At 43.0% G+C, this 136007-nt stretch overlaps 15 protein-coding genes and 1 pseudogene across 23 annotated transcripts; 10 read left to right on the forward strand and 6 right to left on the reverse strand.

The window, feature by feature from the left end:
- Positions 1–2700: 2700 nt before the first annotated feature.
- Positions 2701–3903, forward strand: LOC127765471 (uncharacterized). The gene has a single exon (XM_052290383.1). The coding sequence runs from the start codon at positions 2847–2849 to the stop codon at positions 3591–3593; it is 747 nt and encodes a 248-aa protein (XP_052146343.1). The 5' UTR covers positions 2701–2846; the 3' UTR covers positions 3594–3903.
- A 1468-nt stretch (positions 3904–5371) lies between these two features.
- LOC127767106 (CBS domain-containing protein CBSX3, mitochondrial) lies at positions 5372–9305 on the reverse strand. Its single transcript, XM_052292331.1, has 6 exons — positions 9141–9305; positions 6840–7098; positions 6685–6766; positions 6241–6314; positions 5931–5991; positions 5372–5836 (listed from the first exon to the last, which is right to left on the reverse strand). Exons 2-6 carry the CDS (start codon positions 7095–7097, stop codon positions 5694–5696), a joined length of 618 nt encoding a protein of 205 aa, XP_052148291.1. The 5' UTR covers position 7098; positions 9141–9305; the 3' UTR covers positions 5372–5693.
- Positions 9306–14119: 4814 nt separating this feature from the next.
- On the reverse strand, positions 14120–22432 carry LOC127766880 (E3 ubiquitin-protein ligase HOS1). The gene is made up of 10 exons (XM_052292045.1): positions 22056–22432; positions 20839–21229; positions 20596–20730; positions 19931–20106; positions 18877–19284; positions 18621–18779; positions 17197–17709; positions 16446–16577; positions 15401–16140; positions 14120–14653 (listed from the first exon to the last, which is right to left on the reverse strand). Exons 1-10 carry the CDS (start codon positions 22062–22064, stop codon positions 14488–14490), a joined length of 2829 nt encoding a protein of 942 aa, XP_052148005.1. The 5' UTR covers positions 22065–22432; the 3' UTR covers positions 14120–14487.
- A 443-nt stretch (positions 22433–22875) lies between these two features.
- On the reverse strand, positions 22876–25134 carry LOC127768167 (uncharacterized). The gene is made up of 4 exons (XM_052293702.1): positions 24900–25134; positions 24608–24779; positions 23924–24040; positions 22876–23255 (listed from the first exon to the last, which is right to left on the reverse strand). The coding sequence occupies exons 1-4, from the start codon at positions 25007–25009 to the stop codon at positions 23109–23111; spliced, it is 546 nt and encodes a 181-aa protein (XP_052149662.1). The 5' UTR covers positions 25010–25134; the 3' UTR covers positions 22876–23108.
- A 1869-nt stretch (positions 25135–27003) lies between these two features.
- On the reverse strand, positions 27004–28953 carry LOC127765898 (uncharacterized). The gene is made up of 4 exons (XM_052290870.1): positions 28746–28953; positions 28454–28625; positions 27929–28045; positions 27004–27391 (listed from the first exon to the last, which is right to left on the reverse strand). The coding sequence occupies exons 1-4, from the start codon at positions 28853–28855 to the stop codon at positions 27269–27271; spliced, it is 522 nt and encodes a 173-aa protein (XP_052146830.1). The 5' UTR covers positions 28856–28953; the 3' UTR covers positions 27004–27268.
- A 5679-nt stretch (positions 28954–34632) lies between these two features.
- On the forward strand, positions 34633–39574 carry LOC127765037 (cyclin-H1-1). The gene is made up of 15 exons (XM_052289834.1): positions 34633–34948; positions 35058–35108; positions 35204–35276; positions 35508–35626; positions 35709–35782; positions 35975–36095; positions 36176–36244; positions 36409–36450; positions 37269–37346; positions 38316–38374; positions 38452–38536; positions 38835–38923; positions 39013–39075; positions 39151–39213; positions 39301–39574. The coding sequence occupies exons 1-14, from the start codon at positions 34889–34891 to the stop codon at positions 39158–39160; spliced, it is 993 nt and encodes a 330-aa protein (XP_052145794.1). The 5' UTR covers positions 34633–34888; the 3' UTR covers positions 39161–39213; positions 39301–39574.
- Positions 39575–42874: 3300 nt separating this feature from the next.
- LOC127768862 (inositol 3-kinase) lies at positions 42875–46140 on the reverse strand. 6 transcript variants are annotated; one of them, XR_008016628.1, is made up of 4 exons: positions 44811–46140; positions 44615–44738; positions 43869–43952; positions 43358–43402 (listed from the first exon to the last, which is right to left on the reverse strand). XR_008016628.1 is itself a non-coding variant. In XM_052294515.1 (2 exons), the coding sequence occupies exons 1-2, from the start codon at positions 45786–45788 to the stop codon at positions 43187–43189; spliced, it is 1194 nt and encodes a 397-aa protein (XP_052150475.1). In that variant the 5' UTR covers positions 45789–46140; the 3' UTR covers positions 42875–43186. The 6 variants fall into 6 exon arrangements, 1 of the variants encoding a protein (XP_052150475.1); XR_008016631.1 differs by lacking the exon at positions 44615–44738 and having other exon boundaries at positions 43192–43402; XR_008016629.1 differs by lacking the exons at positions 43869–43952; positions 44615–44738 and adding an exon at positions 44523–44614 and having other exon boundaries at positions 43192–43402.
- Positions 46141–47577: 1437 nt separating this feature from the next.
- On the forward strand, positions 47578–57333 carry LOC127766734 (vacuolar protein sorting-associated protein 51 homolog). Its single transcript, XM_052291861.1, has 20 exons — positions 47578–47881; positions 48629–48768; positions 48875–48929; positions 49013–49120; positions 49784–49882; positions 49974–50051; positions 50152–50229; positions 51465–51539; positions 51735–51835; positions 52525–52592; positions 52842–52915; positions 53466–53532; positions 53726–53841; positions 53979–54236; positions 54334–54450; positions 55083–55154; positions 55268–55318; positions 55478–55705; positions 56442–56618; positions 56915–57333. The coding sequence occupies exons 1-20, from the start codon at positions 47654–47656 to the stop codon at positions 57032–57034; spliced, it is 2310 nt and encodes a 769-aa protein (XP_052147821.1). The 5' UTR covers positions 47578–47653; the 3' UTR covers positions 57035–57333.
- A 236-nt stretch (positions 57334–57569) lies between these two features.
- LOC127766735 (uncharacterized) lies at positions 57570–60739 on the reverse strand. Its single transcript, XM_052291862.1, has 9 exons — positions 60600–60739; positions 60317–60502; positions 60095–60192; positions 59592–59682; positions 59319–59519; positions 58978–59234; positions 58461–58551; positions 58164–58377; positions 57570–58082 (listed from the first exon to the last, which is right to left on the reverse strand). Exons 1-9 carry the CDS (start codon positions 60705–60707, stop codon positions 57868–57870), a joined length of 1461 nt encoding a protein of 486 aa, XP_052147822.1. The 5' UTR covers positions 60708–60739; the 3' UTR covers positions 57570–57867.
- A 292-nt stretch (positions 60740–61031) lies between these two features.
- On the forward strand, positions 61032–64607 carry LOC127765645 (uncharacterized). The gene is made up of 13 exons (XM_052290585.1): positions 61032–61341; positions 61453–61514; positions 61655–61735; positions 61850–61923; positions 62006–62088; positions 62503–62606; positions 62985–63124; positions 63195–63242; positions 63398–63450; positions 63637–63721; positions 63805–63871; positions 63955–64065; positions 64159–64607. The coding sequence occupies exons 1-13, from the start codon at positions 61046–61048 to the stop codon at positions 64209–64211; spliced, it is 1257 nt and encodes a 418-aa protein (XP_052146545.1). The 5' UTR covers positions 61032–61045; the 3' UTR covers positions 64212–64607.
- A 689-nt stretch (positions 64608–65296) lies between these two features.
- Positions 65297–84062, forward strand: LOC127768644 (uncharacterized). 4 transcript variants are annotated; one of them, XM_052294263.1, is made up of 20 exons: positions 65297–65621; positions 65707–70573; positions 70649–70837; positions 70926–71040; positions 71812–72871; positions 73730–74177; positions 74449–74502; positions 74588–77432; positions 77754–77867; positions 77966–78096; positions 78417–78509; positions 78824–79096; positions 80151–80703; positions 81193–81268; positions 81350–81496; positions 81767–81832; positions 81947–82010; positions 82103–82155; positions 83181–83259; positions 83354–84062. In XM_052294263.1, exons 1-15 carry the CDS (start codon positions 65392–65394, stop codon positions 81447–81449), a joined length of 11148 nt encoding a protein of 3715 aa, XP_052150223.1. In that variant the 5' UTR covers positions 65297–65391; the 3' UTR covers positions 81450–81496; positions 81767–81832; positions 81947–82010; positions 82103–82155; positions 83181–83259; positions 83354–84062. The 4 variants fall into 4 exon arrangements, with proteins under 4 accessions (XP_052150223.1, XP_052150224.1, XP_052150222.1 ...); XM_052294264.1 differs by having other exon boundaries at positions 81770–81832; XM_052294262.1 differs by lacking the exon at positions 81767–81832.
- A 1365-nt stretch (positions 84063–85427) lies between these two features.
- Positions 85428–90015, forward strand: LOC127768647 (serine hydroxymethyltransferase, mitochondrial). The gene is made up of 16 exons (XM_052294269.1): positions 85428–85590; positions 85708–85746; positions 85858–85944; positions 86037–86158; positions 86299–86375; positions 86854–86978; positions 87216–87308; positions 87559–87651; positions 87735–87932; positions 88056–88160; positions 88254–88319; positions 88526–88603; positions 88860–88971; positions 89055–89162; positions 89304–89478; positions 89715–90015. The coding sequence occupies exons 1-15, from the start codon at positions 85504–85506 to the stop codon at positions 89453–89455; spliced, it is 1542 nt and encodes a 513-aa protein (XP_052150229.1). The 5' UTR covers positions 85428–85503; the 3' UTR covers positions 89456–89478; positions 89715–90015.
- Positions 90016–101271: 11256 nt separating this feature from the next.
- On the forward strand, positions 101272–104762 carry LOC127768645 (linoleate 9S-lipoxygenase 2). Its single transcript, XM_052294267.1, has 4 exons — positions 101272–101573; positions 101644–101936; positions 102051–102288; positions 102673–104762. Exons 1-4 carry the CDS (start codon positions 101387–101389, stop codon positions 104565–104567), a joined length of 2613 nt encoding a protein of 870 aa, XP_052150227.1. The 5' UTR covers positions 101272–101386; the 3' UTR covers positions 104568–104762.
- A 498-nt stretch (positions 104763–105260) lies between these two features.
- On the forward strand, positions 105261–107460 carry LOC127768648 (protein JINGUBANG-like). Its single transcript, XM_052294270.1, has one exon. The coding sequence runs from the start codon at positions 105341–105343 to the stop codon at positions 106808–106810; it is 1470 nt and encodes a 489-aa protein (XP_052150230.1). The 5' UTR covers positions 105261–105340; the 3' UTR covers positions 106811–107460.
- A 3704-nt stretch (positions 107461–111164) lies between these two features.
- On the forward strand, positions 111165–114437 carry LOC127768646 (BTB/POZ domain-containing protein At5g66560-like). The gene is made up of 3 exons (XM_052294268.1): positions 111165–111498; positions 111610–111679; positions 111819–114437. The coding sequence occupies exons 1-3, from the start codon at positions 111455–111457 to the stop codon at positions 113709–113711; spliced, it is 2007 nt and encodes a 668-aa protein (XP_052150228.1). The 5' UTR covers positions 111165–111454; the 3' UTR covers positions 113712–114437.
- Positions 114438–117976: 3539 nt separating this feature from the next.
- On the forward strand, positions 117977–126689 carry LOC127766399 (uncharacterized; annotated as a pseudogene).
- The last annotated feature ends 9318 nt before the right edge of the window (positions 126690–136007 follow it).

Consider the following 136007-nt stretch of genomic DNA (forward strand, 5'->3'; position numbering starts at 1 on the left):
TAGGGTTTGTTTGAATCATAGACATTGTTAATATTACCCAAAATATTCAGTTTTTTTAATCGGCTACCCATATTACCTAATAAGACAAAACGGCTTATTAGGGAATAAAAATTAATTTATGGATACAACTTTTATATATTTGTTCGTAGCAACTGTCGGAGATATTGGCCCGGGGGTATGTGAAGTGGGGGAAAGTTACCTTTCCATCCAGCCGCGTGGCTCTACAGCCTGGCCCTACTCCCGCGCCTCGCGAGTCACAGAAGCGGCCGGGGGGGGGGGGCCTCGGGGTGCCACATCGTGCCCCTCGGCTCTCCCGCTGCCTCGCCCCGAGGCCCTCACCCAGCTGCCATGTGGCGGGGGGAGGGAGCAGGAAGGGGGCCCAGGCTGAACAGCCATCAATGCGCAGCGCCCCAACTGTCCCTCGTCGCATTTAATGCGGTAAGGGCAGACGTGCGGTGCCGCCTAACTGATCCACATCAATCGGACGTGACCAGTCTGTGACCGGCCTATTGCCGGTCACATCCGATTGAACGGGCGGCCGTGCCCCCACGTCGCCTCTGTAACAGGCGAAGTGGAAGTAGGTATGACCCGTCTCATCAGGGCATCATTCAGGGTTCCCTCCATGAGAAATGGACCACCACAAGTCTTCACCCATTTGTGAGGGAATGACAGGGCTATCCCCCGTGTCAGGCGGGGGGTGGCGTTGGGTTCCACTCAAGGACGGGCTGCTGCTTAGCTTATGAGCGAAGGCACGGATTGTGGCCCGGTCAAGGTAAGGTGGCTCTCCCTCTCAGGGAAGGATAGGTAGAGGCGGTGCATGTGGTATCCCCTTGAACTATAAAAGGAGGACCTTGCTCACCGAGCAAGAGGACGACTCCTAGAAAACCTGAACTCTAGGAAAAGAAGGGGAGAAAGCTCTCCGGAGTTAAGGAACCCTTGTAACTCTTAACCATAATCTCAAACACAGGAGTAGGGTATTATGCTCCACAGCGGCCCGAACCTGTATAATCCGATTGTGTGCAAGCTAGCTAGTAGCCTTAGGGGCAGACACGCGATTTCTAAGAGGCGAGCTTCTTCCCCCGGCCGAACTCACGAAAGGGGGGTCTCACGACCTCCCGCTATTGAGGGACTTCCCTCGACAGCAACTTAAAAGCCAACGTTAAAAAGAAATTACATTAAAAATACCTTAAAATTAAATTCGAAAAATTCAAATTTTGGTTTTTCTTTGGCTTATGTGGCCCACGAATGGTGCTTTCAATTTTTTTTTGCCAAAGTGGTTTATTTGATTTTATATCAAAGTTTAGTAAAGTTACTTCCAAACTTGTGTTTAGCGTTGCCCAAATTTTAGGAATAACGTGACAGAGGAGTCGTGAGTGCATAATTACACCCACCAAGGTTGATCCTGTTGCCTACGAATATTCTCCACGCGTAGATGTGCTTTCAACAGGAATGTTGTGATATCAGGGATGAATTGTTGGTTTCGTCTCTTAGAGCATGTGTTGAGAGATGCATTTGTTTGTGTGTGTGTGGGGGAGGGGGGGTTGAGTGTGGTGTTATGTGCGTAGTAGTGCGCACGCATATGGGTTTGCCGTGCAATAAAAAAAACACCCGAGTGAACCTACAACTACTTTGCCGTTTATCTAGGTTCTTCTGTACGATATGTTTAGCCCAATCTAACCATGCCAAATAATATGCCACATGTTTGATTTGCAACTAAAAAAATATTACCGAATTCTTTGACATATATTTGATAACAATGCAAAATAAAGCCTACTCCATCTTATAAAAGCTTGTCAAGGCTAGAGCAATTCCACAACTTTGGTAGGTTTAAGTTGAAAATGTTCATTTGGGTTGAAGCAAAATATGTCCATAAGTGACAAGTTCACGAGCAAAGCCAAATTTGTGGCAAACTTAAGGTTTCAATAGAGATGTCCTACCAAAATTAAAATTTTGGTAGAACAAATTTTAGTAAGATAGTAACCCAAACTAGCCCTATGAATTTTCAGTGTCATGTTAGGAGATGTTTATGCACATGAAAGTATGAAAATATTGTGCTTCTCGAACATTCTTCGCAGTTCGCTTCATACAAATTCTTCAGATACAAATCGAATTGAGTCTTTAGATTTTTCACGCACGCTCGTCACGTCGTCCCCGTGTACCCAAGCTACTCGACTTGGTCGCACCAGCATCACGAGCAAAACGAGACCCGCACGGTCGGCCACGCCAACTCCCAAGTCCGAAACATTCACTCCAGGGCCCAGGCCCACACCACCCGTCACCAGTCAACAAACCCCCCAAAAAAAAATCAAAAAGAAAAAGAAAAGGTCGGGTCTCTCCGAGTCCGACGTGTCGCCGCGTGCTGACCTGGCGTCCGTATCCGACGTGGCACCCCACCCCCGCGAGGCAAACCTCCTTCCCGCCTCCCGCCCGCCGCGTGCCGGAGCGTGCCTCGACGCGCGCGCCGACGCGTACCCACGCTCCCTCCTCCGCACGCAACACCGCACACGCGACTCCACCGCTCATATCCCTCCGATCCCCCGCACGGACGGCAACGGATGCCCCCCTCGCCGCACGGGATCCAGAAATTTGCTCCACGTAGAACGCCACGCACGCACGCGAGTCGTTACGGCTACGAATCCTCTTTCGTGTAGGCTTCCCCTTCTCCATCCTCTTTTCTCATCAAACCTATTTGTACGCGCACCACCCGTTCGCCGCCGGCGCAACCCGCGCCTCGCCGCGAACCGAACCCGTGCGCTCTCGCTCTGGTTGATTAGTTGCCATCGCCACCACCAATCCGGCGTTGTCTCGGAGATTTCTCTAGGCGTTCGCGGCGGTTCGATCGGCGGATGGCGGCGGCGGCGGTGGCGGCACCACCCGTGAGGGGGTACTGCCCCGCGGCGGCGTCGACGTCGTCGGTGGCGAGGGTGCGGATGCCGGCGTCGTTCGTGAGCGCGCCGCGGCGGGTTTCGGTGCGGCTCCGCGCGGCGGCGGTGGCGGAGGTGCCCCGAGGGCTGCAGCTCCGGCGGGAGGAGGAGCGGGGGTTGGGGTTCTTCGGAGGCGTGTTTGGTGGGGAGGAGGAGGAGGTGGTGGAGAAGGTTGGGGAGGAGAGGGTGGAGGGGTGGATGAGGGAGTCGATCGCAGAGATCGTGCGGCACATCGGGGAGGCGCCGTTCCTGGTGCACCTGTTCAACGACGACGACGGCGGCAGCGGGCGGGGAGGCGCGGGGCGCGTGACGGTGCGGCGGGAGACGGCGTCGGCGGAGAGCTGGCCCGACGTGCGGCGGCGGTGGGGCCCGGGCGGGATGCGGCGTCCCGACGGAATCATACTGGTCGAGCAGATCGCCGCGGCGGTCGAGGAGGGCGGCGCGTCCGCCGGCTCCGGCGCCGCCGAGGCGGCGCGGCAGGTGTGGGGCCTGGTGGTGCAGGCCCGCGGGATGGAGTGCGCGTCGTGCTACGTGCTCGACACCTGCCGCGTCCGCTCCCCGGCGGGGCTCTGCACCCACTTCTGCCTCGCCAGGGCGCAGTGCTTCGGCGACCCCCTCGAGCTCCAGCTCCGCAACGCCTGGCTCAACCGCCTCTCCGGCCGCCGGTAGCCACCGCCGCCGCCGCCGCCGCGGCGTACTAATGTACTAAAGCTACCGGCCTTGATGCGTCCGATTCTTGCTGTGAAGAAGAGCAAACGAAGCGTGCAGATTGCAACGGAAGAACATATTCAGATTCTTTCTTTGTTTTCTTTCGTTCCGGTTTCTCCCAAATGCGGATTTGTACAGATTATTGGTTGCGAATTTGCAATTTGCTACCTCGATTATTCCAACGAGGAGCGATTCATCCTGTCATCCAGGCATTGCCCCATGTACTATGACAACATATGACAACAATTTTATGAGAAATTTTTTTAGTATACTTTCTTGATCTGTTACAACTTCCTGCTTTTTCAGTTGCAATTGAAAGCAACATATGGCGTCGCAATTACGAAATCCATCATTACGGTGTCCTTGATAATGGCATGATGAACAGCTTACGGTTCCCTTTTTCCGCTTTTCTTTGACAGTCCAGGGAGAGAGATATTAGGGCCGTGTTACGGCGGCATTAAAATCCCAGGCGATCAAGTTGAATCTGACAGCAGCAGAAGACACAATCAATGCGGGCGAACGTGGACTGCCGGCCCCATTGCGTCCATCCGATATCTTTTTCTCGCATCAGCGCCGCAACCTGACGTGCTGTTGCCCAGAATAACGTGATCGCGCGATCCATCCAACTCGAGACAGTCAAGAACACACGGGCACCCACCACAATAATTATCTACACGCTCTCTACAAGAGAGATACATATCACTATATTTTCCTACTTGAAATAGATTAAATAAATAGAGAGAGCAAAACTATCTACTAACCTAGAGATAGTATATAAAGAAAAACGAGGCAATGGATTAGAGAACTATAGATACCCATGTAGACATACTATTGAGACGGTTTACTATTAATATAGTCTATTACTGGGATGTATATGTTTTATAGAAAGTACCTTACTTTATCATTGCGTGTGCTCTAACAAATATTCTCCGAGAGACCAGTCTAATGAAATTTACGAGAGACCAGAGTCTAATGAAATTTACTTCTCTCGAGACGCGTTGACAGCGTCTCCGTGTGTTGCTCTTGCTCGAGCGCCGGAAGCACCGGGAAAAATGGGAGGCGGTTTGACGACTAGAACCGGTGCACAACGCAGCACGCTGAATCTTCTTTCGCCTGTTGGCTAAAGACGACCAGACGAGTAGAGGTTTCAACTCTTCAGCTTGGACCATGAGCGCGTGAGTATCAGCACAACTACCAACGGTGAGAAGCACTGATTTTACCTCGGTTCTAACTTGAATAAAATGCAGATTTTACATTGATTTTCACTTTATCAAACTGCCAAACGGTTATATAGAAATTGCTTTAAAATATAAGATAAATTCAATTCTTCAACTTGAGATAAAAAAACTTAATTGATCAACTTGAGATAAAAAAAAACTTAATTGATCATACGTTAATGACTTTTTTACGCGCCATCATTTGATCTTCATCACTTGATCGTTCAGCTAGCCTGCTGGCTCTGTTTGAGAGCTAAGGTGCTGAGAAATAGAAGGAAACAGGTCGTGAGTAGCTAGCTGGTGACTGGTGAGACTATAAATAGGCTAGATTTTCCAGCTTCAGGATGCTAGTTCATTTTCAAGATCAATTTTAAATCTGAGCAAGAACCTCGACTATTTAGGAACTAGAAGAGCTGGAGATTCTAAAAGAAGCATCAGCCGTTAAAAACTCCACAAACAATCCCCAAACATGGCCAGAGGCTTTGCTTATGTTCAGCGTCTGACTTGTGAAAACGCCCAGGATTCCCAAACAACAGCGGCAAATCCATCTAATTAAACATCAAGACTCGTCTCAACAACAACCTGCCACAATTCACAAACAGCAGGCTGCTGCACAAGACGGTGTACACGGTTCATTTTATTTGGGTGTTCGTTTCCACCATCAGATTGATATAATACACGCGAACAAGCAGAAACATCAGAAACATTCGGCAACAATTTCTCCAGGAAAATCGCGGCCTATTTCGTCATCATCCCGAGCGAGCGTTATTTGGAAGAGGGAGTCTTTTTCAGACAGGCACAGCCTCAATGGCAGGAGCTAGTGACCGACGTCGACGTCGGCGTCCTAGTAGCCACCCTGGATGTAGGCGTTGAGCCGGTTCAGCTCTTCCCGGTGCTCGCTGACCACGGCGCGGACAATGTCTCCAATGGAGACCATCCCAACCATGCCCGTGCCGTCGATCACCGGGATGTGCCTGATGCGCTTCTCTGCACACGGAGATCGGCAACACCGGTGTTAGCAATTGCTATCTGAACTTTCTGTTTCAGGTACTGAATCGGAGAAAGATCAAAGATGTTTTACCTGTCATCAGCTGCATTGCTTGCAGGACTCTGGTATCAGGCTTCACCGTGATCAGCTGGTTCTGTCGAAATGATGTTTTGTCAATGAACGTTCGTTTTAGAACAGTCAATACTCTGGTCACATTTTAATATTTTGTTAAAACTAAAACCAGAGTATAGAATGTTAATAGTTTTGGCAACCAAGTTTGTCAACTGACTAACTTTTTCATGCTTACGACTTAGCCTCTGTACTAATCAGATTCAGGGTGTATTTCCACCACCATGACCGACGGATACAGCCTAAAAGAAAATTAGCATAACAAGGGGTGTACCTCTTCAGTCATGATGTCTCCAACTTTAGTTGACTTGGAAGATCGTCCCTGCACTATGATTTTCCTGAGGTAATCTGGAAACATAGAGCATGATTCAGGTGTTAGTTACGCAACACAAGTACTTTCTAAGCCAATCATGTTTATAAACAAGTAAAGGTTTTCTGTTGTGTTTTTGACCGTAAGGGTTGGTACCATTCACATGAACACTGTGTCTGTCTGTCTGACCATGTATTGATTGTTTTTTATCTTCTTTATTAGTCCAAACATTTCAATGTAACTTTGCATGTACTGTTTAAACTCTTTCTTTTCTAAAGCCAGCTTCATGCACTAGTATCTCTTTTTTACAACTGAATTAAGCAATAGTCTGTCTTCTAGCATATGATTGTGTTTTTGAATTAGACCCAGTGGCTAGAGACAAAATAAATACACATGGTGGCTTGTTACCTCTCTCAGTAACAATACCAGCAATTGATTTATCCTGTCCAGGTTTAACAACCACCAGAGCTCCAACATTGTGTTGCGTCATCTGATAGAAGAAACTTTATCATGTTGAAGCATAACTGTTCACTTAAGAGGTAATATGAGGAGAAGACACATACAGATTTGACAGCATCATAGACAGAGTCATCAGTAGTGCACCAGAGCCAAGATCCATCAGCACTCTTCCCCTTAGACTTCAAAATATCTGCCACAGTGGCAGTCTCAAATCCACTCTCCTCTATTTGAGCAGATGAAACTGACATGGAGCGTGAATATACAGCAGGTAAAATAGATGGTTTTGGAGCACTGATGTGTCGCAGAACAGCAGACTTGAGGAGACTGCCATGTGACCCGATAGCTTGAATTGCCCGTTGCATTCTGTGTCAGATCAAACATATCAAAAGACATGATTACTCCATTTTGAACAAAGAAAATATCTGACTTATAAATTCTTATTATTTCACTTCTTTTTTGGCTAATGATAAAAGAGTATATAGAACTACAGATAGCAAAGAACTCGTGAGAATAAAGATGTCTTGGATGACTTAAGAGTTTAAAATTTGAACAATACTGCAAAATTATCTCAAATACAACACAGAGAAGAACCAAAAGCAACCGAAAGTTCATCAATCTAAATTAAGGTATGACCAATTACTTGACTCCAACAAAGTCATGTGCCTGGCTAGAACTCTGGAAGTCCGGACGCTGTTGTTGAAGGCAAAGAGACTAGTTACTAATTATATCATGGCAGTTAATCAATAAAAAAGCACCAGAAAAAGCAGCAAGAAAAGACTGGACATTCGTGTAATAAACTGTTTGCTACTCTCTCTTTTTTCTTCCTGATTTTTTGGATTTCAAGTAAATAAGTTGGTATTTGGAATAATTCAAACGAAAAAAGGGCTCCTCTTCCCATGGATTTTTTTTTGCTTGTCCGAAACAGAGTTGTTGCAAATCAATTTCCGTTGTAATGCAGGTGACTGCTAGAATGACCGGACAATCAGTTTCAGTATAAAGGACTGGTAAGAAAGCAACAAGAAAGTCTGTACAAGTGGAATTACTTAAAAAACAATATAGTTCTCAAACTATTCCACATAAATAAACAACCCCACACCAATCCTGATGGGGCCTGGGAGCATTATGTCAAGTGGAAGTTAATTTCCACTGCGCTGATGCAATGAAAAGGATGTAAAGCATTATAGCTCTAGCCTACCATTTTGTACACTGGTCAGCAAAAATACTGCTAGAACAAAGCAATGTACGCACCAAAATGTGTTGAATGACCAGCGAAATGGTCATGTCTACATATTGACTATTAATCGGTATTCATTTTGATGCACAGTATTCTACAGGGAATCCCCTATCAATGTAGTCAACCTTATTGATCTAGAGTAGAATCCAAGAGTCTGTCCAATTAATACTCCTAGATTCCAAGAATCATTTAGTTCATGAAAGTGCAAGGCGAAAAAACGGGCAAAGGTTTGCCAGCATTCGTTAGCAAATCAATAATATTTATTTAGGTCACAATCAACCAATAAGGAGTCACCACCAAATACAGAATCCAGCTATTGCCGTCTCCACTCAAAACACTAAATACTAAACTACACGCACTTGATGTGTCCATGATATGTGGGTGTACTGTTGTGATGTTACCGAATCACTCAAGCTCAATAATCAAAAGAAACAAGCGGACCATGAATTGCATATGAATCTACGGCACGCCTAACCCGAAACCAAAAGTAAGTTCTTTAGCTTCTCTAACTAAAAAAGTGGCCAGAAAAAAAATCATGGCAAGCAAAGCTGTATCGAAACACAAACTGTAACCCACGGAAGAGAACAATATTTCCAGAATAAAAGGGAGTAAAGCGTGCCGTGCTCTCTCAGGAAGTGCGAAAAGGATATCGCCGTTTATCTCAAGGAAGAACATCAACACTGTCACTCTACTTACACACCAGTGACAGACTGACAGTACCAAGAGGGAAGAACTATCTATAAACTCCTAACCTAATCAATCAAGCAGAAGTGTTATTCTCACTTGCCACTGCTTTCTAGCACTAGTAATTTTCGCTTTCTTTCCCTAAAAAAAATATCCTTTCATTTGCCAAACTGAGAAGGACAGTAGCAGGCAAGCAGAGCTGTGGTCGTTTGTTCATGAAAGGCAAAACAAAATAAACAAAAGATGAACAGATCGTGTGGGCAAACCAAGAACACACTGTAAAAAGCAAAAGTACGATTCTCTGATCTGCACTCTGAACTCAAGAAACCTTCCAGTCCAGACTCCACACACACGCACATCAACATCACATCTCACACTCAAGCAAGAACGAGAAACCAACCAGAACCGATCCACACACCATCATCAGCAGCAGCTCTACTTCCAACTCTGAGCATGGATTGGAAAGGATGCTTGGATGCTGCTTTACCTGAGAGGAGGAGGAGGAGGAGGAGGACGCCGACCCGGATGCAGTGGTTGGGGAGGATGAGGAGGAAGGAGGACACTTGGTATGATGTGAGGCGAGAGGCGTGGTGATGAGCTCTAATTAAAGTGACACCTCCCCTCTCTGGCGCGGTGCGGTGAAGTCATGTGCCTCCGGTCTTATCCGCTCAGCCCCTGTCTGCTCTTTTTCTCAGAAGATTTCTTACTTCAATTTCAGTGCAGATTAGGGAGAAAAATCACGAGTTTTCAGCGAAAATGAAGGTGGATATGGACAAGTAGTCAAGTGGACTAGTACTCCAGTAGTGGTACTGTAGAGAGGGAAGGCATCCCAGTAACAAAAATATAAACAAAAAAAATCTATTTTAAAACGAAGGGTGTAAGAATAACCGTGTTTTTACTGTTTGTAGTCTGATTGATGATGTGATTTTCACATGACAAAGATTGAGAGTCTTAAATATATTGTTACTGGTCAAAATTTACCAAAGTTGTTGGCACGAATTTTAGAATGTCATCCTCTTGAAAAGAAGGGAGATAATAGTAGTATTATCCAGCAAGTGAGCACACGAGCAGTCAACACAGACCACCATCTCGTACCATATGCACAGTTTTGAAACACAAGAAACATTCCAGCGTGCGGGCCTCACGTTTCAGGCAATATACTTCACAACTTCTCACGTAGGCACAGCCCGAGCAGATCACCGACCACCATCGCTAAGCTCGTGCACAGTAGAAAAAGAAACTCAAATCGATTCGCCGATGCCGCACGTACGTACACACAAACCGAGCTGCTAGCACGAGGGTAAAATAAATCAATCTAAAATATACTCCTATCTTATGACATACTCCCTCTAATCATAAAGAAAGTCGTTTAGGACAATGCTTAAGTAAACCTTAGAAATATAAATAATGAATAACTCTCAAATTGTTGAGTTTAAAAATATAAAAATTATATGAATAGATTTGTCTTGAAAAATGCTTTCATAAAAATATACATATATCACTTTTCAATAAATATTTTTATAGAAACAAGAAGTCAAAGTTGTGTTTTGAAGACCGTTTCGTTATCCAAAACGACTTCCTTTACGAGTACGGAGAGAGTAGCATAGTAAAACGAATGTAAAGTTTCATCATATTTTAAATTATTTTACTCCTACTTTGAAACGAAGAAAGTACCAGGGGTGCACCTATAATACCAGTACTGGTGATAACAATAATTGCAATGACAAAATTGGACCGAGCTGCTAGTACTACTACTCTACTAGCAACGACAATAATTGCAATGGAGCAACGACAATTAGGGCCTATCTGGTACAGTTCTAACTCCTAAATTTAACTCCAGAAGTTAAGTCTGGAGTGGAGTTGTGGAGCTGCCTAAATCCAGCTCTACAACTTAGTACATTTTGTGAGAGAGCTTTACCCAACTCCACTCCCATTTTAGTGAAGCTGAAACTGTTTGGCTGAACTCCAGCTCCAGGAGAGGTGGAGCTAGAGCTGGAGCTATGCTAAACAAACCTTTATAGAGAGGAAGCAAAGAAACAGCAAAGCAATTTGCTGATGAGTTATATCTAAAAACGAAAGCAATGGTGCTGATGCGGCGGCGAGCGGTCGGTGTCACGGCCGCACGTAAACAAAAGAGGCGTCGCCGTCGCGGTGCGCCGTTGGCCTCTGGCCCGGCCGGCCGGCGAACGGGAGGAGGGAACAGGTGGACCGATCACCCGAGTCCTGGACGCCGACGTTTTAACCGAGCTTCGAAATGCGGGATTTGCTCCGGTGTTTTCTCGGTGAAATCTCTCCATGATTGAGGCTGACGCTGTTGGTGTTCGGTGGAATGGGGGGAAATATCTCGTCGAATTGCGGGAGTGGCGAGCCGGTGGTGTAGTGTTTAGAGCAGGTAAATAAAGAGAGAGAAGAGCAACAGATTATATATTTGTAGCCAGCTGTAGTATGGACTTTAAGACCTACTGTGTGTATGATAAGTGATACCAGGTATTAATAGTATAATATGTAACTATTATATGAATGAGCTATTAAATTGGCTAATGATAAATTGGAGCCAGTAGTTGGCTATACTATTAAACTTGCTTTTAGAGCAAGTACAGTAGCATGCTATAAGCCAGCTATAAACATATTTTAAAAAGATAAAGAGAGAGAGAATAGTAGCGGGCTACAGATTTGTAGCCAGCTACAGCACGGACTCCAAGACGTAATGTATGTATGACAGGTAGGACCAGGTATTAATAGTATAATAATCGATTATTATACGAATTGGCTATTACATTAGCTATGGATGATTTGGGGCTAGTAGTTGGCTATACTATTGAACTTGCTCTTAGCTAGCTGTGGATGGGTCCATGCCGGCCGTGGTCCCGCGGATTCATTACGATTCCTGCATCTTTTGTGCTCGACACTGGTCAAGTTGGGGGTTGGATCACTGCCCACTAAGTGCTTGAGGATTAGTTCACCTTTTCTATTTGGTGGCGGCCCGATCACTGTCACATGTCTCACTGTGACACTGCGTACTCTAGAAATTTTTTTTAAAAAAGAATACTATTTTAGTGAAAATTGTAAAAATATAGGTCGATAAGATGAAATCACAAATTTAGCATCTTATCAGTTAAATCAAAGTTTGATTGGGTATATACTTAATTACCATGTACATGTCATATCAAATAGTCTACCGAATAACGGTTGTTCGACAAGATCATTTGTAAAAAAAATACAGACATGCCAATTCATCGAAAAGATTAGAAAAAAAAGCAGTACATATTTTGGGATGCGCTCAAACATTGGTCCCGCGCGATGGACACCCATCCCTCTTGGCTGTACGAGGCTAGGACGCGTGCATGCGGCACACGTACGCTACCTCATCGTAGGCCTTTAGATGCAGCGGAACGCGGCATGCAGCACGCTTCGGCGGAATCAAACGGGACGGGATGCAGAGACATTCTTGGTGCGAATTTGGGTCTTCGGCTGTATTTAGATCTAAACTTCTAACTTTTTTTATCATTTTAGTATGTTATACATATATAATTTTTCAGTCATATCGTACTAATTTTAACCCAAACTTCCAACTTTGGAGGGAAGTAAACGGCTCATTCTCTCATGATAACCATAGACTTCAACGGATGGATACGGTGACACCGGCGCCGATTGCGATTCGCGCCGCCCCCAGCAATTTTGTCATCGACATGTCAGAGAGTTTTAGGTCCTTGCTAGCTGAACCCCGAGCAAATCGCACAACGGGAAGACATTTGGAAATAATATCATTTTGTATTAATTTTTCAGGAAATGTCAAATTCAATATAGTATTGACATATTTTTTTTAAAAAACTAAATTTTACAGTAAAAATAATGTAATTTCTTAAAAAAAATTAAAAATGATATCGGTACGTTTGAAAATTTTCCGTCAAAAAAACCTGACCTAGAATTATGATGAGATATTAGTTAGTACAACAAATATAAACATAATAATTATATCCATATTTATTGTACTATATTATTTCTTATCCTAATTCTAAGTCGGGTTTTAATGTGACGAGGAAAAGTACTCATGTGTGGCACAACCACACAGCAATTTGCACAGCTCACGTGGCGCAACCCACGCTGCTGCCAGTCATCCACTCGTCCGCACACAGCAGGAGAAATACCGCAGCGGTACATCCATCAGCAAATTGAAACTTGAGAGGCATCAAACCCTATCAACAGAACTCAATCAATCAGATCAGAGTACAAAAAAATTATTTGTGAGTATATGTATTCTTAGCAACTTAAAAGGAAATGTTGTAAAATAAACTATGATAAAAAAAGAAATCAAATTCAAAAGTTGTAAAATTTAATTTCAGCGCATAAGCGAATCAATGAGAATCTATAATGTGAAGGCTTAATTATCTACCTACCATTACATCATCTTTTAATCTTTAGCGGAGTTAAGGATTAATTTATCTACCTACCATTTCATCATCTTTTATTCTTTTTGGTGGGTTGCCTTACCGAACAAAAAGGAGCAAATTCCTTTGTCAGCAATAATTAGCAGGCGTGAAGCAGCCCACAGAAAATGGTTACGATGCACAAGCTGCTGGCAAAAGCCGTTCGCCCAGCACACAGAAAAGAAAACCAAATACTGTACGGATGAACCGACCGGCTTATCAATAAACACATATCAAAAGGACGGCGACATCTTCCTTGTCCGTTCTTCAACAACCCGGTCCCGCATTTGATCCGACCTCATCTTCTGCAGCACGGCCATTTCCCATTTCTATGGTTCAATGTATCATCACTTTTAAATATAAATGAAGAATGGATGAGCCACTGGATTTAATTGGATGATTGGACCCTCCTAATTTTTAGATTTTGCCGAGGAGATAATCACTTTATTTTACTCTATCCGGTTACTGTATTGTAGGACGAAAGGATGAAGATCCGGTTACAGTATTTTGGAAGGGAGAGACGAAGAGAGTATGTTCTTGCGTTTCAGCAAACTACTCACTCCGTCTCATAATATAAGTGATTCTGGTGGGATGTGACACATACTAGTACTACGAATCTAAACAGCGAGTGTCACATCCTAACAAAAATTCATATCATGGGACGGAGGGAGTAGCATATAATGTAAAAAAAAACTAGCACATACTCAGCAAAGTAAGGATAGTAGATGGCAACCATCATAGTACATACTTCCTCCGTTTCATATTATAAGACTTTCATATTGCCCATATTCATATACTCTCTCATTCCAAAAGTCTAAGACCTATTTTATTATTTGGTTTTCCAAAAGTCTAAGTCCTATTTGTAGCCATTATGTGCTAAATTAAATTGTTGATAGAAACCCAAGAAGCCATTTTAATACTTATTGGTTGCATGTTCATTGGTTTTATCATTGGTAAATGAATTAATTGCTTCTTATCTTGCTGTAAAAAGAAATATGACTCAGATTTTTATGAATATGTGCAATGCTAGAAAGTCTTATAACCTGAAACGTAGGTAGTAGTATATTGTTTTCTCCAATAGTACTCATTGTTTTCTCCGGGATTTTCTGATGTGCTAAAATCACAGGAACAGAGAGTAAACATAAAGAACTTGTGAGCTTTAAATGCCAAACTATTTTGATGCAACACACATATCGATTTACTTTAGTTACAATACATCATTGCGGCCATGGCACACCAAAATTTTGCAATATAGTTGCCACAATTTTTCCCCCAAGACATTGGGTAAGTTGCACCTTTCCTCAAACAAATCGCAGATACATTTGGGGTGTAAGTATTATGTCTGGAAAAGAATTCGACAAGATGTCCCCTGCGCGCGATTAAAACACCTGGACCAGATGGAATATATCATCTTCTAGAAAATCTGGCTCGTCTTCGAGTAGCAAGTGAAGCTCCACTCTCCATATACCCACTTGTTCTTTTATCATCTTCGTCTTCACTAGACTCATCGGATCTCCACCTTGACACACCTTTCCCAGGTGGTGCTTCATCAACTGAAGATTTCTTACCAAAGCTGCACATGATATAAAAGATCACGGTACATTATTGTGTAACAATTTGATTTAAAAAACACTATTGTGTAGTGATAACATTCCATTTACCATAGCATCACATTTGTGGTTCAGGCAACCGCCAGTTAAGGGGCTGCTGGGGCAAGTATCCAATACTCCAAAATCACTGGGGGAAAAGAACTAAAACCTAACCTTTATTAGGGAATCTATGAATGATCTAGGTGTACTCTGGCCAAGTTCTTGACTCTCAAACAAGTATAGCTTATAAGTGTTTGGTTCCCTACAAAATATCGATGTATCCAGCTTCCTTGTGATTGTCTTGGAAAACAGTGGACTAGCAGGTACCACAAATGGGAGAGAACCAATACAGATCAGGGACCATAATCCCGTTGGGAACCAGACATTACGGTCGGTTCCAGATAGTCTAACCAGCTAGCTATTTTAAAAAAAATCAAATGAAAACAATGAACAGTAAAACCTGGCGTTCATAGTGCCTATTTCCAAATCTATGAAGCATTTCTGCACTGGAAAAAAAATGGTTCACAGTAGGAACCACCCATGGGCCATAACTTTTCAACAAGGTAATATACCATAGACCACTCATTAGTACCAGTCAATAGAAGCCGTTCATCTATAGACCTTTGATTCTACATCATACTATATCTCATGAGCTACAGCGTCAGCTACCAACAGGTAGACATCAGAATTAAAGTACGAAATAGATTGTCAAGGTACAGAATCATGATTACCTGAGAACATTCTCTTTAGGAGGTACTTTTGTTTTCTGGATGTGAACCTCATGAAAACCAGCATTATCGGATATCTTTGAGTGACCATTTTGACCAGCACCTGTGCCACTTAAGATGAAAGGTTTCTCAGCACGTGAACCGAAGTCAAACTCCCCCTTTCCGACAGAATCTTTTACTTGAAAAGGAGTGGTTTTGTTAACCTCAGTCTTCAACAAACTTGATCGGTACTCCTTCATAGGTGTATCAACAGAACCCATGTTGAAATACATAGGGAGTGAATCATAACCAGCAGGTCTAGTTCCCTTTTTAAAACCAGACTCTCCTTTCGTAAAACTGAGTTCTTTAGTCCCCTTTAAATATGGACCTTCACCATTCTGTCCCATGGAGGGGAATAGACCCCCTGCAGTTGATCTCACATTGGATATAGGTGAACTCAGGGGAACTGGTCTGCATTGGAGGATAGATGGAACCTTTCTGCCAAACTCTGAACGGGCACTGCTGTTAAGGCCAACAGAATCATTCAACACATTGATATTTCTTGATTGGAGAGGGCTTGACTTCTTCTGAGGAATAGGGGTGGCCGATAAGCTAAATGCAATGACAGGATTTGGTGATTTGACCATGTGATTAGCTGGAGAAGAGTTTTGCATAGTTTGTACAGCAAATTGGTTTCTCTCTGCACTGCCAATGGTTCTCATATCCTCCCTCTCAGCCTCAGGAAGCATCTCAATGCATTTAGTCTGCATATACAAGAAAAAAATATTGAAGTGTTGCATATTAGCATATGCATATCAGAAACAATATGCAGACAAGCAATAGAGCAGATTATATGTTTGAAAAATTATTAGGCTTCTTCCATTGATCCAGAATAAAGTATATAGTACAGTAGTTACAGTATATCACGTATGGATATACATTTTATGGCATGGTAGAATCACTAGAATTATGAAGAGCCCCCCAGCAACTCATGCGGCATGACTACCAGAATAATAAGAATTTAAATAGGCACGTCAAAAGAATCAAAGTGTAAAAGCTAAGCACTTACAACCAAACTTTGTCTCCACTGAGCAATTGTTCTGATTTTGGATGCTTTTTCTTCACTAGCAGTTTCCAATGCATTCTGCTCAAAGCTTTGAAGACTACGATCGACCTCATATGCTTCCAAATACCGATAACGCTAACAGAAGAAGCAGAAAAAAAATATCCTCAGTTTCACCTTCTGAAGGTTCCTTGATATAATAAGGTAGAAAATTGTGCATATCTTAGCAGTTTGTGGCTGTTATTTAGATTGATGGTATCACCTTGTAGTAATATAATCTTGTTACACTACAAAAATTAGAACGCCGTGCATAAATTTGATGTACAGAAGTTGGGTGATATGCAACAATGTTAACTGATTATAGACCCTTCAAACACCCTTGATCAATCTTCTGCTATATCTATCATTCAGTTACACAGAGTGTTTCTGAATGTAGAAACTCATTAGCATCATTTTTTCTATCTTGAGCCTGAGTATGCCAATAGTAAACATAAACTACTTCATATACAAGAAAAAGAGCTGCCACTGCAGCAGATGCTATGATTTAACACTTTGAATTCGAACTACTTTTATCATACCTTCAATGTACCTAGCACTCAAAATGAAGGTAAATAGTTGGTAAATATATGAGCAATGACTTAGATGAAAATTTTCTATTTGTACTCCAATTTATGCAGGTTGCACGCACATGAGTAACTCCTGTAATGGAACTCTATCTCTCTCTCTGTGGTGGTGGTAGGGTGGGTGGGTTTTTTACCTGGAGGTAGAAAACAACAAGTAGACTACCACATGGCTCCATGGGCATTTCACGAGCACAGTCAAGGAGCGACTTATGAAGATGTTTCCCTTCCTCAGAATCCCAAGGCAGATCAATCATTCTATCAACAAAGTTCCTCTCGATGCAGATATTACAAAACTCGGTCATCATGACCTCAACATGGTACATCCAAGAGCTTTTGTAACTGTTAGCATCTTCAACATGTGACATATCTGCAGACCTTTGCTCTTTTACCTTAGAGCAGTAGCTCCTGTGGTACATAAATGCTTCTGTTAGATGGCCATACTCAATTCTTACACGGACTGCAGTCACTGCCTCACTAAGAGATTCTGTGTCATCTTTCTCGATGTTAGCAGCAGAAGAGAAGGTATCACGCCCTGTGCACTTTAGCACAACCAGTGCCACATCAGGTTTATGACGCTCCAGAAGAACTTGTGCTATCTTCGGATGTGTTTCCTTGCAAGAAATCTTGGGAAGTAGAGAGCATGCCTCCTGCACAGAGTAGAGTGCATGAAAATAAAAAATGATTAGACTTCAAGAAATCTTAGGTGAACAAGCAAGTCTTTAGTTAGAACCACAAATAAGACTCAAGCTCTGATGCCAGGGTGCTAACATGAACAGCAAAAGGGAGAGCTCATTAAATTTTAAAGAACAGAAGATACTTATACAGCATGTAACAGAAACTGACATTTCAAATGTGGAGGCAAGTGACATGTGAGACCCAAAAGAACAGGTGGGAAACAACACATCACAATGCTCTTAGCGCACCTTAAGCACAGTAAAATTAACTAACAATCCTCACATGCATCCATCTGGGTTATATTAGTCATTACAATAATACTTAGCACCAAAGTTCATGCTATTTGGTAGGAGTAGATTAGATTCCAAAGAATAAAACCATGACCATACAAAAGGCAAAATCCTTATAGAAGTCCCAAAGCATGCAGAAACAGGACAGAAACAACAAATGAACAAATGCCATGGTAGATTCCAACATATCCCTATAATATACAACAACAACTAGAAACCTATCAGTATCAGCTGTCAGTTCCACTACTGGCAAGCAGTTCTTCAGTTGCTCATTCCACTAAATACATTTATCTCATCACACAGATACATGTAATAATTATATTATTTTACTTCATATCTAATAGTCTACACAGAACAACCATCCCAAGAATGTTTTTTCCTTAGAAAGGGCCAAAAAAAAAAATCAAAACTTGCATCAACGCAACATCATATGACCATGGAAAGCCAACACGCTTAAAGGCTTAAATGATATGTTGATCACACAAATATGTCAAGTTTTCACAAGCATGATGTGGAAGCTGGGTGAAAAGAACATCTATTATCAATCATATATTTGCATACATCAGTAGTAAAATATAGGTAGAAGCAGCTACCTCCAAAGCATGTGAAGAATGGTCATCCAAAAGACAAAATACCAGACATTCAAGCAATGTTCTTCTAGAAATCCCAAAGGTGGCAGCAAAATCATCCACAAGATACCTCCATTCTGAATCTGGTCTAGTCCAGTGTCGATCAAATAGATAATACAAGAACTATAAAAATGTCAAGGACATACGGAGGAAATAACATGTTTGTGAGGAACCATGAAAATATTTTTGTTCATTATTAGATAGCAGGGCCAAAGGATACAATCGCTTGCTTTGCAATCACCATATCAGATGATCCATGCAGGAAGAGTACATCAACTGCCTCTCGCAAGTCCTTAAATGGGTATTTATCAACACTGAACTGATCAATTGTGGAACAGAACATAGATGATGACTGTTCACTCTGCAAACAGACAATTTCCACTCCTTCCTCGCTACCACTATTGCTTTCTTGAATCCCAAGGTTCTGTAGTGCCTGCTCAATGAAAAGTATCCCCTGGTTGGCTTCATTGTATGCAGATGATTTATCAGAGAATTCAGGCCATTTCCGTTCTTTTGCATCTGCCTTTCTTTTAATCACATCAGAACTCCAAGATGCTAAGTTAGTGTGCCTTGAGGGTATGTCCTCAAGAAATTTATGCCTGATGCACCACATCATGGCCTCCAAATGCTGTAAAAAAAAGCTCCAAAATGGACACTTCATTCAGACATAATGACAGTAAGAAACATCTGGCTACTTCTCTTTTCATGCATTCAGTGATAAACAAATGGTAGGGATATACATCAAAAATATATACGAAGCATTTCAACATTGATTTTCTCATTTTCTTGAGAAATTGTCCCATGTCCTAGTCCCTAGACCTAGTATAGCATCGCGATGGAAGAGAAAAGCAGTGCACAGACATCTTATCACCTACTGGAGAGATATATTCAGTTTCGGAGAAGTAGTGCACAGACATTTAACTAAAATAACGATGTTTCTTCCACCTTTGACACTGGGAGCTATAGTTTTACCACTAGAAACTAATCAAACAGAACTAAATCATATATGATACTTCTCCATTGTTTTGTTCAGTAAATACTGAACCACCCAGAGCGATTAGTAGTGCTCCACCACCATGACTGTGAATATTCCAATATGAACTCTTAAGTGACCTAAGTAGCTCTAGCTTCTTGGCAAAACAACACTAGTAGAACCATTCCATGAAATATCATAATGCATGGGCACCCATTGTGCTGCCTAGAGTAGTTTATTCTATTAGCTTGATCATTGTGGCAGTGAAAAATTTATAGCAGAAGTGGAGTTAAGACAAAACCTGTTTCGCCTTCAGCGTGCTTTCCATAAGTTGATGAAGGTCATTAACATGAGCTGAAACTGCTTCACTAAAAGATGTGATCATAACTTCAACAACACTGGAAATTCCTGCCAACTGCACAGCAAACTTCTGCAGTTGGGATAACTTAGACATCATCATCTCTAATCCAGATCTATCTAAACTATGGTTAAGGTATTATTTAGCACTATATTAAGGGACGAAATGCTAACAAAAATGCAGTAAATTACAGAAAAATACATGTTCAATGGTCGTAGCTGCAAAAGGGCAAATGTTTGCTGGCTAGGGGACCTAACCCTCTGCTTTGTGCTCATGTGGTTTCAGAAAACCCAACCCTAAACACATCTATCCTCCTGTGAGTTTGAGGTCAAGCTCCACTCTGGTTGAGCCACCACCATGTGATACACCAATAATGAGCCCGCTATAGCAGCAATTTCCAGCCCGATGCTATTAAGCTGAGATTCCGTTAAGGTGTTTTTTTTTGTGAAACTTGTAGTTTTATGTAAAAACATGTGTTTAAATGCAGCTAATGAAGAAAAAAAATCTGGGCTTTCCTGCAACGCGACCATAAAACATGCTGTTTTCTGTAATTTACTTAAAAATACAATATCATAAATTTCATTTGAAGTCAAGCATTTGCTGGATACAAATCATGTTAATCTCAGATATCAGCGCATTAACAGCCTTCTTGCACCACTCCTTGATGACCACCTCATCCAAAAGAAAAGCCAGAAGTGGATCACTTGACACAGCATTCTCATCCAAACAAACATCTGTGGTATCTGGTATAAATGTCAAGGTGAAACCATGGGAACAAATGTAGCATATATATATAATGAACATGAGCCATATTATCAGCCTAAAGCAGAATAAACTTCTGAAGAGGATACAGTGGCAGATCAAGGAGGCCAAATTGTTTTGAAGGGCAACATCAAACAAGGAATGTAGCCGTTGGACGTCCAAGTTAACAGGATCACTATGGTCTTCCTTTTCCTGAAACCTTTCATCATGCTGCTTAGAGATAAGGCCAGCTTCCAGGCACTTGTAGTAAAGGCGTAGTCGAACCCTATTCCCAGTGTCTGGTATTGGGCTCCTGCAAATTGGGCAGACATCACATCTTTGGCTGCACTCAGCACATAAGGATGCATGCCCGCATGAGTTAAGCACATGCTGCACATAGCGGCCACAGCTACTCAAGTCCCTAGTTGCACGGCAATGCTCAATTCTAGCCTCCTTGCATAGTTCAATGAGATCAATGGATGCCAGCTGCTCCAAAGCATTCTGCAAACAGATTTTTCAGAAACTAATCACAAGATTTAACCACTTAAGAAAGCAGTTAGATTCTATAAGCAGGAAAATTTTGAGAAACTAGGCACGTGACATTTCCAGTGTAGGATAGCACAAAGGCAGTAACTGCTATTTTCATATCTGTGCACACCTGCAAGCTTGTGTTTCTATGTGTGGAGTCGAGGTGTGCAGGTCTGCAGGGTGGGGTAGGTATGTAAATTTCCAAAATGTATTCCCGATTGGATTTCTCTAAAGATGCTCAAAGCATTCATCACAGATGAACCATCTCATTGCCATTGTATCATGGTCACTTAAATTAGCTTGCACTAAAACGCCCTAAACCAGTTGTGTTCAAATTTTAGGGCATCATTATACTAGTTAAACATATTATATATGTTTAGTTGAACACATTGTGCTTGATTTCTATGTTTCCAATTGAAAGCTAATTGGTAAGCTAGTTGTAAAAAAAAGCAACTAAACCAAATTGATAAGTCAAATGTTGCACCTAGTTTCTACTAGTTACACCTAGCATCGACTAAGAGGTTGAGCTACCATAGCAGGAGTACTTCTGTGATGAGTGATGACCACGCCATACTAATTTCACCCCAACTCAAAGCCGAGAGCAGTTTGAAAATCGAACCCTGGTTCCTAAAGTGAGGAAGCAACTCGAAGCAGGTTGGACCTAATGTGGGGTATGGGGGGGATCAGATGAACCCCAAATTTAACGAAGAAAAGCAAATCGAGGGAAATGGACCAATCGAACTGGATCTCCGCCTAACGATGTGGCAGTTCAGTTTTTCTTTCTCGGTTTGAAACTGACCTGCTCCATCTCCGATTGGTCGACGCGGGCAGAGCTCTGGGCGACCTCGCCGTTGCTCCGTCGACCTCCCAGCGCCGCTGCGCCGTCGGGCTGCTCCGCCGACGGCCGCGGCCTCCAGCAAATCACAGGCTATGGTAACCTCTTGAAGAACAGCAGCAGTCGGGGGAGAAGGCGAGGGAGCGGGCGGGAGGCGGAGGTGGTGGATATCTAGGAGGAGGACGCTGCGGCGCCCGCGCGGGGATGGGGGAGGACGCGCGACGGCGGCGGCGGCGGCCGGTGAGGTTGACGACGACGGCGGCGTGAGAGGCGGGCGGCCCTCGACAGTGGGGAATAGGGTTTAGGGATTTCGGTTTCGGGGGAGGTTGATGGAGCTTGGGCCGTCGATGGCGAACAAAGTATGGGGGCTAGTGGCCCAACTGGCTTTTACTAGGCATTGTTGGTATTTTCGGTTTAAACTAAGGGATTATAAACTGTGAGATTATTGTACTCCTACACTATAACTTATACTCGATTCGTAAAAAAAACTCAATTCTAGATTTAAATGTACCTGAATACATGTGTGCCCAGATTCAAACCTATAATTGATTTTTTTTTCTGGACGGAGGGAGTATGTAACTAGTATAACACGAATCTCAGCGCAACATCTTATGGCTTATAATTCGAAAGCTAGTAAGAAAAAAAAAACTGCCGCGAATTTTCTAGCAAATACGTCAAGCTAAAGGTGTAAAAGGATAAACTGAAAACTGAAAAAAAAATGTCGGTTATGTTTTTGTTTGCTTTACTCACGGATTTGAATTGGCAGAGCCACATTCATGCATATATTTTTGTATCGAACATGAATGTATTTTTATTGAATATAGTCTGAGTCGATAGTTGATCTTGTTAGATCGAATACAAACATCCGCATGAATGTTTCAAAAAGATTTCTTGCCCTCTGAAAGTTATCCTTGCTCGAATACCCTCATGTTGTCCAATATATAGCAAGGGGAATAAATTACATTACAAGTTTAATGAGTACACAAATGATTTATTTTCCTTGTTTGTCGATCAGTTCTAGCCGTTAAATGAGGTTTGCTCATCTTTATCTGTGCTCGAGGCAGCAAACTTAGCAGCAAAGTTATTTAGACCCAACTTAAACATTTCAAGATTAACACCTCCATCCCAATCAACCAGTATGCTCGTCACTCCCATTTTTGATACCTGAAATTTAAGAGTCGAATATATTAATAGTTAGTGTCATGCAAAATCACAAAAATGCTGGCAATTACATTTACATGTGAGCATGATGTATGTATATATGTAATTACTAGTTAACTGCAACGTGATCACTTAACATGCACCAGCTGAAAATGCATTTCTTTATGCGCTTGCATAACCTTAAAAAGGCCTGTAGGCAATGTTCATTATCTATAGTAGTACTATTTTAAAAGATGTTAGTGGTGGTGGTGGTTCTGTCACCCCCACCTATACAATGTACTAAAGTGAGAAGCTCTATTTGCTTCATGTACATTGTACAACATATTGTTTAACATATCATCCTTAATAAGAACAAGAGTGATGATTTAGTTTTAATCAGTTCATCTAATATAATTAGAGCCCGCTGCAACACGCGGGTATTTTGCAGTATGAACAACATCTGGCATTTTTCAAACGTGCAAATGATAGATATACTTCATACTCTTTTTTTTTTAAAAAAAAACTGTTTGATTAAACAGAGAGTTCAACATGGACCATATCATCATCATCGACATCCACTGTTCAACATGTTCAGCAATTGGATGGTAGCTGAGGATAAAGGGATTGCAGTAAACCATTTTTTTCAGATAATGGAATAGATTGCAGTAAACTAATAAGACTTGGTGATTTACCGTTGCAAAATTTCTGTGCTCGTCGTCAAAGAAAAGCATGGACTCGTATGGAATCCCAGTCGTCCTCTGGATCCTTTGGAAATGCTCGGTCTTGTGAGTCCAGCTATCGAATATTTCCTTCATACAGTGTTCAAGGTTAAGTAAGAACAATGCTATTCTTAAAGTGAGAGAGAGAGACAGAGAGATCAGCACAAAGGCGCATACGAATCCTATCGTCTTTTTGTGGGATAGAGAAAAAAGTTTGTGCTATGCCCTCGCAAAAGAAAGACTATATATACATTGCAACATCCAAAATTTGACAGTATGCCTCATTAAAATCATTAATGATACTACGTACGAGCACTTCTTTTAAAGCTGTAAATGGAAGATATTTGTATAATTTAAAAGATTGAAACGAGAGAAATGTCCACTTCACATTCCTGAGTTTGCTTCCATTCAGCTTGCAGTTTTCTTATTTCATACGAGGAAAATCCTGCTAAAATGTTCGTTCCCGGTGTGCTTGACGAACAAAGCCGTAATTCTAAGCAATTAAACCTGGAAGCTCTTTTTTACCATGATCTGCATTATCGCATCTACGTACGTGGCCCATTTTCCAAAGCTAAACTGAAACCCGAAAGCTTGTGCGACAAGTATCTCCAAGCTAACTAAGGATGAATCAAGAATTAATTAAAACCCTTAATTTACCTTGGTGACGAACATGGGCTGGAGCTCGAGCTTGTCAAGGAAGGCGTTGGCGATGTCCGGTGTGGAGGAGCGGGACGAGACCGCCATGGCGATCCCCTTCTCCTTGAGGGCGCACATGATGCCCTTGGCGTGGCGGAAGAGCCTCGGCGAGTCGCCGATGGAGCAGCAGTCGCTGTCAGTCGAAACCGGAATCGAATCAACAAATCACACCCCAATCAGAAGCCATCCAAATCCAAGCATGCCTCGATCGATCGAGGAAACGGGAGGAATCAGAGAGAGTAATGGAGCGGACCAGTATAAGGGCCAGATGGTGTGGTCGAGGTCGAAGACGACGAGGCGGGGGAGAGCCTCGAACCGGCCCAGGATCTGCAGCGCCTCCGCCTTCACGCGCTCGTCGCCCATCTCTCTCCTCTCCTCTCCTCGCTACGGCGGCGGCGGCGGCGGCGGGAGGAGGTCGGGCTCGTCGCCGCGCGCGCGGGTTGGATTGACTGGGTTCGTCGACGCGTTCGATTGACTGGAAGAGAAGAAAGGAAAGCAGCGTGACTTCGGTTGTAACTAACCCGACCAACCGACCACGTCTCGGCGGGCGCGAGCGCGAGATTCCATTGGCGGATCGTTTCGCGCCGGCTCAATACTGGGCCGAGCCGAGACCTAGCTGTTGGCTGGGCCGAATTCGGCTCGGGCCCAAGATTTCTCTCGTGTTTGGTTGATGACAAGGGGAGAAAGAGAAGCAATGGAACCGGATCCTCTGGCGCAGTGGCTTCTACGTCAGAGGGACGTCCGACCACGCTGCTTCGTTCGATCGGCATCGGACGGGAACGATCGAACATAGGGACGAACAAGCTAGCTGTCGCAGCCCACGCAAGAAAAATCGGCCCACGAAGAGGCTCGACTGCTGTCTCCACTCTGACACATCTGGAGCGCCCACCGGCGAGGACGGACATGCAGGGGCGGATCCAACGTGGGTGCAGGGGGACTCGAGTCCCCCCTACACCCACAAGACCCATGGATACCCGTGGAGCACCCCCTTCAATTTTTTCACTATAAATAATAAACTAAAGATCCCTAAATAGCTGGAAGTTAAAGAAATTGTATAATTGAGCCCCCAATTTTTTTTCCCTAGATCCGCCCCTGTGGACATGCTAGAGCGGCGCCTACCGCCGGCAAAAATCAGCCCGGCCGATTCCATTCGGGAACATACGTCTAAAAGAAGCGTGTGAATACTCTCGTTCTTGCTTTTGCTGCAGAAGCCACGAGCTTGCCGTTAAACAAAAATCATTCATGACCAAACTAATTAAAAAGGAACACTAGCATTGTCAACTGGTTATGGATGCTTTTCACCATCGATTTGTTCATTAACACAGTAATACCGTAAAAAAGAGATGCACAGATACATATACGAGTCCTTTCCTTGCTTGGAACTGGAGGTGACAACATTGCCACCACCGACGGCGCTAGCGGCGGAGTGCCATGGAGGGAGCGCCTTCGTGAGCTTTGCCATGGAGCACACCTGCATCTCCAGCGCCGCAATATAATCCGAGGCCTCCGCCAGCAGCGTCGAGAACACAAGCTTTCGGAACCTTCGCCTTGGTCACCACATGCGGCCGTGCGCGCGAGCTCTGCCGAGGAGCGCAGGGAAGATCCGGACAAAGCCAAGGCCACTTCAACCCAGGACTCCTGTGACCTCCTGACACTGGAGCTCGACTGGCAGCGCTTGCCTTCTCTTCCCCTTCCAGCGGCGCTCCGGCTGTGTCGAGAGTGGAGACGGGCGGACGGCAGTCAAGCCTCTTCGTGGGCCGATTTTTCTTGCGTGGGCCGCGACAGCTTAGCTTGTTCGTCCCTGTGTTCGATCGCTCCCGTCCGATGCCGATCGAACGAAGCAGCGTGGTCAGATGTCCCTCTGACATAGAAGCCACTACGTCAGAGGATCCGGTTCCATCTCGCAATGCATAATAAAGTCTGAACTATAATTTTTTAAGTGAGCATAGCTTAACTCATTAGAATATTACTTAGCACAAGTGTTTATACTTTAGTGATATACGACGTACCTATTGAAGCGAGATACACATGATAACTTCGTCAATATACTCATACGGCCGTTTCAATATAATTTAATCTATCACTTAGGTTGTGCTATTTAATTAATTTGAACGGACTTAAAATGTGGCCTAATAATTATTTCTTGCGTACATGCTTACCTTATTCCAAACCATCTCTTGATTTGCCCATAGGGACGGTTTATCTGAGATACGTATATAGGAGAACTTGCAAGTTTGGAGAACCATGCATAACTCGGTTGGCAAGGGTTGGTGGCGTTACCTCGTAGACACATGTTTCGAAGTCTTCAAAAATGCTCATATTTCACCTCGTAGACACCGGCCAATGGCAACGTCACATTTGAACCCATAATGTCAAGCCAAACATTGAATATACATTTAAGTTAATTCAGTATGACTCAATTCACCGATCGAATCAAATTCATCTGATTCGATCGAATCGTAACATCCACATAAATGAAGCAAAGACTTGCTCTCAGAAGTTATCCTGTACTCAAATACTCCATCTCGTACATGAGCAAGGGCAATATAAATTACAAGAAATGCATGCTTAACTTAAATTTATATGTTTTTCTTGTCTGTTGGTTCTAGTCGTTCAATGAGGCTATTCATCTTTACTTGTGCTCGAGGCAGCAACATTTGTGGCAAAGTTACTCAGACCCAACTTAAACATGTCAAGATTCACCCCGTTCTCCACCAGCACGCTCGTCACTCCCATTTTTGATATCTGAAAAGTGAAAACAAGAGGTGAATATATGAGTTAAGGTCACTACAAACCACAGAATGCTTGTAATGATAAATTACATGTGAGCACACATACGATATTTAGATCGACATGTACAAAGCACAAATTTAGATGGACATGCATATAATTACTAACTGTGATGATCACTAAGCAGGAAGAGATGAAATGACATGGTTTTATGGGATTGCATAAGATCGAAGCCTGAGGCAATCATGGGACATCATGGTAGTTTACTGAACAAGCTTCACCCACAACAAAAATTGTGCCATAGTAACTTTTCAGGCTTGTAGAAATTTGTTTATGATACTAAAAAATAAAGGTGGTCACACGGGAAAGGGCAATATGCCAGTATGAACAACATCTAGCATGCATGTTTGATGAAAGAATAAACTTGAGTTTTTTTTTTCTTTGGTGAAACCTGTTTAATTGAATAAAGATATTGGCATAGACCATATCATGGACATTCACTACTAAGATATTCGACAATTGGATAGTAGCTGGGTATAACTGATGGTCTACCGATTCAATATTTCTGTCCTCGTCATCAAAGAAAAGCATGGATTTGTAAGGAATCCCAGTCTTCCTCTGAATCTTTTGGAAATGCTCTGTCTTGTGAGTCCAGCTGGAGAATATTTCCTACAAAAATTACCAATATTAAGTAACATGTTATATTATTACTATGCTATTCTTGAGAGAGAAACTTAAATAGGAGATGCATCGTGCACAAAGGTGCATACCATGCCTAACTACCATGATGTAAAAAATTCACTTCAGAGTTTCTAAATTTGGTTCCATTCAGCTGTAATTTTCTTATGTCATACAAGAAAAACAATTTCCTGATAAAACGTCTGTTCACATTGTGCTCAAAAGATAGCCGTAAATCTGTGCAATTAGCATGACATGCTTACATATGTTGCCCATTTATCGTTGCACTGACATATGGACTGCTTACCGTAATCTGCTTGAACTTTGGTATGGATGCAAGTGCACCATTGACAGCCTTCGCCAAAAAAATGTCCAATTTAGGGGGGAATTGGCCCTTACCTGGGCAACGAACATGGACTTGATCTCCAGCTTGTCAATGAACACCTTGGCTATGTCCGGGGTGGGGGAGCGGGACGCAATCGCCATGTCGATCCCCTTCTCCCTGAGGGCGAACATGATGCCCTTGGCGTGCCGGTAGAGGCTCGGCGACTCCCTCTTGGAGCGGCACTCGCTGTCGAAACGGGAATCCAACAACAAACAACAACAACAACTTCTGGATTAGAACCTCTCGAGCTTCTCTTCGATCGAAGAACGGAAGAAGGCGAGGTGAGACAGGGAGGAGATGGGGTACCAGTAGAAGGGCCAGAGGGTGTAGTCGAGGTCGAAGACGACGAGGCGCGGGAGCGCCTGGAACAGCCCCAGGATCTGCAGCGCCTCCGCCTTCACGCGCTCGTCCCCCATCTGCGGCGGCGGAGCAGGCGCTCGCCGGCGGCGTCGCGGCGGCTCGGCTCGTCGCTGCGGCTCGGATGGATGACTGGAGGAGGGCTCGCGAGAGATCGGCTCGTCTGGGTAGTGGGTAGCACCAAAAGATCGAATTTTTTTTATTTTTAATCTTTTTATTAAAATTTTTACAAAAATAATTTTCCATTTTGAAAATTGACAGAAGTAGTACCGCCCTCTGGGAGGGCGATTTTTAAAAATCGCCATCCTAGAGGGCGGCGAAAGTGACGTGGCAGACGGCTGTTCGCTCTCGGGCGACAGCCGTCAACGAAATTTGCAGGCGGCCCCCTTGCCGCCCTCCGCTAGGGCGATTTTGTACTGTGCGGGCGGCGAGGGGGCATGGAAATTTGCAGGCGGCCCCCTTGCCGCCCTCCAATAGGGCGATTTTCTACTGTGCGGGGGGCCGCCTACAAATGGGCGGCGAGGGGGGGCCTGGAATTTTGCAGGCGGCCCCTTTGCCGCCCTGGGGGAGGGTGATTTTATATTGTGCTTTATTTGAGAAATATATTTTTTTATAAATATCAATAGTTATCAAATCTTTTTATATTGAAAACTATACAAGACTAAAATCTCCAAGACTGGTAAAATACAATTTTATTATTTTTTAGGGCCTATTTGGAATGTCACCGTACAAATATTTTGTTAGTGCCAAAATATAAGCAAGTTTTGGCACTACCAAATCTTTGGTAAGGTAAAATTGCATTTGATCATATTTGGTTTGCTGCCAAAATGTAAAATTGTAGTGAAGAATGTTCTACATAATCTCAAATCTAGATTAGGTATTACCAATGAATAGGCTTCAATCGAAATCAAACACAACTACTATTCAAATTACCAAAATATTGGTAGGGCATGTTTTTAGTAGCAATCCAAATAGGCCCTTAGTCTTACGCACACAAAAATTCACCACCATAATTAAACATTGTAATGATAAGATAGATAAGAAGTGCCATCGATACACGGTACAAATTTGTCGATCCTGACGAATCAATCATTGGAAGAATCTCCTGCCCCGAGTTTGTATCATGAGGGAAGACTTGAGTATGCATCCATCCCCACAATCGCACAAAGGACGGTCACACCATGGTGGAAACCAACTAGCAAAAGGATCGGTTCGCCAGTTGAGACGCTCAAGGAATGGCGCTTCCATTTTCGTTAGTTGTGTGCTAGTGGGAAAGAAGATATGAAGAGGTTGCCTTCAGATTGTCAATTATATAGCGTCGTTTTCAGTGCAATATATGTGAACTCAATGAGATATATTATTCATTAGATGTGACAAGACGAGCACGCGCGGGTGTGATTCACTTTATGTCAGCAGGCAGCGCCGAAAGTTGATAGTGACTACTCGAGCTGCCGCTTTTCATGTGTGCTGTTGCGGACTGTGCGCGCTGCTGGATCTGACACTACCGTGAAGCGCCGAAAGTGTGTTGTCGTGAGCATAAGTTGTTCTAGCACCATATGAATGAAAAGAACTATGTAGAGGAGACAAACACAAGTAGTACTGCAGTAGTAATAGCAAAAGTAGTACTGCTTTACAAGTTTGTAAGCTAAAAGAAACGGTCACATAAGGACTGAAGAGGTAGAACACTACTGACGAGGCCTCTTACCCCTGTCCCTCCTACCCTGCGCCCTAATGTGCCCCTAGGAGTACGTGAGTCGGTCCGGGGGTATGGCACGGCCAACCCGTCCTGCCTGTACAGGTGTGACCTTTGGCTGCTCCTGAGTGTGCGCCTCTGGAGCTCCTCCAAGCTGAGAGGAGCCTAGTACGTCATGGTGGTGTGCACCGTGCAAGTCGTCATCGTAGAACTGGCTAGTAGGACCAGTCCTACCGGCGTGAGACGAAGAGGCCCCAGTACCGAAGATCCCGGCTGCAAATCCTGCTGGACAAGAACCATCAGTTTCATACAGGTATTTAATAGTATTAATAAAAAGTAAAGTACCGTGTGGGCGAGGGATCGACGCTCCGTGAGAGGAAGAGCTAGCGAACGCGCCCGAAGAGGTGGCGAACGCGCCGGAAGGCCTGGCGCACGCAACCTGTATAGAGCAAACTTTAAACATAAGTACAACACAAAGCAAAGTTGAGTTGAAATGTGAACATACGCGTACCAAGGAACGTGATGGGGGTCGACACGCAACCACTCGCGCGACGTGCGTGGACGGAAGGTGCCGAGCTGTGCACCCTCGACTGCTGACAGGAACAAGCGGTGGTTCCTGTCAATCCCACGGTTCAACAGCGCCGGTGTGTCGTACGCCATACCTGCATCAAATAGATTGATCAGAAACATAGAAATAATTAGTTCAACATAAGTAATAAATGTTCATAAGCGAATTACTAACACATATTAAACAAGAGTAGAAACAAACAAAAGTGTCACAATACGGAATATTTCTGATTACAACAATAACTGCAGTTACACGATATGAGTACTTAGTCCGAACACTCATCACGATAACATTATGATACAACACCGAATAGTTCGCAATACTACTAGTACAGCAATAGTCGGAGGTACTCATTACAACAACATTCAATTGAAATTACACGATAGAAGTATTTAGTCCGAACACTCATCACATCACAATAGCATTTTATTTCCTAAATCGATAGCATTGTTACACCATGGAATCGCCTGCTGCGCGACGACGCCTTTGCCTTGCGCGCCTGCTTGTTGTTCCTTCACCAGGTGGTCGCCTACCATCACTTGCCTGTCCAGATGGACTAGCATCTGCGCCGCTTGGAACTTCTGCATTCTTCGTGCGTTTCTTGTAAGTATGGCCGCGCAGATCACACTTGCTGCAGCGTAAAGTCCTCCCACCTGCTTCTGACTCATCCATATCATTTCTGATGCGTCTAGTTTGGCGTCGACCCTTTTTCACCCTTAACTTAGATGGATCTGGTATATAAAAAACTTGGGTACTCATCGTTGTGTAAGATCCTGAGATCCCGAACCCATATATCTCCTCACTCCATGTATGAAAGATTGCTTCTTTCCTGAAATAATTTGAGACGTACACATTGGGAGATATGCCACAATCACTGGCAGCAGCAAGAACGTGTGAGCAAGGAAGGTGATGAAGCTTCGGCTTCATACAACTGCAGGTACATCCACCATCCGCCTTCAAGACACATTCCTGCACGGCTTGCTTGCGATAGATACCACGCCTGCTCCTATCAACACACATTATTTCATACCGATGCACTTGTGTGCCTTGAGCAACAACTCTATGTCTCCGTGCCTTTTTGATTTTATCTTCCATGTACTTTGTCACTACGTTGCCAAACACTATGTTGTTATCTGCCATGGATGGACCAATTTTCTTGTATCAATCCCTAAAGTAGGCTTGCGTGCCGTGAAGGATGAATTCAACAATAGCAACCAATGGAAGTACCCGAACTCCTCGCATTACCCAGTTGTACACCTCTGCCAAATTGGTTGTCATTATGCCATACCGAGATCCATCGGTGTCGAACAATAGAGACCTCTTCTCCTTAGGCTCATTCTCAATCCACTGAGTGAAATTTCTGATGGACGACCCCGACCTCCTTCTCATTGTTGGTGGGTCATCATGTAATGCACCAAGAGGTATGGGAGGCTCGTCTAGTTTGCAGCACACTCTTTGTTCGATCATCAACCGATGTAAATGTATGTAGGTCATAGTAAGTATTATTATTCCTCTGGGCAATGGTGGCTAACAAACAAGGCAAATTATCATAAGAAGGTTCAAATGTGCCATACCTCATCTCAATAATCTTTTGTTTGGCTCTCCAGGCCTTTGCATAGCTTGTGGTGTACTTGAATTTGTTCTCGATGTGCTTAATAATTGATTTTGGTTCAAAGCCAATGTTACCAACAACACTGCTGTACATCTCACTTGCAACAAAAGCTGAAGTGATGTTTCGATGATACTTCTCTACCCTTTGTAAGTAGCACTTGTGCTCGGTCATAATGCTAACTTTTCAATAATCATTCCATTTACCCTTATATGCATGGACACGCCACGGACAATCTTCCTTCATGCACCTCACTTCATACACATAATTTGTTGACTTGACCACCTTAAACTCTCTCTGCAAGGAAACTGCCCAATGCTTCACCGCCTCCTTCATCTCATCCTTATGAGCATACCTTGCACCCTCAATTACCTCGTTCTCCTTATACTCCTAGGGTACATGATCACCCTCTGATATAACAAGTCCAGAGAAGTCCTCATTTGCCCAATCAGTGGCCATTACATCACCTTCCTCATCGGATGATGCGTCGTCGTTCGCTTGCTCATTATCCGAATCTTCCCTCTCCATTTCATCAACAATTATACCGACTCTCTCCCCCTCATCCGCCATGCCCATGGCCTGCTCCTCCCTTGGTTGATTTTCCTCATTTTGCATCGATGGTCCAACAACATCCCCTGCATTGCTAGGACCCTCTACATCTTCGGTTTGCATTGAAACATTTATATCTTTCTCTTGTACCGACACAAATATAACGAGGGGCCATGACCGTTCAAAAGCCATTTCCACATACCGTCTCCAAGCAGCAGTGCTGTCCATCGGCATTAGTTCCCAAAAATAACCTTCTGTTGCACGACTCACTATAACTGATACTGACATTGTGTAGACTTCTTGGTCTATTCTAAATCCTCTCAACAACCAACTATAAATTGATTGAAATGTTCTCTCCGTAGGCCTATCGATGCCCTTAGATGTCATTACAAAATCTGACAGATCAACACCATCTGAACCAAATCTAATATTTCCTTCACCGTGAACTATCTGAAATGTGACCTTATTTGACATTGTGCCTGATGAAAACAATAACTACGTTAACCTCGCATTTCTGTACTACGCCCTAAGTTACATTCTCTACAATATTGTTCTCCAAAATTCTAAAAGTAGATTACATTCTCCAGATCAAACTAAACTACATCTTACAATTAACACTACTGTCTATGTCTCAATTCATACTATTATATTCTATGCTCTGGATCTACACATATGTGCTATGTGCTACAGATCTGCTAAAATATATGGAACTAAAACTAAAACGCAACATATATACTCAAACATAACATATTAGTACAAATGCAAAAGATGTATGGGAGCAAACCTGTGATGAAGTGAGCGAACCAGCAGGGCTTCGCCGCTCCTCTTCTGCTGCCCTCCCCTCTCTCTCTTTCGTTTTTTTTTGGATTTTTAGTGAATATAATGAAATTTTAGAGAGGGGGGACTGGGCTTTATAGGGGGAGGCAAAAATCGCCCTCCCCCAGGGCGGCAAGGGGGCCGCCTGCAAAATTCCATGCCCCCCTTGCCGCCCATTTGCAGGCGGCCCCCCGCACAGTACAAAATCGCCCTAGCGGAGGGCGGCAAGGGGGCCGCCTGCAAATTTCGTTGACGGCCGTCGCCCGAGAGCGAACGGCCGTCTGCCACGTCACTTTCGCCGCCATCTGGGATGGCGATTTTTAAAAATCGCCCTCCCAGAGGGCGGTAGGTGACTACTTCCGTCAATTTTCAAAATGGAAAATTATTTTTTAAAACTTTTAATAAAAAAAATTAAAAATAAAAAAAATTCCCAAAAGATCAACAGGGGAGGGGGGAACGCTACTGGGCCGGGCCGACTCGTCTCCCCCACGGGTTTCTTACTGGGCCGAGCCGAATCTGAGTTAGCTGGGCTCGCGCCGCGGAGGCCCATCTGACCAAGCCCAGCTCGCGTCGTCGTGTTGATGCTGCTGCTGCTGCAAAACCCCTCCTCTTCCTCCTCCTCGCGACGACGCCTCCCTCGTACGCCGGCGCTCTCGCAGTTGCCGCCGCCGCCGCGAACGCCCACCGCCCGCGCTCTGGTCGGTGGATCGTGACGTGCTGTGGTGGTCTCTGATCTGCTCTGGGGGTGGGTGGGCGTCTCGCGGAGTCGCCGTGTTCGTCGAGGGCTCGATCGGCTCGGGGAGAGCGAGTGAGAAGAGGTGAGGGTTGGGGGGAGGCACATCCGCGGCGGCGGAGAGATGGCGGATTTCCGGACCTCCACGCATCGGGAGAGGTGGATCTTCCAGACGAACGATCTGGTGAGGCTTCCTCATCGGTTTGTTTGCCAGGGCTGCTTTCTTTGGGATGTGATATGATATGATATGCCGTGGGTGGGTTGTGATGCTGGTGATTCTCTCTGCTTTGCAGATGGATAGATGGGGGGCGGCGAACCAGCGGGCCACGGAGACGCTCGTTCAGGTTGGGTTATCCCGGCGCTCTGAACCTAACTCCCTTGTTGAGCTTATTAGATGATAGGTGCTCATATCTTTTTTTCCTTTTGTTTCTTGGTGAAGTATGGAACGACGCGGTTGAAGGTGGACCCTGTTGATGGGTCGCTATCGTACCCGGAACCTGCGCCTGATCATGGTACATTTCATTTAATGATTCTGATTGATTATATGTCTAGATGCGCAATGTGTTACCATCCAAATTAGCATCCTCATGTGAAATTCACTTCAAAGTTTTCTGCTTTAGTAGTTTCTCGCATAATCTACTTTGGACGATATATGCATCGAGTTCTGTGTTTCCATGGGAGTTTGTTCAGTGGACAACTTGCATCTAAGCGTGCTAGTATTGAAGCATTTGTTTTTTATTCAGTTGTAGGGAGCTCAGGTGTAAAGCCTCTGTCTTGTGAAGAGGAGCGATTGATGCGGGTATTTTATGAGCAAAAGATTCAAGAAGTATGTTCAGCATTTAAGTTCCCTCACAAAATCCAGGTAAAGCACTCCTCTTCCGAGACTCTGTGCCTTTGCTATCCTCATGATCCTGCGCTAACAATCTCTTATTGCTGCACTGTAGGCTACCGCAATAATATATTTCAAGAGATTTTATCTGCAATGGTCTGTAATGGAACATCACCCAAAGCATATTATGTAAGCAACAGTTTTATAAGAAATCTTCTATAGATTGGAACATACAAAAGGAGATAACCTGATGAGTAAATTACCTTTTCTTGTGTCCTACTCGAAGAGATAATGTCCTCTGCAAGTCATGGTCTTTCATGATTCAGTTTGTATTTTTTTTTATCAGTTAGATATGAAGTTAATCAGTTTTTTACTTGACAGGTTAACTTGTATTTATTCTTCTTGCAAAGTGGAAGAAAATCATGTTTCTGCTGAGGAACTTGGTAAAGGAATTCAACAGGACCACCAGATTATTCTAAATAACGAGATGATTGTTCTCAAAGTATGCCATTTCCATTTTTTTGTCATTTTACCTCCTCCAAACCAGCAGAACATGACATTACATTTCTTACCTTATTCCAGTCTTTAGATTTTGATCTGATTGTTTATGCTCCGTATCGATCTATCGAAGGATTTGTTGATGACATGGAGGTAAGTTTCATATTTATATGTTTCTGCTAACAATGTTCACCTTGCCATTTCCTTTGTATGGCTAGTGAACTTTGAAATGCAGTACCATATATTTGTCATATATTGCTTATCCTAGTGTAGTGGTTTGGTCTCCATTGACTAATGGGGTTTCTTTTTGTATAAAGGATTTCTGCAGAGCAGGTAATGGTGAGCACCAACGGTTGCAGGTCATCCATTTCTTATACCCTTTTCACCAGAAATATAAATATCGCAGTAACAAAATGTTTGTGCATTTGCTTTTGCCAACATTTCAGATAGCACTGGTGTAGCTAAATCATGTTCATCTGTATGATATTTCCACAATATTTCTGAAAATTCCAGCCGCTTACATCCAGTTAGTGTCCATTACTATACGCAATCCTTTGGAATCAGAATCACCATGAACTTTTTTTGTTTGTTTAACCTTGAACTCACAGATGAAGGTAGCTGCACAGGATTGACAATATTTTAGATGCTTAGCTAGTTGTTAATACTAATTTTGCCACTCAACAAGAAGGAAAAGAGCTAATTTTTTGGTAATTTTATTTAGACTTCATTGATGGCTGTCCAACCATTTGATAAAGAGTAATGGTGGATGAATCTAGTTCTGCAAATTCAATTGTATACCAGAAATGCTTTAGTTATGCTGTTTTGCATCAATCTAAGGATGTTGAAAGACAAAGTGTGTAGGTGATGTATTTTAGCATGCATTCAATGTTTTGTGCTGAAATTTGCTTCTCACTTTATTTAGACAGCTGACACATGGTTGACTGCCAGATAAGCTTATGTAGGATAAAGTCTTGTTTTTAATTTCTTTCTTTAGCTTGCACAAACGGTAATTATGCGTACTGAACAAGGAACAGTCGTAAGCTCTTATTTGAATACCGTGTTAGATATCATAAATGCTATTTCAGCTTATTCCCTGCATAGAAGGATACACTCGAATTATGACATTATAGAACATGCAAGTTTTATGCTACCTTGCTGATGCTTCAAATGCTTGTAGGATTTACGTCAAACTGCGATATCTCAGGTTGACAAAATGATGTTGACTGACGCTCCTCTTCTCTACACTCCTGGACAGGTAATCATGATCAACATGTTTAATCTTAAACTACATCATTTTCATTTTTAGAAGAGTTAATTGCACAATGGGCCATATATTATTACCAAAGTTTCATTGGGACTACCCTTGAGACTATTTTCACTTTGGGCTAGATAATTTTTCCTTTACATTGCAATTTGGATCATCCCATCTTTCTCTCTGTTATACACCAAAGTCACTGAGTGCCATAGCAACATCCGTGTCATCATCCTCATCCCAGTCTGCGCATGTGAAGCACCTGCACGAGCATCTGCACCAGCCTTGTCCAGCTAGCAGGTTGTCGATGATGGTCACATACGGGGCCTTTCTTCCTGCCACCGCTGGCAGTTGTGTCATTGAACCCTATGCTTGCCGAAGATGCTCTCTTGGCAGCACAATAACATTTGCATCCTCCAGCGCTGGCTGGGGGACCAGGACCACAGCCATCCTGTAGCAATGGCGGGAACACCGCTCACAAGATTTGCCATATTAACCCATGAAAAGAACGAGGAGACCATGCATGGGAAGATGTAACGCTTCCTCGTCCATCGATCGTGGTGGCATACCAAGCTTTGGCGCCCAGATATAACGCTAAAGTCAAATTGGAGCTCGGGCGCAGTGCTCCTGGAGGTGGAGCAACAGCTCGAGTATGGTTGCAAGGCGCTGATGCAGCGCAGACCAGGCGGCAGCTTCTTCCCAATGAGAAGGAATAGATGGTGGAGAGCAGGTCTAATGTGAAACTTTTGCAACTTCACATAGCCTAAAGTGAAAATATGTGCTCATGCCTAGTCCAACATGCAACATTGGTAAAAATAAATGGCCTGAAGTGCAATTTACTCTTCTTTAAAATTATTAGTTTACCTAGTGTCTGATAAGAAAGCTTAGTCCAATGTGGTTAGCTTATGAGCCTTCAAGTTTGACCAAACTTTTTATGTTATCTGATTAGGCATTATATTCCAATTTTTACAGTTGGCTCTGGCTGCTTTGCACAAATCCAATGATATGCACAAGATCCTTAATTTTGAAAGGTATTCTTGCGTGATTCTTTTTCCTTTTCCATTTCTTTACTCAATTTTAACGTTTTTAACTTCACGATTGTTCACAGGTACTTGGAAAGTGTTTTTTCAAGGCAACATTCTGATTGTCCAATCGAACAATTTGTTGGGTCAATCAATATGATCAATTATTTGGTAAGAACTTTTTCCCCTTGGTTAAATACATCAGTATAGTCATGTAAACTCTGTTGCTTGACTGAACACAAGTAGATACTCAGAAGGGTTTTGCTACGAAATTGAATGGTTAAATTATGGTTTTGCTGATGTATAAAACCCTGTCAAAGTACGGTCATATCATTGCTGGCAAAGGATAGGGCTTTCATATGGCCAATGTTTTATACTGATGTGGCCACTGTTATGCTCTATTCAATAGTTATTATTGTACCTTTGGGTTTTTGACATTCCGTTTATGTTATTTTCATATTTTTTGCAGGTTGAGCAGCTTAAAATACCTACTCCTAAGGACATGAGGCATATTGACCGTAAGCTTAAGCATTGTTTGGATCCAAGCTCACAGGATGAGTAAGCTTTATATCATTTATAAAAAGCCAGCATTTCATCCATGATTATCAGTAATTGTACTCATTTTTGTTATTGCTATATACCTGTAGGCATAAGAAGAAAGAGAAGAAGTCGAAGCACAAATCAAAAAGGGCAGCTAATGAAGCCCAACTGTAAGTCCTGTCACTACCAACTCAGATTGTACCCATGCTATTTCTAGTTCTTGTTTCTGAATTGCTTCTCTACAGTGACAGCTAGAAAACATACGGTTGGGCTGCACCGTGTAAGAATCAGTTCTTTAGTTTGTTGTGGTAAGGGCTTCAAACTTTGTTATTATGTATGTTGTTAATTTCATCACCAGGTTAAACCTAATGTGCGAAATATCTTTCTTTACTCAGGCTCCAATTGATCAAAAGAGCTACTTTCCTGAGCAGGTGAGGTTCCGTTTTAGCCGAGGACAACCAATTTTGAGATGAAGCGAGATAATACCCATGACCTCGCCTTCTTGTAATCTTGTATGCCTGGAAGCCCTAGCAAACTCCTCGTTGCAATGGCTACTGTACTTTTTTTGGGGGGTAATTTATCCCTTGTCAAATGGGAAGAAGCAGCATACATCGGATGATTGCCTCCATATACGAAAATGACAGCTAACTCAGACTTTTGTCGGTTGCATTTTTCTGTTTACAATTCTCACTATTATTAACGTATCTGATTGACTTGCTACAAAGGGCCTAGGTTCCAAATTGACAATTTTGCAAGTTTTCAGCCATAGCAGAGGGTTTACAGCTCCAAGCTATAAAGGTTGAAGAAAAGGTAAATTAATTCAACAGAGAACATCAGCTGACGAGCACGATTGTACAGCTCATCCTATGTCTGCAATTTTTGCTCTCATCGGTTACTAAACCGAGTATGAGAGCATTTGTCATTTGTTTTGGTCCATGTGTTTACAGTTGACACAAATAGAAGTCGTCCTTGCTCAGACAAGGTTGTACGTAAGTGCAATATAATATAAAGTACTCCATCCGTCTCAAAATAAATGTAGCCATGAGTTTCTTTATCTAATTTTAACTTTAATCGTTCGTCTTATTTGAAATTGTTTTTTAAAAAATAAAAAAAACATAAGTCACGTGTAAAGTACAATTCATGTTTTATAATCTAATAACATTAAAAATACTAATCGTAAAAAAATTAAAATAAGATGGACGATTAAAATTGGACACAAAAATTCATGACTGCGTTTATTTTGGGACGGAGGGAGTGGAAGTGTATGCGGGTGACACGTGGTGCACATGTTAGATGTTATTTGATTGAATTTTTTTTAAGAGCCAAAATAGTTTTTCAGGTTGTTGGTACGGAGAGCATACATGTCCTTCAAAAGTTTAAAAATGAAGAAGTTTACGCGCTATGATCAAGATGAAACACAGAAAACATCACTTCCAACAACATCCTGAAAATTTGCTTAGGGTGTGTTTAAGTTCACGCCAAAATTAGAAGTTTGGTTGAAATTGGAACGATGTGATGGAAAAGTTGAAAGTTTATATATGTAGGAAAGTTTTAATGTGATGAAAAAAGTTGAAAGTTTAAAGAAAAAATTTAGAACTAAACTCGGCCTTAGTAGATAAAACACATGTTCACTTCCCACATCCTGAATTTGCTTAGCGGATAGAACACATGTTCCAGACTGACCAGACAAATATGCCCTCCCTACCAAGGGCCCAAGTGTCTATAGGGAGTAACATGTATATATATTTTTAATAATGAAAATAGATTACATATTCGGCTTCTGTCATAAGACATGCAGCAATAAGTTTATTAAAAAAGTAAAGATAAAAACAAATCAAAATACTTCCTCCGTTTCATAATGTAAGTCATTCTAGCATATTTACATTCATAATGAATTTTTCATTATGAATGTAAATATGCTAGAATGACTTACATTGTGAAACGGAGGGAGTAAGAAATAAGGTGATGTGGTAAATCCTCAAGTCCCCTTTGTTATTGATTAGCGTTAAATCACATATACTTTTTTATCTAGCAATTCTAATGGAACTACGCCACTCATAATAGTAAAATAAGAGACCATAAGCTACCGATTACAAGAGTGTAGCATTTAGTATCATATTTCTCCTATGGTAGCATCATAGACCAAAAATAGAGCCAATAAAAAGACAGGAAGATAACCTGTATAGGGTTAGATAATTGTTTACCATTAAAAGCTTTATCACTACGGCAACGCCATATTGACCAACCTACAACACTAGCTCCAATTAGAATCAACTTTTTTATGGACTTAGATACCCCTCTAAGCCAATTACCAAAAATATTTTTGGCATTATGGGGTGGAGGATATTAAAAACAAAAAACACGTATCTCCAAACAATTTGAGCAATATGACACTCAAATAAAAGATATTGGATTGTCTCTTGCGCATAGCAGAAAGAACAATGTTTGTCTCCCCCCTCCTTTTCTTTTAGCAAGGTTATTTTTCATTATAATTGCTTTCTTGTGAAGAAACCACATAAAGACCTTGATTTTTAGTAGGACCTTTAAGTCCATAGAATTCTCTTTTGGATTCTAGCAGAGTTCATGATCGCGGTATATATAGAGTTGATTGAAAATTGTCCATTCTTATGGAGTGACCGTACAAAGCAGTTTTTCACTTGCAGAGTTATATTAGCTAGCCTGAGAATCAAATCATTACACTCGATTAGCTTTTGGCCAACATTGGCTCTCCTAAAAAAGATATTTAACAACGTTGTGCTTATAACCTCTGCTAAACTGCTTCTTTCAAACCACATTATATAAAGTAGGGTATTGATCTTTGAGAGCATGCGATCCCAACCACGTGTCTTCCCAAAATCTTATGTCTATCACATTGTCACATCTAAAAAGTTCGAACCTAAGAAACTGACCTTTCATTTTCACTAAACCGGCCCATAACTACAAAATACCTATCTAGTTGGACATGCAAGAGAGAGGTTTACCCTTTAAGTATTTATTTCGCAAAAGGTCTTGCCATACGTCTTCAACGCTAAGCTACTGGAAAAGCCATTTGCTTAACAAGCAGCTATTTTTGATATCAAAGTTATGGACACCTAGTCCTCCTTGATCTTTTGGTCGACATATGTTTCCTCACTTAGTTAGTCTATATTTTCTTTTCCGGTCATCATTACTAAAACAAATGTGACCTAAAGTAATCCAATCTTTGAAGCACAGCGTGAAGTGAGCATAGCTCAACTGATTAGATTCCTTGTAGTGGAACTAGCCCATCCGGGTTCAAATCCTAGATTTGACACGAGTGCTCACATTTACGGCTAATTATTCTTTCAGTGCTAGGCGATGTACCCGTTGACAGCGATGCGCCCCGTGGGGCTAATTGTTCTTTCAGTGGTAGGCGACATACCCGCCGACACGCTTGAAAGAACTAAATTTAGAATGACCAATCTCCCACCGTATGACATGTTTTTATCTTCTTTCAGTGGTAGACGACGTACCCGTCGACACGCTTGAAAGAACTAAATTTAGAATGACCAATATCCCAATGTATGACATGTTTTTATCCTTCCATGTGCTAATTTTCCTCTCAAATCTATCTTCAACACCTTTCCAATCAACATTCCGGAGTTTTTGATAATGAATGGAAAGTAACATGCATATATGTCAGGGAATAAAGTCAAATGGAGATCAATCTAAGAACTCAACCCATGAACTTTAGCTCACATTCCACCTAAGATTTATCCCTCTGATTTAGAGATATTCAGTTTTTAGTAGGCTCACGGTTGGATCTGGAAGCAGATCAACCGGGTAGCCTTATGCGGAAGTGGCCTGGGCGTACGAGGGCCAAAACTGCAAAGGATAATTTTGTATGTCCTCAGCCAGACTAGGGAGTTTACAGCTCCAAGCTATGAAGGTTGAAGAGAAGGTTAATCACACAGATGCTTCAAAGCTCGAGTAGAGCACGAGGGCCAAAACTGCAAAGGATAATTTTGTATCTGTCCTCAGCCAGAGTAGGGAGTTTACAGCTCCAAGCTATGAAGGTTGAAGATTAGGTTAATCACACAGATGCTTCAAAGCTCGAGTAAAGCACATAATTCAACAGAGAGCATCAGCTGATCTTATACGGAGTATATCCAATTCTGCACTCAGCGATTCCCATGATAACCTGAGTATGAGGGCATCCTAGTGTATATTTTTTACCATTTTGTTGGGTCATGTGTTTACACAGATTATAGATCTCAGTGTGGAAACTTGGATGTCAAGTTTCACATTATTTCAAGGTCAAATTCAGCTTGGCAGCGAAGTCAGTTCATTTATGGAACAAACATCACCGTTGTCAGTTGCCGGACTATTAGCTTGCTTCTGCTCACACACCAGCATAGCCGCTTCTTGGAGTGATTTATGCAACTCATCGTGTATACTTGATCTCTGGAAGGTAAACGTGTTGCCGTTTATATGTGTACAAGGTCGTTTTACTGCCTTCTCAAGTATTTGTTTAACAGCCTGCATCCAATTAAAATGACAGAAAGATCATAAGAATCGAGTACAGCAGATAACTCTTACAGGGTTTAATGTCATAGTATGAACTTTACCATCAACTGGGCACTTAAATGCTAAATGCATTAATCTGAATCACCATTTATGATTTTTTATCAAATAAGAAGACCTAGCAATGCATAAATGTGAGCATAGCCAATAGTACATACTAGCAACTAGGTACATCATTTTGGGTGATCAATCATTACATAAATATTTGTGAAGCTTTGACTGATACCAGATGGACAAATTCTTTACCCTGGCAACAGATGTAAACACAGCTATGCCAGGCATCCAATAGACTATTAATGAGAATGGAACCAACGGTCCTAGACTAAAGGATATGCAGTACTATCAAGGCAAATAAGAATATGTTCTTTTAGCCAGCTATGTCATCCTAAATCCCCAGCCGCACAAATCGAACAGAAAGTACATATCAGAGCGATGTCAATCTCTTGCCACCAAATCTGGTAGTGCAGACAAACCATAAGCATCACTTTGTGAAGGGAGTGAATCTCTGCATTAGACGAATCCTATCTTAATATAAAGTTATAACCCACTAAATCCAAAAGCTTAACATGCAAAAATACCACATCATCATCCACTAATAATTATTATATTTAAACTTCATGCAAGCATGTTATATTATCTATAATTTTATAATTTATTAAATTTTAGAGCTTTTAGAATGCAAGCATGTTAATTCATCATATCACATAATTCACATAATATTTCAATATATATCAAGTCACATCATCTTACTTTTACATTTAAAGCATCATTCTATAGACTATTTAAATTTAAATTATCATAAACCACATCAACTTACGTAAGTTTATATTGTCTAACTAAATTCCAGCAGCAACACGCGGGGTTTCATCTAGTGACCACTAATTCTACTTCCCATTTATTTCTTGTGACAGAGAAATCATTCTCTAATAATCCTACAACCTTTTATTTGACCCCTAATGCAGTCTCTTCTATTTCTGTGTCTGTTTGCAGTTCTGACTCTAGATTTACAAATGAGACTTTAGTTAGTTCTTCCTACAGTATGGTAACAATTATCCTCAAGTGCTGACAATCTTACAATTTTTCTCAGAATTCCAAAATTTATCATTTGAAGTTTGAGCCCAGATCTCATATACCATGCATGTTGCTATATACTGGTTCAGTGAAAACCTGAAACGCATTGAAATGCAGTTGATGGAAATTTCTGCATCAATTCCAGAGAATTTGAACTTGCTAGGCCATCATTTCAGCTCTCACACATGAATGACGCAATTAGTAAATCGACAAGAGCTACCTGAAGTTCTGAACCAGTAAGATAATTATATATGAACTGAATTCAATAATCTCAAGTTTCATGGGTGCGAACCTGCAGCATCTTTGGATCGAAGGTTGGTACTCCAACCTGCGAAACAGCAGCCGCGCCGAAGAAGTTGCCCAGCAGCGCGGCGTCCGTAGCCGACAGCCCCCAAAGCAACCCGGACGCGAAGCCGGCGAGGAAGCTGTCGCCGGCGCCGGTGGGATCGACCTGCACAGCGGGGAACGGCGCCACGCGCGCCTCTCCACCGTCCCAGTAGAGCCGACACCCGTCCCTCCCCTCCGTCACTATCACGCAGCACCGCCGCCTCGCCGTCTCCACCCCGACGTACGGCGCCTCCTCCGAGGACGCCTTGAGGAACGCCACCCGCGGGAGGAGCCGCGCGTACGGCGTGGCCTCCAGCGCCACGTGGCGGACGGCGCCGCCGCCCTTGGCCTCGCCGTCGAAGGCCCGGATCAGCGCCTGCGCGTCCACGAGCACCGCGCGGCAGAGCCTGATCATCCGCTCGAGCGTCTCGGGGAGCACCTCCCCGGCGACGCCGACGGCGAGGCCGTAGGCGAAGCGGCGGTCGGGGAGGTCGGCGGGGTAGATCGGGTCGCAGGCATGGACTCGCCGGAGCTGCCGGTCGGGCGCGTGCGCCGAGGCCGCGTCGTCGGAGAAGCGCGCGTGGAAGGACGTCGTGGGGGAGGCGCAGAGCACGGGCGGGTGCCGCGCGGGCGCCGCCGCGGTGGCGTAGGCGAAGTCGTGCCCCACCTTCGACACCACCGCCAGCGACGCCCCCGCGGGCGACGCGGCGTCGAGCACGTTGGACACGAACGCCGCCGCACCCCCCAGCGTCTCCCCCACCACCCGCCCGCCCCGCAGCAGCACGTCGTGGCAGTAGCTCCCCACCACGAGCCCCTCGACCTCATCAAGCCCCGCAACACCTCCTCCCCCCTTCACCCCCCGCTCCTCCTCCTCCTCCACCTCAACCACCACTTCATCGGGCTCGGCCGCGAGTGGCATCGCGGCGGCGGGAGAAGGCGCCATGGATGGAGGAGAAGGGGGAGAAGAAGAAGTAGTAGGCGTGGGGGAGTCGGGGTCGCGGGAGAAGAGGAGGAAGAGGAGGAGGAGAGGAGAGACGCGACGGCATCGCGTGGAATGGAGGTGGGGGAATAAAAGCGGCGGTTGAGTTGAGGGAGGCGACAAGGGGGGCTTTACAGATGCCGCGGCGGAGGGGCACGTGGTGGCGGCGCGCGTGTGAGGTGGAGCGGCGGTGGAGGCTGACGCCGGCGGGTGCGTGGAAGCTTGTGGGATTTCAATCCGGGGCGTTGGGTCGGCGTGCCGACTGCCGAGGCCCGAGGTCACCAACCTCAACCTTGCGCGGCTGAGTTGTCCGCTCGTCTCGTCTACTGCTCCTAGTTGGCAGCAACTGAGATTTTGCTCTCTCATTTGCAAGTCTTCAAACTTGTAACTTTTCATCACATCAAAACTTTTTTACACATATAAATTTAAAATTTTTTTCTCACATCGTTCCAAATTCAACTAAACTTTTAATTTTGGTGTGAACTAAACACACCCTACAACTAATGAAAGGTTAAAATGTGAAAAGTTCACTCTGATTACTTCTTCCTTCTTGTTCCGAGAAATTCCTATATCTTAAGGAGGACGAATCCTTGATAAGAAAGGAGTGGTGGACTTGCCATACGGGGTTGAAGGGATCGATCACCAACATAATGCAATAAGGTCTATAAGTTTTATTAGGTATCCTGCCCGTTGTTTGTTTGAAGAGATAGAGCTAGCTTAGCTCCCTCACTATCACTTTACAATACATTGACACTGAGTTTTTTTTTTTCACAACAATCTGGATGTTGATTTTATAGTACCGTCGTTTCCAATATTAATAAATTTTGGCATACGCTTTCACCAACCTGGTAAAAAAAGTTCGGAGAATGCTTCTCAACAGACATCCAACGTCCAGTTAAAAAAAATCAGTTAAAAAAAAACAGACATCCGACGTGGGACGATTCGTTGAACGCCACCACACCCTCATGCTTTTCGCTATTATCTTTTTTCTACCGCCCAAGTTAGTCTATCGCTATTATCTTTTTTCTACCGCCCAAGTTAGTCCCGTCTCTCACTTACTCTCTTTCTCTCTCTTTCCATCCTCTCATGTATGCATTCATGGCTTCATTAACCAACTTCGATTTATGATATGATGACCCTATTTTATTTTAATTATACAATAAGATATCACTTGGTTATATTTTGATAAAATAAATATACGTATTTCAAATGTTAAAATCAAATGTTTTATAAAAATGTCTCAACAAGTGATTTAGTGTGTTTCATAAGTTATTTAACTATCTCAAAACATCATGCACAACTTAATGTTTCATTAGTAGCCATATGAAACATCTGATTGCCTCCTTTTGTTTTTTTTTCATTAGATCTTCAGTAGGTATTTTGACGTTTCATTAGTTTATTTGTAAACGTTGCTCATAGTGCTCTTTTAATGTTTAATCAGTCATTTTTGTGATGTTTTTACAGTTTCATATATCATATAACAACTAACACATCCAATCAATTCCCATTTTTCTAATCTATCATGACAAAACATACTTTAATAAACTATGTGATTTAGGAGTAGCCTTTTTCCTCACCAATAAAAAATGTTCAGTAAAATACATGCCAAAATTCAAAAGTACCAAATACAAGTCCCTCAAAAGAAGAAAAGCGTTTGAAATTCGCTCAATTCGTGTGAATTCCGAATACCACAGTGCTAGGCACGTAAAATTGCTCGCAACAAACGAATTTCCCAGAAAACCCCCTCGTCTTTCTCCGCTCCGATCCCCCGGCGTCCAACCTCCTCCTCCTCCTCTCCAAACCCCGGCGCGCGCAACAAAGCTCCGGGCATGGCGACCGCCGGGGGCGCCGCCGCCGCCGCGCCGCAGGCAATGGACGAGAAGGCCCGGCGCACGCGCGACCTCCTCGCGAGCTTCTACAACACCGACCCGTCCGCCGCTGCGGCCGCGGCCGCGGCGTCCTCCGCGGCGCGGCCATCCCCTACCGCGGCCTCCGCGTCGCCGCTCGACACCATCAACTCGGCCTCCTTCGATCCCGACGTCTACATGAACGTCCTGGTTCGTGCGTATGATCCCCTCTCTTCCCCCCTGGTCTTCAGATCCAGCTCCCTGCGTCCCCCTCGGATCTTATGGTTGGGCGCATTTTGGATAGGCTCTGAACGCGTGCGATGAACTGTAACCTGTAATGAGATTTAGCTATCATCAATGCTCTGGTTGGAATTAAGCTGATCAATGCGTATTGGCGTATTGCAGTTTTGACTGAAGAGTTCAACTGAGCCCAAAGAGCGGTCTCTGCTAATATATGTATGGTTGCAGTATTAGATTTGGTTTTTGTAAACATAATATGGAAGCTCATTGTCAAGTTTGGAATCTTGTTACATGGAGAGTGTTCAACACAAATATCAAATTTACGGTCATGTTGCCTATGCATTTTCTGTTCTTCTGTGTATCTTTCGTACATCCTGATCATCAGAGCTTCACTATGATCTACCAATGAATTTTATTCTTACTGGTGAAAAACACGTAATTCCATATAACTGCTGTATCCATTATTTTTTTTCCAGTTGAACTGGTTGAGTTACTCACACTACTCCAAGTAGTATTGCATTTTCCCTTTCTTTCTTTCTTTTCTTTAAAGGGTTTTATAGGAAAACTGAAATGGTTTTGAGTGTTTTTCTAGATAATCTAGTGGTATCCCTAATGGTTATTGAAAAAGTAGCATAGTGGGACACATGAATCAGAGTTTAGCTTGTCAATTTGGATATTGGAGAGATGAATGCTTACTTCTGTTTTGTGTTTTTTTAGGTGCAACAATCAAATCTGGAAGCTCTTTTACAGAGGCATGTGAAGATGGCCGCTGAGATCAAGAATCTGGATACAGACTTACAAATGCTAGTATATGAGAATTATAACAAGTTTATCAGCGCAACTGACACTATAAAAAGGTGTGCTGTTTCCTTAGACCTTCATATCCCATATTACTCTTTTCATCTGCTAATAAGTTTGAGGCAGGTGTTTACTGTAGTTGAAATGTTTGTGTTTTTTCTGCAGGATGAAGACTAACATTGTTGGCATGGAAGCAAACATGGAGCAGCTCCTTTCAAAAGTGTGTACTATCTCGTTGCTAATGTATTGCCAGTTCATTTTGATATAACTGAGCTAATCAGTGTTTTCCTTTTTTTTTTCCAGATAACATCAGTGCAATCAAGAAGTGACACAGTGAATACATCTCTTTTTGACAAGAGGGAAAACATAGAGAAACTACATCGTACACGCAATCTCCTCCGAAAAGTTCAAGTAAGCATTGTTCTGTCTGTGTTATTCTCCCCCAAAACTACTTTTTTTATATGATCCTGTTTGTAGTGTAGTACTGTTATCATCAAGAACTAATGATTTACACAGACAAATTGTGTTATGTGGATTTTGGCAATATCAATTTATTAGTTAAACCTTAGTAGTACTCCGTATACTATTGCTGTACAATAATGATCCCAGTGGATTTTATCGGAAGCCCAAGTGATTTCATGTGTTTGGCTTAGTTCAATGCTTGGAGTTGAATTTGACAATGAATCAATAACGGCATACAAATCCGACCTAAACTTTGAGTTTCATCTTTCCATGAAGCGAGGGCATAAGTGCAACTGAGTTGCTCCACATGTGTAGTCTATGCTGCTTGGTAGTTGGCTGTAACCTATTGTGTCCACTAGGCCATATAGCATTACATTAATTGTGTATTATCAATGTGGATTGCATTTCTCCCACTCTTTCATCCTAAAAGGACCATTCACAAGCTACTTGAAATCACTTTGTCATACATGAAATACACAAAAACCATATTATGCTTGACTAACATGAGCTCTATGTCTTGATTACTTGCTGCAAGACATTCATGAAGAAAATTCTAGGCCAAACTGACTTGATAAATCCTGAAATGTTTGTTTCTATCAAATTTTGTTGCAGTTCATATATGACCTGCCGACTCGGCTTAACAAATGCATCAAGACAGAAGCATATGCGGATGCTGTCAGATTTTTTACTGGAGCAAAACCTATTTTCGAGGTTGAGTTTGACTTTTATTTCCTCTAGTCAGAAACTTCCTTGAACACATCTTTATCACTATTTTTTAGCTTATCTTTCTTCCTGATGATAGGCTTATGGCGACACTTCCTTTCATGACTGTAAAAAAGCATCTGAGGAGGCAATTGATTTAGTTACACAGCACCTGAAGGTAATTGTTTTGCATTTTGACTCAGAATTAGTTGTTCTTCAAATGATAATTTCCTTACCACATAAATGTATGCTTCACTCATTTCCCTGTAACATTGCAGACAAAATTATATTCAGATTCTGAACCTATTGAATCAAGAGCAGAAGCTGTGGTGCTTCTTAAACAGCTCAACTTTCCGGTAATTATTCCATCTATCTCTTAGTCTTCATGATTTTCTTTGTTCTGTTTAGCTCTACTATCCCATGCAATGTTAGTTATAACTAGCTAAATGCCTGCGTCTTTTCTACTGATAATCTCATGCTGTCATTATTTGAACAAATGAGCGTGATTTTTTTTTCTCAAGGGTCCGTCAATTTTTTGTTAAATGGAGCACTTATAGATTTACATAATTCCACCTGTAAAAGTTATCTTCTACACTACATATGCAGGTCATCTTAGATTTCTCAGTTTTAAGTTTTTATTTTAGAGAGTAAACAAGAAAGTAACAACATGTGATAATATTAATGTGTAATATCAAAGGCCTCCAAGTACTCCTAGCAAAAAATATAGTGCATAGTTGGTGGGGTGAAAGATCACTGCCATTACCGCTATTGCATTCTTTTAAAAAGGAGTATAAACGAGCGCTACCACAAGATAATGCTGGAATGATCAACGATTCAATTCTTAATATCCATGCTAGTGGTACTCTTAATGGGATGTCTACATTTCAACATCTCTTAGCTTAAAAAACTTCCAAAACTTATCCTCCTGATACATCTTCTCATTCTCCAACCTTCTAACTTGTAGAACTAGTGGAACACCTGAACTCCTTTCTTCATATAAAGTTTTTTTCTTCTATTGTGATGCCTATTTTAACTTTTGTGCATGGGCACAGATCTTCTATTATCTACACAATAGAACTACCATACGCTGATAATCTATAGTGGTTAATTCTGAGTTTTTGTTATATCTATTTTATTTGGTACATGTGTGAATATGACCTGTTAGTCAGATATCAATCAATGAAAATGACCATCACCCATAACAATTCTTATGCAAACGCCGTTACTTATTTTCCACTATAGCATTAAACTTCATATTTATTAACTGTGGTACTTATACAGCAATAGCACTCTCAGCTGCTCCGTATCATTTTCTTGACTCATAGATCTTCCGCAATAACACTGTCAGCTGGTCACAAGACTCTGCATTGATATGTTGAACCTCTGTTTATCGTTTTTATAATGAACTATGAGGCGATGCCCGAAAACAGGAAATAATCATGACTTTCTGTGAAGCAGGCAAGCAATAAACACAAATAACTAGTACATTGCTATGCTGTCCTGATGAAATAGCTAATAGATTTACTGTATTTGCATATAGTTCCCTATGTTTTTCTGTAAATCTTATCATGTTTAATTTTTAAATCAACAGGTGGACAGCCTGAAATCAAACCTACTTGAGAAGTTAGAAGATTGCCTCTTAAATTTCCAGAAGGAGCCCACACAGGTATATATATATATATATATATATATATATATATATATATATATATAAGAAATGTTAGAACTACTCAACAACTTCCATTTTATTTTTGACGAAAAATGTATAAAGTGTGACCTATTCGCAGGACTCAATTTACAATCCTTTTGCCAACCTCCTTACCAATAAATTATCTAATACCCTCCTGTATAACTTTCTCAGGCTTCAATTGGTGATATTTCAAAGACATTCCGTGCTTATCTCATAATATTTCCTGATTCAGAAAAGCGCCTCATTGAACTTGCACAGGCTTTGTTCTCAAAGTAAGTTGATTTTATATCTTATGCAAACAAACCATCATCCGTTTTTGAACAATGAATAACCAAGTCCTATCCGAATTCGTTGTTGTTTTAGGATTAGCTCCCACAATACCGCTACCACGTAAAATTACATGATAGTTCTGCCCTCATTAATAAATGGTCATATCTCCACATGGTATTAAGAACAACCAGTAACTGAGGTAGTTGATATGAATGAAATCTTTTTGGAAGAAACCAGCTAGAAATGTCACATAACAAGTGTTTCTGCAGTGATTCTTGTTTTCTAGAAGGGAAAACAATCTTAAAGTTAGTAGTAAGTAGTGTCCCCTCTGGAGACTGGATATGAATACATGCACTTTTGGACTTAAATGCAGTCAAATTTAGAGAATCAACACTTGTATTTAGATTGGAAATATGAAAAACCATGTGTAGGCTTGCCTAAAAGTATACTTTAATACTATCATAATTTTGTCAGGTTTTATAAATATAGCAAAAGAAAACAGTGGTTAAAGTTGCAATGTGGGTTCCCTTTCAGTACTTGTTACCAGAGATAGTAATAACTCATAGTACATTATACCTCGATACCTTCAGCATGTTTATCCTGTTTGCTTCCTGTTTTAACTTGCATTTCTACTACGAGAATTTTATCATATATATACATTGTCTTACATTTTTTCTTATTTTACATGAAGCCGGTATGAAACGGTCAGAGAGAATCTGAGGAAAAGAATTCCATCAACAGATCTATTGGCTATGTTACGTAAGAACTTACCTATGTTACTGTGCCATCTCTATTTTGTACTGAATATATGTAGACTGAACAATAAGTTGAGGATTAAGACTTGTTGAGTTTTTAAATAAATGGACTGTTGGGTTTTGAATTATTGAATTAGTATATTACATAAAAATTTGTTGTTTACCTATGGAGTCCTCACTGTCGATATTACTGCAAGTTGTAAGATCGTTGCATGTCCTTTGATTTAAGTCTGCTCCTTTTTTATGATCTCAGGATCCTTATGGGAGGACGCCACTGCCATTGATGAAGTTATACCTGAGGCTGCATTACCAGCTTTTTCTCTGGAGGTTTGACCTTGACCCTGTAACAACCTATTCATGGTTCTAAACCGGCTGATGTGTTGCTAGCTGCTAACACTTAACCACAAAGGTCATATTGTGTAGCCATTTGGTAGAAGTGTAGAACATCTAGCAGATAGAAGTGAACTGGTTGCATGGCTAAGTTTGGCTTTGGTGAATGGATGCATTTCTTAGTTGATATCCATAATTACCCACATTGTTTTTGCAATCGTCAGTGTTGAGGATTGAGGATTATTCTGTCACGGGTTTGCTAGAGGAGTATGATAATCTTATCCTGAAAGCTCTATTTTACGAATTTACAAATCAACAAAAAGCTGTTTGGCAATATATGTCTAGCTGAGGGTATTTTGTTAGTAGTAGAAAGTAATAGTTGTACTGTTAGTTTATTGACCCCTGTTTTCCATTACTCAAGTGATAAACTGAATATACTTCTGTAACCCAATTGCTTAGTTTGGGTATTCTCCATGTCAACAGAACTGTTTATATATCTTGATAGTTGACATTGATTTCACATGTGCCAATGCCTTTTCTGTGCCAGACTACTCGGGATATTATTAGACAACATATCGCAACTGCCTTTCTTCATCTTCAAAGTGAAATATCAGGTTGCCCTCCTCCCACCGCAATTTGTTTTAGTTTTGCAAGTTTCGTGCAGAACTAATTGATATGATTTAAATTTGTTTTTTTCCTGCAACTGCTTAGTTTTTTTGGGCTTTTAGCTTGTAGTACAGATAGGTTTGAAAACAATAAAGTATTTCCAAGGAAAAAAACTAATTTGTCTGGTGTATGTGTGAGCAGATGTACTCACCAGAACACCCTCGACATCAAATGGGAAGTTAGAAGAGTCACAGCTGCAAACTGCCATGGAAACAAGCAAGGTTAAAGTATTGCAAGGATGTATAGATCTCCTGCAGGTATATATTGTGGATAATCTGCGGCATAATATTGTCCAAATAACATGCAGTTCTTTTACAAACTACTAGTAAGCCTATGCTTGCATAAGAGCATATATTCCAATGTTCTCATTTTTTTTTTACTATGTTGTTTCTAGGAATTTCATCATCTTATAGATGGCAATACAGAGTTACTTGTAAAACTGAGAGATTTGGTTATTGATTGGGTACAAGAAGGTTTTCAAGATTTCTTTCAGAAACTTGATGGGCATTTTCATATGCTTTCTGGGAGAAGCAAGAGTCCATCTCAAGAGATGGAATCGGTGCAAATTGATAAGGTTCCAACGGCTTTGGTGCTTATGCTTGCACAACTTTGTGTTTTCATAGAACAAACAGCAATTCCCAAAGTCACAGAGGTATATTGCTAGTTTCACTTTCTAGCTGTCATTTTTAGTAGTTTGTTTAGTTTGGGTAGATATGTGATGGACTGATCTTTTGTATCACCAATTTTAGGAGTTGGCTTCTTGTTTTTCTGGAGGTGGTGCACGTAGCTATGAATATGGGCCACCTTTTGTGCCTGGAGAGATATGCCGGCTTTATCGTTCATCTGGGGAGAAGTTCTTACATCATGTAGGCAAACTTGTCTTTCATTCTTCCATTTCATTATTATATTTTTTATGGTCCGTGTCATATGATGTGATTTTTCTCTACTATTCAGCAGGCTAGGGTGGAACTTTTTTTTCTTTTTCTTTTTTTTTTTTGCGTGGAACTATATTGTTTTACTCCATTCCTCAAATTCTGTTGAACTGTTTGAAAAATTATGTCATGAGCACTATGTGCCTAAGGGGCTTAGAGTAGCTGATGCCAGTGGGTATGAATTATGATTGAGCCAATCCATCAACCCATCCTACCTTTTGCTTTACCATTAATGCATGATTCATGTGCACAAAGTGAATCCAATTTAATAGGAATGAACAGCCAATGAATTGGAATGGGTCAATGGATTGGTGGCCCACTTGCATTCTGAGTAGCCTTATGTCATGAAAAAAGAGTGCACCTTAATACTATAACTTGATCTAGAATCATGCTTTCAAAAGCAGTACAATGTTACCAAGTGGTAGTTTAATATGGGGTCGTATGGTAGCAATCCCATGTCATATGAATATATCTAATATCAGTGTTTATTTTCTTATATCTGTTAAGTGCAATTTGTCTTGAGTTCGCTACGCGACATATAACCAAACATTGACTTCCTTGGGCAGTACATAAATATGAAGACACAGAAGATCTCCAAACTTCTTAATAAACGATTTACAACTCCAGTCTGGATAAAGGTGAGCCTTTCTGTTTGACAAGAAATATTTGTAATTTCAATACTCATATATTCTTATTTTATCGGCCAAATTTGTATGTTTTGACATTTCCTGTATATATTTGATCAAAATAGCACAAGGAACCGCGGGAAGTGAATATGTTTGTTGATCTACTTCTCCTAGAGGTTTGTTCAGCCACTTATCAGATTGAAATTGTGTGCTCATGCACATTAAACTATAATCGAGCATGCGTTATCTTTCCGAATTTAGCTTTTGGAGCCTTGAAATGCTGCTGATGGATTTTGTTAGTTTCTTTAACATATCACTCTCTTTCTTTTCTTTAGTTCAATGGAGTAGTGTCTGAAGTCAAACAGGTATTACCTGGTTTGATTCGGCGACATCGACATTCTGATAGCACTGGCAGCACAACTTCCTCAAGAAGTAATCCAATGAGAGAGGACATGTTGAACCGATCAAACACACACCGTGCCAGAAGTCAATTTTTAGAAAATCATCTAGCAAAATTATTTGAGCAGAAAATGGAAATATTCACCAAAGTTGAATACACACAGGTAGATATCTGTTTCCTTTTCTGTTATCTCCTTAAATAACGTATTTCTTTTTACTTCTAGAAAATATGAATTCCGTCAAGGATGCTTTGCACCCCTTGTTACTGTAAAGTCCCCCTGTAAAGTATTCATTTGCTCTCATTTATTTTTGTTGGCATTCAAAAAAAGAGGTTACAATTGCACCCTTTTGTCAATTACATGGCGTAGTTTGCCTTATCAGAGTCTTCATTTGACCAATAATTTCTTTTACAATTTATTGCTGATAACTACAAAACCATGGTGAAATACAAATCTAATTCACTTCTTTATCATTAAACATATATTCCATCCTACCAATTAACTTCTAAAAATCTCAGTTATAAATTTGTAAGTATGCACACCTTAGAAAAAATAGAGGGCGTAATTAATAAAATACCACTATAAATGTATTGTGGTAGAAATTAATTGACAAAGTTGCATCTTATAGGGCACGGAAAATAAAAATGCCAAGAATTTTCTCAATATGGGTGAGACTACATTTAAACCACTGCGGCAACCTTTCTTCTTGTTAGATACTGCATCTTCTGTATGTGGTCATACAACAGCTTATTGGTTGAATTTGTCAATGTATATTGCAGCAGAGTTGCTGTAGTTCCTGTCCTGGTTGACTTGCTTGGTGATCAAGTTAAATTTTCTTGTCTATAGCATCATCTTTATCTGTTTCCTAAATGTAATTCTTCATATTATGGGTGAATTTCAGGAATCTGTAATTTCTGCTGTCCTCAAGCTCTGCCTGAAAAGCTTGCAAGAATTTGTTCGGCTTCAGACATTCAACAGAAGTGGATTTCAGCAAATTCAGCTGGATATGGAATTTCTCAAGACATCCCTTAAGGAGTTTGTTGATGATGAAGCAGCTATTAGCTTTTTACTTAAAGAGGTTAGATACAGTTACCTCCTTGCCATTGATTTCTTCTACAGATGTTTCAAAACAATTTTCAGTAGTTTTATTTGTTCCTTTCTGTATACACCCCCCGTTGGTGTAGAAGCCGAGTTTTATAAATTCCCATTATCTGGAAAAAAAAAGAACTGGACGAGTTTTCAGTCTTTTATGCACACATAACATTTGGATAGAGTTTTGATCTATCATGTTAAAAGAAAGTGCATGTCATTTAGTTTCCTCCTGGGAACTCGTCTCAGTTATTTGATCATTGATATTCGTTCTCTCCTGTGCAGGTGAACAATGCTGCTCACGAGAGATGTCTTGACCCAATCCCTCTCGAGCCGCCCATATTGGATAAGCTCATCAGTGCAAAACTAGCAAAGATTAAAGAGCAAAGTCCAAATATGCAGTAGCTACGCCCAATTGGTTATTCCTTCCCCTAGCAATCAGTTTCATCTGGTCATACACCGTTCACAGCTATGTGCATATGTAAATCTGTCAAACACTCAAACTGAACCAACTCACCCCGAAAATGTAATACTATGTTGAGCTCTCAGCATCGAGAAATGCTCTGTTAGTCTTGTGTGCATTGTCTCGAGTTCAGGGGAAATATTGATTATCAAGGACTTGAATTTAATCAAACGTGAGTCCACCGTCCACATTAATTCAATTTTGTGAGGAAGCAACACATGTATAAGGGCGTGTTTTCATATCTTGCGTACATGACAATTTTTGCCACCCGTTTTCATATATAAATCATCTTTGTATTATGAAATTTTGCTTGTTGCTCCGGCATGTTTTGCATATTGTATCTGCGTAGGCGCGTAGCGAATTCTTGCCTCTAGGTGAAACATGAAAATTGCTTAGTATACCCTGTGTTGATATGGCAAACGAACTAACACAAGTAAAGACGAAAAGCCAATTCATAATGCATGAATCTTCATACCGTACAGTGAGAGAAGGCCATACAGATCTTCCGTATTAAGCATCAGTAATTCTCATTGTTCTCAGGAAAAACATAGAGAGCAACAATCTGTAATGTACCCAAACAATACAAATAAGGCACAACCAACTAACGATTCCATGATGCTTGACCTGCGCACGTAAACGAGACAACACCCTAGTGTAGTTTGATATCTAGAAGCCCTAATAATGGCAATCCTGAAGGACTGCACAAGCGAATGTACAGAGAGATGTTAACAGTTCAACAATGATAACAGCAGGGTAGAGATATGGAACTGCAGAGTTATACACTTGGCATTGAAGAGCAAACAACAACATAGGCCAAGTATTGGAGGGCGTCTTGCAACTTGCTGACAGCACTGGTCTGATCGGTATTTAGATGGTTGGATATGTATTTAGCTTTCTCCTGCACCGAATTTTGGTTCGAGAGATCATCCTTCTTGTCAGCCAGAGCATTTTGTATAGCTGCCATGTAAGCTTCAGCAACATCGGATATTCCTACGAAAACAATAAGATGTACTTGTTAAAACTAAGTTCGTGCCGTGCATTATATAATCACAAGAAGACCATTACATGTACCTGTAGCAAAACTTGCAGACACCTTTTCAATATCCACGGAGATGGACTGTGCTTTCCATCTGATGATTTTAGCCTTTGAAATAGGATCTTCAGGCCATTCAATTTTCACATCATTTTCATCATCTTCATTCTTTGGTTTAGAAGAAGCCGAAATAACAGATTTTCCAAGCAGCAGAAGTTGAGAGACTGCAAGGCAACACATTTCTGACAATCTCTGCGACAGGAAATTTTTATAAGCAAAATTTATAGTTCAAAGAGCAAGGATAAACAACTGAACATTATACAATATGGACGTACGTGAACACCCTCCGAGTGAATAGTCTCTAGCCTATTAGTGGTCCGTTTGACAATCTCATTTGGAGAGAGCCCGCCCAAGGCAGTGGTGAACCTGAGAAGACAAATGTCAGTATGTAAAGCTTTTAGAAAAATAACGTTGGAGGATAAAATTCAAATGCTTGAAGATGCTTTACAGAGGTAAAACTGAGCTTATAGTCAGACAGTACACTGCATGGCTGCAAAACAGTTAAACATGGATGTTGCTTCCACACATGCATATGAATTTTCTCAATATGTAGGGAGTAATTGCTGTCTCAGCATGACTAATATGTTTACTTCATAATCCTGAGTAATACTTCTTAAAGGTTTTAGCATGATGCTCTAGTATTAGCCGCACTTATATTCTTCATTTAGCATTGTCACTAACTAGCATTTCAGTAAGAAACCAGTCCATATCAGTTGCATATGCCTGTCAGATCTTGTAGAATATGAGTTTGTGCATTGGATGATTGACGATGCAAAATGGAGTTACACCTACCCTGCAGCCATTTTTGCAGCCTTGCTAACACTTGAGTCGCATAACTTCTTCATCTCTGCATCAGAATCAGAATCAGCTGCTTCAATCTTTTTTCCTTTGTTAGAGTCTGGTCCATCTTCATCAATCTTGGTGCTAAGACTAAAAATCTGTTGTATTTCTTTGAGCTTTCCATCATAATATGTTTTCTGCTCAGCAACAAGTTTACCCTTCTTCCTATTAAATAATAGTGCATAATGGCTTGACAGTGCCTCCAACTCCTAGTAAAAGACAGCCATGACCAAGTAAAAAAAAGGAACAAATATTGGCAACAAAACAAATTGAGATCTTGTGAAAAGGGGGACCTCTAATTGATCAGGTCCTCCATAAATATAGAAGCATCTGTCAAATGACACTTCTTCAAACTGCTCCTCTTCTGTCTGCGGATCACCTTCACCAGTACCTTTGTCAACATCCATACCAGTCTCTTCGATGATAAACTCCATTGTCTCTTTTCCTACACGTTCAAGTACCTCCATTCCTTTGGCAGTAAATGACTTCCCTGTCTGTAATTATTGAGGCTTTATTATTAAAATGATACCCGTAGATGTGCCGAATAAACATTATTACTGAATTACCTCTAGAATGGTTGGTGCTATTACAGATGCTTTAGCAGGCAGTTCCCCTTGTTGAATGGTTTCAGCAAGGCTTGAAGCAGAAGTCTCCAATCTAGGAAAGTAACAATATTATATAAAAACGCAATGATGCTGAAATGTTTCTACCTCAAGTAAAGATGCAGCATTGTTGATAACGAAAACATTACTAACTATTTCAGCATTGAAAGAAACTTGAAATACTTATAGTGCAAGATGATCCATACAGAAAATAGAAATGTTTCTTCAATAAAAGTATCGCATTTGGAATCCCTTCACCACACTGTGCATTTTCAGTGGATCGACAATTTTTTACATCATCCAAAGGATCTAATATTGTGACGGATTTATCGCATACTTCTTCAGCTGTTCTACATGCTGTATTAACTATTAAGTACTCCTATTCAGCACAGATATGCTAGCTGGTTCTAATATCCACTCAAGGCATCACAGCAGGAAGAGAAATGGAGTTAAGAAGAGTGCTATACTTCTGAACAAGCAGTGATCCGCTCTTCCACGCACTCCCGAGCGCTTGCCATGTCCCAGTCGTGATAGTCTCCACCGAGCTGTCGAACACCTTGAGCCCCTGCAGAGCCCCAACACAAACATCCCAAACAACCACATTAACCACCACTATCCCCAAACCCATCGGACCCCATCGCCGGCATTGCCGAGGAGAAAGGAACAGCAAAGGTGGTAGTACAACTAGCCTGTCCCAAGAGCGAGTCCTCGCTGGCGTTCTCCAGCTTGTCCAGCGCCGCCTTCCGCCGCTCGTCCTCCTCCCCTCCTCCCTCGGCCGCCTTCTCCTTCTCCTTCTCCTCCCCGTCTCCGGTCCCCACGTCCTGCTCCGGCGGCTGCTGTATGTCGGCGATGGCGCTCTTCGCGACCTCCACCGCCTGCGTCACACGCCACACCACATCAGAAACAAAAAAAAAAAACCCTAGCGAAAACGGCGGCGCGCGCGAAGCAGGAAGCCGGGAGAGCGGCGCGCACATTGCGGGAGATCTCGGAGAAGATGGAGAGCCCCCACCCTCCCCATCCCCCTCCGCCGCCGCTGCCGGCCTGCTGCTCTGCTGCCGCGGGTGGCTGCTCGCCGGACATGGTGGGTGGGTGCGTGCGTGCTAGTGAGCGTCTCGCGTCGCGTGCGGGTTACTCTGCTTCTGCCCGAGGCGCACGGATCTAACCCGAGCCGGACCGCTTGCAACTGCAACCACCGGTGGGCTCACCAACTTGGTCGTAACTGGCACCGCGGTGGTGGGTCCCACCTTTTTACCCCCTAGGCCACGTTCTCTCCAAGGCCTCGTTTTCGATGGGCCTGACCTCCGGCCCATACAGATATATGGGCCTTAATTGGGCCCACTGGCCCAACCCACAAGGCCACTACTAAACCCACCTCGAAACCCCAGTCCGGTTGCTTCGCTTCGCCGGAGGAGGGGGAGATGGAGGAGGAGGAAGCGGCGCCGGAGTGTACGGACGCCATGGGGAGCGAGGCGGCGGCGGGGGATGTGGCTGAGACTGAGGAGGTGGTGGTGGCGTCGGAGGCGGAGTATTCGTGGCCTCAGCTCCGGTTCGACCTCCCGCCCCGCCGCCTCTACCACTTCGCTGGCCAGTTCCGCTCCGCCGCCGCCGCCGCCTCCGCCTCCGCGGGCAACTTCCTCAAGGGCGTGAAGTGGTCGCCTGACGGGTCCTCCTTCCTCACCAGCTGCGACGACAACTCCCTCCGCCTCTTCTACCTGTGCGTCGCCCCCCCTCTCGTCTTCTCGTGTCTTGTGGCTTCTCTCGCGGTGTTGAAGCAATGCACCGAAGTGATCTTTTTTTTTCTTTATATTTCTGGGACAATGAGCAGGCCGGAGGAAGCGTACAGTACCGAGGCCGAGCACCCTGCTGAGGCCGCTGTTGGAGGTGAAGGTGCGTCTGGGATAAATGACTTTCTTTCTTTTTTTTCTTTAAACTAGTATAGTTATTTTGTTGTTGAATGTTTGCTAGATTTCAAGTTTTTGTTGGCGTAATTTAGGATGTATAATGTTGTTGATTTTTTTTTTCTGCAGATTCCTATGGTGCAAGCATCCAAGTGAACGAGGGTGAGCCTGTATATGACTTCTGCTGGTACCCCTACATGTCTGTATCTGGTGGGTGAATTGCTTCCTATGTACTGCTGTTTAGGATCATTTGTTATTTGTGATTGTTTGGTGAAATATGTGAATATGTGATGCTTGAATTTGGGGTTCTGTGTCACGTTGCAGATCCTGCTACGTGTGTATTTGCGACGACCAGTCGTGATCATCCAATACACCTCTGGGACGCTACCACTGGGGAGGTAGAATTGGCGGCTTGTGCTTGTTTCGTTTGGAGTTGATAATCAGTTATTCGTTTGAGATGATCTATTGTGAGAATTGCAGCTTCGGTGTACTTACAGAGCGTATGATGCCATGGACGAGATAACGGCTGCACTTTCTATATCCTTCAATTCTACTGGTACTAAGTATGTACAATGCACTCAACCTTCTTAACTGCATTTATATTGCATGAGTAAATTTGCTAGTGCATTTTTGTGGAACCATGAGATTCTACTCTCACCTAAGTGTGGGAAGTTGATTGTGTTTTACTGATATACTACCTCCATCCTTTAATATATGACGTTGGTTTGTTCACCAACGTCCTACATTAAAAGAACAGAGGGAGTATGATATTTGCTACGAATGTTTTTGGTTTGAACCAAAATCTTGTTGGTTCGAAAATAACATATACAATGTTTGTACTGAACTTACTGGGCTACATCTTAGACCATAGAGTCTACCTATATGTTAGCTACTAAAGTAGACCAATGGTCGTGCAACTACACTATAACATAATCTTCTTGGCTATTATACTCAATGGAGGTATGATGTTTTTGTAGGCTCTTTGCTGGGTACAACAAAGCAATTAGAGTGTTTGATGTTCACCGCCCTGGTAGAGATTTTGAGCAGCATTCTTTGCTTAAAGGATGTGAAGGGCCGACTGGTAAGTGACAGTTTAAAACTTCCAATCTAAGTTTGATTTGCTTGTATACTTCATGGCAGCACATAATTTGTTTTGGTTTGGGTAAAATTGGGATGCATAAATGGTTGTTTAATTGTAATCATTGTGTAACTTTGGAAATCTGTTACACTTGAAAGCACAATCATAATGTGTCTGCTAATTTGAAATGGGTACATTAGCTTAAAGCATGTTTATGCACACACTGAACATTTATGCACCAAAGTACCAAACTATTTTGGTGTTTAATCTTCTCAGATCACTAGGGTATTGATAAAGAAGGCCTTAAATGAATGCTTTTTTCTTTCTGGGTGAGAGGTGAAACAATCTTATACGCTGCTTAGCTCTTTGTTTGCTCCACAGGTATAATATCTTCAATTTCATTCTCTCCTCACAACGGGATGCTTGCTGTTGGTTCATACAGCCAGACAACAGCTGTGTATGCAGAGAGTAACATGGAGCCTTTATATGTTTTACATGGCCAGCTTGGTGGTGTCACACAGGTTCGTAAAGCAACCATACAAATTTACATCTTATTGTATAAACAGAAGATAACATTGATGGAAATTTTAGGTACTCTTTTCAAAAGATGGAAACTATTTGTATACTGGAGGGCGCAAGGTAACTAACACTCGTGTTCTTCTAACAATTGATCTTTTGAGACTGGCACTTCACAGTTCAATCCCTTTATGTTATGAGATTTATTTACACAATTATTTTTAGCATCTGAAGATGCTTCTGAACTTTGTGAATTCATTTCTGTAATTTCTCCCTAGGATCCATACATACTATGTTGGGATATCCGCAACACTGTGGACATTGTTTACAAGTAAGCATTTTGTAATACACCTTCAAATTTATCATTTTTGTTTTGACGTCTCATTGTATTGTTAAGGCACATCTTGTGACTATTTCCTTAGTCATGGTAGTCCTTTTTTTAGAGGAAAGATCACTATATTGATAATGATCATGGTAGTCCTTCTCATTGCTTATTTTGGTGGGATCCCTTAATCAGGCTGTACAGGTCGTCTGATACTACTAATCAAAGGATACATTTTGATATTGAGCCTTGTGGCAGGCATCTTGCCACTGGCGGGCAGGTGCGCTCCTCTTGCCTCCCATCTTTCCATTGGGGTTATATTTTTGTACTAGCTCATCTTAAAACAGTCCCTTTTTTTGATAGGATGGCATGGTACACATTTATGACCTCCAAGGTGGTCAGTGGGTAACAGCCTTCCAAGCAGCAGCTGGTATGTGTTTCTGGTCTTCTGTTGCTAGAGGAGTTGATGTTTCTGTGGTACTCCCTTTGTGATACCTATCTGTTTAATCCTAGATACCGTAAATGGGTTCGTGTTTCATCCATACCTTCCTTTGGCTACAACATCTTCTGGGCACAGAAGATTTGGCATGGAGGATGAAATTGAAGAAGAGCTGAGCTTGGCTGGTGCGTGTTATATATACTTGCTGTTTTCTAAAATATGGTTGTGCTGCTTGAATGGTGAACGCTACACATTTTTCCCCCTTTCTGCACGCTTAGGTGATGAGAACTGCTGCTCGGTCTGGAAATTTTCTTCCTTGCAAGAAGCTTGAAAGTTGAAACTACATCAAGGCCTGGATAAGCGAAAATTTTGGATCATAGATGTTGAAATTGTTGCAATCAGTTTGCAGATGGTGATACCAACACTTGAGGCAGTACATCAAGCCATGACTATAAAAGCAGTCACCAAAGATCACCCTGTGCCAAGGAGAAGCTAGTGTCGTGTGCATGGTTTCATTGTCAAATGGTTGCTCCAACTGTTGCACATCGTATTGGTAACAACTGATGTAGGCTGAAGCTAGTAAAGCATAATGTATTCATCGACAGCTACAATTTGTCCCCTTTTGTACTGATCCAACTCAAATGCTTTAACAATGTCGGATGACATGGAATGATGGCAAAAATGCACTTTGACCCTTTTATAAGAATAGAATTTATCTTGCCTAGCATATTGTCCGTGCGTTATTGCGATTTTTTTTGTTAAAAAAATGACATCATCCTGTTTTTACTATTATTTTCTACATATCTCATCTCTTAAGTGATTTGTTTTTTTAATAAATAGGTATTTTTAATAAGGGTGATAGGTTAGCAACACTTCATTTTCTCCTTCAAAAAAGTAGAAAGTTGGTGGTGAAAGTGATGGTAGATTCACCGCTCACTACTTGCTTCTTTTAAAGTGGTATAGGAGTTTAGTAAATAATTGAATTGATTCCATATTTATGGAATTCATGTGTCAAATAGACTTTTTATGCCATGTGTAATGAAACACGCATGTGGTTAACACATCGATCTTAATTCTGCACTAGATTGGTTTTTATGGGACGGAGAAAGAAGCTACAAATCAAATCGTATCTTGAGGAAGATGGAATGAATTTTCAACTTTAAATCTGGAATTGATTTTAGAGTTTTTTTCTCGAAGTTTATTTTTCATCCTTTGCTTTTAATAGTTAAAAGCACGTATATAAAAGTTTTATCCCCACAATATTTTTCATTTGACTGGAAGTTCAAAGCGCTGTCACGCAACGCGGACCGTCCATTAGCCGGACTCTCCAATCTCCACCGCGAAAGACAAGAAGATCGGACGGTCCAAAACCGACGACGGCGTGAAGAAAACTCTCTTCCTCCTCGGTACTTCGGGCCTAGTCCCCCACTTCTCTCTCCGGCGGCCGGCCTCCGCCTCCGCCTCCGCTGTTTCTCCCCCGAGAATTCCGGCGCGCGGCGGACGATGCGACCATGCAAAACCCTCGGCCCCCCTACGCCGCCCACCACCAGCTGCAGCAACACCTCGCCTCCCTCCTCTCCGCCGCCGCCGGCGAGCCGCCGCACCCCTCCGACGACGCCTCCCGCGCCGCCGCCCTCTCCACCCTCCGCCTCTCCCTCCTCCACCCCCCCAACCGCCCGCTCCTCCCCTCCCTCGCGCACTTCATCGCGCCGCCCATCTCCGTCCTTCTCGCCGACGATGCGTAAGTGTGCCCCCCTCCTCTCTCCTTCTCGCCCCGACCCGTGTAGGTTCTCGCCTTCTCGGCTCACCGGCTTGTGATTGTGCAGGTCCTACGCCGTGCGCCGCGCCGCGGTGTCCGCGTACGCGGCGCTCTGCGCGGTGCTGTGCGCGCACGAGGCGCCCGGTGGCCTGCCCGACCGGTTCGTAGCCTGGGGTTTGCCGCTGCTGGGGGAGCCGGCCTCGGCCGCGCTCCTCGCCGAGGGGCTCAGGGAGCTCCTGGCCACCGGGGACGTGCCCGCGGTCGAGCGCTTCGTGCCGCCGCTCCTTGCCGCTTGCCGCGACGTGCTCGAGGATGAGCGGACGTCGCTCACCGTGCTCCGGTGCCTGCTCGGCCTGCTCACTTTGGTCGCCGCCAAGTTTCCCCACTGCTTCCGGCCGCAGTTTGTCGATATCGTGGACCTGCTCCTTGGGTGGGTGTTTGTGCCAGACCTTGCCGAGTCCGATCGCAGCACGATCATGGACAGTTTCTTGCAATTCCAGTGGCATTGGCTTGGCAATCTGCAGTTCTCGCTTGGATTGCTGCCGAAGTTCTTGGCAGACATGGAGGTTCTTGTGCATGATCCTAATCTTGCAGCCAGCCATAACTCTGGCCGGCTTCGCCCACTCTTTGCTTGCTTCTCCACAGTACTGCAGATAATGGCATCTGGTGTGGCTGAGAGAAATAGCCTTAAGGAACTTATAGCAGGGCCACTTGAGGGGTTGGCTCCTCAGCTTTTAATGTGTGCATCAGTGATTGCTTCTAAGCTCGGGTGGTCTGAGAGGATGGAAGAAGCGTCCAGATGCCTTGTCTTACTAGCAGAGATCCTTCAGGAAAGGTTTGCTGAATTTTATGGTATGTTTGTGGATGTGTTGGCCCAGAGCTTGGAAGTTGCCTCATCAGTGCAGTTGGTGGCAGCACTTAAGACTAACCTGCAAGTCCTGTCACTGCAAAATTTGGGGCTCCGAGCATCTGCTGTGGAAGCCTTGCTAGATTTTAGCTCATTTCTATCTCGGTTGCGTCTTCATCCAAACCACACCGTGGTCACAAATGTGGCAACCACTTACCTTTTTGTCCTGCAACATGGATTGGAAGATGTAGTTGATCAAGCCATTTCATCATTGATGAAAGAGTTGGAGCTATTGAAATCTCTGCTTGAGACGGGACGAGCAAGCTACCCTGATATCCAGAATCTATCTTTAGGTAGTAACAGTGAAACACAAAGCAAGTCAAACTCATCCACATTCTCATTGGTGGGGTATTCAGAGCATCAGTTGCTTTCTTTGATGAAATTTGATTTGAAGATTCTTCTGGCAACTATTTCAGTTGATACAAAAAAGAGGAACGACAAAGCAGCTAGTCTGACATCATTCATTTCAGCAAAGCTTGACCCATTTGGTACTCCATTTCATGATTTTCTTGAGATGCAGTTTCATATTTTCTCTATACTACACAGATTGAGCAGTATGGACCTCTCAAGTACTATCGCACCATCTAAAGCAAACGGTTCTGGCGATTCAGGTAGTCAAACTCAGCTGGTTATTGAATCAAGGAAGTCCTTTTGTGACTGCAAAAACAAATTTATGCATAAGTATGGAAAACTTGTGGTCTGGGGCCTTAATGCATCATCATCCATGACACTGAAATTAGAAGCTCTAGCTTGGATAGATACGTTTGGAAACCTGGTTCTTGGCATGGAAAGGGATGTGGATAAGCGCAATATCTCATACGAAGTCCATGAGGGTGCTACCCTTCTGAATACTATCCTTTTTGCAATCTTGGATTGTGCATATGACAGAGAACCTAAAGTAAGACTGCATGTTGCAACATCTTTGGAAATACTCTTTCTTGGTAGGCTTATCAATCCCATGGATTTCTCAGTTGTGACACAAGTTCTTCTTGACAAGCTTAGTGATCCTGATAATGCTGTAAAGAAAGGATTTTCAAGGTTACTTTCAATTGCTCTTCCTATTACAACATACACATTTGGCTTGCTTGAGAATAGATGGAGTTACCAGCATTCCCCAGATACTGCTAACATGAGTAAGCATTGCATGAGTTGGAGGCATGTGCTTGCTGTGAAGCAACAACCCAGGAAACTTCATTGGCAGCAGCTTGTTTCAATTTTGAGCTACCTTTCTCTCAGATTGAAGTTACCTCTTTCTTCTTGGGTCCAGCGCCTGTTCTTTAGTTACCGTGGCAAGAAAGATATGTTCTCTGGTCAAACTGATGTTTCTGGGGATTCTGATGGGAACGAATTATTTAAAGGTCCAGATGTGGACAGAACTATTATTGATAGGATCTACTCAGTTAACAATCTTGCTGCGGTTTGGTGGGGCATTCATGAAGCTGCTCGCCACTGCATAAACCTTCGACTTCGAACTCATCTTGGTGGCCCGACACAGACATTTGCAGCTCTAGAACGCATGCTTTTGGATGTACCGAATCTATTGGCACCAGAAGCTACCGAAGGTGAAGGCAGGTATATAGCACCATCTGACACAAGCTTATTGCCTATGCGCCTGCTGTTGGATTTTGTTGAGGCGTTAAAGAAATATGTTTACAATGCATATGAAGGTTCCTTTGTTCTACCAGCACCTCCAAAAGCAAGTTCCTTGTTTTTTCGAGCAAACAAACGAGTCTGCGAAGAGTGGTTTTCTAGAATTTGTGATCCAATGCTGAATGCAGGATTAGCTTTGCACTGTAATGATGCGGTCATCCACTACTGTTCATCGCGTCTTCTAGATATCAGAAACCTTGCTGCATCATCCCTCAAGGACAACAGTCGCATGGGAGGAGCTACTGAAAGTCACCATGCTTTTAGAGAGAGGTTAGAGGCAGATTTTCTGAAGGTCTTGCGACATGCTTCACTGGCATTATGCAGGTGTCATGAAACAGATGCCTTAGTTGGGCTTCAGAGATGGGCCATATCAACGTTCTATACATACTTTGAGCAGGACAAACAACTAGTTCGAGGTGTATCTGATAGCCAGAATCACTTCTCCTGGATGTCAGGACTCATCTATCAATCTCAGGGGAAGTATGAAAAGGCTGCTGCACATTATTCCCATCTTCTACAGTTTGAAGAAGGCCTTGCCTCCATGGAATCTGATGGCATCCAGTACATCATAGCACGTGTTATTGAGTGCTACACGTCCCTGTCTGATTGGAAATGCTTAGAGGGTTGGCTTTCAGAATTACAAGTTCTCCGTGCTGTACATGCTGGCAAACCTTATTCAGGTGCTTTAACTAGCGCTGGCAATGAGCTAAATGCTGTTCATGCCATGGCATGCTTTGATGGAGGGGACTTCCATTCAGCTTGGGGCTATCTTGATTTGACTCCTAAAAGCAGCAGTGAACTCAGCCTTGATCCCAAGGTTGCAGTTGAGAGAAGTGAGTTAATGCTCTTGCGTGCAATGCTTCAATCTCACAGCAAACCTGACAAGGCACGAGAGGAGCTAAATAAGGCTAAACTGATGTTGGATGAAGCACTCTCTGTGGTCCCACTCAATGGATTAACCGAAGCTGCTGCTTGTGCTGGTCAGCTTTATTGCATCTTTGCATTTGAAGAAACCACTGAACTGGCATGCCCAAATAGAACTAATCAATCGCCAGCGCTAATGGATTATTTACTGAGACTACTGCAGGATCCCATCGATAGAATTAATCAAGATTGCAACATTTGGCTGAAAATCTTCAAAGTGTATCGTACTACACAACCATCTTCTTTACCCACACTTCTTTTGTGTCAGAAACTTGCTAGTCTTGCTAGAAAGCAGAGCAACTTGAAATTGGCTAGCCGCTTAAATCAGTACATCATAAACCACCCTTTGAGTTCATCTGATGAGATGGAAAAAGAAATGCTTACTTTGAACATTAAGTATGAAGGTGCCCTGCTGAAGCACGATCAAGGAAAGAAGGAAGAGGCTTTAACTGACCTGTGGTCACTGGTTCGTGCTACTGTTCTTTCTACAGTTAGTGATTCTTCTGGTGCTGGCACCCCATTGATTGCTAAAGCCTGTTTGAAATTCTCGACCTGGATGGAACGAGAGAATTCAACTCATATTATGAATATGATCCTTCCGAAGGTGATAGAAGATATTAATGATTCTGGTGGCTTCCGAAATGGAGCTGAGAAGCTTTTGTTAGGTGATAATGGATCAGTTTCTGCATCGAATTCTCATGTGGTTTCCCAAGAAATCATAGGAATTGCTCGAAAGACAAGCTGGCAACTTTGTCCCAGTATGGGTAAAGCATGGCATTCTTATGCATCCTGGTGCATTACTCATGCCAATTACTCTCTATCTGGAACTGATTCAAAATTGCAGAATTCGTTGTTCCCTGCTCTCCAGTCTGAGCTTTCTCCAGATAGATTTCACCTGACAGACAACGAAAAGTCTGAAGTGCAGGAAATAATAAGAAATTTCTGTGCTGATAAAGATGGAAATTATGTGGACTGTAGCATTTCACCAACGGCAGGATGCAGTTACAATTCTGAGGGGAATCCCATCGTTTCACTAATTGAGCAAACAATCTGTCTGCTAGAAACTGCAGCTGGAGCACCAGGCTCTGAGGCCTGTGATGGTGAAGGGCCTTCTGTACGGTTATCATCAGAGCTAACAGTTCTTTTCTGTAAATGTGATTCTGCAAAGGACAGCAGCATGACTTTGATTGGCAAGCTTATTGAAATTTGGTGGTCTTTAAGATGTAGGAGAGTATCACTTTTTGGGCATGCTGCTCATGCCTATTTTCAGTACCTTTCGCATTCATCAACTGGGCTTCAACCCTCATATCACCGTGATGTTTTGAAAGGGAAAACAAAGAGCTACACTCTGAGGGCATTGTTGTATCTCCTCCATATAATTTTGAACTACGGGGTGGAGTTGAAGGAAATAGTTGAAAGTGGGCTTTCAACAGTTCCTTTGTTGCCGTGGCAGGTACATCACGATAGTGACATTAATTCTATATTATGATAAAATTGGTGTGTAATCATATGCTTTGGATATATGCAGGAGATTATACCGCAACTTTTTGCCCGCTTGAGCTTCCACCCAGAGAAGATAGTTAGGAAACAGTTGGAAAGCATATTGGTGAAGCTAGGGAAACTTTCTCCTTGTTCAATTGTATATCCTACTTTAGTCGATATCAATGCTTGTGAAGGAGAACCCTCGGATGAGCTTCAGCGCATATTGGATTTTCTGGTATTTTAGATACTTTGAACTACATATTTGTTTAGACTATGAATGGCATGCACAGTATTTATATTTCACCCTTTATTCTTTTTCACAGGTTAAGCAATATCCCAAACTAGTTAAGGATGTTAAGCTTGCAATTGAGGAGTTAGGAATGGTTACTGTTCTATGGGAGGAACAATGGTTGAGCACTTTACAAGATCTCCATTCAGGTAAATCTGTTCTCTGCTTCTGCTGTCCTATGGAATCAGCTGCAGCTATAATTGAAAATGTGAACACCTAGCTATGAATATGTTTACTTGTAAAGAGTACTATATAACTTGTAAAGTTCTTTTGTGCCTTAACTGCAATGCCTGACACACCCTAGGGTTCAATAATTAAAAACCTCTACGATTCTTGTTATTGCCAATTTTGCCATGTCCCTCCAGAGTTAACACAAACGATTCTTGTTATTGCCAATTTTGCCATGTCCCTCCAGAGTTAACACAAAATCCTCTAACTACAGCTCCAATATCATGAAATGGTAAAATGCCTTGCTGCATAAGATCTCTAGGTTTAATGGTGTCCCTTTAGAGTTTTATGAAGTTCACTAAGTTCAAACTATAAATAAATTGCTTATGTTGTAAATCGAACTTTCCTTGTCACTTGCGAATTGAAATACACCCTTTTGGAAATGGATTAGGGGAATATCTTATAGTGTCAGACTATCGTGTAAATTTAAATTTATCTATATGGGTTCATGTAAGGTATTGGTATTCTTTGCTGCAATGTTTGCACCTTGGTTCTTTGTAAAAACTTATTTTACATTTGTAAATGTAAAATAAGTTAAAAAGGGCCAACGCACAAAAATTGCTGGTATCCTTCGCATGAACTGTCCTTTTCAGACTCTAGGCCTAGATGGCCAGTGGCCACACTTATTTAATTAAGTAAACTCTAATTTCAGGTCCTGTAAATAACGGGACAAATTTTTTGTTGCTATGTAGATGTTTTAAGGAGAATTAATATACTTAAAGAGGAAGCTGCAAGGGTTGCTGCAAATTCTACCCTGAGTTCAGCCGAAAAGAACAAGATCAATGCTGCAAAATACTCTGCTATTATGACTCCAATTGTAGTAGCCTTGGAGCGTCGTCTAGCTTCTACATCTCGTGAACCAAAAACATCTCACGAAGTGTGGTTCCATAAGGAATATAATGCTCAGTTGAAATCTGCAATCACAGCCCTTAAGACACCCCCTGGATCTCCATCAGCATTAGGAGAGATTTGGCGGCCTTTTGATTCGATTGCAGCTTCTTTAGCCACTCATCTGAGGAAGTCATGCATATCATTAAGTGAAATTGCGCCACAGCTAGCAGCTTTATCAACCTCTAACATTCCAATGCCTGGTTTTGAGAAGCAGATATTCAGTTCTTCAGAATCTTCTTTTGCTGACAGTCATGGCACAATTACAATATCTTCCTTCTGTAAAGAAGTAACAGTACTTTCAACAAAGACAAGGCCTAAGAAGCTTGTCTTGCAAGGATCAGACGGCCAGAAGTATACCTATCTCCTCAAGGGTCGAGAGGATTTACGCCTCGATTCTCGGATCATGCAGCTGCTAGAGGCGATAAATAGCTTTTTTTATTCATCTTCTGACACTAGAAGTCGAAATATGGCAATACGATTCTACTCTGTTACACCAATTAGTGGAAGAGCTGGACTCATCCAGTGGGTTGAGAATGTAAGTAGCATCTACAATGTGTACAAGACATGGCAAAAACGCTCTCAGTTAGCACAGGCACAGCTCTCTTCAGTTAACACTGTTAATAATAGTATTCACAAATCAGTACCACCTGTTCCCCGTCCAGGTGATATGTTCTATGGAAAGATCATTCCAGCACTGAAAGAAAAAGGGATCAAAAGAGTAATCTCACGAAGAGATTGGCCACTAGATGTTAAAAGAAAGGTTCTATTAGAGCTTATGAAAGAGACCCCAAAGCAGATACTGTGGCAAGAAATGTGGTGTGCAAGTGAAGGGTTCCGGAACTTTAACTCCAAAGTAAAGAGGTATATGGTACATGGCACTTCTGTTTTAACACTGTATTTGCATTAATCACTTGGCAATTTCTTCTTTGTTAGACCAAACCAAAGTAGGATTTTTTTGACAAGTTTGAACTACAGTTAGGTCTATCTTTTTACTTCTTGTCACCTTTTGAGAACAGGTACAAAATTTTGAGCTGGCAATTCAAGTTAATGATGTCCACATGAAACATAACCTGTATACCTGAAATTGAAATTTTGTGCATCTTAAACCGTACTGCTTTATTAAAAATAAAAATTTAAGAGAAACAAAACATTTACTCTTTTTGTAGAGGAAGAAAAGGCATCTGCTGAATAAGATAGTTGTGCCACTCTAGGGATGTTCTTTGGGAGACAAGTTAATGACTGCTCTTCTCTTCTCCATGAGCCAAAAATGATAACTTGAGGGTGGGTTAAATCTTGCTAACTACTCCCTCTGGTTACAAAAAAAAACATGTTATTTCAGACATGCTTCTAAGTTATACTTTCAAAACTTCAGGAATCTATATTTTTTAAAATATTTAGGTTTGACACATGAAAATAATTTGTATACAATTGTCTTGAGAGAAGGAGTACATTCGTAATATTCTAATTTTAACTTAGTTTATTAATATATTCAAGAGAAATTTGTGGTCAAAATAGACTGTCTAAACGATCATGATCGGAGGGAGTAGTTTATTCTCCATAATACACTTTATCTAGCTTCCTAACCTTTACAAATAGAGGTGTACCATTTCCATTGAAGAACAATAGCTGACGTTTTTTTCTTCCTTTTCATTTTACTTCGCAAGATCAAATTTGTCATTATCCACAGGTGCTTAACAATAAGTTAATTTCCTCTTGCAGATTCTCTAGCAGTGTAGCAGCCATGAGCATGATTGGCCATGTACTGGGCCTTGGAGATAGACATTTGGACAATATCCTTATGGATTTCAGCAGTGGTGATGTGGTTCACATAGATTACAATATATGCTTTGATAAAGGGAAAAGGTTGAAGATTCCAGAGATTGTTCCATTCCGTCTTACTCAAACTATTGAATCAGCTTTAGGATTAACTGGAGTTGAAGGTGTCTTTCGAGTTACTTGTGAAGAAGTTATGGCTGTTCTCTTAAGGAACAAAGATATCATATTAATGTTGTTAGAAGTATTTCTTTGGGACCCGTTGATGGAGTGGACACGTGGAAATATCCAAGATGAAGCTGGAATAGCTGGTGAGGAGAAGAAAGGAATGGAATTAGCAGTTAGTCTGAGCTTGTTCTCTTCTAGGATCCAAGAAATCAGAGTTCCTTTGCAGGTAATTTTGCCTCTTGGGTTTGGAATTTTCTCTTGCATCTCCTGGTATTAATATTTTTCAATATTATATGTAATTCAGTCTTGCAGGATGTTACTTGTCTTTTTGGGTTTCTCCAAAAAGCTGGGTAATAAGATTACCTTGCTGTCTAAAAGAAATTCAGTCTTGCAGGATTGAGGAATATATTGCCGCTCATTGCCCTGAAATATTTAGTTCCATTTTTTAGTTAACTTCTATGTTTTTTTAATCTAACTGGATTGCTTCCAATGTTCAGGAGCATCAGGATCTTTTGGTAACTAACTTGCCAGCTACACTATCTTCACTAAAGGTATTCTTTTCAACCGTATAAATACAAACTGTAAGTATTTCAAATAAAACTCACTTTATTCCATATCTTTTTACTATATATGCAGAAATTTTTGGATACTCTAGAGCAGTATGAGGTTATATCTGCTATGTTTTATCATGCTGAGAAAGAGAGATCCAGTGCTTTGCAGAGTGAAACATCAGCAAAATCAATGCTAGCTGAAGCTAGTTCACTTGCTGAAAAATCCCGCACTTCATTTGAGCTTCATGCTCATGAATTAGCAGAAACAAAAGCGGCAGCAAATGATGAAGCAAACAAGCTTGCAGTATGGGTGGAAAAACATGGAAGGATTCTTGAGGCCATACGGGACAATTCAATTGCAGGTGTAGAGTCATGCATGCAATTAAACAGCAAGGATGATGCCTTAAGCCTTATTTCAGCTGTGCTTGAATCAGAAGTCCCTCTTACAGTTGTTCCTGAGCCAACAAGAGCACAATGCTCTGAGTTGGATAGGGAGGTTTCTCAACTAATTCTTGAATTGCAGGGTGGGCTGTCTGCTGCCTTAGAGTCACTTGGTGAATATGCTTTGGTATTGCAGCAAGTTCTCCCAGTTAATTACATCACAACCAGCCCAGTTACTGGTTGGGCACAAGCTTTGCAGCTATCTGTAAGCAGTGGTTCAGAAGATCTGCTTCCCCTTGCCAAGAGGCAAGCAGCAGAAGTCATTGCTAAGGTTCAGGGTGAGGGTATTAATCTAGTTCAGCAAAGATATAGGGATCTCTTAAATCAAATGGAAAGTTATGTTGTGTGTATAGAAAGACTTGCAAGGGAACGTTCCGAACTGATGAATTCTATTGGATTCGAGAATGAAGTGCGATCTAAAGAGCGGATTCTTTCTGCATTCATGAACTCCATTCAATTGCCATCACCAAAGAGGGATATGGGTAACATTCCATTTTTACAATCAGGTAATGTTGGAGTCAAAACTCCAGCCCATGAGGATATACAGGATGAAACAGGTATTGTTCTTTCTATTCTTGGAATTGCTGTTGGTCAGCTATATAGTGACGTTAGAGCCAAGGTTTCTGAGCTTTCAAGTAAAGTTACTGGGATAGCTAAATTTAGAACAGATGAAACTGGTCCTCAAGCTGATGCTGGAACGAGTTTGCAGTTGTTTGATCAGCAGGTTGAAAAATGTGCACTAATTTCAGGATTTGTTGGTGAAGTGCATGGAGTTATGGAGGCAAAATTAGTTGAAATGAATACAGCTTATGCAAAGCCCCAGCATAGGCAATGGGCTTCCACTTTTCAGCGCATTTTGTGCTCAAGTACCAACATGATTGAACAAATGACCGAAGTATTCCTTCCAGAAATTATTAGATCGTTTATTTCATACAATTCAGAGGTAATGGAAGCTTTTGGTTCAGTTTCTCAGATTCGTGGCTCTGTTGATACAGCTCTAGAGAAACTGGTTCGGATAGAACTTGAGAGAGCATCGATGACTGAATTTGAACAGAGCTACTTCATGAAAGTTGGACGAATCACTGAGCAGCAAATAGCTCTTGAAGAAGCTGCCATGATGGGTAGAGATCATCTGTCTTGGGAAGAAGCAGAGGAGCTAGCTTCCCAGGAGGAAGCATGCAGGGCACAATTGGAGCAACTCCAAGAAACGTGGAGCCAGAAGGATATGACGATTTCATCACTTATGAAAGTAGAATCCAGTGCCATGAATTCGCTACTTTCTTCTAAACAGTATTTCTCATCTTTGGTGAATGTTGATCAAGAAAGTGAATTTCATTTGAGAAGAAGCAAGGCTCTGCTTTTGATCTTGACAAAGCCGCTTGCTGACCTTGAAGCACTTGATCATATGCTGTCAGCATGTGGCTTGTTTCCTTATCATGTAGATGGGCCCATTTCTAATCTAACAGATGTCTTGTCATCAGGTTCTTCATTATCTGATGTACTGTGGCCTTTTGCTGGCTTATTAAAGGATCATTGTTTCTTTGTTTGGAAACTCAGTTTGCTGGACTCAATTCTTGATTTGTGCATGCATGAGATTTCATCTTCTGTTGAGCACAGTTTTACTACTAACCAGCTTTATACAGCTCTTAAAACGAAGCTTACAAACCATGTGGAAAAACAAGTTTATCGGTATATCATGGAAAGGATTGCTCCTGCATTTATCCTACAGTTAGACAAAGAAATTAGTGATTTACTGCAATTGAGTCAAGGAAGAAGAGAATCCGGTCAACCTAAAAGAGATTCTGCAGCTGTTGGAAGGGTTGCAGTAATGCTTGAGGAGTACTGTAATGCTCATGAGACAGCTCGAGCTGCCCAGACTGCTGTTTCTCTGATGCAAAGACAATCGAATGATCTCACAGAGGCTTTACGCAAAATCGTTCTAGAAATAATTCAAGTGGAATGGCTGCATGACCTTTCATCTCCTCACGCGCAGAAGTCTAAGGTTTTGTCACAAAATATTCTTAGTGATGATAAGTTCATATCTGTGCTCCTAAATATAAGCAGAGGCAACTTGTTGGATAAGATTCAATCTTCAGTGTCATTGGTAACAAGATCAATTGAGTGCCTGCAAGCTTGTGAAAACACTTCAGTTTCAGCTGAAGGACAACTTGAGAGAGCAATGGGATGGGCTTGTGCTGGTCCAAATACTTCTGGAGCAGGCAGTTCAACCACAAAGGCTTCAGGAATCCCATCTGAATTTCATGATCATCTGTTAAAAAGGAGGAAATTGCTTCGGGTCATCCAAGAACAGGCATCTGATCTTGCTAACATCTGCACATCTGTTTTGGAGTTTGAAGGATCGAGAGACGGAATTTACCTTATTCCTGAGGATAAATCTTCCGGACAATCTACTGACAGAGGCAGGACATGGCAGCAAACTTTCTTGAATCTCCTGACACGTCTAGATGCAGCATATCGTTCTTTCACATGTAAGTGACTACTTTTTCGCACTTCTATTGTATGTATGTTTAGATCAAGGACCCCCAAACTTGTTCTTGTGTCAAAACTGCCCAAGATAGCTTGCCACCATGAGATGCAGGCATATACAGGCTTCAATGAATCATCCTACTGCTTTTCTTTTTTCGGTTACTGTTTTCAGTGTTATTCTGTATAAGACATCAGTAAATGAGTGTAGGCCACCAAAGTATTGACAGAATTTGGATGCCGTGCACCTGTCTTAGTTCATCCTGCTTTATGATACGATTTTCTCGTGTTATTGTAACAGTTTTATTTCTGCTTGCTGCAAGCAGGTGCAGAACAAGAGTGGAAACTCAGTCAGTTCAACATGGAAAGTGCTGGGAAAAGCTTGTATTCAGTAACCAATCAGCTCTCTGTAGTCTCTTCGAGAGCAAAATCTGCTTTAGGTCTGCCATCTACTCATGACTTTGTTGCTTTGTGTTTCTTTTGGTTAAATAAATATTCTTTTTGTTCCTCATAGAGTGTTCTGTCTATATTTTCCCAGTTAATCTACAGGATACTCTTGTGTCCATGTATGAACGAGCTTCTGAAGTCACTGCATCATTATCTGGGTTCAAACATGTTTCACAGCATCGCACTGCTTTGACTTCTGAATGTGGTTCGTTACTAGAGGAGGTACGTGATTATTAAATATAACCTTTCCACGCACAAAAATCTTGTTGGAATCTACTGTGAGTGCATAGGAGTTGCTACTTATGAAGTCAGCCGTTTGTTTTCAGCTGTGCAACTTTGTAAATGATTGTGAACACTTTGGTGGTTAGACTTTAGTTTACGAGCTATATATAATTTAGCTATTTTACACATAAATCTGGGAAATTAGATATTTTATCTCTGGTTTTGTCAATTTATGCACTTATGTCCCTTTTTAGTTGTTCATGGTGATCAAATCCAAATTTTTATCTGTAGTTGTTGATTTCTGGGAATTCTTTTTGCAGGTTTTGGCAATAGCAGAGGGGTTGCATGATGTATATATCGTGGGAAAGGAAGCTGCTGTTATGCACAATTCAATTATGTCCAATCTTTCAAAGGTTTTTTTCACTGTTACGCTTTGTTCTATTGCATTTCCTTTCCTAGATCAATATGAACACTTGGTCCCGCAATATGAATATTTGGTCCTGGATACTCAGTGGCAGCATTGGACCTGCACCTTTTATGTGCATATGCTGTTCAGACTTCCACTGAGAATCCCATTGTAATATTAAGGCTGGTATTTGATATGTGTTACTTGTACATTCCCAGATGGCCAGAACTGAGGAATGCTTGACACCATTAGTGTATTCGGATTACTAGAAATTGTTTTTTTTTTCTTCTGAGGAAAAACTTTTCTTTTGATGTTTGACAGGCAAACACAATTTTACTTCCACTCGAAGCCTCATTGTCTGCTGATTTAGCTGTTATGTCTGAAGCAATCTCAAAGGAAAGAGAGAAGAATAATACCAGCATGCCTCTTATTCATGGAAAGGCATTATACCAATCTTACATTATTAGAATACGGGATGCTTACAAAAATTTAGAACCTCTGGTGCCCCCACTTGCTGACGATGCGAAGGAGTTGCACTCCTTGATGACTAAGCTTGGACGCCTTTCTAGTATTCATGCAGGGAGCCTTCATAAGGTACTTAACTAAGACCCAGTTGCTCTGAGTTGCCATTAATTATTTAGAGAAATCTTTTTTAATTATTTGCATTTCAATAGCAATACTCCCTCCATTCCATAATATAAGGCACAGCCACTTTTTTTAGATGTTCCATAATATAAGGCATGCATGCATATAGACCATTAACTATGACCTCTTCTCCATTAAATTATTACTTTTTTAAATCCTCCACTCTCATGTTCTCTAATTCTATTGGATGTATGTATTGTATTTATTAGGATGATCCAAACTACAAGATGATAATAATTATTTTCTTGGTCTTTGGGTTAGGGATGGTTATGCCTTATATTTTGGAATGGAGGGAGTAATATATTTTCAGATGCTTGATCTGATTTGAGTATTTTAGTCAATTTTCACATTTCTTTGTGACAACAGCAATTAACTTTGTGGATTTACGGAGCTTCCTTGCTTGGGGACAGAGCCTTGAGGATATGGGTCATAGTACCCTTTGAAATCCTTACCACTTTCTGGAATACATGTCCACCTGTAGGATATTTAATTTGGAAAAGATTGAAATTTTGATAATACTCTAAACAAAATAATAACGATAATTTCGATGTAAAATATGATTCAAATAATTCAAAGATATATTGATTATCAGATTGAACTGCATGATACTTGAGAATTTCGTCAACTCAAGATTCAAACACTGTTGCTTTTTCTTGGCTATGCTGAACTGCTGCAGAATCAACCATGGAATGAATTTTATGTTTTTCTATTCCCTCCATCCCAAAATATGATTTTCGCGGGGATTAAGGTGAGGGATGACAGTAAATGGGGGATGGTTGTGATTGGTTGAGATGAGGAAGTAGCTGGAGAAATTAAATGAGAGATGATTGTGATCGGTTAAATGAGGGAGTATGTAGAGAAGTTGCTATATTCTGAGACAAAATTTGAACGATACAAGGTGCTATATTTTGGGACAGAGGGAGTACTTGATTCTTTGTTTAGGATTAAAATTCCAATTTAACAAAATGTCTCCAGAAGTTCACTCATCTTCTCTTTTCCGCAGGCTCTAGAAGTTCTTGGTGAAAGTGAAACTGTGAAGTCACAGGATATGCCTTCAACACATGCAGATATTTTGCAGAGTGATTCATCAATTGAGAAGGATAAAGGTTCTTCTGGGAGCAGGGAAGGTGGATCTCAGGATTTAGTAACGACCACTGATCTTTCTTTACAAGATGAATGCTGGATTTCTCCTCCCGAACACTCATATACAAGCAGTTCTGGATATACCACAGAGTTAACCCAGATTACTTCTTCTGAGAACATAGAGAATATGGATCCCTTATTGGTTGACAGGCCTGTGATAGAAGCTCCTGGTGCTAATGATCAGGAAAGAGGGGCTGATTCGGAATCAGATTCAAGTAGCAATAAGCAGTTGTTCATAAACAATGTTACATTGACGAATGTTAACAGTGTTGATGAGGTTGAAATCTCATTGTCAAAGGAGAGGAAATCTGAAAATGAGAATACAAATTTGCCATTCAAACAGATTAGAGGACAAGAATGTGATAACAGTGATCCTAAATCCTATCCAGATTCTGTGACTCGATTGACAAGAGGTAAAATGAACAATAGTAGGTAGTTAGATATATGGTGCTAGATGTTGCTATTTATTTTTCTAAATTATTTTGTACTTCATAGTAGGCTGCCCTAAAACTTCCTTTAAGTAATATATCATGTTTCAAACACTTCCTTTGAGATTTACAGCATTGCCGTTTTGATCTAATTGTGTCTGTCAGCACCATGTTAACACCGTACAGATTATCCTCCAAGAAGGGAGAATTGCATATACTGCAGAACTTGATTATCAATCTTTTTTGCCTAGTATGTAATCTAAGTATCTATTAGATTTTCATGAGAAGATCAATGCAAGAAATTAATTTAATGTTTCACACTAAAATCTTCACAAATTGAAACTGAATATTGTAATCATTTTAAGACTATGTTTTCATAGTGCTTTGTCTCTGAACCTCTCGTGAAGTGTTAGGATTCCGAAGCCAAGACAAACTTTGTAGCTAATGCTCGCTTGTTCTTTTTGATGGCCACAGGTAAAAATCCTTTTGCTTTGTCCATACTGAAGCAAGTGGAGCATAAGTTACATGGATGGGATATAGATGGCACCAGGTGGGCAATTAAGCATCTTAGTAATCACCCAAAAATGTCCTCGTGTTCTCCAATTTATTGATCTCCTACTGTTCCTTCTAGGTCCTTGAAGGTTTCTGAGCAAGTTGACCATCTTCTCAAGCAAGCGACAAGCATTGACAATTTGTGCAATATGTATGAGGGGTGGACACCTTGGATATGATTCAAAGATACATGTGAACATGTCTTTCTACGATTTGTTTTTTCCAGGTATCAACTGAAAATATAAGATCCCCCTATAGGTTTGTTTAGTACCTTGTGATAGAAGGGGTTGTCCAAACAGTAATTAATTTTCAGATGGAACATATTGCTGTGGTCATCATTATTTGGCATTTCTTAAAACCTAGATAAGTCAGTGCCAGCTAACTGGCCAAAAAGAATGTCATTTAAAAGGGAACTGCTTAACTGCCAGTATATTAGCATATTCAACTACATTCATTTACAAAAATTATGTACCAGACTAACGGTTCATACTTGTAGAAGAGTGAAACACGCTGGAGGTCCCTAAACATGTGCCATTGTCTTACTTAGGTCACTATACTTTTGGTATGATGTTAGCCTTTTCATACTCCATAGTATATTACCGTCATGAATTCAGATCAATGATTTAGTTAGTCAAAACAAGAGAAAAGAATTCCAACAGCTTCTCATTGTTTGCAGGGCAAGCTGAAGTTGAGATCTGAATGGGCATAAGTTATTACAATATCCACCTTTTATTTGCCTAGTTAAGTGTATAATACCTTTCCTCTGAGTTGATATCTCCAATTCCTACGTTAGTTCAGTGACAATTTTAACACATGTATAACTCTCTGTCAGTATACTTGTCAACTTTCTGCCAACCATTTTCCTGGATCACTGTCAATAGTCTGGTACGTCTCCCCACGTTTATACATATTACTGCTTTCCCTGCTTTGGGACTTTTTTTTTTTAATTCGACATTATTGATTTTAAGTTTTTGTGATATAACTTTGATCGCTACTTTTATATACTTATAACAATACTCTCTCTTTTACTTGACATTTTGACTTCTCGTAGTCACCACTCACCAATATACAGCTGTAATATTCTCTTTTGCAATTTTTAATTTTTAATGTATATATTTCATACATCTATTCTGTACATTTTTTGCTATCTTGATGATCAACATTTGGAAAGTATGATGGCATGTATTCTATTCTAGGTGACAAGTAAAAAGGAACAGATGGAGTAAGTACTTTTAGAAAAATCTAGTAGAGTAGTTTCCATATTATCCAATATGGGTATTATAGTTTCCATTAATACCACCTCCATTTTTAAACATATGACACTGTTGGCTTTTGGACATACGACCATCCATCTTATCAAAAGGATATGTATCACTTATTTTTTTGTGACTTGTTTTTATCATTAAAGATACTTTAAGCATGACTACATTTTTGCATAAAATTTTTTAATAAGACAAATGGTCAAATGTATGTCCAAAAATTAATAGCTTCGTATATTTAAAAATGGAGAGTATTAATGGTCAAGTTTTTACTACATGGACATGAAATTTAAAAAAAAAAGGAAGGAAATGCTCATTTTGTTTGTTTTTTTACACGTGCATATGTGGATACATGCACTATCACCAACGTAATGATGCACGCTTAAATTCAAATCTTCTGTTCATTATCATGTCGTGCACAAATCATGAAGCACGTTGGACTGATAGGATAGTGCATATGCAGAGATTCATTTCTCTTTCACATAGCTATAACCTTCTGTTAATACAAATCAGTTTATTCCTTTTAATATTTTCGTTTTTTTTTTTGTTGCAAGCTTTAATGACCATTTGTCGATCTTCATTTTCTAACGTACTTAGAAGTAACAGTAAAGCATAAGTGATTTACCCAAAAAATTTCTGTTTCATTTCCAGAGTTTGGACAAGACAATCCATAGTGAAAACAAGATTGCCACAGCACGTCGAGCAAAAGCAGGCTTACTGCCACAAAGAGGTTTGGTTTGCACCTGCTCTTTACTTTTTCTTCAAAACAAGGCTGAGGCTAGCTGTTTAAACATTTCAAATAAGAGTGTTCATATTTGGTCTAGCTTTACAGGGTCACCATTCACTCCATATCCTAGCAGCAAGATATGAACTGTTAAGTATGGGTAGCTATGGATGGATCCAGACAGAGCAAGGATCTGAAGTACTTTCAGCGTTTTCATGTACAATGTTCTCAGCTATACAGCAATGTATTGCAGAATTCAGGCATCGATATTTTGGGATATGGACTGGTTTTAGCAATGGTATGAACAAAAATACCCTAGCTAAGAGTTTGCAGTTCACGTGGACAGCCATGGCTTGCACTCCCAGTGGACTGAAGACTTCATGATCTTTAACAGTAAGCCGTCTTAAGAACATGAAGAGTTTTAGCAAGCACGTTTTAAAAGCACAACCAAGAAATCTGGTTCGAGTATAGTGTACATAATATTTTGCATGTACTTGTGATTTTAGAAGATTCCTATCATGACCATGTTGCATTGATGTAAAGATAGGTGTTCGACAGTATTCTGGAAGTGGGATTCTAATTCTAAAGTGGGCAAGTATCACAGTATTTTTTTCCTCTATGCACACCTCAAATATAGCTATATTTTCGCGTGAAAAAGGGTCTGGCGATATTCAAAAGCAAAATTGGAAATTTATAGCTTGTAGAATACATGAACTCTTGCTTTCTTTCCTTGTGTTTTATTCAGATACAGATTGGTCTGAAATCTTCAAGTATATATATAGCCTTACAGCGTGACACGTTGATGATGTGCCCCGTGCTGTTAACATTGTAATTTTTTTTATAAAAAAGAAAATCTTATCATCGTTCATAATTCCTCCCGTTTTATTGCTATTATTTGAGATGGAGATTGATCACTTTATCTGAACTCGAGTACGAACTGGTGGGCAGTGTTTGTGCTGTTGCTGACTAGTGGTCATGGAAAAGATAGGGCTCGGGTGGCCTCTGTGCACGCTGGCAGGGCAGCAATACCCTGGCCCCGTCCTCTCCATAAAACATTCAGATAAACTCAACTCCTTTTTCCCCAGCTGTTATTTTCACCATGTTTAATTTTTACCTTTGCATTTTGTATGGCCCAAGAGGCCAAGAAGCCTGTGCCTTAAGTAAATCTCCAGTAAATGTAGCGTAGTTTTTTTAATAGACAAAAATGCACCTTCTCATGTGGATAATATATTTTTGACCCCCAAAAATTGTACCAATGAGCATACTTTTATTCCTGTTATTTCTTTAATTTTCTTGGGAGAAATGTGAGATGTCGCTTTCGGAGATTAGGTGATTTTTTTTATATACACTTGCTCCCAGTGTTAGGTGATGGATGACAAAGCGTTTGTGACTTGTGATCTGTAAGTTGAGTGGCCGAGCCGCTGTTTCCTTTGCGATTTGGTACCCTGCGTCCTGATTAGTGGTAGCTAATCGCAGCAATTATATAAGCAAACCATATCTCTAAGCGCACAGGATCATTGTTTGGTTCGATACATTTTCTCCAGTGAAGAATCTTGCCTGCTTTTGGGTTGGTGGCGATCTTGAAAGCTAACACGCACGTAAAATAAACTATGCTAAATGGCAGGGCACCCGGTTAATTATTTCTTTTCCTGCCTCTGGGACCAACATCCCCGGATACTTTCAGCCATTTGATCTAGTGTCATTAGATATGGGAATATAATCTCGTTATGCGAATTTTCTCCCTTATTTTGCTGAAACCTATTTTGCTTAAATTGCACCACCCATTGCAATTTACACAATTAAAATCAAGATATTCTTTTTATCCGAATGTAATCGCATCCATAAAAAAAAAAGGTACTCTGCTATCCAAAAGAAAACGTTGTGTTGCAAAAGAATAGAAAAAACAGAAGCAGAAAAAAAACATAAAAATAAGTAATGCTAGTGGCAAATAAGAAGAACGCGAAAACAAACGACCAATTTACATGTCTAAATCTCAAAAAAAAATTGGTTAAAGATTTTTTAAAAAATAAACCAAGGGTTGGAATTTTTTTCTTTTTATTTAAAAAAAGAAGAAAATAAAAAATAAAAGGAAAAGGAAAAGATTAAGCAGAGGTTGGTGATGCTGATGCGTCCGGCGTGGTGGGTGCTGGGGCTGATCACTGCAGATAAAAACGCCACGCGAATCCACTACCTCCCAAACCCCGAGACCCCCCGCCTCCACCACCACCCGCCGCTCGCCGCTCGCCCACCATGGCCATGGCGACGGCGCTCCGCAAGCTCTCCTCCGACGCCCTCCGCCGCCAGCCGCTCTCCCGCATCACCCCGCTCTACTACATGGTTCCACTCTTCTTCCTCCATTTTTTCTTTAATTTTTTTTTGTTTATATCGTTGCCCTCTTGAGAAATGGTGCTTAATCCGTTCCATGGATTGGTTTGGGTTCGTGCGCTCTCGCAGGCGTCCCTGCCGGCGACGGAGGAGAGATCCGGAGTCACCGTACGTGCTCTCTCTCTCTCTCTTGATTATGTGTTCCGTTGCTCGTTGGTGTCTGTGGTTTGTTCATTCTTTTTTTTTTTTTTTTTGATTTTGTTTGTGTGTTGGATGCAGTGGCCGAAGCAGCTGAACGCGCCGCTGGAGGAGGTGGATCCCGAGATCGCCGACATCATCGAGCGCGAGAAGGCCCGCCAATGGAAGGTAACCAGCAACCACCAAAAAAAAAGTGCGTGGATTGTTCAGTGTTTGGTCCACCGACGCATTGCTGAATTGTGGCAATCTGTTTGGTGCAGGGTCTGGAGCTCATCCCGTCGGAGAACTTCACCTCGGTGTCAGTGATGCAGGCGGTGGGATCCGTCATGACCAACAAGTACAGCGAGGGGTACCCCGGCGCGAGATACTACGGTGGAAACGAGTACGGTTGATTGCGTTCTATCGGTTGCCTTTGTTCAGATTATTTGGGTGTTAAAAATGTTTAATCTGAAAGAGAAATCAGTGCCTGATGGGAGTGAATGATGTGAATTTCTGGTGGCTCTGGGTTTTCCTTGCGTGCAGATACATTGATATGGCCGAGTCATTGTGCCAGAAACGTGCTTTGGAGGCCTTCCGCTTGGACCCAGCGAAATGGGGAGGTAAATCATTTTCACTCTTTATCTTGCCTTGTCATGTTTTTATATGAACTCCAGCTTTCATGCGCATCAATAGCCTTTAGTCCTCTTTTGTTTCCTGCTTTGGGCGATGTAAATGAAAAAAAAAAAGGATAGGGGCAAAAAGGTTCCTTTGGATAAGACACAGTTTTTATGGTTCCATAGTTCACAAAAAGAAAAAAAGGGATTTTGATCAGAAAATTTCTTCTAGGTTCTTAATTTACTTAGCTTCCTCACTAGTACAATGAAAAGATTACATCGTTTATAAACCACTCAGTTCTTCAGTAACCTGAATACAAATGGTACACGAGTGGTCCTATTCATTTATATTTTTCGAATTGTTTGCTTTCATTATTAACCGCTTTGTACTTAAATTTATCTAGAATACTTATTCTCAAAATTTTAGTTTTCTTTCTCCAAAAAGGTGGCATTCTAACTTGACAACCAATTTCTACCTCTGCAGTGAATGTGCAACCTCTATCAGGGTCACCTGCCAACTTCCATGTTTACACTGCCCTATTGAAACCACATGAGAGAATCATGGCTTTGGATCTTCCTCATGGTGGACATCTTTCTCACGGCTACCAGGTACATGGGTCTGGACTTCTTCATTGCCTCCTTACTACTAGTTGTTTCAGTTGGCATGCAAGCATAATGCTTCCTTCCTTGTTGTCTTTCTTTGTCCTCGCAAGTTTTTCAATTCTCTCATCGTTACTATATACCAATGAGTTTCTTCCCCCTCAATTCTTAGTTATGTTCAGATATAATGCTCTTGGTACTCTCATCCTCCCATGGCTTAGTTGTTCAACTTCTTGATGGTTGCAGACTGATACTAAGAAGATTTCAGCAGTTTCGATATTCTTTGAGACAATGCCCTACAGATTGGATGAAAGCACTGGCTTGATTGATTATGATCAGGTGCAATGTCCTCCTTATCTGTTTTGTTTTAATGCCATTTAACTTATTGAATTCTCTATCATTCTTTTATAGGTATGAGTTTTCATTGGACAAAATGTGTTCTTTTTGCATCTAGCAGATTCCACAGCTGAAAATATGGTTTCAAGTAGCATTATCTAGGATATTTTTCATTGCCTCATATCTCTTTCAATTGTGAAATTATTTCAAGATGAATTTCTGCTGACATGCTTGATTTGCTACTTCTGCACAGATGGAGAAAAGTGCCGTTCTTTTTAGGCCAAAGTTGATCGTTGCGGGTGCAAGTGCATATGCGCGTCTTTATGACTATGACCGCATGCGGAAGGTGAATTTTACTGCTCAATAGTGCATGCTGAATCTTCACCTTCTGTAATCAGTCAAATAATTCACTTGTTATGCAATCTGCAGGTTTGTGACAAGCAGAAGGCAATACTTCTAGCAGATATGGCACATATCAGTGGGCTTGTCGCAGCTGGTGTTGTTCCATCTCCTTTTGATTATGCAGATGTAGTGACTACCACTACTCACAAGTCACTCCGTGGACCACGTGGAGCCATGATCTTTTACAGGAAGGGGGTGAAAGGAGTAAACAAGCAAGGCAAAGAGGTATATACTTGAGCAGAACAATAGCAAGATAGTTGCGTAGGGTGTTGGTACTGTTTCTTCTCCATCCTGTGACTCTGTGAGCTTCAAAAAAATAAAAATGCCTAATGACCCTCTACCGTCTAGGTTATGTATGACTTTGAGGACAAGATCAATGCTGCTGTCTTCCCAGGTCTGCAAGGTGGACCACATAATCATACCATTACTGGCTTAGCTGTTGCGCTTAAGCAGGTCTGTAGCACTTCTGATCCCTGATGTTTTATATTTTATAGATCACATTGTTTGCCTTTGTCTTGGACTATAAAAGGACTTTCTAACTTCCAGGCAACTACTCCGGAGTACAGAGCTTATCAAGAGCAAGTTATGAGTAACTGTGCAAAATTTGCACAGGTATGTGTTCAAATTTTGCTAGGTTTTTTTTTTATCTACAATATGGCTTGATCTTTCTTTATTTCACAACACTTAATAATGATTTTGTTCTTCACTTAGTTCACCTCAGCATGTTACGAATTGCAAATTATTGGTTTTCCAACATGATGAATTGTGCTTTAACATTTGAACCACTTCCTTATCTGATGGCAATTTATCACTTCCAGAGCTTGACAGCAAAAGGCTACGAACTTGTCTCTGGTGGGACTGACAACCATTTAGTGTTGGTAAATCTCAAGAGCAAGGTAAGACAAACATGTGGGACGCTTTGGGTGTTTTGAGATATTTTAGTTCTATCTTTCAGTTTCTCTTATGAGTGCTCACCAATAAACTTTCAGCTGCTTCCTTTTAAAAAATATCAATTGATGTCTATTTAACCTCAAGCTTGCTGTTTCTGTATATAAATGATAGCTAAATGTGCTTTGCAGATAAACTTGTTTTTTTTTCAAATTTTTATGCCATATGGGGACAATTATCATCCTCTTCAAATTTCATGTTTAGGGCATAGATGGTTCAAGAGTGGAGAAGGTTTTAGAAAACGTGCACATTGCAGCAAACAAGAACACAGTTCCTGGTGATGTTTCAGCTATGGTACCAGGAGGCATCAGGATGGGTAAAATCTGCCCTATGTGGTTTTTTTTTAATTTACTTAAAATAGATTTGCAAAATCTCAATATCAGCTCCATGATCATGCAGGAACCCCAGCACTGACCTCAAGAGGATTTGTTGAGGAGGACTTTGCTAAGGTTGCTGATTTCTTCGATGCAGCAGTGAACTTGGCTTTGAAGGTTAAGGCTGCAGCAGGTCAGTCAAATTCCTAGTTTTTTTTTTGTTTGAAAATGTTGAGAATACAAAACAATTGTTGCATGCATTGAGGTGCCCTCATATGATACTTCACCCTAGGATCATCGTATTCATCATTTTGTTTTTCCCCTTGCAATTTAGGTGGAACAAAACTGAAGGACTTTGTTGCCACTTTGCAATCTGATAGCAACATTCAATCCGAGATTGCAAAACTTCGCCATGATGTGGAGGAATATGCAAAACAGTTCCCCACAATTGGGTTTGAGAAAGAAACCATGAAGTACAAGAACTAAGAAACTTTGAATGGAACAGCAAGGTATTGTCCTGACAGATAAATTGGCTCCATTTTTTTTTTAGCATGCTGCATGCAGTATATTAGTTGCCTAGGCCTTGGCTCCGATCATGAGCCATGTTTACTCTTTCATTGTTGCCTCAGCTTGCACCCCTTCCAGTTCTTCCACCACCGCTCCTTCCTGCATGCCGTTTTCCAGAAGCAAATTAACTGTGCATTCTGCTATCAGTCACCGAATTCTTCTGTCGCATTTATTTCAGGGTAAAAGAAAAGGCATCAAGCTGAATTCCTGAGGTGACTGTTGGAATTCTTGCAAGAACAAGTCGGTGTAAACATATATCCATGGAGTGCCATCTTATGTAAAAGGGACCCCTGGCATTTTACAGCATGTGGAAACTTTGTCAATAGTTCTTATCGTAGACACCTACTGTAAGATGTTATGCTAATGCTATATTAACCTTCACTATCTTCTTGGACAAGCAGTTACACATACTTTGGTGTATTCTGTGAATAATTCGCATGATTGCGGAATTTTTCGTGTTTATAAATCGTAACTTGTAATCTTTTGGCCCTGCACGCAATTTGAAAGCCCTCGATCGGATTGTCGTTTACTGCACACAACTGTGAGAGTAAGAGGCATATGATAACTGTGGACAAAGGCTACCAAGGGCAATGGGATTTTTTTTACCTTTTACCTTTTTAATCTTAGAAATAAACTCCTTCAAAATTTATTTTGAAGATCTGAATTTTTTTGACACCGATCTGGTTGGCGTGTTAGCATTGTCTTGCCATGCCACTCTGGCTGATGTGATAGGACGTTCGTTGCGGGTGATGTGTCAGTGTTGTATTACTTTTTTGGAAATAAGTTTTGAAAGTATTTATTTGTAAACTAAATGTTGACGCTTTGTCATGGCCAACACAAAATCACCTAACGATTTGCGGTGTAATCAACAGAGTCGCCAAAATCGATAGATCAAAATCGGCTAGTGAAACCGATTTCGAGATTAATTCACTTTCGCGGAATCAAGCGATTAATTTACAAGCAAATTAGTAAAGAGGATAACTATCGTACTTACGTGATGATGAACGACTAGTTTCCGAGCAAACTAGCAAAGGATAACCTCCTCGCTTTCGTGGAGAAGCACGACCGTTTTTCAGCGCAAAACGGTAAAGATTAACCAAATTCTAGAGTTGACAGAACTCAGCCATGAAAACAAAATAGAGAATAACAAGAATGTAAAGAAAAAATAGTAGATTGAAATTGTTCCGGGGGGTTCTCAAACTGATCTAATACCCCACTATATATAGGGGCACCTAACCACCGGATGTGTAAATCCTACATTCATGGAAACTCTTAATTAACAAATCAGCTGCTACCAAAAATGTATATTCCATAGCTGACTTTACCGCATAGTCGCATAATCCAGTCCGCACACACGATTCTGCCTTGGTTGCAGAGCCAAGCAGCAGTGTACGTAAGTGCATCAATTTCCATCTTTTGTCCAGCACAGCAGCTCTCAACAACTGAAATACATATTTCCTCGCTGCACTCCATCATGCCATCAACCCATCAACTGATCCATACATATCCCAATGCCAGATTAAATACTATGATCACCCAATGTTTTGCAAGCATGATCTAGCCGATGCACCGAAGATCCATTAGCCAAATTATACCACAAACACTAAAAAGGTTAAAAGAATAATTAAAAACCGGGTAATAGTGTCCTCGTCGCAGAAGGAGCGAGTCCCCTTCTTCATCATCGGCAGCATGGCCTCCGGTGCCGCCATGGCAGCGGCAGCGAGAACGTCAGCGGACGCAGTCGCGTCGTCGTGACGATGACATGGGCTACGCGCGCCGGGCAGAAACTGACTCCTGCACTGCACATCGTGGTTGTCGATGAGGAGGTAGGGGATCTCACACATGAGCTAGCTCCTTCGTGATCTCGGCGATGGCACACGCTTCGTCTTTCCCGGCGCCCCCACGATCGAGCCAGAGATGCAGGAGTACGTTGGCCTGCATGGCCCCTGAAAGGGGGCTTTTAACTTAGGCCTGATATGCGTGTGACTCCTGAAAGCCCACTTTGGCCTGATAGCAGAGTATAATCAGGAGTTGGGTACCCACGGGCCACGGACACTTTCACAGTCCTACTCGGTCCTTTACTCCTTATATATGTTTTACGGAATTGCTAAATGGCCTTCAACCAAAAAAAAATTGAGAGGATTTCTTACAGCTTTTAAACCACCCCATTTGCTTGACCATTCGTGCGTCCAACTTCTTCTCCAGCTCCAGCGACCGTTACCTAACGAGTTAGGATGTAGGATTTAGGGTGAGGTGAATTAGGGGATGGTGAGTTCAGATTGGAGTACTAATTAGTTAGTAATGATTTTGGCAATCATTTTTCCTGACTTTGCCCCTCATTTGTTGGAGGAGACGTAGGGTTCATCCATTGCTAACAACCTGTCAATGTAGCGTCACCATTGACAACTTGCTGAGAGAGCACCAACGTGAAAGGATCTTATTGTTGAGGCTTCAACCGATGGGAACTAGTGGTGGACTAGCTCTATGGAATTGTGTGCGTATGAAAAAAAAATCTAATCTGGAGGTTTCTCACAGTCACCGGAGCATGAGGGAGGGAGGAGTGGGCGGGGGAATGAATGTGGTGAGCAAGGAGAATCCAAGGATAAATATGCAAACAATGTGAGGGTTTTTATAAAAAATTCCTATGCGGAATTTGTGTGCTTCAATCTAGGCTGCAAGATCTCTTATCGGCAAGAATATGGAACAGCTTTGTTTGGATTGCTACCATTCTTAGCGATCATAATCTATAAATAAAATCCCTTCATTTGGGAGGAATTTTACCATCCAGCAAGCTGAAGCGGTACCAAATCTAGGTCATTGGCTAGTCCAAATCGAACGGTTCATAGAACTCGATACTGCCAGGTACCAATTTAGGCTTTGGGATGGTACCGTAGAATAAAAGAGACGTAGAAGGGCAGGTTCATATTTTCACGTTGCAAATTTTGCTGGTTCAATCTAAGGTTGATGGAGGATAAGGCAAAATCCCGAGCGCCGCCGCCACTCTCATCGTGGAATCGCTGCATTACCGTCGCCTCGTCCCCGCACGAGCTATGCCCTCCCCTGTCCTGCTACTCGGTTGTGCCTCCACCTTCATTGGCTGCCCACGTCCGCCGTTGTCCACTCGGGGCTTGCCGCCTCTAGGGGAGACCTCCTCCCTGCCAGCGAGCCGGAGGCCGTGATGGGTGGCAGTCTCGCCATATCCCCTCACTGTCGTCCAAGTCCAAATCCTTGCCTCGTCTAGATCTCCCGACCTCCTCCTCCTCCTCCCTCCTCCCCTCCGCTATACAGCGCAGGCGGCGACCGTGGGAGTAGGAGACAGCGACAGGCCTTCTCCGCCCATCTTCAATTTGTTTCCAATCTTGCCCCTAGTAATTCAATGGTTGGATTTCATTTGGTACCTGATAGTACTAGTACCTCGAGGTACTATCTGCTAGACAGTAACAAACCTCTTCATTTGGACTGCCACCACTTACCAGCACTCCAGGAGCAACAGTTATTCTTTTCCCAAACAGACCCCTACTACTCGTTATTTCTGCTTCATATCTGATCAGATCCGGGATCGCATGCCTCATGTTAGCTTTGTTTCGGCGTGGCACATATCAAGCTATCACTGCGTGATCCTGCCTAAGTGCTTCATCGCACTCTCGATCCATGATCATATCAAGACATGACGCTACTGCAAAAAATAATTTTAACGAACACTCCCTTTTGTTTTTACAAGCGCACTAAAAAAGAGACGCCTAAGCAAATGTACTTGTGTGACCGATCAAGTCCCGTCCATAAAAATCGATTTTCACATACTGACTTCTTATTAGGGTTGTTTGCAAAAATGTGTTAGTTTTCAAGCGGGCCCCTTAATAGCTTGTGAAAAAGCGATGATTTATCTTCGTCTCGAGTCCCCGCATGCATTGACCGCACATAGGATGTTCCTCTCCTCCTTACCCTCCTTTTTATCTTCTCATCCTTCCTCCTCTCCACCCTCCACTTTTCCCTTCTCTCAGCTCTGTCCCTCACTGCACGTGCGATGGAGGGGGCGATTAGATCCGATGAGCGGTGGTGGAGGCGATGGCAGATCTGCCTGCGCGGTGAAGAAGGTGGGCGGATCCGATACACATGATGGTGGAGGAGGCGGCATATCCGACATGTGCGGCCTCGTGATGACGGATCCAGCTGCGGCGCCCTTGTGATAGCCGGATCCAGTGGCGGCGGCCTTAGGATAGGCGGATCCGCCATCGTCGGTCATTGGAGCCACGGATCCACATGCAGTGTATGCGGGGAGTCAAGGCAACAACAACCTCGACCTTGGCCGTGGGATGACAGCCACAAGGACGACGGTGGCGACTTCACGATGACCGATTTTCTGGATTTGTTTTTCAATTATTTTTTTAAAATGTCTTTGCATTCAGTGTCCTAACTTAGGTACTTGCAAAAAAAAAAAAAGGTTTTCACAAGCAGCGTCATTAGGAGAGCCACCTACGAAACTATGTTTTCGTGTGTAGTTATAATGCCCGCGTATGAAAATATCGATTTTCACAAACACTAGTTAGATGGGTATGTACGATCCATCTGCCCGTGAAAATGAGTTTTGGCCGTCTGCGAAGAAAAACTGAAAAGAAAAGAGCATCAATATAATCGACAAGTACCACTTGTTTCCGTAGTATGATTTGCAAAGGATATTATATTAAAGGTGGACGTGATATTTCTTTCCAAACTAAAAGGTTCATATACGTATACGTGATTAATTGGACGGGTCTGTCCGGATCGATAAGCGGCTCATGATGACTCACCCACTGTCCTTTTTATAGTGCAACAAGTGTAATAATGCCAAGCGAATGCGAATCTCTCGTGCTTCTCCTGTTCTTAAGGACGATGGCACCATACTCCATGCATGCACATAGCAAGTTGCTAGCTAGCGATCATCTTATATATGTACGCGGTGATTATTGTTGTTACAAAGCTCCAAGTCTTTGGATCCACCCATGCGTGATTGTCTATACTCCCAACGTACGTGTTTAAATATATATAATGGTGTTAATTTTATTATGTCAAACTTTTGAAACTTAGTAATAAGTGGTTGTAGCTTCTATTGAAGTAAAGACCAGATATTATCCATTATCTTAAAAAATAACTTTTGAAACTTTGACTATTAATTCTTGAAATGTTTAGTTGAAACATATATCGTATGGTAGGTTTTTCTTTACAAGTACTTTCATAATTCTATAATTTTGTTAGATATTATCATTATATTGTATAAAAAATAGAATAGTGGCCAAAGTTATATACCAAACACCGAAAAAAAATCAACAATGTTGTATGTTTTAAATAGAGAGGTACTACTACTTCGTCCTCCCTAAAATACAACGTGTCCTAGTTTTGATCAGGAAATATATATATCAACATTTAAAATTTTTGACTAATAATTGAATCGTTAGATTTGTCTTTGCAAATATTCTCACATGATATTAATTTTGTAGTTATTCATATAACATAGTATGAAAATAAATCAAAGAGATCAATGTTAGAGACCGTAAACAAAACTAAGTAATGTCATAACTTTTATTTTAGAAACTGGGGGAGTACTTGATAACACCGTATCATGGCGCTCGTGTGCCACGATTTTTAGTTTAATAGTGCAAGGTACCAATTAATTGCAGTTGCACTAATTGGCAGGAGTTCTGTATATATTTAATTAACAAGTAGAGATAAAAATTTTGAACTGATGTATCTCTTTCCAAAAAAAAAACTATGATCGATGCAAACTTGTGTCAATAATAAAAGTGGTGGCCCTCCAAGCATTTGGACGTTGAGACTAGTTTATATCTCGTCATGTGAGGCTCCTGCTAGTTAAAAGTTAGTAAAATTGTGAGGACAATATTGTGTCCTTCAATTTACAGGTTTATGCAGAGTGCACATATATATATATACCCACCATGCATTGACCATTTCGTTCTGTATATATCTATCTCTCTGCCGCCTCAAAGTCGATATGATGTGTGCTGTGTGCAGTAATTCAGTATCTGCAGAGAAGCATTGCAAAATATATATAGTGTGCTAAGTATTTCTAAAGATATGGTTATTAGGAGACCTTTTAGAACATAAAAATTAAAATGGATGTTATTACTTTGTCAGCAAGAGATATCTACTTCTAATTTATAAATTGGGTACTCTCCTTAGATATAATTTTGTCTGAAAAATAATACTCTTTCCATCCACAAAAGTTAGACATATTTCACATTTGAGTTTTTTCAAATAATTAAGTTGATTTTATTTGTAGCCTTTATGCATTTAAAACTTAAATGAAGAGAAATTAAATGCTTGAAAACCTAAGAAGTCATCTAAATACTCGATCATTGGTTGCATGCTTACATTCACTCCTGGATTTTGTAACATTCAAGATGATTTTTTTTGTCTTGATGACAAAAGGTAGTATGTGTAACTTTTATGGATGGAGGGGTAGTAATCAAGGGCCTCATGATGATGAGATCAAGTAGCAATGAACAACATTAGTTTACCTCGTTGCTGGTGTGCACGTGGATCGATTCGTAGTTTACACGGTCCCCTACAGTTTGGTTAATCATTGTTTGTTTTTAATTTACTAAACCAACAGTTTACTAGGATGCTGCTCGTCGCTTCCCAATATTAATCTGTTGTCGTCTGAATTCATGCGATCTGGGACAAAGATAACATTAAGAGAAATTTTATGGTACTCTTGTCGAGAGTACCAAAAATTTTTAAATGCCAGCTAGCTAGTACTTCCTCCGTACTCGTAAAAAAGTCGTTTTGAATAGCGACACGGTCTCCAAAGCACAGCTTTAATTTTTTGTTTCTATAAAAATATTTATTGAAAAGTGATATATGTATACTTTTATGAAAGTATTTTTCAAGACAAATCTATTCATATACTCCCTCCTTCCAAAAATATGAGTCCTACTTCTTTTTGCACCAAGACCAAGAAGTAATTAATTCATTCACCATGTGAATAAACTAATGAACATGCAACCAATAAGCATTAAATGGCTTCTTGGGTTTCTATCAACAATTTAATTTAGCACATAATGACTACAAATAGGACTTAGACTTTTAGAAAAACCAAAGAATGAAATAGGTCTTAGACTTTTGGAATGAGGGAGTAATTTTTACATTCTCAAACTCAACAACTTAAAAGTTATTCATGATTTATATTCCCTAGGTTTGATTTAAACATTGTCCTAAATGACTTTCTTTACGAGTATGGAGGGAGTACGTATTTATCTTCAAAATAGCTCAAATATTAAACATTTGTTTGAAGAAATATAGTCTTCAAAGTACAAATGCTAAGTCCGCATGTTTCTCTTACTTCTCTCACCGTCTATGAGCGAGTACTAATATTGTATAATTTGATAGACATCCAAATATTAAGATCTTTATTAATGGACATTATAAAAATAAGGTTTTACTTACAAACATCATAAAACTTAGTAATTTACTGGACAGTAGACACTACGATAATAAAATAATATATATATACACTCATGCCAGTGAGAAGCCGTATATATGTTACTCTCTCCGTTTCGAAATGTTTGACGCCGTTGACTTTTTAACACATGTTTGACCGTTCGTCTTATTCAAAAAATTAAATAATTATTAATTCTTTTCCTATCATTTGATTCATTGTTAAATATATTTTGATGTAGGCATATAAATTTACATATTTCACAAAAGTTTTTGAATAAGACGAACGGTCAAATATGTTCTAAAAAGTCAACGGTGTCAAACATTTCGAAATGGAGGGAGTATGTCAGTTTTGCCTTTTTTTTTTTCTTTCACCATCTTCTTCTTTGTTCCTCTTCTCTCCCTCTACCGCGCACATGCTACTCGTGTTCTCCAGTTGCGCTATGTGAGCTCGTCCATCCGCACACACTTGCTCCATCCATCTACCCTCACTCAGCAGTCAACAGTCAGCAGTGGAGTGCTACGCGGCATGCGACACCGGAAGAGAAGGGATCTACATGAGATGGTTTGGATTTTGACTGGTTTTGATCCTGAATTTAAATCTTCATATAAAAGAATTTCATATTAGATTATTTGATGATTTAAGTTCCCAATTTTAAAAAGCTGTATATATCTGATTAGATATAGAAACCGGATAAAAAAATACCCTTCTCTAAAAAAAATAAAAAAGAAAAAAGAAAGAAAACCGCACCAGACCAAACTACCAAAGCCAATACACATGCATGCATAAGGGCATCTTAATATTTTCAAAATGGTTCTCTCTCAACAAATAGATAGAAAATAATAAAATAATAATCGCTGCAGTTTCACCTCCAACAAATTATCGAGTTTTGAGGATGTCCAAAAACAAAGCATCGTTTTTACAGTACCCACTAATAAAGACAGTAATATTTTAAATATTACTTCCTCCATCTTATAATATAACGAGTATCAAATGAATTACTATATAGTACAGCGAATATATGCCTTTACGTTGTTATTATATTGTGTACTCGTACTATATCGTGAACGGAGGAAGTATGTAGCAAATTTTGCTTACTATTACCTCAATTAGGAGTCTACATGCATGATGCCCTCCCTCGTGTGTGTGTGGATGTGCACTCCTGTACTACTCCTTGGTGGTGTAAGTACAGAGTGTACATACGTATCGGTTTTATTTAAATGGATATGCTAGAAACTTTCGTAAGTTTTTTTTCTCTAAAATTCCCATCTTTTTGACCATTGGATCGCCTCAAGATTTGTGCATTAAGAGAAAATTTTGTTAGAAAGAAATTTTTACACGCGTCATGCATAAGATCCTAGTACTATCTAATCAAAGCATTGTTGAATGGAAGTTTTAATAAGTTACAGCGTAGTTACGGTACAGTTACAGTGTAGTTACAGTACAATTACAGTATAATTATAATTCAATTATACAATAATTATATTTGAAAGTTTCTGAAAAAAAATTACGACAATTTTTTAGCTTGTGCTTCAATCCCGAAATCAATTGGACTTTTTTTTACTGTGTGCTTCAAAAAAAGAAACACACAAACAATTGACTTCTTTTACCCTCACCGAGTAGTACGCCGCATGTGATCCACACCAACTATGTGGGGACTGAAAGTCTGAAACACACTGTCGCTCTTATCTCTTTTCCTACACAGACTAGCATGCATGCATGTATACCAATCTCTTTTGTTCCTTTTTTTTTCTCGATCCGCACACACACACACACGAAAGATAGCACAGTGAGAATCGTATCGTGTAGTAGGTGTTCAGAATTTCAGATCAAGCTAGCCATGCTCAATTATATATGGTCGTGAATCACGCTTGCTCTCTCCTAAACAACATTTTTTTTCCATGCACGATTCGTTTATATATACCCATGTTAATTTGCTGGATGTATACTTACATGTATATCAATCATTGGTAGGCCTGACAAAAATACAGAAAACGCCGGGCTTTCGAGTTAGGAAATATTCCTACATAGTATATCAGACGCTAATGAGAGGGCTGTGTTCTAAAAAAAAAAGTTCTCAGAAAGAAATGAGAGGGCTGACAAGTGACAAACATCCCAACGGGGATTGCCTGCAGTACTGCTGGTGCAGTAGCAGTTGCTGACATGTGAGCAGTACTGCAGAGGATCTGCACTCCAAACATCCGTATATTTGTGCAAGAAAAAGAGAATGGGGGCACCAACTGCCACACCAAAAGGATTTACATCAAATTAACGATTTACTTGTGGGGTAGAATAATAATTAATAAGATAGTACACAAGTTATTTTTTTAACTGTGTCTTGAAAAATGGCAAGCATATAAAGCACGTTTTTGAACGCCCTCAACAGGATATGAGTGGGTGAGAATATATAGTATGTACAGTAAAAAGGTACTGTTAAGGACTTTTGATCAATTGAAAAATAACTCATTTTCTGATAGCCAACATTTGTCACACGATGGCATTGCTCAAGTCTTTAATACATATTGATATAAACTCCTGACAGATATAAGACATGCGCATGAAAACAAGCAAAATGGATGGTTAGATAAAAGTTTCACTAAATTGTTACAGTTGTTGATAAATATTCTTTCAGTGGGTAATATATAAATTGCCGGAAACAACATACCAAATGAAGAAGATTATATGTCCCTTTGGTCTTGAAATACATAAAATTCATACTTATCAGAATGATTGCATACTTGGGTGAGTATACAGATTTGGATCAATGTTCGGTGTGCAAGGCATTTCAGTATAAGTGTGAAGATGATGATGGTGGAACTAAAAAAAATGTACCAAGCGAAGAAGATTATATGTCCCCTTGGTCTTCAAATACAGAAAATTCACACTTATCGAAATGATTCCATATTGTATCGGGTGAGTATGCATATTTGGATCAATGTGATGGTGGAACTAATGGTACAGTGAAAGAAGAAAAAAATGCCTGAGAAGGTGGTGTGATATTTTCAATTGTCTCTCGTTTGGAACGTTTGTTTGCAAACAAGAAACATGCTCAACTAATGTGTTGGCACCACAAAGGGCGTAAAAGGGATGGAATGGAATAATAAGACACTCAACTGAGGGATCTTAATGGAGAAAGATAGATAGGAAGTATATAAAACATTTGTGTATGACAAGAGGAATGTCCGGATTGTACTCAACACAGAGAGCATGAATCCATTTGGTGACATGAGACGTCGCCATAACGCATAGCCAGATATTGTTATTATCTACAACATTCCTCTTTGACACTGTTTGAACTGCAAATACATCATTAATTCATGATGCCATTTCTAATTTAAGGGCCTAAATAACCTGAGAACAATATTAATGTGTACTTCGAGCCACTGATAGAGGATCTTGGAATACTACGAAAGGATGGTGTAAGGATGTGGGATGTGCACAAACGAAAGCACTTCACCTGTCAGGTTGTTTTGTTCAAGATAAATCAATACTGCTCCGCTCTTAGTAACACGTTCGGCCAGACAGTGAAGGACATAAAAGCATATTTAAGGTGTATGGCCCAGACAGAAGACAAGTGATTGAATCACTACCGGAAGACCGTTTATATGCGTGATCGAATGTTCCTTGGACAGGGTCACTATTACAAGAGATTTCTATGAGACGATGAAAGACGGATCACGTCCAAAGTTCATTGCATGCTGGCAGTGAGATCTGGGAGAATGTAAAGGATATCAACATTGTATTCGATAAGTGAATGGAAGCGTACGTGCATCTACATCAAGCGGTGAGACATCTCTTTCGAAAAGGAATTGAAATCCGTCTTTCGGAACTTACCATCCTGGAAAAACTTGGATATACGTCATGCAATCGACGTCATCCGCGTGACATAGAGAAGAATGTGTGCGAAAGCTTGATCGGAGCATTGTTGAACACGGTATGCGTACACGGTACACGTGAAGAAATATGTGCGCGAAAGCTCTAATCTCTCTAGCACGGCCGGATGAATCAACCACGTACGCGGTACTCCTCGTCCTCGCGATCCGAGTCCGACGACGACGAAGCCGCCACGTCCGCCCGCCCGCCCGCGCGCGGCGCCAAGGCAAAAGAAAGCACGCCGCAATGGCGCCCATGCAAGCAAAGCATGTGCGCGCGCGCGCGACCCACACGCACGCTTCTCACGTACATATCGATCGCAAATATCTTGTGCACCTTAAACAATATTCAAATCGATCAGCCTCTCGTTCAGTCGTTCGATCGCTCGCCTCCTCCTCTATAAATAGCGGGCCAGTTTGCTCGTACAACTCACACACACTCATATCCACTACTACTACTAGCTACCGAGCACTGAGCACTGCACTCTGCTGCTCTAGAACTGAAGCTTTGCATTGGTTGGTTAGTGAGAGATTAATTATTCCAAGATGTTGGGCGGGATCATCGGCGGCCTGACGGGCAACAAGAACGCCCGCCTCAAGGGCTCCCTCGTCCTCATGCGCAAGAACGCCCTCGACATCAACGACTTCGGCGCCACCGTCATCGACGGCATCTCCGAGTTCCTCGGCCGCGGCGTCACCTGCCAGCTCGTCAGCTCCTCCCTCGTCGACCCCAGTAAGCTCACACACACACACTCTCGCTGACTCACATGGCTCGAGCTAGCTAACGCCGGTGGCGTCTGCAGACAATGGGAACAGGGGGAGGGTGGGGACGGAGGCGAGCCTGGAGCAGTGGCTGACGAGCCTGCCGTCGCTGACGACGGGAGAGTCCAAGTTCGGGGTGACGTTCGAGTGGGAGGTGGAGAAGATGGGCATACCCGGCGCCATCATCGTCAAGAACAACCACGCCGCCGAGTTCTTCCTCAAGACCATCACCCTCGACAACGTCCCCGGCCACGGCGCCGTCGTCTTCGTCGCCAACTCCTGGATCTACCCCGCCTCCAAGTATCGCTACAACCGCGTCTTCTTCTCCAACGACGTAATTAACTAATTGATCAATCAATCAACCAAATTATAATGCTATTCGTAATCTAATCAAACGTCTAGTAGCTTAATTAATTAATTGACTGGTTATATTGTTTTTTTCTGCTAGACTTCACTGCCGAGCAAGATGCCGGCGGCGCTGAAGCCGTACCGCGACGACGAGCTCCGCAACCTGCGCGGCGACGACCAGCAGGGCCCGTACCAGGAGCACGACCGCGTCTACCGCTACGACGTCTACAACGACCTCGGCGAGCCCGACTCCGGCAACCCTCGCCCTGTCCTCGGCGGCTCCCCCGACCGCCCCTACCCTCGCCGCGGCCGCACCGGCCGCAAACCCACCAAAACTGGTACACTACCCACGAATTTTCGTACCTGGAGTAGTACGATACTGTTGAAAGATATTCCCTGCGTTTCAAATTAAAAATCATTTTGATTCTTTTTCTTAAAATTTAACCAAATTAATAGAAAATAAAGCAAAATTTACAACATCAAATTAGTTTCATTAAATAAAAAATTAAATTTATTTTGATTATATGTTTATTTTATATTAGAACTTTTTTTAATTTTTTCTATAAACTTTATCAAACTTAAAAAAAATTAACTAAAAAAATCAAAACGACTTATATAATATAAAACAGATGTACAAAATTTTATATTAGAAAATATCGCACTGCTATATTGTTGAATACTAAAAAATCACTCGCTGACATGTGGGACATGTAACTTTGTAGACCCCACCGCGGAGAGCAGGCTGTCATTGCTGGAGAACATCTACGTGCCACGCGACGAGCGGTTCGGGCACCTGAAGATGGCCGACTTCCTGGGCTACTCCATCAAGGCGCTCGTCGACGGCATCGTGCCGGCGATCCGCACCTACGTCGACCTCACACCCGGCGAGTTCGACTCCTTCAAGGACATCCTCAAGCTCTACGAGGGCGGCCTCAAGCTGCCCAGCATCCCGGCGCTGGAGGAGCTCCGCAAGCGCTTCCCTCTCCAGCTCGTCAAGGACCTCATCCCCGCCGGCGGCGACTACCTCCTCAAGCTCCCCATGCCGCACGTCATCCGGGAGGACAAGAAGGCGTGGATGACCGACGACGAGTTCGCCCGCGAGATCCTCGCCGGCGTCAACCCCATGGTCATCGCCCGCCTCACCGAGTTCCCGCCGCGGAGCCGCCTCGACCCGGCCAGGTACGGCGACCAGACGAGCACCATCACGGCGGCGCACGTCGAGCGCGGGCTCGAGGGGCTCACCGTGCAGCAGGCGATCGACGGCAACCGTCTCTACGTGGTGGACCACCACGATCATTTCATGCCCTACTTGTTGGATATCAATAGCCTCGACGACAACTTCATCTACGCCACGCGGACGCTGCTGTTCCTGCGCGGCGACGGCACGCTGGCGCCGCTCGCCATCGAGCTGAGCTTGCCGCACCTGCAGGACGACGGGCTGATCACCGCCAGGAGCACCGTGTACACGCCGGCGGCGCGCGGCGGCACCGGCGCCGGCGCCGTGGAGTGGTGGGTGTGGCAGCTCGCCAAGGCGTACGTCAACGTGAACGACTACTGCTGGCACCAGCTGATCAGCCACTGGCTCAACACGCACGCCGTGATGGAGCCCTTCGTCATCGCCACCAACCGGCAGCTCAGCGTGGCGCACCCGGTGCACAAGCTGCTGCTGCCGCACTACCGCGACACCATGACCATCAACGCGCTGGCGCGGCAGACGCTCATCAACGGCGGCGGCATCTTCGAGATGACCGTGTTCCCGCGGAAGCACGCGCTCGCCATGTCGTCGGCGTTCTACAAGGACTGGAGCTTCGCCGACCAGGCGCTCCCCGACGACCTTGTCAAGCGCGGCGTCGCGGTGCCGGACCCGGCGAGCCCGTACAAGGTGCGGCTGCTCATCGAGGACTACCCGTACGCCAACGACGGGCTGGCCGTCTGGCACGCCATCGAGCAGTGGGCCACCGAGTACCTCGCCATCTACTACCCCAACGACGGCGTGCTCCAGGGCGACGCCGAGCTGCAGGCGTGGTGGAAGGAGGTCCGCGAGGTCGGGCACGGCGACATCAAGGACGCGACGTGGTGGCCGGAGATGAAGACGGTGGCGGAGCTGGTCAAGGCGTGCGCCACCATCATCTGGATCGGGTCCGCGCTGCACGCCGCCGTCAACTTCGGGCAGTACCCGTACGCCGGGTACCTCCCGAACCGTCCGTCGGTGAGCCGGCGGCCGATGCCGGAGCCGGGAACGAAGGAGTACGACGAGCTGGCGCGCGATCCGGAGAAGGTGTTCGTCCGGACAATCACCAAGCAGATGCAGGCCATCGTGGGGATCTCGCTGCTGGAGATCCTGTCCAAGCACTCCTCCGACGAGGTGTACCTCGGACAGCGCGACACGCCGGAGTGGACGTCGGACGCCAAGGCGCTGGAGGCGTTCAAGCGGTTCGGCGCGCGGCTGACGGAGATCGAGAGCCGCGTCGTCGCCATGAACAAGGACCCCCACCGCAAGAACCGTGTCGGGCCGACCAATTTCCCCTACACGCTGCTCTACCCAAACACCTCCGACCTCAAGGGCGACGCTGCCGGCCTCTCCGCCAGGGGCATCCCCAACAGCATCTCTATCTGATCTCCATCTCATCAGATGAGGCTGCTTCACGGAGGCGCCAGCGTGGACAAGAGTAGTTTTACGGTGGTCTTTACCGGTAGTATTTTACTTTCAATAATTGCCATGACATCCGGAGGTGTCATGGAGGATGAATTGGTTGTGTAATTTCCCTTTCAGTTCCTAATAAAGAATAAGGAAGCATATGGTTGTGTAGCATTTTCAAGCAAATCCTCCATATATCTACCATGTTTTGAATTGAAAGGACTGAATTACCGAAAATCCTTTGATGAACATTATCTGAAGACTTAATAAGTTGGATTAATGTCTAACAAACCATTAAGTGATTTTAATTGTCTGTAAACTGATGGCAACAATATGAACAAAGAGCAAACCACTAGTGAATGTGAATCAAGCCAATAGAACTCATCTCAGGTCATAACTGAATGATGTGAACTGTCAGTAAACTGAGGCTATTCTTGATGCCTTTCTCCTATTTTCTTATACTAAACATTTTAATCAGGCAAAATAGCATTTTCTAAGTTTGGTTAGCCTCCTAAACCGACGAAAGGGAGCAATCCGAGGGAAGTGGGGCCCACCGTTTCTTCCCCGCCCCAACCTCGTAACGGTCTCAACACTTTTCTCGCTTCCCGCCATTTTCTCGTCGCCTCACACTCCCCTCCCCTCCACACATACACACCCAACGCTCTCCCACACCTCTCGCAGTTCTCTCTTCTTCCCCCCCTCATCTCCGCCGCCTCGCCGCGAACGGGACGCCGGCCAAGAGCTCGAAGCCGATGAGAGATAGCGACGGCGAAGGGGCCGGCGGCGGCCTCCCGCGCTCGCACCCGTCGAACCTGCCGCTGCCGGCGCCGCACTCCGACCCAAACCTCCAGTTCTCCGGGACGGACGATGACTTCTCCAACCGTCACAGCAGCTCGTCGGCGACGGGCGGCGCGAGCCCCGGGTACTACTCCGACTACCCGTCCAGCTTCAGCGGCGAGTGCTCGCCGTACAACATGTCGCCCTGGAACCAGACCATGGCGTCGCCGTGGTCGCACCACAGCGACGCGTCCATGGCCGGGCTCGGCGGCGCGCCCGCCATGGCGCCCGGGACCAGCCTCATCGGCTCGCTGGTGAGGGAGGAAGGGCACATCTACTCGCTCGCCGCCAAGACCGACACCCTGTACACCGGCTCCGACAGCAAGAACATCCGCGTGTGGCGCAAGCAGAAGGATTCCGGCGGGTTCAAGTCGTCGAGCGGCCTCGTCAAGGCCATCGTCATCTCCGGCGAGCGCATCTTCACCGGGCACCAGGACGGCAAGATCAGGGTGTGGAAGGTGTCGCCCAAGAACGGCCTGCACAAGCGCGTCGGCAGCCTGCCCCGGCTGCGCGACTTCCTCCGCGGCTCGCTCAACCCGTCCAACTACGTCGAGGTCCGCAAGAACCGGACGGCGCTCTGGATCCGCCACAGCGACGCCGTGTCGTGCCTGAGCCCGACGGACTCGGCGCAGGGCCTGCTCTACTCCGGCTCGTGGGACCGGACCTTCAAGGTGTGGCGGATCAACGACTCCAAGTGCCTCGAGTCCGTGGTGGCGCACGACGACAACGTGAACGCCATCGTGGCAGCGTTCGACGGGCTGGTGTTCACCGGGTCGGCGGACGGGACGGTGAAGGTGTGGAAGAGGGAGCTGCAGGGGAAAGGGACCAAGCACGTCGCGGTGCAGACGCTGCTGAAGCAGGAGCACGCGGTGAACGCGCTCGCCGTGAGCGCCGTCGCGCCGGTGCTCTACTGCGGCTCCTCCGACGGGCTCGTCAACTTCTGGGAAGGGGAGCGCCACCTGGTCCACGGCGGCGTGCTGCGCGGGCACAAGAAGGCCGTGTTCTGCCTCGCCGCCGCGGGCTCCCTCCTCCTCAGCGGCTCCGCCGACAACACCATCTACGTGTGGCGGCGCGACGGCGGCGTCCACTCCTGCCTCTCCGTGCTCACCGGCCACACCGAGCCGATCAGGTGCCTCGCCATCGTCGAGGACAACAAGGACAACGCCGCCGTGCCCGTCGACGCCGTGGACAGCAGCTTCGCGTCGGGCTCGTCCACGCGGTGGATCGTGTACAGCGGCAGCCTCGACAAGTCGATCAAGGTGTGGCGCGTCGCCGAGGACGCGCCCGACGCGCTGCTCCATGGCCCCGGTGGCGGCGACGCGCCGCAGATGTTCGACCGGTACCCCGGCGACCCATTCGGCGCCAGCAGCTCGTCGTTCCGCTAGAACAAGCGCCCGATCAACCAATGCACCATTTTGATCAGTTCCAAGAAGAAATTTTCACCTTACAATTGGGCAGATCAACGTCATGAACCTCTCTGATGGCTAACGGTTTGAGCGAATTGAAGGAAATTGCTGGGTTTTGTTTGTTACACGTCCTATATATACTGTGATGAAGACAAGTATGAAATGAATAGCATCATCATCATTTCTGGCCATGAACATCTGAAGCTGCAACGGCAAGTGGTAGAAATGAAGAGCATATATAGGTAAGTTTGCTTTCAGAAAGTGGCCGGGGGGAATTTTTGATACATGCTCATATATCTGATGTGTACTAGTTGAAGCCGCGACTTGGTATTCATCTTAAGGATCGATTGGAATCAAGATTAATTGGGAACCAATAAAAGGGATAATTTCAAACTGTTTTTATAGGTTGACGTTAGAGGATTGTTAATTACCCTCTTTGAAGATTAGCACCAAAAAAGTTCATCGGGTGCTTATTCATATGTAGTATTCCCAGTTTATTGTGATGTTCAATGCAAAACTTATGCTCAGTTATGTTTCAATTTGGTTTATCCTTTTTATACATACTCCACACTTCTACTTGTAACTTCATGATGGAGAATGCATGATTCCCTAATGAACAGTCTGTCAGATTTAACAACAAAGTTCGGTTCAAAAGAAAAAAAAAGATTTGACAAAAAAGAAAAATGGGCGATCAAATTTGGCCCATAAGAAGGGGCCATCTCTACTGTTGAATCATCACTTCACAGCCCAGCCCATTCTAGATACACTAATGGACCGTCCAACTCTCCAGAGGACCACAAATAGGAAAATCGAACTCTGAAGCAGTCCAGCTCTAGCTCAGATCTTGTGACAGTCTGCATGCAGAACAGTACAGCAAAATTTTGTTTTCTGAAAGAAAAAACGGAACAGTACAGTACAGCATCGTAGCTGGAAGCCTGGAATCACATGTTATGCCCTCCCTGCATCCGATATTCCGATCGATCTGTCCAAACCCCAAACCTGCAGGTGCATGACCGGAGCCAAGGGATTAGATGGCCGTTGTTATATCCAGCCGGCACCTGCCACTGACACAAATAAGTGCAAGGCTATAATTACCAATGCACAACTAACCACTCCCTTAATAATACAATCATCATTCGATCAGCTAGCATATGATCAGAGAGCCTGAAAAACATCGTCATATCTGAGGATGACACTGACGCTGCACCAAACCCCGAACAAACAAACAAATTAATCATCATGCACGCAGGGAACGGAAAAGAGGCAGCAGTAGCTACACCGACTTACTCCCTTCGTTTAAAAATAAACTAACTTTTTAAAAATAAATCCGAACAAACAAACATTTATTTATGAGCCTCACTGAGGTGCTCTCGAGTTATAATAAAAATTAATTTGAACATCTTATTTAATCAAAGGGTTTAAATTTATTTATACTACAACCCTAGTTAGTGGTAGTAGAAATGTGGAGGGGTATTATTGTTAGAAAAAATAGATGCGAAGGGTATAATCATCATTTAGCAGTGAATAAACTTTTTTTTTTGCCTTTTTTTGATGAAATATGAGCGATACTAGTGTAATAGACTATCAATGATCGATTTAGCTGTGAAAAAACTTAAATGACAAAGTAACTCCTACTTATAAAAGTAAATTACTAATTTATCTCAATTTACCCTTAATAATACTGGTAGTATAATTTATGAATTTATCCAGAATTATTTTCAAAAGTTATTTTTTTTTTCTGGAATGGAGTGTGTATTACCGTTTTCTTTTCACTCGTCTCTCTCGTGTCGTTGTATCGATCGGCCAAAAAAAAACTTGTGGCGCCAACTCCTCCCGGTCCTGGTCCCGGTCCGACCTATTCGCGCGCAGGCGAGTCGCCGGCTGGCTCACGTGCAGAGTTGCAGTCATGCAGCCGCGCGCCAACCACCGCGACGGATTTGCCTTCAATTTTGCAGCTTCTCTCCCCGACGATAATAGAGACAGTCTCTCTCCAGGGATTTGCATATATCCAAGCTAGTAGTGTAATACTAAGAGTACTAGCTAGCTTCAGATGATGACAATTCGCCCGTTTCTCCCTGCTTGTTTGTACGTAGCCGATCGAGCTAGTGCTTAATTAATTACCTAGGGACATTCTGTTCTCTCAGATAGTTCTGAGCAACATTCCAAAATACTTTTTTAAATGGGACATGAGATCGAATTAACCAAATCCGATGGATGTTGCCCTGCAGCTAGCTAGCCATTCCTTTGTCCCATGCTGCACCTGATCGAATAGTGGAGTAAGTAGTACTGCTGCTAATTAATCAGCTATAGCTCCTGCGCTAAATCCAGGGCCTGATTGATTAAACAAACCGAAGACCGCCCAAACCGTTGCCATTGGATAGATCACATGAATGCAGTGGCTTTATCTAGCTCAACTAATAATCGCACAAACAAGCTCGAAAAAAATCAGCATCACCGGCATTGTAAGCTAGGAGAAATGACAAATCCAATTAAGCAGTAATGGCGTGACCCAACCAAGATGGAGATGGTTGGAGCTGTTGGTCTGAATGGGGCTAAGCAATATGGCAGAGGTTGAATGCTGGAACTGTTTATCTCTTGGTGTAAATGGCGGTTGGCAACATGCAATTACTAGCAGGAGCTCCAACCCCGGCCTCTCAAAGGCAACAGGCCACGAGCAAGAACATGGTCCTGCAAGGAGGAGGCACAGTCCGTGCAACACCTTGTGCTTTGATTTTAACTAGCAGTCTAGTACACTGTATGTACTAGTATTACTTTTATCAGATTTATTTTGGGGAATCACAGATATGCAGCTAGCTTAATCTGGAGCATATTTACAGTTACAGACTTACAGCAGCAGCAACACTGGTTTTCTGAAACTCTGTATAGGAGCATAGCATATCTGAAATCCCAATTATAATGTTCTTATAATGTTCAGCTCGTCACAGCGGCCAAATGCCCACATATTTTGGCACCTTTCCCCTTCTCTCCAACCACCATGCATTGGTCTCTACTATCCAGTGCCAACGCATCCGATCAGGCCACTGTCCTGGTCTGATGCAACCATGCAGGTATATATGCCATGAGGCAGCCTGTTCTTCATCAGTTTCTAGTTCAATTTGAAAAATTTATGGTACCATATTTGTATACACGTAGTAATCGATCGTGACCTCGTGAGTATATTGTCACCTGCAAACGCAAGGCAGCCATGCCCCTAACCGTAGTGTCAGTGACAGTGTAATCTCACAATCAGTCTGCGTCACATTCACGAGTAGGGTCGTTAGCTCGTCTTCAATGCGCCGTATCAGCTACGTAGCATTGAGCAGCTGACCTTTCGTTGTGATCTCATCGACCCATTCATTCACTCATCCTACCGACATATGCTTGCATTGTACTTTCTCCATTTCATAATATAATTTTTCTAGCATTGACAACATTAATATATATGTTCCTCGCAAAAAAAACATTCATATATATGTTAATGAATCTAAATTATGAAACGGAGGGAGGGAGTATATTTGTTTCGTGTAATTTCGCAGTTTCATGTTCATCATGGCGCCCGTGCATTGCTGGTTGGGAAAAGGCAGAAGAAAAGAAAGGAAGGAAGCAGGAGAGGAGACCGGTGCTAAAGCAGAGGAATTGCACACGAAAGTTTCATAATCAGGTTGCCTGAATCTAAAAGCAAAGTAAAAAAAAAAGATAGTACATAAATCGTTCAAAATCAAACATGATAGTATATCACTACAGTTAACTGCTGAATTGTGGGTCAAAAAACAAACATTAGTCAGGCGCTGACGAGTACCTAACACAAAAAGGATATCTGAAACCGATGCAAAATTCATTCCTGCAATCGGCTGCAGCAGTAGTACTGATCATGGTTTGTTGGTGAAAGATTGTTCTTTTCTGCTGCAAAGACGAAGGAAGATGACCATTCTTGCATCCCTGTTCCTTTTGTCGCCTCCGACCTTTCATTCCCACTTTTCACAAAGTTTTTCTTGTGTGTTGACGCAAGAAAGAGCATCGATGCTTTCCTCTTTTCTTTTCTTTTTCCCTTTTCTATTTTTTCCTAGCCTTTTCTTCGCTGTCCAAATCCAAAGCGTAGACCAGGCCAAGTAGGTCTCCCCTCCAAACAACTTTCCAATTTAATCCCCAAATGGAAGCAAAAGCAAAGCAATGGAAATGTGATGATCCGCTCCGCTCCCATGGCGGCATGGAGTGGTTAGCTCACACACCTCATCACAGATTCACAGTATCCATAATCCATAGCGTTAGACCGTTAGTTAATTAGTAGATAGTAGAAGAGTAATTAAAAGTGGAAACAAATGATGAGGAGAGATTTGGTTAGACCAGGGAGGAGGAGGAGGACGAAGGAGACGTAGCTTTCCATACATGTCATAGCCAGCAATAACTCGGAGCAGATGAGAAGGGGAGAGAGAGAGAGGGTGAACTTGGAGTGGGATTCTGAGGCCAATTTATTCGCGCCCTAAATACGCCTACCCACCCTCCCAATTGCACTACTGCTACTATACGGCGAGAGCGGCGGGTGTATGTAGCTTTGCTTCCTCCTCCTCCTCCCGATTCCCGAATCGCCGCGGCTCAGAGAAGAAGGCGGCGGCGGCGGCGGAGATGTCGTCCGCAGTGCGCGGCGGCGCGACGAGGGGCCAGGCGTGGTAAGATTCCCTTTCTTTTGTGGTGGTTTTGTTTATACCACCGGATATTGCGTTGGTTTCGCTGGGTTTTTTTTAATTTTTTGGGGTTTTCTTGGTGGGGATGGGCGGCAGGTTCTGCACGACGGGGTTGCCGAGCGACGTGGTGTTCGAGGTGCAGGACATGAGCTTCCACCTCCACAAGGTAGGGTTTCGTTTCTTCTTGCGATGATTGTGTGAGTTGTCTCTGTGTGTGTGCGCGCTCTGTTTTTTCTTGTGGTGGAATTCGGTGACCGCCCGCATTGTGCTCGACGAAATTCCCCTGAGGGTTTTGAATGGCGCAGTTCCCGCTCATGTCGAAGAGCCGGAAGATCCACCGCATGGTGATGGAGCACGAGGCAGAGCAACCGGCGGGCCAGCGGCGGCGAAGGAGGAGGAGGAGGAGGAGGAGGAGTGAGGGAAGCAATGCTGGAGAGGAAGGTGATGAGCAGACGGAGATAGAGGAAGCAGAGGAGGAGGAGGAAGACGAGGAAGAGGAGGAGGAGGGGCAGGCGTTCTGCATTGCGTTCCCGGACTTCCCCGGCGGGCCGGGCACGTTCGAGACGGCGGCGAAGTTCTGCTACGGCGTCCGCGTCGAGCTCACCGCCTGGAACGTCGCGCCGCTGCGGTGCGCGGCGGAGTACCTGGAGATGACGGAGGAGCACGCGGAGGACAACCTCGCGGCGCGCGCGGAGGCCTTCCTGGAGCAGGCCGTGCTCCGGCACCCCGGCGAGGCCACCAAGGCGCTCAAGTCCTGCGAGGAGCTGCTGCCGCACGCCGAGGAGCTCGGCATTGTCGGCCGCTGCGTGGAGGCCATCGCCGCGCGCTCATCGGCCGCGTCGCGCTCCTGGTTCGACGACCTCGCCGTCCTCGGGCTGCGCATGTACAAGCGGGTGATGGCGGCCATGGCCGCGCGCGCCGACGTGAGGACGGAGGCCAGGGAGAGCTGCCTCGTGTCGTACGCCAGGGGCACCATCCCCGGCCTGTCGAGGTCGATGCGGCGGCGGCTCGCGTCGGCGCCGGTGTCGTCGGAGGTGGAGCAGAGGGACCTCCTGGAGGCGGTGGTCGCCAGCCTCCCCGCCGACAAGTGCTCGGGGCGCGTCGTCACCGCCAAGTTCCTGTTCGCGCTGCTGCGGACGGCGCACATCCTGCGCGCGTCGGACGCGGCGTGCGCGGCGCTCGAGCGGAAGGCCGCGACGCAGCTGGAGCACGCCACGCTGGAGGACGTGCTCATCCCGAGCTACTCCGGCGCCACGGAGACGCTCTACGACGTGGACTGCGTCGAGCGCGTGGTCAGGCACTTCCTCGCCGAGGAGGAGGACCACGGCGAGGCCGAGGCGTCGACCTCGGCGGCCGCTGCGATCACCGAGGAGGCGCCGGCGCCGGCCGCCACGACGCTGTCGCGGCCGTCCGCCGTGGCCATGGTGCACGTCGGCAAGCTGGTCGACAGCTACCTCGCCGAGATCGCGTCCGACGCCAACCTGAAGCCCGCCAAGTTCTGCGAGCTCGCGCTGGCGTTGCCGGACCACGCCCGCGTCTACGACGACGGCGTGTACCGCGCCGTGGACATCTACCTCAAGGCGCACCCGCGGCTGGCGGCGGAGGAGAGGGACAGGGTGTGCGGCGTGGTGGACTGCAGGAAGCTGACGGTGGAGGCGTGCACGCACGCGGCGCAGAACGAGCGCCTCCCGCTGCGCGCGGTGCTGCAGGTGCTCTTCTTCGAGCAGCTGCAGCTCCGCCGCGCCATCACCGGCACGCTGCTGTCATCCGCCGGCGCCGGGGCCACGCAGACGCGGCTCCACCTCCACCGCTACCAGCAGCCACGGCCGGCGGCGATGGCGGCCCGGCACTCCGCCGACGCCGGCGGCGGCCGCGGCGAGGCGGCGTGGCGGTCGACGGCGACGCAGGACAGCCAGGTGCTGCGGCTGGACATGGACAGCATGAGGAACCGGGTGCAGGACCTGGAGCGGGAGTGCTCCAGCATGAGGAGGGCCATCAAGAAGATCGATGGCCGCAGCGCCGCGGCGTCGCCGCGCCACAGCGACGCCGGAGACGACGACGTCGCGTCGGCCGACGGGTCGTCGAGGCCGGCGAACTGGCGGTCGCGGTACGGCTGCAAGTTCAGCACGCAGGTGTGCGACTCGCACGCGCGCAACGTCGTGGCGTCGAGAGCGTCACGGATGGGAATGAGCCCATAGGCGAATCGTCTGAATTCTGAACAAAAAATCGATGCTCGAGATGAAAATGATTTGAGAAATCATCCAACGTTGCCAATCGAAGATCCAGCCAGAAATCGCCCCATCTGTATGATTTCGCACGCTTACGTTGCATCGTTCGTGTGCACGAACGCCACTGCCATTCGACACGGAACATAAGGGATCCGTGTGTGTTGTATGTATGTACGAAATGCCATTTTGTAGCCTGTCATCTGTTACGTTTCATGTGTGCTTGTCGACTTGCTGTTTGTACAAAAGCAGTCGCGTAGATTTGAGTTGTCAGGGTGTACAATACACGTGCAGGTGTTGCCGGCCTCAGAAAGCACAAGCTACAAAGTTGGATTTACCCTTCGATCCGTACATGAAATGGATCTTGTGCCGTAAATAGATCCAGTAGAAATGTACAGATTGTTGATAACTTGATATCGTCGTTTTTTTTTTCCTCTGGTGTTCTGAAGATGAAGAAACAAATGACTCCTCCCTGAGAAGCATGCAAACTGAGAGCTGAGCAAAATGGGTTGGAGCATGGTCCATGGATGGAATTGCTTCATTAACATGCCTTCTGTGTTAGCTGTGTCACTCTGCATTGTGGCATTATCTCTACCATTCGATTGGACTAACTAAATTGTAAACTGAATCTTTTGGTCATCGTAAAGCCTGAAATGTAGCAGAAAGTAGGCACTCTCGATCTACTTTACCTGCACAGTCCACTTCTCTACAATATTCTTGTACTACAAGTATTTGGTATAGTGCTATACTTATAACTTATCTGGCATTTCTGGCTTATTTTGCACCGCCACTGATCGTGCTCCAAATGCATCTGCCGGGTTGGCAGATGTCCCAACTCCCAAACACACTCCAGCAACTTTTATTTTCCTCTCGAGTGCCCAAACCTTTGTGACTGCCTTTTCAGTGCTCTGCCGCAATCTACTTTTGTTGAAATGCACTCTTCAGATATAAAAACATGTAAACAATAGTCTGTTGGTGCTATGTGGCATAATATATCACGACAGATGGGAGACATACCGGTAAACAACGATGCTTTACCCAACACTCATGAGCCCTAAACAGATAATGTTAAAATACAGATTGACTTTAAACGGCATCATGGATTCATGGCTGTCTGCGTTTGTTGTCGGAGAAGCAGCAGAAGAAGTTCAGCGCATGATTTTGTTCGTTATGTGGCTTCAAAATTCGAATCCATGGCCTGCTGCCGGACTGTTGGCAATGCCAAGCCCATGGGCCATGGCTATTGGGCTAAGAAGCTAGCTTAGAACTTTTCTTTTCACTTGCTTCGGTCCATCCCTTGTGAGGCAAAAAGTAATGGCTTGTATAGTTCAATTCCTGTTGGAATCGAGAGAGAAAATTTCCACATTCCAAAGGAGGCTTCAGTTGTGTAATTCAACGAAGTAGGGGATGTGCTCCTGCATATTCCAGTTATCCTGTATATTCTGAACTCCAAATACAGGGTACTTGGAGTTCCCTCCAGGCCACTAATAATACTTCCTCCGTTTCACAATGTAAGACTTTTTAGTATTGTCCACATTTTTATGGATATTAATGAGTCTAGACACATATGAATATTTAGATTCATTCATATCTTTATAAATATGGACAATTCTTAAAAGTCTTATATTGTGAAACAGAGTTGTGAAACAGAGGGAGTACATACGAGGGCGAAGACGAAGCTGTACGTGCTGCTGTTTCAGTTTGTATGTGCAACTATGCATTTTTTTTTTGTCTGACGAAACCAACGGCAGCAGGAGTTCAGAACTTTGATGACCTGACCTACTCCCTCCATTCTACAATAAACCTCGTCCTATAATGTTAGAATGTGACGCATCCTAAAAGAGTACTCTCTCTATTTCACAATGTAAGTCATTCTAGCATTTCTCACATTTATATTGACTAGCAATAGTGCCCGTGCGTTGCACCGAGTGATTACGGAGTGTGTACACTGACAAAAAGTGTTGTTTGGTTTAGACAACTAATCTGCTAAAAAAATTGTTTGTTTTTGGATAAACTAGCTGGGTGGCCCGCGCAATTGCGCGGCTAGCACCGATACAAAATTATCTATTTTTAATATGATTTTATATAATTTATTCAATAGATATTTTATTGTCTTAAGACTTTGAAAGACCAAATCATATCATCCCCCATATTTCTAATTTTGTAACTTTTATAAAAATCACATCAGTTGCTACCCCTTACTTTTTTGTCACCATTTCTTTATTTGCTTGCTCGATCTACCATGGCTTATATTTATTCTCCTTTTAAAATTGGATATTTTAGTTTTTTGAGTTTATTGTCTCATTGGGTTTTATTTTTTTATTTTTAGAAGTCCCATTAAAAGCTGCCAATATACTTCTCTACGGCCCATCCGCTGCTTCCTCTCTTTATTATCATTGGGATTTTAAAAATCAAACATAATTATCGTTTGAGTTTAAATTTTACTTTCTAGAGTCCCACCAAACCGTCTGTACTCCTCTACGGCTCGCCCGCTTCTTTCCACTCTTTATTATATTTGAGATTTTAAAATCGAATGTGATTATCATTGAGGTTTGTTTTTTTACTTTTTTAGAAATCCCGCCACCGTCGTGACGTGCTGCTTAACGGCATGTCCGTCGTCACTCCTTTTAATTGTCATTAGGATTCTATTTGGGGTTTTGTTAATAGTTTTTAGATGTTCCATCAGCTGTCACCACTCTACTCCTTTACAGCCCGGTTACTTCTTCGATATTTATTGTCATTTATCATTGTTGTGTTCTAGATGATTTTTTTTGAAATTTCCATATTTTTCATTCCGATAGATTTTTTTTATAAATTATATTCCTAGTTGTTTTTATTCTATTTTCAGAATTTATTTTATTAATTATTTGGAATTTTAATTAATCTCGTTATGTGTTCTAGATGGTGTATTCTTTAAATAGTCTTTATTTTTTATTATGAATTTTAGTTATTTTTAAATTGCATTCCAAGTTGAACTCTTCTTTTATTTTCTTATTTCTAATTTCGGATTTTATTTTATTTTTTTATTTTAAATTTTAATTAATCTCGTATTGGGTTCTTATATATGCACTTGTATGAAATGAGGGCACTATATTATTTTTCTGCTGTTGCAGCCTAAGCGTGCTGGCCTGGTATCTCCACCCTATATATGTGCGGCAATGTATGTTGGTTTAGAATCATAACTCTATACTATACAGTTCTGCAATTGATTTTTCTAAACGGACAAGGACTCCTAGTGCGGATTGTATGATCTATAATTAGATTGATATGATTATCTTTTGTACAGTAAATCTAGACCATTATTCTTTTAGTAATTTCAAATTTGTATTCATACTTGAACTCTCTTTTTTCTTTTTTCTTCTAATTTCAGCAATTTATTTATTTATTATTCTGAATTTTAATTAATCACGTATTGGGTTCTTATATGGACTCCTCTTTCAATATTGCTTATTTTTAATTCCGAATTTCAATTATTTTTCAGATTGTATTTCTATTTGGATTCTTTTTTTCTTTTTCTCCGATTAATGTGGGAATTTCTAGCCTCCACAGCGAACGTGGTGCCTTCTTTTCGAGCTGTCTTAATAATATAATAGATAATCTGCTATATATTTACGGAATATATATGATGTTTAGTTTGGATGATTTGTAGCATGAGAGAAAATGGATGGACGAACAATGCGACTGTCTTTGCCCAAAAGGCGACGGATGGAAATTTGTATGATGAACGGAACGGAGTGTGGACAGTAACCAAAAAGTATATTAGATAATTAGGATTTAGTTTTTCATGATATGAGCCCTTCAAAAAAAATATATTCTTAGAAATTAAAAAGTTGTAAATCAAAAAAGAAAAAAATGCCCATTAGCCCTGACTTTTCCGGCTCAAGTGAGCGAACCATGAGTCCATGATGGCAACCACCCGGAGCAACAACGATGACATCACAACACGGCCATGAGCGATGTACTCATGTCGTCCATGTCTCCGGTGAGCCCCTGCAACAGTGGAGACCCATGACCGAAGCGAAGCCGACCGTGTTGCACGACGCACTGGTCAAAGCGACAGATGTGAGGGCGACTTAGTGGAGCGACGACGACGAAACTTCCGTGCGGAGTTAGCTGATGCCACGGTGTAAGAGAAGGAGGTGGGAGACCAGCTTGTGGGGAAGATGGGAGCCAGACACGCTGGTGCGGACGACACGTGCGGCGTGGCGGTGGCGGTGGCGACTGAGGTAGGCGCTCTAATGGCGATGGCACTGCTCGTGACGTCGTGCGTGGCATGCCTCGACGACAAGGACATGGGGGCCGGAGGCGGCGTGGAGGAGGCGTGGGCGGCGAGCAGGTGGCGGCCGTCGCGCGCCGATGAGGTCAGGCACCTCATGGTGCGCGAGAGCATGCATGGCGTGGTCGGAAATCTCTCGGTTTTTCTTCTTCTCTCCTCAGCAGACGGCTTGACGCCCTCCATCTCCATCCCTCCCCATATGGCGGTGTCGCTCCCCGTGGCGCCCTTCCCCCGAGCTGGCGACACCATTTCCCCGAGCCGGCGGCTCAGCCGTGGCGCCTACACTCTCCCTCTCCCTCTACTTGTGACCCCGCGCCAAGGCTGCCTAGTGAGCAGCGGTCCGCGACGGGTCGGGGAGCAGTAGTCCGTGAGCTAATCCTCTACGTCGGCGGCTCTTCTTCCACGAGCGGCGGCGATTCTTCGCCCCTCGCCTCCTCCCTCGCCATGGGGCCGCGGGAGGACTCGACCCTAGCGGGCGGCGTCAGGCGGCGGCGCCCTCCCTTCCGGCGGGAGTTGTGGCTGCGGATAGGGGCGATGCCCTTCCCTCCACTGGATCCAGCGGGAGGGGAGGTGGTAGCGGCCCGCCAGCGTCCCAACGGTGGCGGCGGCGCCATCCCCTCAGCCGGATCCAGCGAGACGGGAGCCGCTGGCGGTTCGGTGGTACCCTCCCCTTCGATCTAGCTGCATGGGAATTTTTGGATAAAAATTGTGTGTATATGCTTCAGTTTTCCCTGTCTCCGATTCTATTTGTGATGAACTTCCGACTGGGATTTTTTTTTTGAGCGGGGATTATGTGATGGAATTCCGATTGGGATTTTTTTTGTTGCCCGGGAGGGGGGGGGGCGGAAAATTAGCGACGGACAAGGTGACAATCGGAAAGTTATGAATTTTTAATTAGTTAAGATCGGTGTCGGTTTTAAATAACCGACACCATTAATTAATTATAGGACACCTGTAATACATTATAGGTACCGTTTTCTTGAAAAACCAAGCCGAATCTTATCCATCCATCCACAGCGGTGATATGAGGCTAGTTTCTAAAAAAACCGAGCCAAGCCGGCAGGGCCCACCGAGGAGATAAGGCCGAGAAGGCACTGGATTTTTCTCGCTCTCATTTTACTCTCTCTCTCTCTCTCTCTCTCTCGGTCCTCTCTCGCTCTCCTCTCTCTCAGAGCTGAGGCGGCGGGCGGCAGGTGGAGACGGTGCAGCCCATCGGCGGCGATGGCCGTGCCCTCCCCTCCGCGGCAGTGGCGTGCGGCGGCGTGTGGCAGGAGGAGCGGCAGCCGCTTGGAGACGCCCTCCCTCCGCCAGATCCGGCGGGAGGAAGGGCGGCGGCAGCCTGACAGCGCCACCATGGCCTCAGGGCAGCAGTGTCCAAGGGAGATAAGTCTCTCTCTCGGTCTCATACTCTCATCGTTCCTCTCTCTCTCTCGCGTCTCTCTCTCGCCTCTCTCTCACGAAGCGGCTCCCCATGGTGGGCGACGGCGACGGCGCCCTCCCCTCCTCCAGATCCAGTGGTTGGGGAGGCAGCGGCGTCAACGGCGGCGTCGGCGGGCTTTGGCTCCCACGGGCGACGGCGGCGGGCTCTCCACCGCCAGATCCGGTGGCCTCTCCGTCCGCCTCCCCTCGCCTGCCTCGGCCTCTCCTCCATCCGGCGAGCAGCGGTGGCCGATGGTGTCCTACTGCTTCCGCCTCCGGTGAGCACCCGTGCCGACTTGCATCCTCTTTTTTCTCTCCCTCCATCTCGTTCAACCTTAACCTTATCTTCGTTTCTAGATCTGGAAGAAGCTGATCTAGCCGATGGCGCCGTGACTACATGATTTGGTGGTTTTTATGATGTTTGATTCAATGATGTAAAAATCTGATGAACATTTGATACATGAACTTGTTGTTGATCATATGATGTGTAGTTTTCTCTTTTTTTTTTCTTTTTTTTTTTTTGATTTTGGGAACCGGCACTGAATGCCTTCTCTGTAGTAGTGGGTTTTCTTTTTGCGATTTTGTCCATGGCTAACCAAATCGGATTGGGATACGATTGACGGATGAAAATACGGACGAATCGGAGGGTGACGACCGAAAAAATACGAATATTTATATTAGTTATAGATGTTAATGAATCTAGACATATATATCTATATAGATTCATTAACATTAATATGAATGTGGGAAATGTTATAATGACTTACATTGTGAAACGGAGGAAATAAAAAAAAATCTAAACATATAATACGAGGTTGATTTATTTTGAAACGGAGGGAATAGATGACAAACGATGAGAGAAGACATGGTGTTGGAGCTAGCAGCTGGGATTCTGGGAGTGTGTCGCCGGATCTCTTTAACCATCGGCTGATGCTGATGGAATGAGGAGGCAAGGAGGCAATGGCCGCCGTCGGCTCACGTTGGCTCCGGCTTGGGCGGCAGCCAGTTCGAAGAGATCTTCCGGTCGATCATCTCCGGCTTTGGCTGATGGATCCACGGAAGAACGTGATTTGCAAGCTCGGCTCCGGCTGGCTCGTGAGGTCGAGGTGGCGGCAGCTTCGGCATCGAGGCCGAAACCGGTGCATGTAGCAGCGGCTGGAGGTGTTTCTCTTCTGGATGATGTTGGTGAGTCGTCTGGTTCCCGTTTTTCTGTTTTGCAGACCTTGCATGCCGATGATACATGGCCACATGTGTCTTCGCTGGAGAGTGCTTCGAAGCCTTGGAGCGGGCCGCTTTCATTACCAAGGAAGTCTCCCCCTCGAACGTTAGGTACGGCTATTTCTTTGGCGCTGCAAGGGAAGGTATCATTGGTTTTTCCTTCCACTGTTTCTTCTTCTTCTCCGGCGAGATTCCAATCTCCTCCGGCGAATGTTTTGATTCAAAAAGTTGCTTCGTCTTCGGTGATGTCTTCTGACTCGGGTTCTCACCCGACGGTGACTAGATTGGAATGTTTTCCAAAACTTCCGGTGATGTCAAATTTTGAATCGATCACAAACAGTCCAAAGGGCCTTGCTTTTCCAAAGCCCAACATATCATACAGGCCCACGGCTGGCTTGGTTTCTCTCTTCGCAAAAACTGGTACGATACGGCGCAAAGTTAGGGTGAATGATCAATCTGTAAGGTCGCTACCCTTCTCGTACGCCGCCGTCGCTCGTCTGCCGATGGAGAGAAACAGCCGTCAGGGTCGTCCTGCAGTGGGGGGCTATGGAAATTTTTCTGCTCGAGGGTTTCACCCTGGTTTTGGCGGCGGAAATCATCAGGGTGGAAGGGGGTCGCGGACGTGGAAGAGGTTGGTTCGATGGCCGCGGCGGCCGCCAGGATTTTTTTCAAGGTGGAAGGTGGTTTGGAAGTGCCGGTAATGGACATGGATGGAACAACGGGTTCGGTTTGAATGCAGGACCTGGTGGTGGGAATTTTGCCGGTAGTCACGTTGGCTTTAACCCTAATTTAGGGTTTCAACCCTTCGGTACCGCTAGTGGGCATGGTGCTGTTGCAGAGCAGGAGATCCTCAAACCGCTTGCTGGGTTTCCGCCGGTGGGTGCTCCTGTTGCCGCTGGTCCTGTTGCACAGGTTGGGCATGGTCCTGTGACTGGCGGTCCTGCAATACAAGGTGGAGCTTCTACTGCCTTTCCGCCCGCTGGTGGAGCTGCTGTTGTTGGCGCCTTTCCGGTGGCTGGTGGGGGTGTTGCGACTGATGCCGCTTTTCCTGTGCTTGGTGGAGCAGGGCCACCTGCAGCTGGGACTTCAGCTGGACCGTTGTTGCCTTCTAGCGGTGGTGCAATAGGAAGTGCTTCAGTACAGGCGACTGGTGGGAGTGCTGTGTCTGTTGATGCGAAAGGGCAACCCATTGGTGCTTCAGCTAAGGGGAAGGATGATGTGATTGTTTCAGCTGGAGGGAGCAATATTGGTGCTTCATCTGCTGCTGTGAAGGCTGGTAGTGGAGCTATTATTTCTTTGGCCGATGGAAAAGGTGATAGTACGGCCGGTCATGTTGCTTCTGGTACAGGAGGTAATGTGCTTTCTCTTTTGCATGGTAACTTGCATAGTTTGGAACAACAAGGGGAGGTAAACAAAGGAAAGGCAAAGGTTGAGGTCAAAGGGTCAGGCAAACCTTATTGTTATAGATGTTATACTAAAGGGCATACAATGCATGAATGTTCTTCTAGGTTTTACTGTGAGATTTGTGAAAGTGAGGATCATGTTGCTTCTCGTTGCCCAATTTTTTGGTCATCTGTTAAACCTGTTGCTCAGTTATGTGGTTATGCTGGAGATGGTTTGGGTTTCTTCCATATACCTCTTTCAGCTGGAATGAGGGTTAAGCATGAGCCTAAAGCGGCTTTGGTTAAGGTCACTAAAGGACAGATGTCTGTAAGTTCTATTATTTCTGAGTTGGAGAGGTTAATACCTGGTAGATGGAAGTGGGTGGTGCATGATAATGGTGATGGGACTTTTCGTACTATTTTTCCTTCTGCAGCTGAATTAAGTCGTATGGTCGAATGGGGCAATGTACACACTAAAGTTGGTGAGGCTGAAATGGAGATTGTGGAAAGGGGAGTTGGGAATGAGGTGAAATATGTGATGCCAAAAGTGTGGGTACAGTGCAAAGGTCTTCCTTCTGAATTGAGAGAGTATTTAATCATTTGGGCTGTTGGTTCCATCCTTGAAATTACTAAAGCTGTTGATATGATATTTACTAGAAGGTATGATATAGCTCGCTTACAAGTTTTGGTTCTTGACCCATCTCTGATTCCTGATGTGGTGGATGTGGTTATTGGTGATCACTTGTATGAGCTGTCTTTTAGAGTAGAACCTGAAAATAGGCATGAGGAGTCTGTGCCTATGGAGATGGAGAATTTGGATGATGGGGATTTGGAAAAGAAAAAAGAGGGGAACGTGAATCAGGATCTGGGGAAGGGGGCTGGTTTATTTGATTCAGGTAACAGCTCTAAGATGGGTTCTGGTGGTCAATTTAGTGAGAGGGGTGGTCCTTCTGCTCCCTCTTCTCAGCTAAATCTGATACCTGAATATGATGGCTTGACTGTTTCTGATGAAGAATTTGATGGTTTAGATGAGGAGACTATAATGGTTGACAAGGCCCAGATTCAGGAAAGTCTTGTGGCAAAGCTCTCTGCTATCCCTGAGGCAGTAATCTCTCCATCAAGGAAGAGTAAGAGAAGGGCAAGTGATAGTGATCAGCTTGTTCTTGAAAGGGCCAAAAAGTTGAAGGCTGATAAGAACTTGGGGAACCTGCAGGCTAGAGGTAATTCAGTTAATAATGTTTCTTTTACACATTTTTCAAATGATCAAATATCTGCACATCTTCATAATCTTGGTGTTATACCTTCTAGTAAAAATGTTGTTTTAGATGATGTAATTAATGATTTGAAATGTGTAGAAAATAATAGGATAAGCGAATATGCTTGTTCTTCTATTTATCAAGTTTGTACCCCTAATGTTGATACTGAGTCATTAGATGACCAGTTGGAGGATAATTTTTTACTACAACATTTATGTAGTGAAATTATGGAAGAGGTCATGGATTTTAGTGAGGACTGTGAGAAAGTCTTAAAAACACTTTAAATCCTATGGCATCTTCTCTTAACTCTAAGAAAAAGAGTAAAAGGGGGAAAATAACAAAAATAATAAAAATAGTTTCAAATGAAGGGAATCTTTTGGAATTGTGATGGGTTTAAGGACCCAAAAAAACATAAATTTATTTCTGACTTGACCAAGGAACATCAGCTTGACTTTATAGCATTGTCTGAGACGGTTATGAAAGAATTTACTCCAGCTGCACTTAAAAATCTTTGTGCTGGTAAGGAGTTTTTGTGGCATTGTAAACCTCCCAGAGGTAGATCTGGGGGTCTTCTGTTAGGCATCAATTTACTAAACGTTGATATTGGTTTAATTGATGAAGGTGATTTTTATATTAAGTTCCATTTATGTAACAAAGTTGATAAGTTCAAGTGGGCTTTAGTTTTAGTTTATAGACCGGCACAAAATGAACTTAAGGATTAGTTTCTTGCTGAATTAGTTAATTTGTGCAGTCATGAATCCCTACAATTCTCATTGGTGGTGATTTTAATATTTTACGTAGCCCTGATGAAAAAAATAATGACAGTTACGATGATAGATGGCCCTTTCTTTTTAATGCTATTATTGATGGACTGTGTCTTAGGGAGTTGCAAATGTCAGGTAGGATTTATACTTGGGCAAATAACTTAGCAAATCCAACTTATGAGAAACTTGATAGGATTTTGATGTCCACTGAGTGGGAACATAAATTTCCTTTATCCTCGGTGGTTGCTCTTAATAGAGATATTTTGGATCATACTCCACTACTTTTAAATACAAACTCCACCTCTTCAGGTAATGCACAACATAGTTTTAAATTCGAACTTGGTTGGTTATTACGTGATGGCTTTGTAGATATGGTAAAGGAGGTCTGGTCTAGTGTACATGAGGGTAATACTCCTATGGAGCGATGGCAGGCGAAGATTCGCCGATTAAGACAACATTTGAGAGGATGGGCAAAACATACAAGTGGTATGTATAAAAAAAGAAAAAAATGAGATTTTGGATAGGTTGGATTTGTTGGATAAAAAGGCTGAATCTGTTCTTCTAACTCAGGAGAAAATTGATTTTAGATGGTTTTGTAGGAATAGATTATCTACTCTTATGAGAGAAGAAGAAATTAAGTGGTATCAAAGGGCTAAAACTAAGGATATTTTGGAGGGTGATTCAAATACAAAGTATTTTTCATTTGGTTTCTAATGGCAAACATAGAAAAACCAGAATTTTTCAACTTCAAGATGGGGATCAATTGATAAATGGTGATGCAAATCTAAAATCGCATATTACCACTTATTATAAAGGCCTCTTTGGTCCTCCTGATGATTCTGATCTCCAGTTTGATGAAAATAATTTTGTGGACATCCCACAAGTATCTCAATTAGAGAATGAAGCTTTAATACAAGAATTCACTGAAAAGGAAATTAAAGAGGCTATTTTCCAAATGGAACATAATAAAGCTCCGGGTCCTGATGGATTTCTTGCTGAGTTTTATCAGGTCTTTTGGGATGTCATTAAGGATAATATGTTGGATCTTTTCAGAGATTTTCATAATGGTACTTTGCCTTTATTCTCCCTTAACTTTGGTACTATTATTCTTTTGCCTAAGTGTGCTGAGGCCATGAGAATTCAACAATATAGGCCTATCTGCTTACTTAATGTTAGTTTTAAGATCTTTACCAAAGTTGCTACGAATAGAATAATGAGTGTTGCTCAAAAGGTGATTAGCCCTACTCAAACTGCTTTTATACCTGGGAGAAATATTATGGAATGTGTTGTTATTTTGCATGAAACTATGCATGAATTACATCGCAAAAATAAAAGTGCTGTGATTTTTAAGATCGATTTTGAAAAAGCCTATGACAAGGTTAAATGGTCTTTTGTACAACAGACGCTCAGGATGAAAGGCTTCTCTCCTAAATGGATAACTTCTTTTATTCAAGGGGGACATGTTGGTATTAGAGTAAATGATCAGACCGGTAATAATTTTCAAACTTACAAAGGTCTAAGGCAAGGAGATCCTTTATCTCCAATTCTTTTTAATATAGTAACATATATGCTTACCTTATTAATTAAGAGGGATAAAGATCTGGTTCATTGAATGGGGTAGTCCCTCACCTAGTGGATGATGGTTTATCTATTTTACAGTATGCAGATGATACCATCATTTTTTTGGAACATGACTTACAACAAGCGAAGAATCTTAAATTGATTTTATCTGTGTTTGAAAAGTTGCCTGGCTTGAAAACAAATTTTCATAAGAGTGAATTATTTTGTTTTAGTCAGGCAAAGGAATATTATGATGAGTATTCTAACATCTTTGGTTGTAAGTTTGGCTCTCTCCCTGTTAAATATCTTGGTATACCAATGCATGTTAGAAAACTGAATGATAGAAATTGGAAAATGATTGAGAAAAGAATTGAGAAAAAACTTAGTAGTTGGAAAGGAAAACATTTATCTGTTGGGGGTAGACTGGTTTTGATTAACTCTGTACTTTCAAGTTTAGCTATGTTTATGATATCTTTTTTTGAGATACCGAAAGGGGTTCTTCAAAAAATTGATTATTATAGATCACTGTTCTTTTGGCAAGGGGATGACCATAAAAAAAAGTATAGACTTACTAGATGGGATATCATTTGTCAACCTAAGGATCAGGGAGGTTTAGGGGTTCATAACTTGGAAATACAAAACAAGTGTCTCTTGAATAAGTGGTTGGTTAAGTTGATTAACGAGGAAGGTGTATGGTAAAATCTATTGAAGAGAAAGTATCTCTACAATCAGTATATAACCCAAGTTAATAAGAAACAGAGTGATTCTCATTTTTGGTCAGGTCTCATGAAGGTCAAAGATACCTTCTTAGATATGGGTTCTTGGATTGTAAATAATGGGAAACAAATAAGGTTCTGGGAAGATAAATGGCTAGGAAACCTGGCTTTTAAAGACAAATATCCATCTTTATACTCTATTGTTCGAAGGAAAAGTTCTACTATTGCTAATGTTATGAGATCTGTTCCACTCAATGTTTCCTTTAGGAGATCATTAGTTGGTCAGAATCTTGCAAATTGGCATGAATTGTGTGCTTCTATTGTACATATTCAATTGAATCAATCCTCTGATAGCTTTAGATGGAATTATCATCAGAATGGAATATTTTCTGTTAGGTCGATGTATCTAACTTTAATTAATAATGGTTATATTGAGAGAAACAAGATTATTTGGAAGCTTAAGATGCCACTTAAGATTAAGATTTTTATGTGGTACTTGCTTAAAGGGGTTGTGCTAACCAAGGATAATTTGGCAAGACGAAATTGGAATGACAGTTTAAGATGTTGTTTTTATATGAAAAATGAGACTATTCAACATCTTTTTATAGAGTGTCATTATGCAAAATTTGTTTGGAGAGCAGTACAGTTCTCTCTTGGTTTATACCTTCATACTACCATATCTAATATGTTTGATAGTTGGCTCTTGGGGGTAGACAAGAAGAGTAAACTCATACTTGTAGGAGCTTCTGCCATATGTTGGGCTCTGTGGTTGACTAGGAATGATATGGTTTTTGACAAATCAACATCTATCTCATATATGCAGGTAATTTCCAGGGCAACATATTGGCTCCGATTTTGGGCACAGTTGCAAATGTGTGAAGATGATCGAGAGCTTACTAAAGGTTGCATGTGGTAGGCTTGAGACAACGGTCATGCAACTCCTTGCAAACTATGGATGGAGATTCACAAATAGACTTGAATAAATGTGCTCTCCTTATCTTAATTTGATCTTTTATTTTGTTGGGTGTGTTTAATTCATTTGAACTACACTCGTACACTCGGTGTTTGGGTGTTACTTTTGTAATAATTGGCTATAGCTCTGATAAGCAAAGGTCGGGATGTTTTATTCCATTATCTAAAAAAAAATCTGCCCAGCACGCTGAACCTGGACGAATGCATCTGCCAAGCTGCACCGTTAACGTTGCAGGTCCAGAAGTTGAGCACAGCACAGGAGTAGTAGCAGTCACTACTGTAGGGAGAAGTTACCACTCGGTTTCAACTAGGAGTAGTCGCTGCCAATGGTAGTACGAAATGCTGACTTGTGAAGTAGGAGGAGCAGCTCGACGTACAGTTCATCCGTGTACAAGTAGCCTCCCTGAAGTTAACGGGGCAAGAGAAAACGCCGAGACGTGGTTGCCAGGTTCAATGGTTGGTGCGCCAACCGCTACTTCTCTCGCTCTGCAACAACGCTGAGTCGATCGCAAACAGATTCGCTGTAAAAATAAAAAAGGTGTGGTATATTACTGTACCACACTACACAGTAGTAGCTCCGAAAAATATATGAAAATATTTTTTTTTCACCGGTTTTATAAAAATATACATGTTTAGAAAGAATTGGTAAAAATATACCATCGTCAGGGAGCAAGGACACAAACGTTTAGTAAGGCCATTCACAATGCTCTCATGTGGCATTCAGCCTCACCCCAAAAACCGAATATTGGTGGCACGTCGGCAATCCGCGCGGCTTGCTCAAGACCGCGGAGCCAACTTTAGCCACCCGTTCCTCGTTAGTTTTACAGGGGGTCCACATTCGCGATGCGTTGTCCTACTGCTCCCAACCCCGCCTCGCGGGAAAATATGTAGTACAAACCACATATATAATGGAAACTTGAAAACTACTGTTGGATCGAGAAATGGACGTCCGATATTCGTCCACGTTACCATGAGTTAAAATTTAACTCCCAGTGAAAGCCGGCGGAGGAGAAGAGAAGGGGACGGCCGTGTAACGTCCCGGCTCTCCTAGGCCAGGCTCTCTTACATCTGGCAGCTTTCATAGGTCATAGGCTGCCCTCATAGACCAACACACTCCCAGGCCAGGCCCTCTTACATCTGGCAGCTTTCATAGGTCATAGGCTGCCCTCATAGACCAACACAAGTCTTTTCTGCACACTTTGTCCTCACTCGTGCACACCCAGGAAGAATTTCCCGGTCGGTCACCGATCCAAAATTGCTCCAGGCCAAGCACGCTTAACCCTGGAGTTGTTTGGAGATCGGCTTCCGGAAAAAAGTTACAACTTGTTGATATGAGTATTGTATTAATGCTATTAAGCCCTAGGCTGGGATGTCACACGGCCGGCCGGAGAAGAGAGAGGCATAGGAGCTCGATGTCAACGCCGGTTCGGAGCCGGCGAGCTCGACCCGTCTCTGGCGCCACCTCCCGGCGCAGTCGTCGCCGCCCTCCGCTCAGGCCGCCCCGGGGCTCGGAGCCGTCGCCACCACTCGAGCAGGGCGGCGGCCGCCGTTTGGGTCGCCCCGTTGCCCGGCGCCGTGGCCTCCGCTCAACCCGCCTCCGGCACCACCAGCCACCCCGTCGCCACCATTCCTCGCCGTCTGTGGGAGACGTAGAGAGGTGAGAGAAAAGAGATAAGAGCAAAGAGGGGAGAAAGAAGAGATAAGGAGGGAGGAGATGGGAAACACTGTGGGACCCTTTATAAAGTAGTATGCAAGTAGTACGCACCGTGGAGTATGTATCCATCTAGTTCTTGGGTGTTCTTAAGTCTAGGTAGCATGTGACGCACACCAAATTTTTGTGGCGCACTGTGAATGGTCTAAAGATGCGAACTTGTGGCAGCAGCAAACCAGAAGAGACTAGCATACACGAGTACTCACGAGTTCGCTCAGCAATCTCGCTCTCGAGTTCGTGGTGGCGCGGATCGTTCCCGCTATTCCTCGCAAACATCGCGAGTTTGTGTACTCACTGTGCGAACTTGTCGTGAGTTCTTATTCTCGCTATACGATAACGATATATCTATGACAATTTCTTTGAAACATGTGTATTCCTATGAAACCGGTGAAAAGGAATATTTTTAAAGAAATTTTCACTGGTGGAGAAACCATCTTTGGTCGGTCGACCAAAATCCACAATAGTCCCGGTTCCACTAAAAACCGGGACTAAAAATCATCTTTAGTCCCGGTTGGTGGCTACAATGGGCATATTTAATCTTTAGTCCCGGTTGGTAAAGATCATCTTTAGTCCCGGTTCGTATGTTGTCAGGGGCTGTCAGGCCCTCCCGTGATCTTTAGTCCCGGTTGGTAACACCAACCGGGACTAAAGTTAGGATTTTTAGTCCCGGTTGTTAAACAACCGGTAAAACGAAGCCTCTATCCACGCGCGCGCGCATGCAAGTCTCCTATTAATTCCATCCTTATCTCCTCCTCTCCCATCCAGCCATCCTCTCCATCTTATCTTCTTCTCTCCTCCTCTCCTCCCATCCTTCTCTTCCTTCTTCTCTCACCCCATCTCCTCCCCCTCCCCCCCTCCCTTCCCCTCCGGTGGGGCGGCGAGATGGAGGCCGGCCACAGCAGCCCCGGACGGGGCGATGGGATGGAGGCCGCCGCCGGCGGCTCGGCGCGGGGCGACGAGATGGAGGCGGCGGCGGCCGGCTGCGTCGGGCGGGAGGCGGCGGCCGACGCATGTCGGGAAGGCGGCGGCCGGCTGCGTCGGGCGCGGGGTGGCGAGATGGGGGCAGCTGGCGCCGGTCAAGGGGGTGGCGGCGGGCGGCGGGCCATGGGCGGCGGCTGGCGGCTGGCCGCGGGCGGCAGGGAGCGCGGCCGCGGGCGGCAGGGAGCGCGGCGGTGGCGGGAGCCGGCGGCCGGCGGCGCCCTCTCCTCTGCCGGAGGGGGGAGGCGGCAGCGAAGCACAATTTTCTTTTTTTTCCCGAATTTGCGATACATTTGGATCTAAGAACTTGTGATTCATTGGATCTATGATGTTTGGATCTGTGATGTATATGATGTGTGATGTATTTGATGTGTGGATCTGTGATGTATTTCTTTAAGAATTTGAATTGTATTTTTTTGAGAATTTGTGATGTGAATGATTCAATGATTTGGGTTGATACTTTGATTTTGGGATATTTGGGGAGATTTGGGAAGGAGCAACTCTTTGGAAAGAAACAATGGAAATAAAAAAAAAGAAAAAAATGGTGACCGGTTCGGTTATTTAAACCGGAACTGAAGATAGTGATCTTTAGTCCCGGATTCATAGTCCCGGTTGAAAAACCGGGACTATAAAGGGGTTACCAACCGGGACTACAAACCATCTCTCCACCAGTGTTTACAGTTCGCGAGAGATACTAAGACGTACCATTTTTTTTCGGATTTACTATAATTGTGTCGATAGATTTTTTTCGTTGATTACAGTCGGTTATCTGGCCGTTGGATCTGTGTTTAAGATCCGTGCTTCCATACTGACTTTTTCCTCGCGAAAAGACCTGAAAGCATATGCTATTGCTAGCTAATCTCTAAAGTCATGCAAATCCAAGTGAAACGTCACCTAATTTCGTGCTATATGTATGCATCCTTTTCTTTAACACAAATTTACACCCCGCTTACATCCCACTTACACATGTAATTACTATGTAATTTTAAGACTTACATATATAATTTTAAAACTTACATTATAAATACACTAAATTTACATATGTAATGTAGAGACTTACAATGTAAATACACACCGACTATTTGGGTGAAAAATATGGCGCCATAAATATAGCTACACCTTTTTTTATACAAATTTTACATTCGAAAATATAGCAACTTTCGATACCTCCTAAAAACTGTAATATCACTCGTATTTTTCTAAAAAAGAAAAATTCTACGTGCTCCTACGGTTCTGATCTGTTACCACGTTGTAGAACACAAACAGTTTTCTGATGGAAATCGTCGGCTGGAGCCAATGGACCATGTGATCGACGCAGGGTGCACCGTACACGTGCCAGAGTTGAGAACTTCAGAGGCCCACGCGGAGACGGCGACGTCATAGAGCACGCACCGCCTTCAACGAGCGGCCGGTGTTTGCCTCACGTGCGCCGCCGTGCCGGCCTCGGCGTAAGCCGGCCGGGAGCCGCACACGTCCGCCTCCTGTCACCTGCGACGCTACACTACACATCCTCGTCAAGTCACACACGCCCACGCGTGCGGCCGATCATTCCGAGCGGCTGCGTTCATTCCGATCCCAGCAGCTGCGTTCGTTTCCCTGGATTGGATTGGGAAAAACGAAATGATCCATTCACGTGTGATTAATTAAGTGTATATTATTCTTTAAAAAATAATATAATTTTTAAATAACTTTCGTATATAAAACTTTTATAAAAAATACATCATTTAGCAGTTTGAACGGAGGAGAGCGGCTGTGAACCAGCTGGAACTAACGCAACAATGTGACCTACGTTCAGATGGACGGACGGACGGACGACGCAGCGGCGGGGAGATCTTTCGTCATCTCAGTTTGAGGTTTTCTGCTCCTTTTTCCGTTCGCGTGCGGGGCTGGAGATCAAACTCAAGTTTTTCTTTCGATACAGCGACTCTACTCTACGGTCTCCTCGATTGATCGTTTCTTCTGTCCCCTTCAGATGCGTGACCATGCACATTGGTATCATTTGGTCGAGATTGATAACCTGCAGTATAATCTCCCATATATCATATATTCAGTACACCTTTGATTGTACAGTTTCCGATTTCTTTGCCATTTTACAGATTGCATTCATTATTATCTCAAAAAAAAAATATATACAATTTCATCCAGTAATAACTAATTGTCGTGGAACAGGGCGTCACTGCAATAATCACATAACCACAACAACGAACAACTAGTACATCACTGTGATATTTGCAACAAATTTTACACATGGCCAGAATAAAAAAAACAGTTGAAAACGGCACCACTTTCTTTTTTTAAAAAAAAACTATGCTCAATCGGTTGGGAATTTCCATTACCGTTTGGATAATCATCGGTTAACCACACCTACAACTGATACAACACTACGATGTTTTCAACATGAAAAGTAGTACTGTCAGTACCAATTCCACGTCAAAGAAATGTTAACGACCAAATTTGGAGAAGAAGGAATCGAAACTGAGTTCGAGACAGAGATTAATTCCGGCCTAACATGACATCGGAAGCGCTGTGACGGATGGTGGCATCAGCATAGACGCGGTATGGTGCCCCGAGGTGACGCGGGCAACTAGATCATGGCGGAGTCGGCGGTTGCACCATCAGGGGGAGCTGCAATTCTATGACGGGCCTCAGTCTAGATATTTGTCCTCTGGCAACGGCGTCTTTTACCGACAAAAGATGGCCACGTCGAACGGGCTAGTGTGGGGGAGAGGGGATCCATTCTTCTCTCTCACCCTCTCCTCATCCAACCCAACTACGTGGATGGAGCTGGAGCGTGTCAGGGGTCGAGCTCTTTTATGACGGTCGGCCGGCAACGTGGCGCCGATGCGGTGGCCGTGCGTCGAAGTCTTTCGACGGTGCTGGCAGCGGAGCGTGCAGGAGCTTATTTCTTGGGAATGATGAAATAATTATGGGCGAATGCTCTATCTTTGGGGTAGCAACAATAACGCATGTGGGTGCCGCTTTTCTCTTGGAGCGTTGTTACATATTCTTGTCTCTCCGGTTACTTTTTTCAAGTGAAACTCATGTCCTTGCTCTCCGGGGCAGGTAGCGGTGGTGCTCTTGGTGTCGTTTTTTTTTTGGAGGCATCGTTCTGAAGATCTCTTGTTTCTATTTTTGCTCTCGCAACAGGAGCTGTTGTAGACGTATGATGTGGTTGTTTTTCTTTTCTGATTATAGTCTTCCAGGAATATATACTTATTCTTGTGCTATATCAATTAATGAAACTCGCATTGTCTTGTGGGTGTGGTTCGTTTCAAAAAAGAAGCTGTACGTGCTGCTGTTTCTAGCTGGCGGCCTTGTTTAGTTTCTAAAAAAAATTTTCCTAAAAAAGTCACATCGTATCTTTGAACACATATATGAAGTATTAAATATAGATAAAAAGAAAAAACTAATTGCACAGTTTGTATGCAAATCGCGAGATGAATTTTTTGAGCCTAATTAGTCCATAATTAGTCATAAGTGCTATATTAACCCACATATACTAATGACAGATTAATTAGGCTTAATAAATTCGTCTCGCGGTTTCCAAGCAAGTTATGAAATTAGTTTTTTCATTCGTGTCCGAAAACCCCTTTCGATATCCGATCAAACGTCTCATGTGCTACTTAAAAATTTTCTTTTCACGAAGTAAACACACCCTCGGTCAATAGCCAGTTGTGTACCCCTCCGTCAAAAAAAAAATCAAACTCTGGGTCACACGCAAGGTTTGATTCTTTTTGGGACAAGCCAGTATGCAGCTATGCAGTGTCTAAACGAAAACCAACGGCAGCAGTAGTTCAGGACTTGACGACCTGACCAGATGACAAACGGTGAGACGACAAGGTGTTGGCGACTTGGAGCTAGCAGCTGGAATGCTAAACCGAACGTATCTGCTCAACACGCTGAACCTGGACGAATGTATCGGCCACAATGCACCCCCTGCAAGTACAGAGAAGTAGAAGCAGTCTGGAGTAGTAGCACTCGCTATACTGTAGCTAGAAGAGTACTCTACCTCTCGGTTGCAAGTATGCAACTAGGAGTAGTCGAATCGCTGCCAAATGGTAGTACGAAATTCTGACTTGTGACGGAGTAGTTCCGACTTGTCGATCATCCGTGTACAAGTAGCGCTCCCTGAAGTTAACGGGGCGAGAGAAGAGGAGAGAAGACGCCGAGGCGTGGTTGGCAGGTTCAATGGACAATGGTTGGTGCGCCAACCGCTACATCTCTCGCCCAGTCGCTCGGAGACAATCAGACAATACCAAAGTCGATGACAAATGTGCGAGCGAGCATTCACAATCAGATCTGTGCTTCTTTTTAATAAACAACATAGTACTGCGTTTCGTATTATCAGAACAGCACTACAACCCTTGGAGGATATAGCCATGAAAAAAAAAAAACAACAACACACCACACGTTTATAGCGTCTTGTAAACGGCGTTTAGAATGGTTTTCTAAACGGCGTCTTGTATGGTACCGAAAGCATCGCCGCTGCCCGCCCTGGGACAGTATTGATCTGTACTACTACTACGCTTACTGTTTTGATATGTTACTACTACTTACTCTATCTATCTCAAAACATAATTATTTTTAGACTTTAATATAGTCTTCGAGATGTTATTTTGACTAATAATATATTAAAAAAAGATGTTTTAAATAAAAAGAGTTATATATTATGATAGTTTTGTTACTGATAAATCTAGTAACATCGTTCTTGCATGATTTATCTTTTTTTCTATTGATAGTTAAAGTTAAAAATATTTGATTTAGCACTATTTTAAAATATATTTATATTTTAAGATGAAACACTTCTTTCAGATGGAAATGCATCGGCCGGAGCAGCAGTGTGATCGATGCAGGATTTCAGGGTGCGCGGCGCCGACAGCACCGTACACGTGCAAAAAAAGGTTGAGAACTCGTTGAGAAGCGCACGCGGAGTGCCGGAGACGACGACATACTCCAGCATAATAACGAGCGGCCGGCGTTTGCCTCACGTGCCAGCGGAGGCCCCGGGAGGACCAAGAAATTAACCTTCTGGCGCCGCGCGCACACGTCGTTCGTCCGTCGCCTCCTGTCACCTGCGGCATTTTACACATCCTCGTCAGCCTCACGCACGCTCAGTCGCCCACGCGTGCGGTCGATCGTTCCGAGCAGAGGGCGGAACAAGTGAACGAACGAACGAACGAACGAACGGCGCCCGAGCATTTTCGTCGGCGTTTCTGGAACGGCTTCTGTTTCTCTCCACTGTCGCAGCGGCGGAGATCTTTCGTCAACTGAGTTTGGAGCTGTCTGCTCTCTCTCTCTCTCTCTCTCTCTCTCTTCCGTTCGCGTGCAGAGCTGGAGATCAAACTCAACTTTTTCTTTCGGTACAGCGATTCTCCAGTCTCCTCGGTCGATCGTTTCTCCTGTTCCCTTCTGATGCGTGTGATCATAAACCTGGTATCATTTGATTGAGATTGATAATAACCTGCTGTAACTTAGCGAATTACCATAGTTACTCCGTTTTGCTTGTACAGTTTCCGGTTTATTTGCCATTTCGTTTACAGATAGCACTCATTATTATCTCAACAAAATATACACAATTTCATTTAGTAACTAAGGGCCTGTTGGGTTGCCCGGGCTGCGGCTGCCGGCATGAACAGTGCCACATTCACTGTGCGCAGCCGCGGCGCTTGCTGAACAGGCCCTAAATTATCGTGGAACTGTACGTCAGTGTAATAATTGTTTAATCACAACCTACAACTAAAGCTGTGTTTAGATCCAAACTTCAGTCCTTTTCCATCACATCAACCTGTCATACACACACAACTTTTCAGTCACATCATCTTCAATTTCAACCAAAATTCAAACTTTACGCTGAAGTAAACACATCCTAGTACTCCCTCCGTTATATTTCATATTATAAGTTATTTAATTTTTTTCTTAATCAAATACTTGCAACAAATTTTACCCTTGTTTTTTTTAAAACGATGCTCGATCGATCGAGAATTTCTATCACCGTTTTCATAATCATCAGTTAACCA

This window comes from Oryza glaberrima, chromosome 3 (assembly GCF_000147395.1).
Source record: "Oryza glaberrima chromosome 3, OglaRS2, whole genome shotgun sequence".
NCBI lineage: Eukaryota > Viridiplantae > Streptophyta > Magnoliopsida > Poales > Poaceae > Oryza > Oryza glaberrima.

Coding starts and splice junctions, on each gene's coding strand:
- LOC127768648 (XM_052294270.1), top strand. CDS start 105,341: ATGAGAGATAGCGACGGCGAAGGGGCCGGCGGCGGCCTCCCGCGCTCG.
- LOC127766734 (XM_052291861.1), top strand. CDS start 47,654: ATGGCGACCGCCGGGGGCGCCGCCGCCGCCGCGCCGCAGGCAATGGAC. Junction 51,540..51,734: donor TCCAGAAGGAGCCCACACAG/GTATATATATAT, acceptor TAACTTTCTCAG/GCTTCAATTGGTGATATTTC. Junction 54,451..55,082: donor GGGAGAAGTTCTTACATCAT/GTAGGCAAACTT, acceptor TTCCTTGGGCAG/TACATAAATATGAAGACACA.
- LOC127768645 (XM_052294267.1), top strand. CDS start 101,387: ATGTTGGGCGGGATCATCGGCGGCCTGACGGGCAACAAGAACGCCCGC. Junction 101,937..102,050: donor GCGTCTTCTTCTCCAACGAC/GTAATTAACTAA, acceptor TTTTTCTGCTAG/ACTTCACTGCCGAGCAAGAT. Junction 102,289..102,672: donor CCGCAAACCCACCAAAACTG/GTACACTACCCA, acceptor GTAACTTTGTAG/ACCCCACCGCGGAGAGCAGG.
- LOC127765037 (XM_052289834.1), top strand. CDS start 34,889: ATGGCGGATTTCCGGACCTCCACGCATCGGGAGAGGTGGATCTTCCAG. Junction 35,277..35,507: donor GGAACCTGCGCCTGATCATG/GTACATTTCATT, acceptor TTTTTTATTCAG/TTGTAGGGAGCTCAGGTGTA. Junction 36,451..37,268: donor GTGAGCACCAACGGTTGCAG/GTCATCCATTTC, acceptor AAATGCTTGTAG/GATTTACGTCAAACTGCGAT.
- LOC127768646 (XM_052294268.1), top strand. CDS start 111,455: ATGTCGTCCGCAGTGCGCGGCGGCGCGACGAGGGGCCAGGCGTG. Junction 111,499..111,609: donor GCGACGAGGGGCCAGGCGTG/GTAAGATTCCCT, acceptor GATGGGCGGCAG/GTTCTGCACGACGGGGTTGC. Junction 111,680..111,818: donor TGAGCTTCCACCTCCACAAG/GTAGGGTTTCGT, acceptor TGAATGGCGCAG/TTCCCGCTCATGTCGAAGAG.
- LOC127765898 (XM_052290870.1), bottom strand. CDS start 28,855: ATGGGGGACGAGCGCGTGAAGGCGGAGGCGCTGCAGATCCTGGGGCTG. Junction 28,626..28,745: donor ACCCTCTGGCCCTTCTACTG/GTACCCCATCTC, acceptor CCGTTTCGACAG/CGAGTGCCGCTCCAAGAGGG. Junction 28,046..28,453: donor AGTCCATGTTCGTTGCCCAG/GTAAGGGCCAAT, acceptor TAATTTTTGTAG/GAAATATTCTCCAGCTGGAC.
- LOC127765471 (XM_052290383.1), top strand. CDS start 2,847: ATGGCGGCGGCGGCGGTGGCGGCACCACCCGTGAGGGGGTACTGCCCC.
- LOC127765645 (XM_052290585.1), top strand. CDS start 61,046: ATGGAGGAGGAGGAAGCGGCGCCGGAGTGTACGGACGCCATGGGGAGC. Junction 61,924..62,005: donor GGGACGCTACCACTGGGGAG/GTAGAATTGGCG, acceptor TGAGAATTGCAG/CTTCGGTGTACTTACAGAGC. Junction 63,872..63,954: donor AGCCTTCCAAGCAGCAGCTG/GTATGTGTTTCT, acceptor GTTTAATCCTAG/ATACCGTAAATGGGTTCGTG.
- LOC127766735 (XM_052291862.1), bottom strand. CDS start 60,707: ATGTCCGGCGAGCAGCCACCCGCGGCAGCAGAGCAGCAGGCCGGCAGC. Junction 58,552..58,977: donor GCTGCAAAAATGGCTGCAGG/GTAGGTGTAACT, acceptor TTGTCTTCTCAG/GTTCACCACTGCCTTGGGCG. Junction 58,083..58,163: donor GTCTGCAAGTTTTGCTACAG/GTACATGTAATG, acceptor TTGTTTTCGTAG/GAATATCCGATGTTGCTGAA.
- LOC127766880 (XM_052292045.1), bottom strand. Junction 20,107..20,595: donor ATCTGAGATTAACATGATTT/GTATCCAGCAAA, acceptor ACCATAGTTTAG/ATAGATCTGGATTAGAGATG. Junction 16,578..17,196: donor TTGTTGTTTTCTACCTCCAG/GTAAAAAACCCA, acceptor TTCTTCTGTTAG/CGTTATCGGTATTTGGAAGC.
- LOC127768167 (XM_052293702.1), bottom strand. CDS start 25,009: ATGGGCGACGAGCGCGTGAAGGCGGAGGCGCTGCAGATCCTGGGCCGG. Junction 24,780..24,899: donor ACCATCTGGCCCTTATACTG/GTCCGCTCCATT, acceptor TTCGACTGACAG/CGACTGCTGCTCCATCGGCG. Junction 23,256..23,923: donor AGCACAGAAATTTTGCAACG/GTAAATCACCAA, acceptor CTTAAATTTCAG/GTATCAAAAATGGGAGTGAC.
- LOC127768647 (XM_052294269.1), top strand. CDS start 85,504: ATGGCCATGGCGACGGCGCTCCGCAAGCTCTCCTCCGACGCCCTCCGC. Junction 87,933..88,055: donor TAAACAAGCAAGGCAAAGAG/GTATATACTTGA, acceptor TCTACCGTCTAG/GTTATGTATGACTTTGAGGA. Junction 88,320..88,525: donor ACTGTGCAAAATTTGCACAG/GTATGTGTTCAA, acceptor TATCACTTCCAG/AGCTTGACAGCAAAAGGCTA.
- LOC127767106 (XM_052292331.1), bottom strand. CDS start 7,097: ATGCAACGGGCAATTCAAGCTATCGGGTCACATGGCAGTCTCCTCAAG. Junction 5,992..6,240: donor GAGACATCATGACTGAAGAG/GTACACCCCTTG, acceptor TCATTTCGACAG/AACCAGCTGATCACGGTGAA. Junction 5,837..5,930: donor AGCAATGCAGCTGATGACAG/GTAAAACATCTT, acceptor CTCCGTGTGCAG/AGAAGCGCATCAGGCACATC.
- LOC127768644 (XM_052294263.1), top strand. CDS start 65,392: ATGCAAAACCCTCGGCCCCCCTACGCCGCCCACCACCAGCTGCAGCAA. Junction 72,872..73,729: donor TTTAACTCCAAAGTAAAGAG/GTATATGGTACA, acceptor TTCCTCTTGCAG/ATTCTCTAGCAGTGTAGCAG. Junction 80,704..81,192: donor TGTGACTCGATTGACAAGAG/GTAAAATGAACA, acceptor TGATGGCCACAG/GTAAAAATCCTTTTGCTTTG.
- LOC127768862 (XM_052294515.1), bottom strand. CDS start 45,788: ATGGCGCCTTCTCCCGCCGCCGCGATGCCACTCGCGGCCGAGCCCGAT. Junction 43,403..44,810: donor TCGATCCAAAGATGCTGCAG/GTTCGCACCCAT, acceptor AATTGGATGCAG/GCTGTTAAACAAATACTTGA.